The following is a 144,179-nucleotide window of genomic DNA, read 5'->3' as shown; positions in this document are numbered from 1 at the left end:
GAGGGCGGTTTCGGTGCTGTGTTTGGCTCGGGCATTACAGCCGTCTTCGGCCCGGCTTGCTTGAATCCTGATGGTGCAATGAGCAAGGGACTCATGTCTGAGCATACCCTTCCACGCTTATGGTGGACAAAACGATTCAGAAAAGGGGGTGGTGAGGGACAGAGTATCTGAAATAAGCAGAACACTCGTACCCAGTCAACAGATCAGGGCTTGATCCATCACCGTTTTTTAGCTCACTGCACCATCCCAGCTCAGATCCTGGCTACATGCTAATTAGTCTGTCCCTGGCCCAGTGCATCATGGGAACAGGGCAGACCAAACTACCAAACTACCAAGCCAATTCTTTTACTGGGAAGGAAACATGGAACCCCTGGCTCACGTTGTGGAGAATTTTGGGGTGGGCATTGTCAGCTATGCTGACGACACTCAATTAATGTTCAAACTTAAACCGGACAGCAAGGAATATGCCACCAATTTCTCAAGCTGCATGGCTGCTGTAGCCACTTGGACGGACAACAATTGTCTCCGCTTAAATGGAGACAAGACTGAGGTGCTGGTGGTGGGGAAAGAAACTTCGATCTGGTCCCATGCTTGGTGGCCCACTGTATTGGGGGAATTACCCTGCCCTGTAGAAAAGGTTAAAAACCTCGGGGTCATGTTAGATTCGGACCTCTCGGGCAAATCCCGAGTCAGCAAAATAACAGGAAAGTGCTTTGGCACACTAAAAGTCCTGCGTAAAATCATTGACCTTATTCCCATCGGAGCCAGGAAAACAATTGTACATGCGCTCATAACACCCCATTTAGATTATGGAAATGTTCTCCTACTAGGCCTTAACCAGAAAGGCTTACACCAGCTGCAATGCATTCAAAATGCTGCCGCTCGAATGGTGTTAGGTCTTCCTAGAAGAACCTCCTCCAAAGCTGCCCTATCTAAACAGCACTGGCTTCCCGTTAGGGAAAGAGTCAGATTTAAAAGCCTCTGCTATGCCCATCGGATTGCCCACAATAAAGGACCTATCTACCTCAGAAGTCTCTTGACCAATCATCGCCCGATCAGAGACTTAAGATCATCTGGTATGATGCAATTCAAACTTCCCCGCATCTCCAGAGCGAAAATGGGAGGGAGATCATTCCGCTATCTGGCAGTTAAACATTGGAATGCCCTCCCAGTACACTTGCAGATGGAGCCTTCCGAAACTCTATTTAGAGCTAAATTGAAAACTCACCTTTTCCCGCAATAACTTCCAGCTTTTACTTCCTTTTGTCTGGAATTTTTTGTTAGCAGTAAGCGTGGGGATACACAGTTTTGTGCAGCCAGGCGCTTTATAAATGTTTTATTATATTTATTATAACAAGCTTCCGGGGACCGGTTTCTGGCATTACAGCCGTCTTCGGCCCGGCTTGCTTGAATCCTGATGGTGCAATGAGCAAGGGACTCATGTCTGAGCATACCCTTCCACGCTTATGGTGGACAAAACGATTCAGAAAAGGGGGTGGTGATGGACAGAGTATCTGAATTAAGCAGAACACTCGTACCCAGTCAACAGATCAGGGCTTGATCCATCACCGTTTTTTAGCTCACTGCACCATCCCAGCTCAGAACCTGGCTACATGCAAATTAGTTTTTCCCTGGCCCAGTGCATCATGGGAACAGGGCAGACCACACTACCAAGCCAATTCTTTTACTGGGAAGGAAACAAGCTTCCGGGGACCGGTTTCTGACATTACAGCCGTCTTCGGCCCGGCTTGCTTGAATCCTGATGGTGCAATGAGCAAGGGACTCATGTCTGAGCATACCCTTCCACGCTTATGGTGGACAAAACGATTCAGAAAAGGGGGTGGTGATGGACAGAGTCTCTGAATTAAGAGAGAACACTCTTACCCAGTCAACAGATCAGGGCTTGATCCATCACCGTTTTTTAGCTCACTGCACCATCCCAGCTCAGAACCTGGCTACATGCAAATTAGTCTGTCCCTGGCCCAGTGCATCATGGGAACAGGGCAGACCAAATTACCAAGCCAATTCTTTTACTGGGAAGGAAACAAGCTTCCTGGGACCGGTTTCTGGCATTACAGAAGTCTTCGGCCCGGCTTGCTTGAATCCTGATGGTGCAGTGAGCAAGGGACTCACATCTGAGCATACCCTTCCACGCTTATGGTGGACAAAACGATTCAGAAAAGGGGGTGGTGATGGACAGAGTCTCTGAATTAAGCAGAACACTCATACCCAGTCAACAGATCAGGGCTTGATCCATCACCGTTTTTTAGCTCACTGCACCATCCCAGCTCAGAACTTGGTTCTGAGCTGGGATGGTGCAGTGAGCTAAAAAACGATGATGGATCAAGCCCTGATCTGTTGACTGGGTATGAGTGTTCTGCTTAATTCAGAGACTCTGTCCATCACCACCCCCTTTTCTGAATCGTTTTGTCCACCATAAGCGTGGAAGGGTATGCTCAGACGTGAGTCCCTTGCTCATTGCACCATCAGGATTCAAGCAAGCCGGGCCGAAGACGGCTGTAATGCCAGAAACCGGTCCCCGGAAGCTTGTTTCCTTCCCAGTAAAAGAATTGGCTTGGTAGTTTGGTCTGCCCTGTTCCCACGATGCACTGGGCCAGGGACAGACTAATTTGCATGTAGCCAGGTTCTGAGCTGGGATGGTGCAGTGAGCTAAAAAACGGTGATGGATCAAGCCCTGATCTGTTGACTGGGTACGAGTGTTCTGCTTAATTCAGATACTCTGTCCATCACCACCCCCTTTTCTGAATCGTTTTGTCCACCATAAGCGTGGAAGGGTATGCTCAGACATGAGTCCCTTGCTCATTGCACCATCAGGATTCAAGCAAGCCGGGCCGAAGACGGCTGTAATGCCAGAAACTGGTCCCTGGAAGCTTAATTGCTTCCCAGTAAAAGAATTGGCTTGGTAGTTTGGTCTGCCCTGTTCCCATGATGAACTGGGCCAGGGACAGATTAATTTGCATGTAGCCAGGTTCTGAGCTGGGATGGTGCAGTGAGTGTCCATCACCACCCCCTTTTCTGAAACGATATTACAATAGCCCCACTTGGAGCTATTTGTTTTCTATCAACTTTATTTTGAAAATATGTTTTAAAGGGTTATTTTACTACATTTATGTTGTATTTTTGTCATTTTGGTCTTAAACTGGTGTGGTGCCCATTTGTGATGTTATCACTGTAGTACTATGATTGTTTAGTTCAAATACTTTACACATTGCCTTTGAGATAAGCCTGTCTGCTCGTGCCAAGCTACCAAGGGGGTGAGCAGGGGTTATCTAAAGTGTGTATACCCCTTACGCTGAGTAGAAGCAAGGGTCTCTACTTGGACAGAGGTACCTACCTCTGCAAACTAGAGACCCCCATTTCATTTCATGGTCAGCGGTGGGATTTTTAGTTGTATTTGTACTTGACCCAAAGTGACTGGTGTACATCACTAGTTTAGGACAGATCACTAAGCAACAACATACTGTTTTTTCCTGTTTCCCTTCTGCATTTTGTTATTGATACCTGGAACTCTGGTTGGTTATTGCACCTGTGAGGCCTTGTCTAAATGGATATCAACTTTTGGCACCTGCACATCTACACGATGAGGGAACTAAACATCTTTTGCAAGGAGAGGGGGCTACCTGTTAAAAGAAGTTCCAAAAGGCAGGGTCATGAGGCAGCCCTGTATAGTTATGAAGTACCATGCTGATAAGCAACACTGTCAGATGACTCTGAGGAGGAATCTGTGGAGGAGGATCCCCTGCCAGAAAATCCAGAGGGCCGTGGCCCTGAGAAGGGAACAGTGTGGGGAAGATTGGCTTGTGAGGAAAGGAATTGGATCTGCGCTCGTCACCGGAGGCTGAGACAGCTGGACTGGTATTGCAAGGAGACAGAGTGAGACTTAGCTGAAAAGGAAATGTGTGCAGCTCATGTAGTGAGCTTGGCTGTGCTGGAGGTGGAGTCAATCTCAGATGGTGGCAGCAAAAATTTGTTATTTAGTGCTGAGAGAGAAGTACACAAACCCAGAGATGTGGCGCCTGACTTGAAGGAGGAGGTTGACATATACCAGGAGGTTCAGATTTATGATGTAGCTCCAGTGGGGTGCAGTGTCCCTGAAGTGGATTGGGGAACTGACACAGAGGTTCATATTCCTAGTTGTGGGAGAGACACTCTACTGACTCTAGAGAGAGGAGTTCCCCCTGGTAGAAGCCTTGGTATGTGAGTATGGAGACAGCTCGGAAGAGTGTGGGTTGAGTGTCAGAAACAGTCAGACACAGTTTTGCCAATCTCAGGAGGGTGATGTGGAGTAATTGTCTAAGGCACTGGATGGTGAGGCAAAGTGTAGCTTGGGTAATACTTGTGTGGGGTTGTGTGATTTAATTTTGGGAGAGCATATTTTAAGTCTGTTTTCCAAAGCTATGCCAACACAAGGTGGAGTGTGAGTTCATTGACCCCAGGGAGCTTGCGCTGGGGGCAGACCTTTTGGTAGATTCCAAAGGGTCTGAAGAAGCTTTTGGAGTGACCCTGAATGGGGTGGCTCGGTGTTGCCCAACCAGATGAGGTAGGGGAGGTTGGTAGTGACCCAGATAGGTCCCAGAGTAGTGGGATGGGTGAGGGGATCCATGTCCTGTCTCCGAGTAGAGGGAGTGGGATTAGGCTGAGTCGTAGGGTGCCCAAAACTCAGAGCCTGGTTGGTTCCATGAGTGAACACCAGGTGGGGGCCTAGTCTGTACCATGAGGCCATCCCCTGAGGTGTTGAATGAGCTGGTGGAGACTGCTGTAATGAGCGTTCCACCAGCTCTGGTGTCTGGCAGCGCGTCTACAGTTGGGAGAGTGAATGAGTTCAATGAAGAGGGTGAGTTGGGCGCAGATCCCCAGTGGAAGGACCAGGGGGTCAGAGGTATCCAGCTCTGAGGTAAGAACACCCCAGAACTGACACTGGTGAGGCTACCTCTGGCCTTGGTGGTCTCACTTTCAGGGGAACAAGAGTCTGCAGACCTTTGCCAGGCAGACTCTGTGTTTCCCTTGGGGGTGGTGAGTGTACCCCCCCGGGAGTCTTGGCACATGTCCAGCCTAAGTCTACAGACCCTGGATTGGAGGGCCAAGTTCAGGGTGTCACTCCTGACCTGCATGAAGGGGCGGCTGCTATTAGTGCCCCTACCGGTTTGCCTTGAGAGGTACCACTCCGGGTGGGAAGGTGCAGAGCCCAAGGTGGGTGGGCAGGGAGAGGGAAGCTTACCCCTGACCCCTGTCCAGCCTAATGGTACAGACCCTAGGCTGGTGCACCAGTTGCAGGATAGCTCCCCTGTACTGGTCGGAGAATTTTGAGGGACACCTGCCACAGGTGCCCTGAGAATTCTGGAGTCTGGGGATACAGCTCCAGGTGGTAGTGTGAAGAGTCCCAGGGCGGAGGACATGGTGTGGAAGAGACCACCCCAGTCTCCTGGCTAGCCTCAGGGTACAGACCCCGGGCTGGTTGGCCAGTGTCAGGATGCCATACCTGACTTGGCAGGAGGAAGAGTCAACAAAGGGTGCCAGGCACCTGGGGCTATCACCCCCCACTCTCTGACACTACAGAGGTTAGAGAGCTCTGAGAGGCACAAGGCCTCACTTTCATCACTGACAACTGTTAGTGGCCCCTGTGACTTGCTGTCCTGGTGGATGGAGTTGCCCCTGAGAGGGGGACAGGAGTCACAACCCGGGGGTGGACAGGAACACAACACTGTGTTAGCCACATGGGTACAGTCTGCCTGTTGGGACACATCTGTGAGCAAAGTAAAGTTAGGCTATGCACAGATGGGGTCAGCAGGTGAAGAGAAGGGTTCCAAATGGGTTAGCTTAGTGGCCCCAGAGAGTATGGATAAAAGGATCCAACTGGGTTAAGGGAGGCATAGACGTAGAACAGAAATAGACCCCTGCTGTTGTTCGCCAGGTTCCATGTTCTTTCACCCCGAGCAGGGAAACTCATCGAGGTATGGATTGGTCTACCCTGGCTTTAGGCTGAAAGGGGGTTGTGTTGGACTTGGCCCTTTTTGCAGGGTTATCCCCAAACCTTTTGCTTCTTCCTCCTATTTTTTCCCGACCTGCTTTTGTTGGCTTTAGGACTCTGGGCACTTTACCTCTGCTAATCAGTGCTAATGCGCATATGCTCTCTGTATAAATTATGATTCCAATTGGTTCTCTCTAATTGACATATTTGATTTACTGGTAAGTCCCTAGTAAAGTGCCTGAGTGTGCCAGGGCCTGTCAATCAAAGCTACCCGTGGGCCTGCAGCAAAGATTGTACCACCCACATGAGTAGCCCTGAAAAGGTATCTCAGACCTGCCGCTGCAGTGTTTGCACACAGTTTGAAACTGCCATGTCGACTTAACAAGTGCATCCACTTGCTGGATCCTAACTGTCCCTTTTCTTACATGTAAGGCAGCCCTATGGTAGGCCCAAGGATCCCCCATGGGCAGGGTGGAGTGTATGTGAAAGATAGGACATGTAGTGGCGAGTGTGACATATCCTGATAGTGAAAAACAGTGTATTTCGTTTTTCACTATTAAAAGGCTATCTGCCCCTTAGGATAACATGGGAGATACTTTGCAACATCTTACTAGTATAACTTCCCATTGGGACAAGATAGAGTAATATAGTCTTATAGCCTGCGGTAGCAGGCTATACCTGCTATTAAAGGCCAGCTGCAGCGTCAAAGGCCCGAGCCGAAGGAAAGGGAATTTCACAAGGCAGCACGACTTAATAGCTGTTATAGCCCTGCTACGAAGGGCTATAAGGCTATTAGAACATTCTGGCACAAGAGTACCCCAGAAATCAATAAAAACAACCTCAAACATTTCCAAATAACCTAATTTCATATGTGCCTCCAACCTCATACTAGTTGTATTTACCTTCGTGCACGTCAAGCTGTCTCTTTCAGAAAGTAGGCATTTTCTTGTTTAACCATTCTGTGTGCCTCTGCTTGTTTGGGGATTGACTGTCTGGTTTTGGAGTGACAGGGGCTTGGTATGTGAATTCACTTTAGACAGCCACTAGGAGGGGTTAAGGTGTGCCTCAGAGCTTAGCTGAATAGACCTTGGCTGCATTTAAAGAAGTGGGAGGAGTTTTCTTCGCACCTGAATAGGGCCTGTCTCACTTGCCCAATGCTATCTTCACCCCCTGTGTTCATACTGCACCTGTGAGCACATAACTGGTTTGGACTGGTCTCAGAGACCATTGCACAAAAAAGAACAAAGACAAAATGGGGTTGCTGCTTCTGTCAAGGAAAGGACAAAGACTTTAACTTTGCTGTGAACCTGCTTGAAGAAGAATCTTTAAGGGTTCTGTGTGTGCTGGGCATCTGTTCTAAGGTCTCAGGGACACAAAGACTTTACCCACAGATCCCTGGACTCTATTGCTGAGTTTTTGGCCTCTGGAAGTTGTTACTGCTGTTGGGAGCTGGAAGCAACTTGAAAGAAGCAAGAAAACCTGTCTCCAACCCCGTCAGTGATGCACGATACACTGCCCGGCCTGCTCAGCTCCTCCGACGCCCTTCGACACCTGCAGTTATCGGCCTTTCCCGATGCCAGTGCTCGCACTGACTCTGTCATCGCCAGCGCCTGCACCTTGTTATCATTGTGCCGACAACCTCCAAAGGTAACTCCACAAACTCGCCAACTTCACACCATCACTGGAACTAACGCCTCACTGCCGACGCAACCAACTTCCCCTGTCCTGTATTTAACACGTTGCCTCCTCGCAGACCCGACTCCTTACCTCCCCTGTGGCAGCCAGGGAGCCCGCCTTGACCTCGGCATGGCGCCTCACCTCCACGACGCCATGCATAGTCATAGACTTTGTTATCCAAACGTACTCTTTGTTTGGGGGTCCGTGTGACTCATGGTCATAGCTGTACTTTGGATTTATTGCTGTCACGACATTGCAATAGCCCCAGGTGAAGCTATTTGTTTTCTACAAGCTTTATTTTGGAAATAACTGTTTTTAAGTGCTATTTTACTACATTTATGTTGGACTTTTGTCATTTTCGTCTTGTTGAATTTAGATAATAGTAAAGATACTTTCTTTTCCTAAACTGGTGAGGTGTCCATTTGTTGTGTTATCACTGTATTACTATGATTTTTTAGTACAAATACTTTACACACTGCCTCTGAGATAAGCCTGTCTGCTCATGCAAATCTCCCTAGGGGGTGAGCAGGGGTTATTTAAAGTTTTTATTCGCCTTACCATGACTAGAAGCAAGGGTCCCTACTGGGACAAAGGCAACAACCTCTGACAACTAGAGACTCCCATTTCTAACAATATGGCACTAAGGGTAGCCAGGGCATAGGTGGTAAAGGGACCCACAGGGCTGCAGCAAAGTCTTGTGCCAACCTGAGTGACCTGAGCAAAATACTGACAGTAGGCCTGTCATTACAGACTGCAGCCACAGTGCAAACTGCTCTAACTCAACTGTGCCCTCACCATGTGTGGCAAAGTTAATACACTATTTTTAATATATGTCAGACACCCCTAAGGATGAAGTCCTGAGCCCACGAGGCAGCCTGCAGTATATTAAAGGCGAAGACATATAAATGCAAGCCTACATGTCCCAATATAATGGCATTCCCAATTGGAAACTAATATGAGTTAGCAGTCTACAGGATAACAGGGCTGCTACCCTGGCATTTGAGAGGTTGGCAGCTCCATTATGGTACCTCCAAAATATGTCATGTTTGGTATCAAACCACGTCTTCTCTACTCTGACCTGAGTCTGGCCCCTTGGGTGATGTGGCATGACCCCAGGTGGCTACCTTCGAGGTTGCTCACCTGGTTGCCCAAGATTCTCTGTGTTCTGGCTGGCAAGCCCTCGTTTTCCACACCCGCTAACACCAAGACAAGGTTCTGACCTCCTGCCAGGCAGTGTGATCACTCCCAAGAGTCAGGAACAAAAGCTTGGGCAGGAAGGAGGTTACACCTCCCTCCTCCCAAGCAGGCTAGTGAACATCAAGGTGGTGAGCTTCAAAGGCTGCACTGACTCAGATATAAATCAGGGCTGATTCCCAGTGGAGGAAACATCCCTCCTCCTGCCCCAGGCACATATGCACTCATACAGGCAGGAAATGAGTTATGCAAGGAGGTGTTTACCCCCAGAAGGCTAGCCACACCTCCAGGGTGAGCAGCCTGGTCTTTATACTAAATTTAGATTCTTGCCATATTAGTCAGAATAGAGGGTTCTGGGTAGGAAAGATGACCCACACCCACAGATGTGGTCAACTCAACGACGGATTAGCTGCTAGGATTACACCAGGAACTCAATTCTGAACAACCTGCATTGAAGAGGACAGAAGAAGAGTCCCACACCAATGACAACAAGACTTGCCCAAAGCAAATGAGGGATTCCCTGCACATGTGGCATCACTCTTGGACCTGCCTGGTTGAGACTCATCCTAGGCTATCTCTCAGTTCTGCCAGCAAGTGGGGCCCCAGTGAAGGTGGAAGCCCCATCAGACTCCCCTGGACTAGTGGCACTATCCCCTGCAAATGTCAGGTAAACAACGCTCTGGATACAAAGAATCGCAGGCCATCGGGCCCTCTGAGGGACCGCCAAAATCTAGATGGCCTAGTGGAATGTGGTAACTATAGTCCTGCGTTTTCCAAAGTTACAGGCAGCTACCGCGTTTTCTTGGGCCACCAGACGTCGAAGTAAGTTTCAGCACTGATTACCGCTGCCAAAGATTGTTAGTCATCAGTCTGGCAACCGACCCCTTTACTCAACACTGCATTAAAAGGGAATTCCATGGGACCGACATCAGCAACCACACCAATGTTATCTTTTTGCATCTTTTTCCACAGCGGCACTGATTCCATGATGAAAGCAGCGTTTCCGCGGCTCCCGCTCAGCACCAAGGACAGCTTAGACAACTCTGCACTAGGGCTCTACGGGCCAGTTAAAATTGAATTGACTGTCATGACTTGGTCCTGGGACCCGCATTACCTTAACCCTGCAAGGGTTCAACGCTATTCGACCTGCAAGTGATTATTACTAGTAGTTTTCCTATTAACCACAATGTTAAATTTTCACTGTATTATTTAGCACTGATTTTCTGTTGCTTCAGAAATCTAAAACTGTATGCCATTCTGTTTATTTTGGTGTCTAAATCAAGATAAAAATACACTCTATTTTTATAAAAATTGGTGTCGGATTTTTCTTGAGTAGTGTCAATTAATTTCACTTCACTTTACTGCACTGAGCCCCACTCCATGCTATCTAATGTCACAAAGTCCCACTCCACTCCACTCAAAAGTCCACTCCTCGCCACACCATGCTATACAACTCCTTTCCACTCCACACAATTCTACTCCACTCGTCAAACAATGCAACACAATTCCACTCCAGGCCACACAATTCCACTCCAAGCAACTCTGCTCCATTCCACTCCACTCCATACAATTTGGCACCTTTTATCGCAAACCTCTTTGCCTGCTTTATAGATCTGCACACGACATTCAACCTCATACAATGGGATATCCTTTGTCACAATTTAAATGCTTGCGGAATTGACACAAAGCTACTATAGGCCATTCAGGTTTTATATATGGTCACCTGAGTAAAAGTGAAACTGGGCGATGGCAAGTCTCTCTTGAACAATCTTGACCAATCAAGGTCTTAAGCAAGGCTGTGTACTTTGGGCAATACTTTCCAACCTTTACGTAGCCGTTATCACATATTATCTGTGCAATAGAAGAGCATGTCCCCCTAAGGTTGGAGGCAGCACTATCCAGCTAGTAATGTATTTAGATGTTACTGTGACATTTGATCCAACGAGGGTGGGCCTGCAACATTAAAACGCTTCTGATTATATTGTGCAGAGAACCACCTGGAAGTTAATAATGAGAAATCAAGCGTGTAAGATTTTGAGTCTTGGAAAAAGACAGCGAGTATCTATAGGTAAAATAGACAGGGTTTTCGTGGACAGGAAGTGGTGGCGTTCTGCAAGTATGGACGTGAAGTGTTAAGGTAGAAACCATTTGGTATGGTGCTAACAGGGAAGGGGAGAGCCTACAACCCCTTAATCTGTGAGGGAAATTCCAAGCACAAGTACATTTAGCAACAGTCCCGCGCACTCATACAGTATTATTAATACATCAGGTCGACGTAGTGTGAAAGCAAATTTGAACCAATCCAACGCTACATGAAAAGGATAAACTAACCCGGATCAGTCCTGGTGTTGCACATGTACGTGCCTTCTGATATTTTTGCTCAGTCAGGGTGCTGGCGTCCTGGCGACTGCAGTACAAACTGGGGGTTATTTTATCCTTTTCATGTAGCATTTGCAGTTGGGAATTTCCCCTTGAACACTTGTGCTGGCACCTAGATCTACAGCATCTTTTGATTAGCCCTGAAGAGTCGGAGAACACTGTTTCTCAGACGAAACACGTGTCGGCTGGCTGTATGTCTTTTTGAGTGATGACCTATTAACCGCATCGCTGCTGCGGTGATTTTTGCGCTGTGTGGCTGTTTTCCGTTTTCCGCGTTACATGATGAGCTCAGCTCTTCATCAGCACACGCCACCCGTGGCTGATGACGAGCTGAGCTCGTCATCAGCAGCGAAGGACTTCAATGTTGGATGCTCGTCATCAGCAGAAATCAAGGACTTCAATGTTGGATTGGTTCCATTTGCTTTCACACTACTTCGACTCCAGGTATTAATAATACTGTGTGAGTTTGCGGGACTGTTGCTAGACAGCGAGTAGCTGGTATATAAACAGCAAACACATCTCACCAGCAGGCACATACAAATATTTAAGCCTGTGGTTTAACAGCACAACATTAAACAAAAGGAGGAGAGGAACATCAAAGCGAGCAATCTCACATACACAATGCTACGATTTGCTAATAATCTCCCGTTCCCTCGCTGCAACCCCATCTTAGTGAAATAAAAGCCAAATTCATGGCACAGCTCTGGGACTCGTGAGATTCCTGCTTCTATGAATAAGTCGCTTGAGCTCTGTTGCTGCAACTTGTTCTGACGTTGCTTTGATTTACCGCCATCCACGTCAGAAGCTCAAACTGGTCTAGAATTCAAGCTCCTGAATCAGTCAGTATAGCAAGCCCACTACATGTAAGATTTTTGGCATAACTGTAAATAAATCTCCCCCAAAAAATACCCTGAGAGTTGCGATATGGAGCAAAGTGCATTCTGCACGGAAGTAAAGGAAAGTCATCTCAATAGAATAAAGAGATCAGTGAAACTATTAGAGAACACTGATATGTGGGAGGGCAGGGGAGGCTATCAACCAAAGAACCAGACTACTCTGCCCCTTTGCCTTAAATCAAGTATGTTGAGCTTTAAGAAAGCATACTGTCACTTTACTGACTCTATGTACTGCAAATGAGATTCAGGGCCTTAATACAAGTTTGGCGGTCAATAGGACTGATGAACTCGGGGTGGCGGACTGACCACTACCACACTGTGGGCCTACAAGAAGTATTATGAGTATGGTGGTCTGACCGCCACAAGACTGCTGCGTCCGCCAGGGGTCAAGGATCACATGGTGGTGCGCAGGGGTCAGGAGCACTAATATGCTGGTGGTGCCGCTGCGGCACCAGCAAGCATATTAGGAGTTGCCTGTCCACCCTCCTTTTCATGGTGGTCATCCCGACATATAATGGGTTGCAGAGGGGCCTGGGGGTGGCACATGTAGTGCCCCCTGATTTTGCATCCCCACTTCCTGCACAGTGTGGCATGTATGCCAAGCCGTGCAGGACGGCGCGGTCGGCGCTCTGAGAACAGCGGTCTGCATGTCACGCTCTTCAATGAGCCTGACAGCTGCCTCCTTAGACTGTCGCAGCACCGCCCGCCAGACCAGGATTTAATTCCTAATTTGGAGGGTGGTGGCACCATGGCTTTGGCGATCCTGCACCGCCAAAGTTGTAATAAGACCCTCAGTCTTACCTAATGGCTGCCATATTACTGAAAACAAAAAAAGAACTGGTGAGGCTAGGATTCCGCCTTTTTGATGTAGGGGAGATCAAGGAATCAGGGAGATATGATAGAGATATGTCCAATCATCTCAAAGATGCTATTTCTATAATAATTGGAAAGAATCAGTGGTCCACCTCATCTGTTGCTGCTGGGAATTTTACATAGAACGGTTACAATTTAGTTTCATCCGTCAGATGCCTGAAAATGAGATCTTGTGCCTAAGCTGTGAGAGAATGTTTTAACCCAACACACATGACTTTAGCAAGCGGTTTTATATAATTCATTAAGGTTGTGTTATATAAGTCACAGAAAGCTCTATAAGAAAAATTCAGCGTGCCAAATAGTCAAGTGCAATCTCAAAATTGGCTAATCCTGTGAGTTTTTGTTTGTAAAATGCTAGTTTTAACCTTAGGATGTATTTTAAATGGCACTGTTATCCATGCAAAGTCATGTGTTATGTATCCCCTTAAGGTACTTGATAGGCATGTGGGACAAACTTGTGCCAAGGGCGTTGTCTCTGGAACTAGAGGCTAAAGGACAACTGTGAATGGGAGAAAATCAATTTTAAATGGTAAACCCTGCCGGGAGTAATAAATGCGGAAAAGAATTCTGAACAATGCAAACATTCACCCCCAGTCACAAAGATCTGGGTTTAATCCATCATTCTTTTGCTCACCACGCCACCCCAGTTTGAACCCAGCCATATGCAAATCAGTCTTGTCCCTGCTCCTCAAAGGAACAGTCCAGCCCTAACTGCCAAGACAGGTCCTCCCTGGATAGCAAACATGCATCCTGGGACCAGTTTCGTGGTATCAATCCTGATCAGCCAGGCTAGCTTGAATCCAGTGGCGCAGTGAGCACAAGACCCATGTCTGGGCATACCCTTCCTACTTAGGGCAACACAAGCAAAAAGAAGAAATTATGGAATGAATGCTGAACAATGCAAACATTCAACCCCAGTCACAAAGATCTGGGTTTAATACATTGTTCTTTTGCTCACCACGCCACCCAAATTTGGACCCCACCGTATTCAAATCAGTCGTGACCTTGCTCCCCATGGGAATAGTCTATCCCGAACTGCTAAGCCAGGTCCTCCCTGGACCGAAAACAAGCATCCTGGAACCGGTTTCGTGGTATCACCCCTCGTCAGCCAGGGTAGCTTGAATCCAAAGGCACAGTGAGCAAGGGACCCATGTCTGGGAATACCCTTCCCACTTAGGGCAACAAAAGCAAAAAGAACAAATGGTGGGCAGAATGCTGAACAATGCAAACATGTACCCATAGCCTAAAAGTTCTGGGTTTAATCCATCATTGTTCTGCTCACCATGCCACACCAGTTTGTTACTTTTACAATTTCTGCTTTTTTACATTTTTTTTATTGGGATCTATACAATGGTTGTAGAGTTATGGTTTGTAATGGTTTTAATTAAATATACAATAAAGTTTATCTTATGGCCCACTCAAGTAAAGTTCAGGTGCTGTGGACTTAATTCACCCTTGGCTTACATGGTGAATGAGTGCATGCTGGGATATATATTTACCTTTGCTTGGTACATTACTTGGACCCATAGTAGGTTGGGCCCCAGAACAGCAGAAGGCCACATCCCACATGGTTGGGCCCAGTAACCACTGCTCACTCTTTGGCCCTCTGAAAAGGCTTCTGACAATAGGCAGTAAGTGGTTGGGTATCTAAATTCTTCAGGAGTTCAGAGTGCAAGAACTGCAGATGCCAGTTCCTATTTACACAATGAATAAATAGAGAGGGAACCTATTACCCACACTTAATTTACTAGTGGTATGCTTACGGGGGTTACATGCATATTGAGCATAACCCTGTCTGGGTTTGGGCTATTCTCCATTAAAAAAAGATGTGAAGCTAAAGAAGGATCGCAATACAGTCCAGATATTCGAAAATAAGGTTCATTGCGCTTTCATATGCACGTTGAACGTTGGTCATGCAAACCCACTCAAAAAGTGTCAGAAAATGTAGGCCACTAAGATGTGGCATTTGGAAGGTCCAGATAGGCAAAAGAAAGGTGGTGATCTTTGACAAAGTAATTGAAATGGGTACTATTGCAGGGACAAAGCCCACAGTAAGAACATTTTTGACTGTTAAATTTTGCTCTTTTCCCAATTTAAGTTCAACTTTTAGGTCTACCCACCTCGGTACCTCATGGTGCATTATGAGTGCATTTCACCCGTAAGGTTTTAACTATTGTAAATATTGAGAGTTGTATGCTTTAATATGCATGATTTCACCAAAAATTGAACAAGAATCACTGTGGCTTGTTTGACTCCTTAAATAGGTTTATTTGGAAGGATTGTGCTTGGCAACAATACACTTGTGATAGGTTTTTCATGTGCAGGTGACCCCCCTTAAATTCTTCTCACACCATCTCTATGATTTAGGACATTTCCAATATATGCCAGTGCCACAAGTCTATGTTTTGTTCACACAAACTTTGAACATGTAAATAATGGCGAGCACAGGGTTAATAGACATTAGCACCATAGATCAGCTGAAAGATAGATGTAGGGACAGAGGTTTCTCAGGAGCAGGGACAGAGAGGTCCTTGTTGATTTTATTAGGACTAGATTGAGAGACTGGGTGAAAGGGAGGCGCTAGGGTAGACTCTGGGGAGGAAACCATGTTAGGAACCCAGGAGGAGGCTACTGTGAGTCAGGCTTTCGTGTCCCCTATCCCAGACACACGCCAAGTGCATCCCCATATGCACTTTTAGGAATTTCTCCAATATGCACAACACCTCTAATTTCTAGGGTTACGCTGTCATCAATTGCAGGAGTAAATCCCTTGGTGTAGCTTGAGTCCTGTGGAGAAGCTGAACTTGCAGTTGGATCTCCAGAAAACTGAAGATGAGCAGTAGGAGAAGGTCTGGGAGTTTGAGAGAGGGAAGCTGAGTGAAGCATGCAAGGAACAAGAAGAACTGAGGCGGGAGAGACAGGAAGAATGGGGCTAGGAAGAGAAATTGAAAGATCGGGAGGAGAAATTAAGAGAGTTGGAGAAGAGGGAAAAGGAAAAGGATTGAGAGCTGGAGAAAGAGTAGAGTAAGATGGCAAAAGAAACAGCTCCATCTGAGAGACGCAACTCTCCCTCCAGTTCAGGCTAGGTAGTGCCTAAGATTCCAAAAGAGCTTGCATATGTGTATGTGGAAATGCAGGATATCTTGGAATAGTTTGTGAGCTTTGAAGTCGCTTGTAAGCGCCAAGTCTTGAATGAGAAGTCTAAGGTAGCTTCCTTTATTGGTGCTTGCCCTTGGAAGGGACAGCCTTCATTGGAAGGAAGCCAGCTCAGTACCTTCAGAGGTTCAAGGAATGCAAAAGGGCAGATGGTGTTCCATTTGAAACTTGAGTTTATGGTGTATTGCGTGACTGGATGAGCGGGTGAAAGGTATGGAGGTCAAGAATGTTTATTCCCCTAGCCAGTTGATGGTAACAGATCGACTCAAGGAAGACCATCCCACTTGGACAGTACCTGTCAGATGTGACAGACAGGGATTCAGACAAACTTGAATATTTTTTCAAACAGTTTTTATTAGAAACAAAAGGCAGCAATAAAGACATTACATTGACAGTTTAGGCAAGAATGTTCTAAAACAAAAAATACATAGTTATCACTTCCGTCATCAATCCATCAGGAGCCCAGGGCAGCATATACCAACAATTGCATCACAATCTGCATGTGGATCATGTACATGTCCCCGGGTACGGAAACTTCATCAATACCTATCTATTCCTGATTGCCCACAGCATGTGCCATCATATTGTCAGCCCCCTCATCTGTCACGTCTTGAGAGCAGAAATAATACTCAGACTTCTGCACTTTATTTGTACATCCATTCCTTCCCTGACCCTACTCTAATCTGTCCCTTTCCTGTCTCTCGCTCCTCCCTTCCTGTCCCTCCCTCATCTCCACCCCCCAACTACTAGAATGGTAACTGGCGTCATTACATCATCCAACTCCAAGAGCCTTTCCCTTCTCCACAGTTCAACTGTCGGAGAGACACATATCTCCCCCCTATATTTATTCCAGCGCCCCCACTTGTGATCCCATTTACGTGGACAACCTCTTCCTTTATACACTGTTTTTTTGGCAATCATAGCATGATCCATATCTGTTGCCAAATCTCTCAACAACGGTATGGTGTCTACGCCCCACTTCTGGGCAATGTTCCGTTCCGCCATACACCACCCCATTGTGGCCCATGATTGTTCGGCTTGCGTGAAGTCCGGTGCCTCCCAGATATTGAGGAAACACAATGTGGGAGTTGGGTGGATAGGCTTGTCACATGTCCTAGTCAGTTGTCTGGTGACGTCCGTCCAGTATTGTTGTATGTGAGGGCAACCCCATAGGACATGCAGGACTGTTTTCGTCTGATTACAGTGTCGAAGGCAGAATGCATCGGGTCGCCTACCCAACCGGTGGAGCAGTGTGGCATCAAAATATACTCGGTGAAGAATTTTAAGCTGCACCAGGCAAAGTCGCATCGGGATGGCTACTTCTCGGGTGAGGACAACGCCTCTTGCCAGTCCTCATCGGCTAGTTCTCCCAATTTAACCTCCCAAGACGCCCTCAGCTTCAACATTGGGTCGGCCTGTTGTTGATCAATTTCCGATATGTGAGAGAGATGGAATTGCGGTTCATAGGATCCAGCAAGAGCCTGTCCTCCAGGGGAGAGGAGTCCGGAAGGGGTGCATCCTTAGGGAGGGCAGGTATAATAGCATGGCTGATCTGTAGGTAGCAAAAACCCTCAGACTGCGCTAGTTGGTACTTAGTTTGGAGATCTGAAAACGATGCCTTCTTACACTTAACCCACAAATCGCCCACCTTAGAGATCCCAATTATATCCCACTTATCAGATCCTGCACAAGCCTTAAGCCATCCCAGAATGTCCAGTTCCCATAGGGGTGTTAAAATCTGGTTTGCGATGTCAACATTATCGGCGCCATCTTGTCCCTTTTTTAGGCCCCTTCGTGCGCGTAAGTGGCAGCCATTTGGAAAACCATGGACTCTTTGCCCACTGCCGGTAGCCAGCGCGTCTCTCTCTCTCTCTACTAACCTCGATAGCATTCCCCGCGCGCTGACAGCCCCCGCTCTCGCATGCTTGGGCCATAAACCCCTCTCCAGCGCGACCCTGCCTCGGAGCCCCATCCTGTTCCCAGCTCAACACCTCCCTTCATTCCTTTCATGGGCATCCCTCCTTTGATAACCCCTTCCTCTGTGCCCGATTGTCCGGGCCGACCCCAGGCCGTCACCTAACCCCGCGGATGCTGTTTATTGCCCCCCCATACAGTAGGAAGCTCCCCCATCAAAGGATCCAACTGATCAAAGCCCCCACCCCATGAGATCCGATAAACCATATGCTTTCCGGGAATTGGCGGAACACCCAGCTGCGCGACAATCGTCACCTGTTATGACCGGGGTGGGGACTTCTACTGTAAACATGTGTGGGAACGGGCTAAAAGCGGGATTCTGAGGATGTCTTTCCATACATCAAAGTATTAACAAGAATGTGTTTCATGCAATAAAGCCATAAACCTGTGTATAAGAGGCCAGGCCTCAAGGATGCGCTTAGAGCACCTCCCGAAGACATTCTGTGTATGTGTCCGAAATGACAGGCTCTCCTCATGAGAAATAAAACCTGTTCTTGCGTTCCAGCTTTCAGCGCCTGTCTCTTTATTTTGGTAACTACTCCCTATGGGAAATTAGAGGCGTCTTGCGCCAGCAGCCTGGGCACTCGTTATTAATTGGCTGTTTTTCCTCAATTGGCGTCCCAACGCAGGGCCCATCAGCGACATATGGGTTCAGTAAGAGAGGTCCTGACGACGGGGTGTACATCTAAACAATCGGAGTATACCTGCCTTGAGAGGACCCTCGTCTGGCTGCCGATCGAATGAACTTCACCGATTCTGAACGAACCTCTCTCGAGTGACCTGCTGTCCTAACTGGGATCCCACAGGAGTGCTGCGGTAAAATTGGAGTAAGAGGACGATCGGGCGCTGGAAGGGGAAGGCGAAGAACTGTCCACGTGGTCCGGGTAAGGTTAAGTAGGACGTTTATACGTCTGATTGGTAGGATGGTTTTACCCATCTGATTGATTAATTGATTGATTGTTTGTATTGGAATTGTTTGGAAAATACTAGTATTACTCTTCGAATTGTTGGTTCCCTTTGGAGATTCTCTGTCTGCAAACGGAGAAGAATAGAAAGATTCTCTCTTCCTTTGCAGGTGGTAAAGGGTAGGTAACGCGGACTTTTGCCCCCCGTTGTAACCCGTCGTGCCTATTTTTCTCCCCCACTGATTGATTGTTTGCCCGAACATTGTTTGTTCGAGGATTGTTCTCTTGAGAATTCTCTGTCTACAAACGGGGAAGAATAAAAGTATTCTATCCTCCTTTGCAGATAGTGAAGGGTAGGTAACGCAGACTTTTGTCTCCCGTTGTAACCCATCGTGCCTATTTTTTTCTCGCCATTGATTGTTTGATTGTCCGAACATTGGTTGTTCGATATTGGTTCTTTGGAGGTATTCTCTGCTTACAAATAACGTGGAATAGAAATATTCTATCTAGTCTTTGCAAGCAGTGAAAAGATAGGTAGTGCAGACTTTTGTCTCCCGTTGTAAGCCGTCATGCCTATCTTCTCCCCACTGATTGGTAATTGGTTCTACCCGGACCATTTATTAGAGGTAGCTCATCCGGCTCCACCGGAGGGCACCCCTAATAAAGAGGACATATATATAAAATACGGATTAGCCGCTGTACCTTCATAGCAAATTATGGCATAAAATTCGCTAAGAAAAACAAAAGGAATTGAGCAAGATCAGTAGGCCACTGATGGGATCCTTTTGACCCCGCTAAAATAGAAACACTAGGAACAGCCCTTCACGAGAAATATGAAACTAGTGGGAGGAATCGAACTCGACACCGTGATGGCAGCAAGGTAGCTCGGCTCCGCCGCCCACCCCGCCCAATAACAACAAACCCTATACAAATAAAAGTCTGCTGATACTCGGTGTTGCCAGATTGGGCTAAATCACGCACAATTGGGCTATATTTTTCCCTGGTTACGCGGTAACATTTTTGTGCTAATTGCCAGATTATAAATATATATACAACACTCCAACAAAGTAGTATGTCAAAACGCTTTATTAAACAAAAACAAATATTTACATGGCAGCCCGCTGCAACATCAACCCCAATGCATTCACTGTCTGCTTGACGCTGTCCCAGCCCCTCCTTCCTTAGGGTAGCAACATTGGGCTGCTTTTGGGCTACTTTTTAGTTGGCTTTGGGCTATAGAAAGCCTACAAAATCCATCAGCCGGCGAGGTGGCATCAGTGGTGGCCTGAGGTGGAGGACCGTTGTGCGAATAGGCCGGAGGCAACACAACGCGCTGAGGCCCGTCCCCGGATAGCCCAGAGGTGGTGTCCAGCAAGGTGTGCGGGGGATGCCTTTATGCTGGCTCTCCCCTTCGTTGCCCGGTCCGGCCATCTCATATACCTGCGCCAGGAGATGGCGTGGGGCGCCCCGCGAAGAGGCGGCGCGGACGACCCACCCAGGTGGAGGTTCCTCTCCTGCACCAAGATTGACCTTAGTGTTCCACTCAGTGGGCCCCCGCGGTTGGCTGGCCGGGGGACCCACTCTGGTGGCCGTGGGAAGGGTAGCTGCTGCGGGACTCTCAAAATGGCGGCCGGCTCCCCGGATTCGGGCCTGGTCCACTAGGATGGCTCTGGGCTACCATGAAACTCGGACGCTTGCCTGCTCGGGCATGGGCCCCACTCTTGAAGAAGTTCTCTCAGCTTTGCAGGGTCTACGGGAGTCATTGGCCCTCGACTCCCGCGGACTTCCGGTGGGGGCAACCGCCACAATTGCTCGATCATTCCCCATTGACTTGCCTCTGCCCTGGGTGATCGCCGCCTTATCCCCATCTGGTGCCGTGAGAGAGGCTGATTCAGTGCATCGGCGTTCAGTGCATCGGCGGAGGGATACGCCTGCTGTCCCGCTCTCCGGAGTTGCCGCAAGATGATGGTGCTTTCATGCTGACGCCAGCTTCTGTCTGAATTACCAGGAGACACTGTAGACTACCAACTCAATCAGTTCCGGTGGAACCTCAGCGTGACCCGGTAGGGAAGATTTTGCTTTCCCCACCTTTGAGTCACGGCTCATGCTGCCTGTCCTTTCTGTTGTCGTTAATGACATTTTTGAACTGCCGGAAGGGGTTCTGGTCCGGCCGCTAGTTGTTGGAGGCATTTGGACAATACTCCGGACCAGCCCGGCCTCGCTCCAAAATGGCGCCGATGTAGGCGGGACCTGCAACTCCTTATGACGTTCCAGTTACTTAGCATGGATGTTAGGGGATATGTACACGGTCCTTTTTGCACATGGCGGGCGGGGGAAGGGTACTCACTGGGCATGCGAACAACCCTATTGATGTTGGTCTTTCATTATTGATTATTGTATTATCGTAGCTTCAAAGTGGTGTTACTCATGATAGTAGCCAGTGGTGTTTATCTGGATGACTGTATTTCAGCTGATCCCGTTATACTTTCAATTATAAAATTAACGTTCACGGATCCTACAACTGTTGGTCACATTTAGTTTATCACAATTAAATGACTCGCCCGTTACGTATTCTTATACTACAGTATAATCTCTCCTTACCTTATGCGCTTCCAGTATGCACCGTGGCCGGCCTATATGGTTGCAGGCCCATATTTGTATTCTGACATTTTCACAATAAAGGTTTTCAAAGAAATTGTGGAATCAGCATCATAACAGTCGTCTAGGTTGGTAAGGTTTTGAATAATGGCTGTTATTACCAAATAGTAAAGAACAGATAATGCAGACCCTTTGTCTGAATTTAGGATTGAATGAGATTTTTATCCATCGTGCCTGTCTTTTCCAGAGTTGTTAGAAAATGGTTGGCTTTAGCTTAAATTATTTGCCGAATATAAGGTATGGTATTTTGTCCCATAATGTACGACTAATTGAGAAACAAATACACGAAGGAGAAACTCGAATTTAGGGACAAGTAAAATGAGGCATTTTTGATTATAAAAGGAAAAAGATATAGTACGCAGAAAATAATGCGAAAAGGATAGTCAAGATCTGTTGTATTCTACCTTCTTGCAGCATCAGCAACCGGTAAAGATCCTGATACCTAAATATATCAATGAATAGGACAGTAGATCGAACCTCTTTCTTAGCAGCCCCCTCGTGGGTCAAAAGCGCCCCCCCTTTTTCAAACCGGGAATCTCTAATTACGCTACAGTTGTAAATTACCCGGAAGCAAGTAATAAACGGCCTATCGTTGGTTATCTTGGCCACACTACCAGTTCCTCTGGGCTTCAAGGCCGAAATGCCGGGAACTGCATCCCAGAGAGATAGGTCGGGTACGTGGTAAGTAGAACTTTTTCGTGTTTATGCGCGCTGATGTGCTTTGAATGCTGCCCCCTCCCCCTCTTTTCTTTTTCTGTAGGTTACATCGGAGTTCCGACTGAAGAATGGAGTGGACATGGACCGCACCGTGTTCCATGCGGGGAAAGATATAGACTAGCGCTGCGAGATGGTGCGTGGAGTGCAGAGACTATCTCTGAAGGCGTGAAAAAATTGTATGGTATGACTGTGCGTGCGTGCCCTGATTGTACGGTATGAATGTGTATGTATTGCATACGTCTGGGTCGATGGAGAGAACGTTTTTGTATGACTGAAGTGTTGATCTAATGATCAATGGGATGGGAAAACAAGCCCGAATATGGTAAATCGTAACTTAAAGAAACGACTCTCCATCTCCCGGAAGCTAGTAAATAGGAGGGTGGCTTACACCAGAAAGTTGAAGGGTCATTGCAGTACGACGAACCCGACTCCAACTGATATCACAAATGTACAACCACAATAATGCGCAGCAGCGAGTCAATTTATGTGCTGACTAAATCAGAGAAGTTAAGAGTACAACGGGTTGGGGTTCATCCGAAACCCCCCCTCAACCCAGAAATTAGGGATATTGTCATGTTTTAGATTTACCCCTTCTTCCTCTATCCTCGTAGAAAAATCAGAATTGTACCAATGCACGCCTGACTGACACCCCTCCTTTACCTCAGCTTGGATCATCATTTTCCTAGAGGTTGGGAGACCCCACCGTGAGTATAAGCATGACTGGACTAGTGTCCGAACAATCAAAAGGGAGTTAGTATTTTTGAAATGAAGCCACCAACAAAATGTCTACTATTAGGAAGGAAGGAGAATAAAAGAGCTCGATCCCCAAATGAATTAAGTAGAATACTGAGAATGCGCAGCACGCATGAAAAAGTCCTTTTGCCCAAAATAGCTCTGTGTTTTGTCTTAGGTTCTCGTACTTGATGTATGTACTGTCACATCCCATCCGGTATTCAGGTGTACGTAAACGTTGAATTTGTGTTTTCCCTCAACTTGTGTTCCTATACGTGAAACTGACCCGTGCTGTTCTATGTTGTGTGTGCACTGGGTAGCCTATTATCATACACGTTTCTCTCTCTCTCTCTCTTTATGTTGTACGTGTACCGAATAGCCTACCTGATGCGCACGACTCTCCCTCTCCCCTTGAGGGCTCCCTTGCTCTCTCTCTCTCTCTCTCTCTCTTTTGAATAAATGACGACACTGTACCTCGCCGGTACATGTATAATTGGCCTAAACACGATAGTGTTTGAACAAATTGACAGAAACAAAACGATCGTATTTTGCCATATTACTACCTCTCCTTTCTGTAAAATGATGGAACTTAATTGGCTGAGAAAGAAAGGACAGGTAAGACGACTGATGTCTCCTAATCTGGCCCACCCAGGGAGCTACATGTCAGTGGTTTTTTGTTTCAGTGTTAATAACACCACCTTTACCGTTCAGATCACCCCACCCATTGCACAAGAGTAGAGTGTCTGAAAACGTCCCCGTTTTTCCAGAACAGTCCCAGTTCTGTACTAGCCGTCCCAGAACATTTTAAGAAATATAGCTGATGACCTTGTTTTCAAAGATAAATCATCTACATACTTCTCATAAAATTAGCAGGCCCTGAAGAAAAATATAGCTCAACAGGATTTGTTTTAGAAAACCGAGTCTCTACCGGAGGAACCGGTTTAAATTTGATAGACCATGTAATTGATAGATATCAGACTTCTTGCCACAACATTAAGGTAACAGGAATCAACACGTAACAAACATGATGATGGAAATTTGTAGAAATGCTTGCAAACCTGCACCACAGCACTGGTTTATGAGTGAACAGCAGACCCCGATGTAAGGATTAATGGACATCCACCCTAGTGTGACCGATAAATGTTCCCCGACTACTTGGGGTTGGGAGAGAGATCGAAGTGTGTAAACGTATTCCCCTGCCAGTTCCCTAAGTCTTGTTTTTTTTGTAATTATTTAAAGATAACATACAGTCGTCGGAGGAGAGGGGTCGGACGTGACGCACAGCCTGGCTGCAGATCATGGAACATCTATAACCTCGACCAAGGTGGAGCCACGGAGCAAAGAGGTACGGGATGAGGCACCATTCTCAACATGGAAAGAAGGGCTGTCCAGAAGCCCCCTGCTTATTGATCACCTCGTGCCGGAAGTCCCAGCCCATTGAGCCCGATTGATGGGCCCACTTGCTTGAAGTTTCTGCTCCCCTTGGTCCATTTCAGATCTGATCCCACTACACCCTCTCTTCCCTCGGCCTCCCAAAGCACGCCCCCCATTCTCCCTTTTTTCATACGGAATTTTGAATTTGACTTGAAGAAGAGACACAGCACAAAGATAGAATAGGGTTTGCCACGAAAGAAGAACCGAATGTGGGTACCCCGCCTAAAGGTACCTATGATACGTTAGTTAGGGAACAGGACGAACAGGACTGTGGTCCGAGAGCAAAGATTGGCCACACCCTGAAACCTGAAATTTGGATTAGAGCTGGACGCATAGCTCCACCGCCGGTGCTCAACAGTGCCAACGAAAGAAGAAGAACTATGAGAGCCTACCAGTGATGGCTCGCTGTAATAGGACACTGGAAAGAAGAACTCATTTTTAACATTACACCCCCCTGACTGTCACTTGTATTGTATTAAGTTGAATTCCTCTCCCAACCACCTTGTATTGACTATCACCCAATCGAATTTTCGAAACCATGCATCGGTCACTTTCAGCCGTACGTGGATAACTGAGAAAAAAGTTAACTCTGTATAATAATGATTGTAGAACGCTAGTCATGCACATGAATATACTGTCTAGTTTGACCCCCATGGAGTCTAGAACTCAAGCGATGTACTTAATAGCCCTTATTCTGCCAGAACATTTTTTTGTATGACATCATGTTTGTATTCGAACGAACTTCCTTCATCATCTAAGTAAGGTCCCCATCTCCGGGTCTAACGTATGACACAGCTAATGTAATTTTGTATGCACTGCCTCCTCGCCTATCACATTGACTACATATGGTTATGTACGATTCTGTCAGCATTAATAGCAGGATTATTTCCATCTGCCCTAAGACTCTGGACTTTGAAAGAGAACGCATGAAAGCATTATTTGATGAGGATAGATATCGGCTAGGCAAGCTGGCTAGATATGTTGAAAAGGGAGGACTGTTAAAATCTGGTTTGCGATGTCAACATTATCGGCGCCATCTTGTCCCTTTTTTAGGCCCCTTCGTGCGTGTAAGTGGCAGCCATTTTGAAAACCATGGACTCTCTGCCCACTGCCGGTAGCCAGCGCGTCTCTCTCTCTCTCTCTCCTAACCTCGATAGCATCCCCCGCGCGCTGACAGCCCCCGCTCTCACATGCTTGGGCCATGAACCCCTCTCCAGCGCGACCCTGCCTCGGAGCCCCATCCTGTTCCCATCTCAACACCTCCCTTAATTCCTTTCATGGGCATCCCTCCTTTGATAACCCCTTCCTCTGTGCCCGATTGTCCGGGCCGACCCCAGGCCGTCACCTAGCCCCGCGGATGCTGTTTATTGCCCCCCCCATACAGTAGGAAGCTCCCCCATCAAAGGATCCAACTGATCAAAGCCCCCACCCCATGAGATCCGATCAACCATACGCTTTCCGGGAATTGGCGGAACACCCAACTGCGCGACAATCGTCACCTGTTATGACCGGGGTGGGGACTTCTACTGTAGATATGTTTGGGAACTGGCTTGAAGCGGGATTCTGAGGATGTCTTTCCGTACATCAAAGTATTAACAAGAATGTGTTTCATGCAATAAAGCCATAAACCTGTGTATAAGAGGCCAGGCCTCAAGGATGCGTTTAGAGCACCTCCCGAAGACATTCTGTGTGTGTGTCCGAATTGACAGGCTCTCCTCATGAGAAATAAAACCTCTTCTTGCGTTCCAGCTTCCAGCTCCTGTCTCTTTATTTTGGTAACTACTTCCTATGGGAAATTAGAGGCGTCTTGTGCCAGCAGCCTGGGCACTCGTTATTAATTGGCTGTTTTTCCTCAGGGGGGTGGCCTTCGTGAGGCACCCCTGCCAGCCCATTCGTCTCTGCGCTCCATGCCACACCTCCACCGTACGCACCGCGGACCAGTCAAGCAAAATTTCCTGTGATTTGTATATAATGCTCTATTGTAGCTCCCTTTCCCCAACAACCATTAGTGAGTGCGAAAGCTGGGATCATTATGTCGCCCGAACACCCATTGGTTGATAGCCGTCAGTTGTGAAGCCTGATAGTGAAACTTACATTGTTGGCCGACAAATGGTTAGCTAACTGGCCTCACAAGGTACTAGAGCAGCATGGTTTTAAAACAAAATGTGAAGAGAACTCTCCACAGACTGGTTCTAAATTGGAAAGTAAAGGCCAGGGAAATTTGCAAGTGACCCAAAGAGGGCAGGAACAAAATGAGAATAGTAGTATTGTGTCTGGAGCCTCGTGGGAAGGGAGGACAGGACTGTTCTTCCAAGTCCAAGGTGGTGACTTGTTACAAGTGCCACCAGGTGGGATACTTTGAAATAGACTGTCACATGAAAGGCCCTGTGCCAGCTTGACCGCTGATAGCTAGTGTGAAGGGACCTGAGAGGGCCCTGTTTCTCTTAACCTTTTAGCCATGGAAGTCTGGGAAAGAGATCCAGATGCTCTGAAGCACATTCATTGAAACACTATGGGGTTTCTGCAGAAAGTTAGTGTTGGACTTGGCCCTTTTGACAGGTTCACCCCTAAACTTTTTTCCTGTCTCCTAGCCTTTTCCCTGTGTGATGTTGGTGGTTTTAGGGCTCTAGGCACTTTAGCACTGCTGTCCAGTGTAAAGTGCGTGTGCCCTCCGGGTTACATTTAGTGAGATTGGCATGCCCTCCCATAAGAATGTATGGGGGATTCCCTGATGGATGTGGGTCAGTGGTACCTCCTGATATGAGAGGCGCAGCGTGGTCAAGTCTGGTATGTATGAAATGGTATTAATAAATGCTGCGCAATGGTGTGCGCAGATTTATTGTGGTTATTTTAGAAATGCCACTTTTAGAAGTTGGCCTTTCTGTGTGCTCTGTGTCTGCCTGCCTGATGTGAATTGCATGTCTGGCTTTTGAGTGACAGGGGCTGGGGAGGTGTGTGTGGCTCCAGGAGAGGCAGGGTGAGTCAGTGCTAGGCTGAATGGAACATCTACATTTTGAGTAGTGGGAGGGGAAGTCCCTGGTCCCTGAATAGGATGGTGCCTGCCCTAGTGAATACTGGCTCCGCCCCCCTGTGGTGTGTCTGACGACGAGCCCCCACCTCACAATAGGGAAGGGGAGCCCGGTAAACAGAGTGCTCCAGAACCAGTTGGAACTTGTTTCCCCAAGCCCTGTGCTTACAGACAAAGGCAAATGTCCTATAAATGTTGGGGCTGTGACCCCAGGAGGGTGTGCTTGTGCTTTTGCTGACTTGGGGGGGCCTGTTGCTGCTGGGCTCCAGGAGGAACCGCCGCAAGGGACTGCGTCTCTGCTGGAGGGCCCTGTGTGCTGGCCTGCCTGAGCCCAGCTTTGCCCCCTTCATCCCTGACCTTTGGATGGACTCTTTCGCTTTGCTTGTATTTTGTGAAGCGCCATGCTTATTTGGAAGAGCGCTTGATTTTTATCCTGAGGAGCGCTTCCGTTTTTGGGCCTGCAGTGCTGAGCTGCGATCGATTTTGAGGGAATCCCGACGTAGGGATTCCTCCGCATTGCTGAGATTTTGCGAAAGCCCACCCCACATTTGTGCCCATCGAGCGGGAGCCCACCCCGCTTTTTTGCATCATTAAATACCGACCGGGAGCCCACCCCACATCGGTACCTTTAAGGCGGGTGCCCATCCTGCATTACCTGTGAGAGAAAAGCAGGTGCCCACCCTGCATTGCACCACGACCCAAAAAGAGGGAAGGACGAGGAGCTGCCGCTGCCGCTACAGCTGCGTGCGGAGAATACCCGGAAGGCAGGCAAAGCTGCCTGGTTGTGGGAGGAGCTGTACCTGGAAGGAGGGCAGGAGCCTACCCCGCCTCCGTGTCCGGAAGCGCCAGCGGAGATCCCGGCGGGAGCCAACACCGCACTGGTACCTGCAAGGAAGGAGAAGTAAAATGGAGACCTTGCTCCGGGTGGCATGGGACCGGCGAGAGCCCACCTCGCCTTTGTGGCCTACTCCGCCGCAGAGCCCCAGTAAGTGAGGCTGAAGAAGAGGAGTCCCCAACCAGACCAGTGAGGGGAAGCTGAGACGTGCTGCAGTCATCAGCGGAGCTCCCCAGTGTGGAAGGGAGCCCCACAGCCACAGAGTAACCAGAGTGGTGCACACCCATTCCCGCAGCCCGCCTCCAGCCAGCAAGAGGAGCGGATCTGCCTGAGGACCTAGCGGAGACCACGTTGGGCATATTTGTTTCCAGAGCCCGTGGGGCTCCAACGAGGGAGAAGAGTTAATTGGAGATCCCCAGTGAGGCTCACAGGGCACAGTTGTGCCAGGGCCTAGTTGCGTACTCACAGCTGCCTCGCCAGACAGAGGGCAGCTGCAACATTCTGAACATGTGTTCAGAGGGCACAGTGAGTGCCAGACCTTACTTGACTCACAGCTGCACGGCAATTACTGTCAGCTGCCACGTTTAGGCCAGCATTCCTTTGGGGGCATTGTTGAAGGAGGTAGGAGTGGGAGACACTCCTCTGCCTCAGCGCAATTGTGCGCATTTCGTTCCTACTGCATTCGCAGCCCTGACATTCTGGATGCAGGGCATTTGAGCCGCATTGAGTAGGCCAGTTGGCCTGGGGGTCATTTCAGTGTTTAGGCTCCTGAGGGTTAGGATAATGCGCTTATGCCTAATGCGATATTGCGTAATGTGTTTATGCTAGGGAGGCCCTTTGCGTAATGTGTGTATACTGATAAGGATTGGGACTACTGTGGGTTTATTTCTAATGCGATATAATGCCTAGGTCATTATGGTACCAGTAGTTACTGGTTGTGTTTTGCATTTACTTACCTGCATTCTGATGGCTCTGACCATGGCCCAATTGGCCCGGTCCTGTATATAATCTCCTGTGAGTATTGCCTGTGCCAGTTGGCACAGTGTATATTGTGTGATTATGATCTAATGTGTTTATGGTAATACAAAGGCTATATTTATGTATAACCTTGTGTGGAGTTCCTTTTGTAGTGTGCCTACTGGGTTGCTGCTGTGTGTGTGTGTGTTGCGCAAACACTTTACACATTGCCTCTGGGATAAGCCTGACTGCTTGTGCCAAGCTACCAAGGGGGTGAGCAGGGGTTATCTTCAGCGTTTAACTTCCTTGCCCTGACTAGAGTGGTGGTTTCTGCCTGGCTTTGGCGCCAACCCTGGCCAACCAGGAATCCCATTTCTAACAGTTTGGCTCAATCGGAGGAAGGTGCCTACTGAGAGAGATACTGGAGTTTTTTCAGGGCCATGGTAGAGAGACAGTATCTCAAGCCCAAAGTGAAGTGATTCTCACTGGCACCAGGGATGCAGGTTTGGTAATCAGTGATGAAGGCATGGAGTACTCTCTTGCCTGAGTTGAAGTAGAAATCAGTGGCACGGCTCCAGGGTATATGTAAGGATGAGAGAGAAGCACGTTGCTGGTTGCCTCTTGGACTATGATTTGATTGCCCCATGCTTAGTGCCAAGACCAGAAGCATGTATGCCATGGACAGCATTGGTTGTGTTGACCACAGCAGAGGCTGCACAGCAGTACAAGGTTGTTTACAGGAAAGAGCATATTGGGAATGCCCTGGCTGTGGAGGCCATCACTTCTGCTCCAGATTGAAAGGGATAAGCAGACCAAGGACAGGAGCCTGGGCTGCTTCCATAGCTTCACAGTTTGCTTGCAGCTGGGGGATCTATCTAGGATGATTTCCTCAAGGCACAAGAGGAGTACCCTCACCTGCAGACTTTGCAAGGAAGCCCAGGAAAAGATCTGGAAAGGAGGAGTCAGGAAACACTATTTTGGCTGGGAGAATGGCTTACTTTATAGTGAAGTATACAAAAATTGATGGATGAAAAGTTGAATTAATCTCAGTCACGTGTAACTACTCGGGCCACCTTCCAGTCCATCATTACTTTGCACACCATTCCACCTCAGTTTGGACCCCGATATATGCAAATCAGACTTGACTGTGCTTCAATGTGAATTGTCCAGGTCAAACTCTCAGTCCAGTCCCTCCCTGAACGATAACACAAGCAACCTATGACTAGTTTTACCCTTAGGGCCTGGCATGGTGTGCAAAATAACAATGGACTGGGATGCGCCTGAGTAATTATCAGTGGTTTACATTAATCCAAGCATTCCATCCATCAATTTTTGTATACTTCAGTATGTCACAAGAAACAAACGTATTAGTTAGGGTCCAAGGGCAAGATTAACGACCTGCACAGGCACGTGCCCTAATAGTACGTATTCACAACAAAGAAATGTCTGTGGGTCAAAAGTAATAGGGGTTCATCTGTGTATACTTATGTGTCGCACAACTAAAGAAAACCAAGAAAAACTACTGGTGCAAAAGTGCAACAAAAAGCACTAAATTCCTTAAGTTAGGAAAAAGTACCCATCAGTTCCCACTCGGTACCGCCCTAGTCATCATTTGGGCTCTCCATAACCCAGGAGAGAGTGCAGTCCGTCACTAGATGTTGTTGTGACTGACAATCAACTCAAGATGAAAAATGAAAAAAATGTATATTTCTAGTGGGTGGTACCGAAGAAAATCAGTAGACCGGGGTAACTGAATTGCAGTGCATGAGTGTATAGTGAAAAAGTTGTGAAATTTTATAAAATTGGATAGACTTGAGTAGAAGAAGTCAATTTTAATAGTTTCTCTCAATTCCCCCAACATTAAAAACAATATAATAGACTAACATATTTAACAAAATATCTGTATGCAGGTAGGGTCCTACATACAGATATTTTGTTAAATCTGTTAGTCTATTATATTGTTTGACTTCTTCTACTCAACTCTATCCAATTTTATAAAAATTAGAGCAATGAAAAATTAAAAGCTGGTCTTTGTTTCTTCCTACGCCTAATTTTCTTTCTAGCAGATCCATTGCCATTATGGTGGTGTGTCTGAATAAAATAATGTTTTAATGAAAACCATAGTAAATGTTTACAAAATTGTAGGTGTAAATAATAAATAGTTGAATAGGTTTAGACGCTCCACCAAATGTTACAGCATTTCTCCATTGCGATTCACCAGAAGACCTGAAGCCAAGTGTAAGTGGAAAGAGTAAATGCGCAGTGTTATGGGCCCCACTGGTGCATGTTTTGTGTGTTTAAAGGTTTCAGGGAAATGGTGAGAAATGATTAAAATAATTTCTGGAGCCGCGCTGAAGCACTGGCACATCAAGCACAGGGGGCCATGACGAAGAGGTATGGCCATGATTGGATCGTAAATAATGTTGTGTATATCTTTGCTGTTGAAGAAAATAGGCAAGTACCTTAATCAAAATGAGTAAAAGGATTGCACTGCTTTAAGATTTAATAAAATACTACGCAGTGAATGAAAACCAACCTGCTTCATGTCTTTTATGTGCTCACATGTTTTAGAGAGATGACTCGCACGATATATGCACACTATGAGCGGCTCCATCCGCGCCTAGGGGCGTGGCGCCCTAGGTGGCATCTCGAGCAGTAGCCAGCATGGCTGTCATCAAAAAGGAAGGGGACAGGGAGGAGACATGGTAGAAGAGGTAGAAAGTGAGGCGTGCCCACGCAAGCACAACGTCATCTGAGAGGCAGGGTCGACCTCTTCTCCTCCGGGGGTACAAAAGCAGGGGGAGAGGCGGAATTAATCCTCTTTGTCCTTTCCAAGCAGCTCCGGCGGCAGCAGACCAGCAATGATTTACCCACCCACCCATCCCTGCAAATAAGGACGAGTATGGCGGGGTCCCGGGCAAGAAAAGGGTGTGGACTTACTTTTTTGGCATGGACTGGCTGATCCAGGACAGGGTCAAGCATTCATTTTGGGGCTCTGGGCTGGTGGGAGGGGAGACTGACCTGCTGGTGGTCCTGGTCTCTCCTGCCCTACCCAGGATGCCGGTGTGTATGTCTAAGAACATTGGAGGGGTATACCCCGGCACGGTGGGGCCAATGCGGAAGCAGTGCCCCGGTGGTAGTGCCTCTCTCGGGGAGGAGGACTAGCACAGAAAGTTACAACTGAAACAGTGCGAGTTGGGGCCTGCTGGCACAACAAACACAGGGGACCATGACGAAGAGGTATGGCCATGATTGGATTGTAAATAATGTAGAAGAAAATGGGCAAGTATAAATTAGAGAAATGAAGAATTAAAAGCTGGTCTTTGTTTCTTTCTACGCCTAATTTTCTTTCTAGCAGATCCATTGCCATTATGGTGGTGTGTCTGAATAAAATAATGTCTTAATGAAAACCATAGTAAATGTTTACTAAATTGTAGGTGTAAATAATAAATAGTTGAATAGGTTTAGACGCTCCCCCAAATGTTACAGCATTTCTCCATTGCAATTCACCAAAAGCCCTGAAGCCAAGTGTAAGTGGAAAGAGTAAATGCGCAGTGTTATGGGCCCCACTGGTGCATGTTTTGTGTGTTTAAAAGTTTCAGGGAAATGGTGAGAAATGATTAAAATAATTTCTGGAGCCGCGCTGAAGCAGTTATTTCTTGGTAGCAGAGTAGTGGTTGCTAAGGAAATTAGCTAGGGTTATGTATAGAGTCCCATATATCATTTTTGATGTATAGATTTTTGACTAACATTTGTTAAGTTCGGATTGCGTTATATGTAGTTTTGAAAAGGCTTCTAAGTGCTGGGTGAAGCCAGTGCCTCTGTCTGCAGACGGAGGAAGTGTGGCAAAGTAAAGTCGCACAGTGCATAAGTCTGTTTCAAAGAAGTAGTATTGTCATATACTGCAGTGGTATCGTCGTATTTCACTGTTTAGGGACCTTAGGTGTGAAAGGATAAATGTATAGTGAGGACAGTCTATGAAATTTCAGCCTTCAAGTATAGGGATCATTATGTGTATCCTGATTAAAACTTACTGCTGGGAGAGTAATAGGTCTTAACCCGAGCTTGACTGAAGGGTAAAGGGAGTGGCGTCTCTCTTTTGCTAACAATAGAGGAATTCTGTGGTGGGTTAGATGGGCACGCTGTCTACTGGAAAAACAGAGTTCATGTATATATGAATAGGGTTTCCCGTATGAACGTGTATAAATGTAATTGCAATAAGCGTTTAAGTGAAACTCTGGAATTGTCTCTAAGGAGGTGAAAAAGATCTCTGTATGTGCTTTCCTAGAGAAACAAGTTTGTTATTGCCTGACAGAAGGGTAAAGCCAGTAGTGTCGCTTTATCGACGAGTCTGAAAATTCTGAGGAGATAAGCGTTGTCTACTCCTGTTACAGAATACTTGTGTGATTGAGGAATCTATCACTTTATTAGCGAAACAGACTAGTGAAATTGTTTTATGTAAGTTACTAACTGATTTTGTAAAATATCTTGTAAATACGGCTTTCTGAAAAAACCCTGTAAAGGAGGGGTCAGTCGGCGCTGCAGAAGCCGGAGCGCTGGTGACGTCAAAAGTGTCGCTCTGGGATTGGTCCGCGTGACCAAGACAGAGTAGGAGCTGATAGGTTTATCACGGAAACCAGCAAAGGCTATTGGTTAAGCACTATAGTGACGTATCGTGTTCTTACTGGTGTATTAGTGCGAACCGCGCTGTGATAGGTTGGTGTTACGGAATCAGCAACAGAATAGTGTGCGATCTCTTGAGAGAAGGGAAAGTTTACTGAAAATGTCATACTATTATTATGACGATGACAAGAAGAAACCTTCATGGTTTAAAAGACTGAAAAATGTGTTTGTAAAAGACAAAGAGGTAGTTACGAGAGAGGGAAAAATACTTCCTTCGCTGAAAACACCTGCTTCCTATATGTTAACGAAATATGGATATCATACGTGTGTTTGGTTAGATAATTGGATACAATATACTAGGGATGATGGTGTGTTAGCCTTTCCAGAAGGAGGATCGTTTGATGTGGCAATTTTGAGAAATTTGAGAGACAAAATGATGAAACTTGAGCCGAGACCTAGACCAACTCAGTTTGAAGCACTGGTTGAATGGGAAGATGAGATGCATCAAATGGAAAGTGAAAGGTTGAGCAGGCATCTTAGACCAAGAGGTAGAAGTAGAGATTTGTGGGGAGAGACACATGAGACTAGAATGCGAAGATGGAGAAATAGTAGCATGTGCGATGACATGTATCCGTTCAGATTGGTAGAAGAATATGAGGGATGGAAAAGTACAGAAAAGAAAAAGAATACTGATTTAGGAAATCAAAGCTATGGTGAAAGCGAATCAGAGGATGCTGTGCTAGAAGAAATATTAAATAGAAGACCACCCCCATATCAGCCAGGTTCTTTATGGACTACCCCAAATGCCCCAATGACAGAAGAAAAAGTTAATGAAACGCCAGGACAGCCATTAAATTTCAGAGATTTCCCTGAAAGAGTGGAACCAAGATATGTCCTGAGTACACCAATAGGAGAAGCAAGAATTATAGGTACCCCGGTACAATGTAATGATTCACACAGGATTGTGTTAAGCCCGGAAAGACGAAATGATGAGCATCAAAGTATGTCTGATTATGAGCGTTCTGCACATGAATTGATTCAAAACATTACTAAAAATATGGAAGCTGTAACTGTTCCAGTAACGATAGGACCTGTGATACCAGTATTTAATGATCAGAAAATAGAAGAGTAGAGATTAACCATTCCATTACAACAAAGCCTACAGGGAGCAAGAGAAAGTATGCATCCGGATTTGTCAGAAATAAGGCAGAATACAAGTGTAAATCCACCAGAGCTAACTTTTAATAAAAATTTGACATGCGGATTCCCGACAGGAGCAGAATCTGACTCTGCAACTCCAGAGAGAAGTGCAAACAAAATAGACTTAACGCAAACGCCTATGGGTCCATCAGATAGGGAATTGAGTGAATGGATTAAAACGTTAAAATTAAAAGAGCAGGAATCAAAAGTGCTGGATGTGGCTAAATTGAAAGTAGATATGGAAGAATTAATAATTGGAACGATTGGGACAGATAGATTAAAAACTTACCCGGATGATGAGCTCATGTTTTTATGTAAAAGCATAACCTGAAGAGCTAAGACAATGTATGATCAGTTAGAAGAAAAAGTGGAAAATGAATATGGAATAGAGTTTTCAAAAATAAAATCATTGCAGAAAATTTATCGAGTGGATTTTGCAGAAAGAGATATTGAGAACATGAATACTGCTGGAGGATTAGTTCAGATAAAATATTTAATTGTGCTGTTGCGAAAATGGGGTGATGTAGGTAAATGGAGAGTCAAGTGGGCAAAGAAGAAAGAGGAGAATAGTGATAAATCAACATTAGCTTTTCCGGTTAGAGAAAAAGAAACAGTGATAACTGAATTCCCTATGAGAGAAGTTCCTGGAGGAGGATATGTACATTTTCCTTGGAGCCGACAAGATATATTGTCATTTACAAATGATTTCCCCCGATTAAGTGAAAAACCATTAGAAAGGTATCGACAAGTTGACAGATTTGTGAAGGTGTCAAAGATATTGAGGATTGATTTAGAAGGATTATATGACATAGTGGTGCCAGCAGACTTATGGACAGAATGTAAAATATCTGTGGATTGGCCAAGAGAGGAGTATCCCAGAGATGAGAAAACGGGAGCTCCATCACCAGATGAAGAAGTATGAACAAGTGATAGTGTGGTTGAAAAATAAAATACCTCCAAAAGAAACTGATTGGGTAAAAATAGACAGGACTACCCAGGAGCCGAAAGAAACTGTGCATTCTTTTTATGAAAGGTTGTTGTTAGTTTTCAAACAGTATAGTGGTTATGAGGAGTTAAATGAGAAAGATATGAGCCATTTTGTATATAGATTTATATATGGATTAAGACCAGAAATTTCAGACATGATTAGACATAGCATGATGGATTGGCAGTCGAGCTCAGTAGATAAGGTATTGAGACAAGCAAAATATTGTAGTGAGGAGATTGATGCAAAACAAAACAAAATTAAAAGAGAAAGCCATGTGGGCACAGGTAAAAGTAGCAGAACAACAAGTAGCACAAATGGAGAATAAGAATGCAGGGGATCAAGGTGGTTTTAAAAGTAAACCTAAATTGGTAGGAAGCATTGATGAATTGAAAAAGAAAATGCCATGTTTCAACTGCGGCAAGTTAGGGCATTGGAAATGAGAGTGTAAATGTCCGCCTAGAGTTAATGGGGAACATACATCATTGAATCCACAGGTGCAGTTTGAGGTAAATCAGCAGCAATCACAGCCATAGCAGATAGCAAATCAGCAAAGTCAGGTGCCGCAACCGCCACTGCCAAACAGTGGGAATCGTAACAAGAATTACTTTAAAGGAGGCTGAACCAGCTCAGAAACACAAAACAAGCAAACCTCCCTGAAGGCAAAGTTTTTATATATTAAAAACAAGGATAAACAATACACGGGAATTACTTCATTCCGTTTTAGTACTGATAAATACTTCAAATTTGTGAATAGTGACTGTGGTGAACAAAGTGACTAGTGCATTGCATATAGTGACACTTATATACAAAAAAATTTATTTACAATAAAACCACGGGGGAGGGGAGGGAAAAAGACAGGGGGGAAAGTCCGGGGAAATGCCGAGCATTTTCCCAGACAGCTCGTTTGGCGCTCATTCCTGTTCGCTAACATTTATTTCTGAAAATACTGCACCAAGGGTTGACCGACGGGCTTCCCTCTGGAACCACTTACCGATTGACCGATCCTCTTCCCCCCTGTCTTGATAAAGACCCGCCGCGACCACCAATTGGGGCACAACTAGGGTCGAAACGTCGACGCTTTTACTTGGCCAAGATAGCTCCAGGAACTTGGACATTAACCATCTGCTTTCCTTGGAATATTTACTTTCGCAATACTGGCCTTACAACGATAGAAAGCACTTCATCTCCCCCCCGTGGTTTTATTGTAAATAAAAAAAATTGTATATAAGTGTCACTATATGCAATGCACTAGTCACTTTGTTCACCACAGTCACTATTCACAAATTTGAAGTATTTATCAGTACTAAAACGGAATGAAGTAATTCCCGTGTATTGTTTATCCTTGTTTTTAATATATAAAAACTTTGCCTTCAGAGAGGTTTGCTTGTTTTGTGTTTCTGAGCTGTTTCAGCCCCCTTTAAAGTAATTCTTGTTACTACCCAACAGAACCACTTTTTTGTTAATCACATATACCCAGGTTCTGAGGGACACAGGTTTACCCCTTTTTGTTAAAACAAACAGTGGGAATCAGCAGAGATACAGTGCAGAGACAGTATTCAGCGGAGGTGAGCAGGTAACAAGACCGCAAAGAGTAAATGCGTGTCCTTAATATTGGTTGCAACAAGAGAATGGCAGTGAGCTGGATGAAAGTTTCTGACGGTGCCTGAGGGAGGAAGAAGAGTGTATGCTTGGAGCCACTCTTGAGGTAGATCAGTCAGGTCCATTTGTGAGCGGAAAAGTGAATGATGTGGAAATAACTTTTCTAGTGGACACTGGTGCTACCCGTTCTACTGTTAGGTCAGTGGAAATTCAAAATCTTCCTCTCTCGGGTGAAACAATCGAGGTTGTAGGTGTAGCTAACAGACAAATAAATACTCCTTTGACAAAACCAGTTGAAATAGAGATTGGGACATACAAAGATATGCATCGGTTTGTGGTGTGTGACAGCAGTCCTGTTAATTTGCTAGGTAGGGATATATTGTGTAAAATGAACTGTGCCATATATTGCTCACCAGATGGCATAGAATTACAGACACCAGATGAAGACAGTTTGTATAAATTAACAATGCTCATGATTGAGGCAGAACAGGATAAACTGTTCCCTGTTTTTGATAAAGAGAAAATTCCTGTTGAACTGAAAGAGGCAGTGAAAGAAAGTGTGTGGGATTTCACTGGAAAACATATAGATTTAATGAAAGGGGTTGATCCTGTGAAAGTGACTATAAAAGAAGGTGTAAGTTACCCGAATATACCTCAATATAAAATGACTGCAGAGGTAATTGAAGGAATTACTCCAGTAATTGACAAAATGATTGAGCAAGGAATTTTAAGAGAAATTGAGAGCAGTCCTTGTAATTCACCGATTATGGGACTGAAAAAGCCAAATGGAACATTTAGAATTGTGCAGGACCTGAGAAAAGTTAATAAAATTGTTGTCCCATGTTGTCCGATTGTTCCGAATCCAGCAGTGATCTTGTACCAAATTCCTCATGATGCAGAATGGTACACAGTGATTGACTTGTGCAATGTGTTCTTTACTATTCCATTGCATCCAGAAAGCCAACCAATTTTTGCGTTCCGTTTCTAAAATCGTATCTTAGCATGGTGTGAGAGTCCATCGATTTTTAATCAGTTGCTAAAGAAATCACTAGAAAGCTTGAGCATGCCTGGAGAATCTGTGTTAGTACAGTATATTGATGATCTATTGGTCGCATCAAAAACCAAGGATGCCTGTGTAACTGATACAGTAGCATTGTTAAATCATTTGGCTGAAGAGGGACATAAAGTGTCTCCATCAAAACTACAGTTCTGTCAGAAAGAAGTACAATATTTAGGTCACAAGATTGCTAAAGGAATCAGACTGGTCACCATTGAGAGAATTAAAATGATACAAGGAATGCAGCCACCTAAAACACAAAGACAGGTAAGAATGTTCCTGGGAATGGTAGGTTATTGCAGACAGTGGATAAGTGGATTTTCATTGATTGCAAAACCATTGCAGAGATTGACATAAGCAGACATCAGAGACCCTATTGTTCTGACTAAAACAGAGATTGAAGCATTTGAACAGTTAAAAACTAAGTTGTGTGAAGCACCAGCTTTGGGAATGCCTGATTACGAGAAAGAATTTGAACTGTACTGCAGTGAGCGAGAAGGATGTGCTTTGTCAGTATTAATCCAAAGACATGGAAAAATGAGAAAACCGATTGCGTATTTCTCAGCTGTTTTGGACCCTGTTGCAAAAGCCTTGCCAGGATGTCTGAAAGCAGTAGCAGCAACAAGTGTAAGTCTGGAACAAAGTGAAGGAATTGTGATGGGATTTCCTGTGGGGGTGTATGTACCTCATTCAGTGGAGATTCTCCTCACAAGAGCAAAAACACAGTACATGACTAACAGCAGATTGACCCATTATGAGAAAGTAATTCTGGGAGCTGAAAATGTGACAATTGCCAGATGTGTGAATGTCAACCCATCAACATTGTTACCTGAGACCATTGAAGCAGGAGTGAAAGGTGAGCTAGATCACAAATGTTTGGATGTTTTGGAATACTGTACAAAACCTCGTCCAGATATCAAAGAAGAACCTTTGCTTGAATCAGATTTTGTAATGTTTGTGGATGGATCATGCTGAAGAACAGAGAACAGTGTTCTGAGTGCTGCATATGCTGTTTGTACAGTAGCAGAAGTGTAGGAAGCATCTTGTCTGAAAGGAATACATTCTGCTCAGATAGCGGAGTTGATTGCTTTGATACGAGCATGTGAGTTGGGAAAAGAGGTGAAAGTAACCATAGTGACTGATAGTCAATATGGTTATGGAGTTGTTCATGATTATGGACAGCTTTGGTCCCAAAGAGGTTATTTAACCTCTGCAGGAACACCTATTCAAAATGCAGAGTTTGTGAGGACATTGATAAATGTGATAAAGTTACCTGAGAAATTGGCTGTGGTGAAATGTTCTGCTCATAAAAAAGGTGAAGATTATTTCACCCGAGGAAATAATTACGCGGATGAAATTGCAAAGCACTGTGCAAAGAACCAAATTTCAATAAATCGGGGAAAAACTGAAGAACGTGTTCCAAGTCCTTTAATGCTAACCACTGTAGTGAAGACCTGGCAGGAATTGAAACAAATGCAGAAAGAGGCAGGAACAGAGGAAAAAGATATCTGGCTAAAATCAGGATGCAGACAAAGGGAGGAAATTTGGGTTTACAAAGATGAAAGACCAGTAATGCCTGATAGCATGATCTCAGATATGGCCCGAATGTACCATGGTCAAGCCCACATTGGTAGAGACGCCATGATCCGTCTCTTTAGACAGACTTGGTATAATCCAAAATTTAGAATGATTGCTGAGAGTTTGTGCCAAAGGTGTTTGGTCTGTCAGCAATTTAATCCAAACAGAAAAACTGTTTTAAGCTTGGGAACCATAGGACGGGAGGGTGGCCCATTCACAAGAGTTCAGATGGATTTTGTTGAGCTACCTCCATGCAACAGACTTAAATATGTTCTTGTGATAATCTGCTTGTTCTCTCGATGGGTGGAAGCTTTTCCGACGCGGAGGAATGATGGAATAACTGTTGCTAAATTGTTCTTGTGTGAGATAATACCACACTTCGGGTTTCCGGTGACAATTAAATCGGACAGAGGCCCGCATTTCCAAACGAATTAATGCAGATGATCTGTGCAGCTCTGGACATTCGCCAGAAGCTACATTGTGCATATAGACCTGAGGCTTCAGGGTAGTTGAGCAGGTAAATGGAACAATTAAAAATAATCAATCAATCATAACACTTGTATAGCGCGCTACTCACCCGGAAGGGTCTCAAGGCGCTAGGGGGAAGGGGTCCGCTACTGCTCGAGCAGCCAGGTCTTGAGTTGTCTCCTGAAGGCGAGGTGGTCCTGGGTCAGCCGAAGGTGGATGGGGAGGGAGTTCCATGTCTTGGCCGCCAGGTAGGAGAAGGATCTGCCTCCGGCGGTGGCTCTTCGGATGCGTGGTACGGTGGCGAGGGCGAGGCTGGTAGACCGTAGCTGGCGGGTGGGCGTGTAGAAGGTCAGGTGGTTGTTGAGGTACTTGGGGCCCAGGTCATGGAGAGACTTGTGTGCATGGGTGAGGAGCCTGAACGTGATCCTCTTGTTGACGGGGAGCCAGTGCAGGTCCCTCAGGTGGCCGGAGATGTGGCTGCATCGGGGGATGTCCAGGATGAGTCGGGCGGAGGCGTTCTGGATGCATTGGAGTCTTTTCTGTAGCTTGGCTGTGGTTCCGGCGTAGTGGGTGTTACCGTAGTCCAGTCGGCTGGTGACGAGGGCATGGGTGACCGTCTTCCTGGTTTTGGTCGGGATCCATCGGAAGATCTTGCGAAGCATGCGAAGGGTGTGAAAGCATGATGAGGAGACGGCGTTGACTTGTCTGGTCATCAAGAGGGAGGAGTCCAGGATGAAGCCCAAGTTGCGCGCGTGGTCTGTTGGCTTGGGGGCGGTGCCCACGGCTGGAGTGATGGTCCCAGGATGAGGACTTCCGTCTTGTCTGAGTTCAGTTTCAGGCGGCTGTTCTTCATCCACTCGGCGACGTCTTTCATCCCTTCGTGGAGGCTGGTTCTGGCGGTGTTGGGGTCTCTGGTGAGGGAGAGGATCAGCTGGGTGTCGTCGGCGTAGGAGATGATGTTGAGGTTGTGTTGGCGTGCGATGGCAGCGAGAGGTCTCATGTAGACGTTGAAGAGGGTGGGGCTGAGTGATGATCCTTGCGGGACGCCCCAGATGACTTCCGTGGCCTTGGATCAAAACGGGGGGAGGCGGACTCTCTGTGTTCTTCCGGCGAGGAACGAGATGATCCACTTCAGTGCCTTCTCTTGGATGCCGGTGTTGCTGAGGCGTTGGACTAGGGTGTGGTGGCAGACGGTGTTGAATGCTGCGGAGAGGTCCAGGAGGATGAGTGCCGCTGTTTCCCCATTGTCGAGCAGGGCTCGGATGTCGTTGGTGGCTGCGATGAGGGTGGTCTCGGTGCTGTGGTTGGCTCTGAAACCAGACTGCGAGGGGTCGAGGGATCCATTCGTCTCGAGGAAGGCGGCAAGCTGTCTGTTGGCGATCTTCTCGATGACTTTGGCAGGAAAAGGGAGGAGCGAGATGGGGCGGACGTTTTTGAGGTCGGTGGGGTCCGCTAATGGTTTCTTCAGTAGGGCCCTGAGCTCGGCATGCTTCCAGCTCTCCGGGAAGGTGGCAGTGTTGAAGGAGGTATTGATGACGTCCCGGAGTTGGGGTGCGATGGTGGAGTCGGCCTTGTTGAAGACGTGGTGGGGGCAGGGGTCGGTTGGAGAACCGGAGTGGATGGTGTTTATCGTGCGGGCTGTGTCCTCGGTGGTCACCGTGGTCCAGGTGCGGAGGGTGGCGGTGGGGTGCGTTGGTTCAGTGGTTGGGTGTGTGGATGGTGCGCCGAAGCTGTTGTGGATATCGGCAAGCTTGCGGTGGAAGAACGAGGCGAGGGAGTCGCAGAGATCTTGTGAAGGGGTGATGTTGTTGTTGCCGGTGCTGGGGTTGGAGAACTCCTTGACGATGCTGAAGAGTTCCTTGCTGTCGTGGGCATTGTTGTCCAGTCGCTCCTTCAGTGATTTCTTCTTAGTGGTGCGGATGAGCTGGTGGTGCTTGCAGGTGGCGTGTTTGAGGGCGGTCATGTTGTCAGTGGTCTGGTCGAGGAGCCAGGCTTTCTCGAGGGTGCGACAGGTTTTCTTGGAGTCCTTGAGTTCGTCGGTGAACCAGGGGGCTTTCTTGCTTCTGGGTCTGCTGGGAGGGTTCTTCAGTGGTGCGAGGTCGTCGGCGCAGGCGGTCAGCCACTGCGTGAAGTTGCGGGCTGCTTCGTTGGGGTCCGATGTGCTGGCAGGTGAGTTTTGGATGAGGGAGGTGGTGAGCTGGTCGGCGGTGATCTTGCTCCAGCTCCTGTGAGGAACCTGTTGCGGGTGGTGGTGGGTTGTGGTTTTTCTGAAGCTGAAGTGGACGCAGCTGTGGTCGGTCCAGTGGAGTCCGGTGGAGTGGCTGAAGGTGATGTGCTTGCTGGATGAGAAGACGGGATCAAGCGTGTGGCCGGCGTAGTGGGTGGGGGTGTTAACCAGTTGCTTGAGTCCGAGGTTGGCGAGGTTGTCCAGCAGGGTGACAGTGTTGCGGTCCTTGTTGTTCTCCAGGTGGAAGTTGAGATCCCCTAGGAGGATGTAGTCGGCGGAGGGGAGGGCGTGTGGGCTGATGAAGTCTGTGATGTCTTCGCTGAATTGTGTGCGTGGTCTCGGAGGTCTGTAGATGAGGGTGCCTCTGACGGTCGTCTTTGGGTCGGTGTGAATCTGGAAGTGGAGGTGTTCGGCGGTGGCGAAGGTGTCGTCGGCGTCGGTCGTGATGCGGATGGTATTCTTGTGGACGATGGCGATGCCTCCTCTGGTCTGGTTGACGCGGTCCCTCCTGATGATCTTGTATCCATCATGGATGGCGATGGCGATGTCGGGGGCTGAGGAGGCGTTCATCCATGTTTCAGTGAGGAAGGCGATGTCTGGAGATGTTGTGTCGAGGAGGTTCCAGAGTTCCACGGCGTGTCTGTGGACGGAGCGGGTGTTGAGCAGGATGCACTTTAGGTCGCTGCTGGAGTTTGGCTTGGCGGGTGCGGTGCAGGTTCGGAGGCAGGTGAACTTGCAGGTTGTGCAGCTGAAGGGTCCGTGAATGCGTTTCGGGGCGGCCCGGCAACAGGTGGGGTTCCGGCCGGCATTGAGAGCGTTGAGGGCCGCGGCGTCGTAGGTCTTTCGAGTCGTCTTGCAGCAGTGGGGACCAGGGGTCCTGGCACTAGGCGCGGTCCAGGCGCGGACGAGCGCAGACGGCTTGCCTTTGGCGTGCCTTCGGTGCACAATCGGCGCGTTCGCGAGGTCGCCATTTATGGCTAAGTGGGAGGGAGGAGCAGCTGGGAGGCGGGAGCGGGGAGGACACAAAACAAAAGGGGGAGTGGCCGCATGAACGGCGGCGGGAAGCGGGGAGCGGGGAGCGGGGTGGGCAAGGCACAGGGGGATGACAATAAAATTAATACAAAGGCAATAATAACTCACACAGGCACAGGGGGACAACAGCAAAGATAAAACAGAAGGCAATGAGAAAAACAGCAGAACCACAATAAATTACAAAAACACGGCGGAGGGGCCAGGAGCAGCGAGGCAGGCAGCTAGGGCGGCAAAACAGCACAACGAGGCTGCGAGCAGCAGCGAGGGGCGAGGGGCACTCACACAGCTGGTGGCCGTGCGGCGCGGGGGTGTCCTGAGAACAGGTCACACTCACCTGCGCTGCGCGGTCGCCATTTATGGACAAGTGGGAGGGAGGGGCAGCTGGAAGGTGGGAGCGGGGAGGACACAAAACAAAAGGGGGCGTGGCTGCATGAACGGCAGCGGGGAGCAGGGTGGGCAAGGCACAGGGGGACGACAATAAAATTAATACAAAGGCAATAACAACGCACACAGGCACAGGGGGACAACAGCAAAGATAAAACAGAAGGCAATGAGAAAAACAGTAGAACCACAATAAATTACAAAAACACGGCGGAGGGGCCGGGAGCAGCGAGGCAGGCAGCTAGGGCGGCAAAACAGCACAACGAGGCTGCGAGCAGCAGCGAGGGGCGAGGGGCACTCACACAGCTCGTGGCCGTGCGGCGCGGGGGTGTCCTGAGAACAGGCCAAAATAGAATTGCTAAAATGTGTTTGGCGACAGGAATGAAGTGGCCTGATGCTTTGCCACTTGTTTTGATGACACTGAGAAGCATACCTGACAGAAAAACTGGATTAGGTCCACATGAGATTTTGATGGGCAGGGTGAGGAGACATGCTTATGTACCAGTTAATAAGCTGTTGACCATTAATGATGACATCATACTGGATTACTGCAAAAATCTGTCTGATGTGGTAACTTCTGTGCTCCACCAGGTGGGAACTGAATCAAATTCCAAAGAGAAAAATCCAGCTCATGATTTAGTCCCTGGGGACTGGGTAAGAGTGAAAGTTCATCGCAGAAGGAATTGTTTGGTACCAAGGTGGCAAAGACCACGTCAAGTTATCTTGGTAAGCACCACTAAAGTCAAGTGTGCTGGATTGAAAAGGTGGGTTCATGATAGTTACACCATCCGTGTGCCTGAACCTGAATACCCGTACAGCAGTGAAAGCACAACTGACTCTGATTGTGAACCAGAGAAGAATCCAGATACTGACGATCGACAAGAACGTCGACATCTGGAAGTATCAGAAGCCAGTTCTGCATCTGAGGGTGAAGGTAAAAGGGGGATTGTTGAAATACCAGATTCAGAAGATCAACTTGAAGATCGAGAATCGATAAAGACAAGCGCCAGTAAAGATCCAAAAGAAAGTGAAGAGAAAACTGTTGAAAAAGAGAAAACTGAAACGCAAACTGAAGACTCTGAAAGCAGGAACGGAAATCCTGAAACAGGGGAAGAGGAAATAACTCCTGACAAAGATGAGATTCCAAGTACCAGTTACGAAGGTGTTCCTAACAGAGCAACAGTAGAGAAAACAAAATCTGATGAAGACAAAGACATTGTGAAGATCATAATCAATGATACAGTGGAAGACACAGAAAGTGAAACTGATGACAGTGCAGACGAGACTTCATTAAGAAAAAGCACAAGAAAAAGAGCTTGTAGAGTGGAGCATAACACTGTAGAGCCAAAGACTAAGAAAGTCTGCAAAGGAGACAATTGGCCTAAAGAAGCAGGAGGATTGAGATTCAAAATAGTAAACACGACAAAAGAGCAAGAAGATCAAGTGAACGAGATTACCAGTCAAAAGGAAACACTGGGAAAGAAAATAGAGACTATATAAAGGCCAAAGAGAGTAAGACGCCCAAATCAGAAGTACAAATCATCTGAATGGACATATATTGTCTTGCCACCAATTGTTGAAGTAAATAGCAGTCAAGAAAATCTGTACGACCCAAAGCCCATTGGGAAAAGTGAGTAAAAAGGTCAATTAAGAGAAAAGAGATAGGTGCTCAAAGTATATAATATTAAAGTAAAAAACATGTTTTAAAAAAATCTGAAGTCCTGTGAGACGGTTCTTGTAAATATAGGAGAGGTCAGAGTTGACACAAGGTCGAAGAAAACTTGTTAGAAAACCTAAACATAGCCTAATTTAGAATAGAAATTGACAAAAGGTCGAAGAAAACTTGTTAGAGTGCCGAGTGGTGTGAAATTTATAGGTGACATAAGGTCGAAGAAACAGTGTTAGGGAAAATGGCAATGACTAACCATAAGACAAAATGTTCTATTTTTAGAAAATGGTGCAGATGCTTTACACTATGTATGGGATTGTTAATTGTATTATGGATAATATTAGCTATTGTGATTCCTTTCCAAACTAATTTAACAAAATTGAAAGCGAATGTGAGCTCAAGTAAGCAAGTTGTGAAAGAAAAGATACCTGAAACTCATGTGTACAAGCCAGAGTTGCATCAAGATAAGTCCATTAGCGATTATACTAAAAACACTTTTTCAAAATTACTGCTAGAGTACATTAAAACAATGAATGTTGATGACTGTTATGTTTGTGTACAATTGCCCGCATCAGTATCAGAAGGGGTGACCTATCACCACCTTCCTCTTACATATGGAGTAACTTGTAGTGTAATTGCAAGTTTGTTTTATAAGACTGAGAAACTGGAATATCATTATTCCAATGTGAATAAAAATTGATAATACATTGAATAAAGGAAAACATGCAGAGGTAATGGGGGAATATTTTCTAGCAATAGATGAATTATCGCATGAGTATGCTTTTACTCATAATTTGACATGTAAAATGAGAGCTGAGGAGAAAGCCTTTTTAACAGTGGCGGTTTCTCCCCGAGGGCGTAGGGGCTCCGCCCCCGTTCCCAAAAGCTGCTCATTGCTCAATCATATATTTTTTAAAATACTTTTTTTTAACGTCTTCTAAATGTTGTCTCCAATAAATCAACACAGTGGCACAGCCACTGACTGTAAGCCTGTCTGCCCCAGCAGCCCCGGCCACTCACCAATACCGCCGCCGTAAGGTATGAAGCGTTTGCCGGCTGAGAACATCACAGCCCTGAAGGCTGTGATGTCATCAGCTCGGCAAAGACTGAGCTTCAGGGCCGAGTCTCCACCCCCTGATGGCGTGGAGGTTAAGTTAGCCCCGGGCGTTTTAAGTCTAAGCCCGGGATCGCTAACCCTCCACGTCAATCAGAGAGTGCAGAGAGCTTTCCCAACTCATTACAGGGCGCGGTGGGACCCACCCTGTGATGAGTCGGGAAAGGGGTGTGGCAGGAGGGAAGCAGAGGATTCGAGTCTGCGCAGACTTGACCCCAGACTGTCTCCCCAGGAACTTTCTGGAAGCCACTGCGTCAGAGAGCGGGGACATGGACTTCAGAGACGACTTTCTCTGACTCGAGTTGTGTGTCCATTATTTAATGCCAGTTTGCTGCTTGCTGCCCCGGTGCCACGACTAACTTGACTGCCACAGGACTCAGAGGTTAGTAGGACGCATTACTGTTTATTGGTAATTGGTTATAAGTAATTGGTGTGGTGTGCAGTCACTGGCGTAGCTAGTCGTTTTAAAAGTTTTATATTGGCTGCCTTGAGATTAAGATTGACTCAACAACAAACAAAATGTGCAGTGGGATGTGAAGAAAATACAGCAATCAGCTTGGTAGCGTGGGTGAAAGGAAAAAGATAGTTTACAGTAATGGACGGTACTTTGCTATTGGCCTGGCCTGGGCCAGGTCTCAGGAGTGCGCAGTAATGAGCTGCACGCCTCGCTTACTCCAGCCTTGTACTTTTAATGTCATCCTTTCAGGTCCAAAGAGAGAGCGCGAGCTGGACGAGGGGGGCCTGCGAGTGTAGACTGCTGCTGAGCCCCTCTTGACACCTCTGCATGGCTGCACATGGCTTCCTTGCTAGCCGAGGACCACAGGTGCGCGCCGCTCCTAGACGCGTGTGCACAGCCCAGTGCTTAACTTGATCCGGTGGCCACCGGCACCCATTTTTGAAGACCGCCTCTTATTTTTCCTCTACAGCTGCCTGGGGGTGGACAGCGCACTGCAGGAGGCAAACATTATCAAATAGAAATACACGCGCTGGTCATTAACATGTTAAATGTGTGGTGTCTGCAACCATAAACCATTCTATACCCAGCTACTCGCAATGGAGAGAGATGTAATTCATGCTGTCACAGGCCGCCCTGGACTGACGGGCCAGGTAAAGCTTCGGGTGACTATGGGATCCCTGGCTATTTTTATTGTTGTCCATGCACCACATACTAACCGCAGGGGCAGCGGTGCAGGGAGCACTTCTGTGCAGCATGGATGATAGGCACGTCTGCTTTTGGGCTGCAAATGCGGTCACAGCCTACCCGGGCCTGGCTCTGTCACCCCTTGTGCACCGAAGCAGGAAACAGAAGAGCTCTGCTGTTTAATAGTAGAGGAGTGCACACCGCCCTGTACGTGGCAGACACTGTCTGCACACACTCACATGCTGCCTGCTACGTCCTGCCTGCCTGTGTTAAGTTGACCGTGCTCTGTCTGTAGACTGACTGGGCCGTGAGTTGCTCCTACACTACACATCACGCAGGCCGGAGAGGTATGCAACAAGTGGGCTGTGTCACTCACTGTGCGGGCAGTATGCGTGAGAGGGCATGCACCCACCTCACCCCTTCAGACAGAGCAGAGGGGGGCAGGCTGGACCCTGACAAAGCGACATCAGGAGGTAGGAAGAAAAAAACTGGGCAAGGAGAGTGATGCTATTAACGGATGGGAGGGGCGCATGCTGGGTCTGGCATCGGAAAGGGGGAGAGCAAGAAAGAGGATGGCGTGGAAAGGTAGATGAGGCAGGGGAGGAGTGCTGCAAGAGAAGTATGGGAAGCATAACTGCGGAAAGTCACAAGTAGAGGTCGCAGATTTCACGTGCGTGCTTCTGTGTGTGACTGTTATCATGCATGTTTAACAGGACATCTGTTACTGTCTTCCCGAGCGTATGCACATGCACACGCATGGTGTGTGTGTGCGTCCCTCAGCTCAGTCCATGGCTGGCTGTGAACACGTTAGACTACAGGCCGCAGATTCGAGGCCTGCCTTCAGATATGCCTGTGTGTGTGTGTTTTTTTTTGCAGAGCTCCATCTTCGGAGCTCTCCCACATGCTCAAAGCAGCAGTCACTGGTGCATCCCACCTTTGCAGGGGGGTGGGGTGATTGGGGGGAGAGCGCACTGCAAGCTAAGCGGGGAAGGGTTGGCTCCCAGGGTGTGTGTCTGTCTGCTTTCACTGTTTGGGTCCGTGGTGTGTCCTCATCATTTTTTTCCTTCAGGAGGCTGAGCCCAAACTCGCGTTGAAACATGTTATAAACGTGGACTGCCATTTCAAACCCGATAGCACCGTGGGGGGACTAAAATGGGACTGACTAAATCTAAAAAAAAACTTACACAAACAAACTAAGGGCAAATGTTCTCTCTTCTCATTTGTGCAGAAATAAAGAATACCATTGCCTCAATTACTATCGTTCATTGATTTATCCTTCTGTTCATTTTTTCTTTCTTCCTATTTTTATAGATTTCTTAACATTTTTTCCCTCTCCTTTCTTTCGTCCGTTTGTATTTCGTAGTTTCAATGTTGTGTAGTTCTCATGTGTTCCTCCTTATCACCTATCTTTCTTTTCTCTCTTCTTACTTAAGCTCTTTTCTTTCTTATTAATCATCTTCATTTCTTCTTTCTGAAACACCTTTCAGTCTCTCATACAGACTCCTCTCTCCCTTTCTCTGCATCTCTTACTCGGAAACAAACTATTTAAATTTGCATATTTCGTTTTTTCGCCCTCTTGTATTCTCCTCTGTTATTTGTTTCTGTCTGGCTTACTTTCTTCCCTCTCTTTTTCTATTTATTTCTTGGTTTCGTTGTCACTTTCCTCTCACTTTCTTTTTCATTTACCTATTATCCCCTCACACACATCATTTCTTAATTGAAAGTACGTTCATCATATTAATAAATTAGCATTTGGTATAGCGTTTTGTGTATCGAGTGTAGTCCTTCTCACTGTCCTGTTCCATTTTTAAATTCCAATGTAATCCATATTACAATTCTTCCTTTTATACTGAGGCAATGGAATGATGATTGTAGAATTTAACTATATTAGAAACCATAAAATGAGAGCATGGTTTATTCTTCTGATCTTCACATTATCAATAATATTTAGTGGTGATGGTTGTAAACGTAGTATTGCTGCTGATATTATTGCCTTAGTTATTGCTGTTGGTACAGTAATAACAGCAGTAGGATTATTTGCTGTTTTTGTTTATTGATGTGCTGCATGTCGCTGATAATGATGTTAAGTCTTTTAGTGTCAGAAGTCCTCGTTGGTTCAGGCTCAATTATCAGCGGTATATGTGTTATTAGCTGGTTGTGCATTGTTCACGCACCTGTGTGCTGGTATCCGGTTCCACCCCTGAATAGCATGCATGGGGGGAAGGGGGCTTCGAATGTTTATGCGTGTGGGTATTTGAACAATTTGCGGGATTCAGTGACACTACATATGAGAATGAAAATGTTGTTAACTGTTCTGATTCAGGACTTTGGCGCAAACTGCAAGGATGCCAGCTTTGTGGAAGCGCAGAGACACAGTGAATGGGACTTTGCCCATTCACTGTAGGGACATGGTGCCCGAGCACTAGTGTGCTGAGGACTCGCACGCTGCAACGCTACTCTGCAGGCTGCGCTACTCGCTTTTACAAACTGCCCGTTTTCGTATCTCTGTTGATTTTTATTTTTTATTCCCTGATTTTACTTGGGTCTTCTTGCCCCTCACCTGCACTTTAATTGTTGAAGCACCGCTGCTTAGCGGGTCCGGGTCTGTGGGTTCTTAGCTTGTTTGGTTTCGCCGCCATCTTGGGTGTGGTTGTGCCGTTCTGGAGGCGCTTTACCGAGCGCTCTAGTGGTGCGGCTGTCGCCCGCCCTACTTTAACCTGCCCCTTAGCGCGCAGCGGTGACGCGTAGCGGGCGCGCCTTCACTGCACCTGAGTCGTGCCAGAGTCCTGCCTGTCTGCGCTTGTCAGCGCTATGGTAGTGCTAGGGCAGGGCTCTATAGCTTTCTCTCTTCTGTGTTGTGTTCGACTCATGTCTGTAAGAATGTATTCTAGAGCCGAGCTGCTCCATCTACGCTACCTTTCGCTGCCCTGCACCTATACTCCTTTATATCCTCTTTGCGGCCCTTTTCAGTGCCCGGGTGCGCTTTTCATCTTACATCCCCAGCCCCTACACTTGCCCATAGGATAGCTCCCTTAGGAGGTCCAGATACTACTGGTTCCCCTCAGGTGAAATCTCAGGGCCTTTATGACTTCAAGGTGTGCCATCTCAATGTGAGATCACTGGTTAAGCACCATCTGGACATCTATGATCTATTAACGGAGGAGACTCCTGACATTCTTTTTATGTCAGAAACATGGTTAATTGAGGAAGCTCTGGCGGCAGTTAATCTGGCACTCCCTTCTGAGTACTCGATATTCGCCCTCAACCGTAACTCGAGAGGTGGTGGCATTGCGGCTGCTGTTAAATCTTGCTACCCATGTGTATGGAAGGCTATGGACATAGTTGGCTGCAAAAGTGCCCATTTCTGTGTCTCTGTCAGCCACCATTTTACCTTTTCTGGCTTGCTTGTCTACCGGCCTCCGGGTCCGGACGCTGCGTTTAGGGCAGCTCTTCCTGGTGCAGTCAGCTCATTGGATTTAAGAGCTGCCAATTTTAGCATTGTGGGTGATTTAAATCTCCACTTTGACTCCCCCTGTTCCCCTGCGGCTAGTGGTACTCTCGCCGATTTGGAGGCTCTCCAGCTATTTCAGCTAGTTAATCACCACACCCATGTTGGTGGTCATATTTTGGACCCGATTTTTACAAACCTAACTATGGCTAAGGTGCTGCCCCCGAGGCCTATGGCCTGGACTGATCACCATTTAATAGAGCTGCACCTTACGCTTAGTGATTCCCCCCTTAGAGCCCCTATTCCTGTCACTCTCAGGCTTCCTTGGAAAAAACTGAAATTGGCCGATTTTCATCAGCTACTTAGTCTTTATCCTCTGGGCCCCTTTACTGATGCTGAGTCTGTCTACGATCTCTTTTGTAACTGGCTGATTAAAGCCATAGACAGGTTGATTCCAATTGCTGAGAGTAAGCATCGGCGCGCCGAATCCAGCCCCTGGTACGATGACTCATCGTACCAGCTAATCAGGCTGAACTTTCTAGACTTCAATGCGTTCAGAACGCTGCCGCCAGGGCTCTGGTAGGCTTACCAATATTCTGTTCGGCCAAAAAAACTATTCATAAGCTCCATTGGCTTCCTGTTGCTCAGAGAATTAAGTTTAAGTCTCTTTGCCTCAGGAAGGCTGTTAAAACATTCCTCTTTCCTTTGGATTCCTAGTGTTGTTGTGTTTATGTCCCTGGTATTGCTTCTGTCCGGTTTTCTGTCCTGTTAGCGCCAGGACGCCCCTTTGCTGGGGCATCTGTGCGCTTTACAAATCCGGATAACATAACATATTGAAGCCCACTCTGCAGAATGATCCCTCTCCCTTCCACCCCCTTCTTGGACCCTCGGCGTAATGCGATAACTGCACATTTCCAATATCCTCCCTGAAAGGCTGGCACCTAGAATGCGAGCCATCGGCCGGGGGCTGGCGTGCTCCTGCCAAGCACTGTGTCATTTGCTGCAGAGCAAAGGAGCCTGGCAGTGATGAGGATCGGATTCTGTCTCACCTCAGACCCTGACCATAACCGGAGACTCCACCACCGTCCTGTCCTCATCAACCTGTCACATCTGAGTCAGAGCCCTCTCTGCTGTCACCGTTAATGCACTCACATTCCAGTGTCAGACCTCTCTTAGTCTCTTCCCTCTAACTCTCAGCTCTCACCTCCATGTCATCCACACCCCCTCCCTTACTCTCTGCTCTTGTCTCAGTTCTCTCTCCTCTTACTATCCACTCACTCTCCCCTCTCACTCCCCCCTCTCACTCGCCATTCTCTCCCCTCTCACTCTTCGCTCTCATCTGTCTGAAATAATCTCTCCCCACTCACTCTCTGCTGTCGTCTGTGTCAGACCTCTCCTCTCACATTCTCATCTCAGTGTCCGTCTGTCAGACCTCTCTCTCACTCTCTGCTCTTGTCTCAGCATCAGACCTCTCACCCCCTTACTCTCTGCTCTTGTCTGTGTCAGATCTCTCTCCCCCTCACTCTGCTCTCATTTCCATGTCAGACCTCTCACCCCCTCACTCTCTGCTCTCGTCTGTGTCAGACCTTTCTCCCCTCTTACTCTCCACTCAGTCTCCCCTCTCACTGACGGCTGGAGGGGAAGCGATTAGGGTAATTTAAGCTGTTCACTAACTGCCACTTCCTGTACCTTTTATCATGTCTACCAATTAATCATTTTGTAATTCCATTCCAAGCTGCCTTGCTCGCTTTTATGGCATTTGGTTCCCCTGCTTTTTTGTGTCTCTCTATCCGGCGACAGTAATGTTGTCACTTCCAATGCTGCGCTTTATCGCTGCAAGTCGTGCTTTTCAAACTGTAATTTCTCTGCACTTTAAAGTCATATTCTATAACTCAGCTGAATGCCAACATTGCAGTATTGGCTTGGGTTGACTCGTCATCACGTGGGCCTTTTGCAACTGGCTCAATAGTGATTATATCGCCGAAATGTGTATTTGGTTGTTGCAGAACTCATTGTATGCATGTTCTTTGAAAGGCTGCACAATATTTTTTTCACCACAAGCTGCAAAAGAAAAACATCTGCACCCTTGAATCACCGAACATTTGTTAATTTTATTCTCTTCTGTTGTGAGGTTAGGTAATAATCCATGGCATGGCACTACATGGTATCAGGTAGGGTAGTTCTGTAGTCTAACATTTTATCTCTAATGGCTAGTCGCAACATCCTATAATCTTTCTTTTAAAAAAATCGGAAGATGGGTTATATGTTCTTTAGTATAATCTTTGCATTGCAGGAAAGCTACCGCAATGTGTTTCTGTGTTCAATAAAAGCAGATAGGATAGGTCCATCGCATCTATTCGCAGGTATGCAGCTCTGATGCTGATTTCAGATAGGATTACCTTATGTTATGTTGCATCTCTCTTTGAGGTAGTTATTTATGCAACATTGATAAAATTAATTGTGGTTTATTGCAATTTAGAATTGTTTATTCATGAGCTCTTGGAACTGATGATAGTTTGAGGGGAGGCAGTGGCCTGTTTCTGTTTGGCACAGTGGCTTCCGAAAGTCTTGAAAATGCACCATTTGCCTACTCATTTTTCAAAATTTTCTCGGGGGGAGAACCCCCCCGAACCCTCCTTAGGTGGTTCAGGCTCGCTCGCTGCGCTCGCTCGCACGGTGTGCTCCACCATTACATTTACGCCCCACCACTTTCAAATGTCACCAGCCGCCACTGCTTTTTAAACATGGTTGAGGAAAGAAGAATTGCTTACAAAAGAAACGAGAAAATGAAACATGCAAAGTCAAAATACTATACATTTGATGATGAAAATATAGAGGATAAGAATGTAAATGTAGCAATCAATATAGATGCACCAATGTTAGGAAAGTTTTGTATTAGAAGAGACAACACAATGTATGACAATTATTTTGTGGGTGCAAGTCAATGTGAAGATACATACAGAATTTTAAGGGGTTGGAGATTTAAAGGAGGTAATGACCCTGTTTTTTCTGGAATTTATTTCATTTGTGGGAATAGAGCTTATTATAGACTGCCTGACCATTGGTATGGGACATGTTATGTGGGTTTGGTCTTTCCTAAAATGTTCCATGTAGATAGGAGCACTAATGGAAAGCATGAGATAGGTAAAGTTTTAAGTTGAAAAAGACGAGAAAGTGTGTTAGAAATAATAGGTGATGTATTTGGAGCACTGATACCAGCAGTGGGGATTTTGTTTAATGCAAATAGAATTAGAAAATTGTCCACAATTGTTGATCGATTATCAACAGATACAGCAGGAGGATTCCTGATAGTAAATACTGAAATGCTTGCTATGAGAACTATGGTTATGCAAAATTGACTTGCCCTTGATATAATTTTAGCAAAAGAGGGAAGAGTCTGTGGAATTTTGAAAGTTCAACATTGTTGTCAGGGGCGTAACACAGGCCCCCGCAGCCCCTGCGTTGCGGGGGGGGCCTCGAGCTCCAGGGGGCCCCATCAGTGCACAGTACATTCGGTGAGAGCAGGATTCGTCTGGGACATAGTTTTACAGCTATGCTCTTGACGCCTGCTCTCGCCTCATAAATTAAATGGTGCTGGAAGTTGTTACTCCTGAGGTGGGCGGGCCAATGTTGGAGCACTTGGAAGTTTCCAAATGTATTATTTTACTTTGAGCGGCAGACAGGACAGTGCGTCTTCACGCCACTGCCCTGCGACGGGACGGGACCTGGTTGGAAACGTGAGGTCTCATTATAGACTGACACTCACAGAGTTATCTCAGAGTCGAGGCTGCTGCGTGGCTCACGGAGGTATTCATAATTTTAAAACTTTACAGCCTGACAAACACTGAGCCTGTTGCTCTGCTATCTGCTCTCCAGGCTGAGGGTGGTAACTGCTGCAGAGGATTAGGTAGGTTCCGTTCAGTTGACTGTCGATTTAAAACACTGGTGAGAATTTAAATATACTTTCGGGCCGTCAGTGCTGCTGCTCTGCTGTGGAAGAGATAGCGCTCACTCTTACACCCGGCTGGAGTGTTTTAAGTCTGGCCTTGCCCTTGCTGCCTCACCAGCCCTGTCCCCCAGGCAGAGATTCCCGTGCTCTGGACGGGCGTGTGATGCAACGCATTCTTCACATGATCTCTGTGCTGAGCCTTCCAACTGTGCTCACAGTTTGTATTTCTTTGTTCCAATGGATGCACTGATTAGGCCCTGCCACAGTGCCCGGTGCCCCTCCAGTTCGGTGTGGGCCAAGACTCTCAGTCCACGCAGAAAGGAAAGTCTTGAGACCGGCTCTTCACCAGCTGTCGTCTATCTCATACCGTGCTTTTCCATCCATGGGGCCGATGCCAGAATGCAGCTGCTGATTCCTCTCAGGTCGGTCGGGTCCTCACTTTTCAAGGTAGGAAGGATTGCAAGTATTGAAAAAATATACCGGATATTACATTTGTTCATGTACACTTAAAGCCATTTCTATTCACTTTTAACATGACTTTTCAGTTTTTGTTTATTGTACATATCAGTCCAGTATCATTACGCAAAGCTATAAAGCACGTTTCCTACTGACAGACTTTTTGTGATTTTCTTTTTCTAATTTTCTACCGACTGTGGTACAGTAAAGTTGGTTGCACATATGGGTGTAAATTCTGATATTTATATGTTTCCCTGGTCTTCATTGCTTTATTTTGCTCACAAGAAAGTGCCACTCATAGTTTTTGAATGTCACTCATAAGTACACTGAAAAAATGAAAATGTCACTCATAAGCAAGCTGTGATGTCTACAGTTGGAGGAGTGACGTATACCTATGAAATGGTGCAAACGGTACTTTCAATGAAAAGATACAAAAAGTGCTGGTACTTATTATCCACAGTACCAATTCGCTTCTCCAAAGTGCCGCTGTTCTCCCATTAAATGTATTACAACACTGCTGAAAAGTGCAGAGGCTCTCCCTGTTAAATGCTAGTATATGAGTGTGTTTTGAATAGGAGAGTTGGTGTTTTGAAGGAGTATGTGCGTGGCAGAAACCTGAAGAAGGATGTGGTATTGCTTTTGGCTTTGGCACCTGTTGAGGAGAACTGGCCTGCCATTTCTGGTGCTTTGCACCCGTTTTGAGATAATCTTGAAGTTTCTCTTGTTCCCAGTCTGAGTCAACATAGGTGCAGTCTGTCTAGAAATGCTGACCTAAGGAGAATTCTTGTGGGTCCATAACCTGTTGTTTTTGCCAATAGCTAATTCTGCTACAAAACTATGGCCAACAGTCCTCATATTATAGCCACAAAGAGTGGAATTCCAATACCTGTCTTATCAAGTGAGGGACCTATGTGCGCTTACCTAAAAAGGGCCCTGTTGGTTAGTTTTTATTGTTTTACGTGATGAGGAAAAACTAAAGCCATATTTTATGGAAGGCAATGAAAAAATGATTGATGTGCTTAATCAGTGGTACTCCCCATGGCTTAGGTGTGTACTGCACATATGCACCAAGGTAGAAAGAAAAGTTACATTTATGGTGGCAAAGACCAAGTGGGTCGTGTTTACCATTGATCAGGGCCTGGCGGTCAGGATATACTCTTCTTGCTAATGGCTGACCACACAGTGAGTTCACGCCTACAGCAGATGCCAATACCGTTGACATTTAAAAAATAGAGAGAATACTGTAAATACAAATTTGAAAATAACATGACTTTGCAATAAGTAAAGTAACTCTTGAGCATATTAAATGGTTTGATTATCTCACATATGTTTATTGTCAAATTATTCTGGGGGAGAAAAACGTTGTAAAACCTTGCCCAATATGAAGACCGTACTGCAAGTAAAAGACTTGCCTCTCCGTTTTAAGGTAATCTCCTTCTAATCCCAGTACTGGTTCTGGATGTAAATTAGAGCACTGATTTATGATTAGCATGTTCCATGGCAATGACACATCTCTGATGGACGCTTCTTCCCATGGATGTGTTTTGATTATCTGTAGGTACCAGACTGGATCCACCTACTCTTTACAATGCAGTAGCTTTCCGTTGCTGCCAGATGGCGCTGTGTGTCTTCAGACGTGACAACACTCGGCCTTATAATGCACCGTGGTGCACCTCATATCTGTTTCTTTCTGGCACCATGTTCTTGCAGTTAAGAGTCAGCTTACAAGGAGTAGAACCAAATGTTTCTGTTGTATTGCATTGAAGGATTTATATTGTGCTTACTACCCCTATGTATGGCTCTGAAGCACTTACCTACATGGACAGCGAGCTACGCCATATAGGTTTTGTGGCTGAAAGGGTGTTGTCTTTGGCACAACCCAGGCCTGAAATCTTGGCGGTCTAGGTGTTGTCAGCTGAGCATGAATCCTTCTTATTCTGCTAATTTGCAATTGGTCAAGCCAGACACACCACCCCAGAAACTCTGTGAATTTTGGGGCCTGAAAGGTGCCTGGCTACACACGGTGACTGACTCCCATTCATCCCCTGACCTTGCCTGAAGGCAAGAGGTTGACTGGAGCTGGGAGTTATGCTGTGCTAATGGAGTGGGAAGAAGCCTCCAGGGCCGCTTGGGAGCACTGTGCAGGAATTATTGTGCTCTCCACGTAGAATGGGAAAGGTACTTTGCAATGCTATATCTTTGTAGTGATGGATCCAGTGTTTGTTGTTTTGTTCCTACTTTAATCATAACATACTTTCTGATGTTACTAAATAGTTTTAGGATCATTTACTGAGAGGTTTCTTATTCTGCTGATTTGCTGATAATACTAGTCGACAGGAAATATTTTCCAAAGTAGCCTTCCAACTCAAATCTGCACTATTAAGGGGTAGACAAAGCTATCTTCGAGAAACAGTGCTTGCCTGACTATGGGCTAATTTTGATTTGTGGCTGGATTATTTGCCCCACCAAATGCCCGGCTTCCTAGCCATCTTATACAGGGTTAAAATTCTTAGATCTACTCTTTATATCATTATGAGTCCTGGGTTTAACACAGTTTACACAAAACAGACTGAGGCAGTAGTAGTGTTGTTTTTTGTATAGTAAAAATGTTTTTTTGAAGACTCAATATGGTGCATAAAAATATAATTAACAGCGGAGCAAACATCTCTCACACTCATAAAAGCAAAGACCTGGCTCGTGAAGTGAGCACCTGGGAGCTGAAGCCATTCCCTGGTGGAAGGCCATGGAAAAAGAAGTTCACAAAACAATCCTTGAAGTCTTCTTGCTCCAAGAACAAAAGAGCACACAGGGGCCCAAAGGGAAGAGTGAGGTGTACCAAACTGTGCAGCAAAGCATCATCAGAAATGAGGAGAGATAACCAGAGAGCAGAACATGGAAAGGTCATGGCTCTAGGAACTGGCAAGCATATGAGCTTGGTTCAAATGAGGCAATAAGCCCATAGCAAAGAACAGACAATTATAGATAACAGCCCTCCTTTCCGCATTTTGGGAGGAGTGCTCCACTTTGCGGAAATGTAATCTTCTCCTACTTCACAGCAACATTTCAGGGCTTGCCTCGCCGACCAAGTCAGCTGTAGCTTAGAGTGTAAGAAAACCACAAGTCAAGGGACAGCATTGTGTCTGCCGAAGCATTTAGAAATTCCTGGATTCTTGCAGGAAGTATGTTGTCACAAGAAGAGACAAGGGTACCAGGCACGACTGGAATGAGGCTGTATCTGGCTCCAAGGGCAGAGACCAAGCAGCAGCGACCATAAAGGAGAAGGCACAGAAGCACCAGTCCAGTGCCGCAACATAGACGCCCATAGCACCTGTGGTGTTGGGGGGAGGGGGGCAATCTCTAAGAGCCCGCTAAGCACAATAGTCTGGCCGGAGAGCTCCTGTTTGAGTCTGGAGGGGCCCCCTCCTCGTATCTTGCAGGGGGGCCCCCTCAGGTTTCGTTACGCCATTGTTGTACTTATATTCTAGATAAAAGTCAGAATATTGAAAAGTATATTATAAATATTACAGATTTGCATAAAGAAATTGAACCACTGGAGGTTGAAGGTGTCCTTGAAAGGCTGGGTAAAAGTTTCTCAGCAATTAAGAATTGGTTTCAAGAAATAGGTAGTTCAATTATAGGTAAAATACTAATACCTATAACAATCTTAGTGATAGTAATTTTTATGATAAGGTTGTGCTGTATATACAAAGGTAGAAGATATTTTAGACAGTCAATAAGGAAAAGAAATGAAGAACAACAGGCAAGAATGAGAGAAAAGAACGAAATAGAAATGAAAGATATAAAAGAGCAGTTTTTCAAAGACTCAAAAGAGAAAGAGACAAAAATATAGATAATATTAACAAAAGAATTTTGAACATGTTCTGCTAAATTTTCCAAAATTTTGAGAGATATTTGGTGATAAAATCACCAGATGAGGGAATTGATGGTGCGAGGTGGCAAAGACAAAATTTTGTGTACCCCTCTTGAAGTCAATGTCCCAAAACGCTAATATTTACTGATTGCATGTTTTGTGAAAATAACCAACCATAAAGTAAGATGCATACATTATTTTTATTATTATACACGGGGAACACTAATTTTGCTTGCATGTTGCGATAATACTAGCTAATATGTAATGTTATTGTATTGTGAACTAATATGCCGCGTAGATATTAGCAAAATGCTATTTAAATGTGCTTTTTGTACACGTTTTGTGCAAAGAGAGGGTAGATTATGTAAGTATAAAACGCTTATATGTGGCTTATTTGCTAGGTAACAACTAATGGGAACATTAGTATGGTGGGAGGTAAACAGAATGGGTTTAAAATTCAATAATTAACACAAATTTGTGTTTGTTTCTATGATAGTTCCAAAAAGTGGCCTCTGAGGCCTAAACGAAAATGGCTGCTTGGGTAAACTGTGGCAAGAGATGGACAGCGCAGGCGCGCCAAAATCTGCAAGTCAGAGTGAACTGCTTGTGTCTGAGAAAAGTTCAAGGCTAAGGTGGCCAGGAACCTAGGATGGGTGCCAAGCAGGGACGATGTAATGCTCAGGAGCCTGGGAAAGATGATTGAAGTAACTATTCGAGGATGCGCCTAGGCCGCAACCTGACTATAACAAAGACCCTTTATTTTTCTGCTGACACGTTGTGAAATTGATGTTGTAATGGTGAAATGATGCTCACCCAACCCGAAACTGTCCAATAAGAATTTGAATGAGGACTGACAAGTTACTTTTAGATAGATTAAGCTAGGAGAATTAAGGTATAAAAACCCATGGATTTGACTCGAAGGGGTCGCTTTTTCAATTTCTATCGGAGATGCTGCCCGTTTGCTGACCGATTCCTGGATGTAAGAACTTTAACGTTTTCTTTATTTGTTTGCTTTAAGATAAGATGAGGGTGTTAGTTAGGGATGTTAGGTGAGCGTGAATTTGGAACTATCTGTTCTTTGCTAAACTTTAACTGAATTCTATAACAGGCGATTTTTCCTGAGCTCTTAATAAAATGATCATTTTGAAATAAAGTTTAAGATTTACTGAATAAAGAATTAATAAATGTTTAAATGTCGGACATACTAAAAGGTTCGCTACATGAATAAAAATTAGAGAAATGAAGAATTAAAAGCTGGTCTTTGTTTCTTCCTACGCCTAATTTTCTTTCTAGCAGATCCATTGCCATTATGGTGGTGTGTCTGAATAAAATAATGTTTTAATGAAAACCATAGTGAATGTTTACAAAATTGTAGGTGTAAATAATAAGTAGTTGAATAGGTTTAGACACTCCACCAAATGTTACAGCATTTCTCCATTGCGATTCACCAGAAGACCTGAAGCCAAGTGTAAGTGGAAAGAGTAAATGTGCAGTGTTATGGGCCCCACTGGTGCATGTTTTGTGTATTTAAAAGTTTCAGGGAAATGGTGAGAAATGATTAAAATAATTTCTGGAGCCGCGCTGAAGCACTGGCACATCAAGCACAGGGGGCCATGACGAAGAGGTATGGCCATGATTGGATCGTAAATAATGTTGTGTATATCTTTGCTGTTGAAGAAAATAGGCAAGTACCTTAATCAAAATGAGTAAAAGGATTACACTGCTTTAAGATTTAATAAAATACTACGCAGTGAACGACAACCAACCTGCTTCATGTCTTTTATGTGCTCACATGTTTTAGGGAGATGACTCGCACGATATATGCACACTATGAGCAGCTCCACCCGCGCCTAGGGGCGTGGCGCCCTAAGTGGCATCTCGAGCGGGAGCCAGCATAGCTGTCATCATAAAGGAAGGGGACAGGGAGGAGACAAGGTAGAAGAGGTAGAAAGTGAGGCGTGCCCATGCAAGCACAACGTCATCTGAGAGGCAGGGTCGACCTCTTCTCCTCCGGGGGTACAAAAGCAGGGGGAGAGGCGGAATTAATCCTCTTTGTCCTTTCCAAGCAGCTCCGGCGGCAGCAGACCAGCAATGATTTACCCACCCACCCATCCCTGCAAATAAGGACGAGTATGGCGGGGTCCCGGGCAAGAAAAGGGTGTGGACTTCCTTTTTTGGCATGGACTGGCTTATCCGGGACAGGGTCAAGCATTCATTGTGGGGCTCTGGGCTGGTGGGAGGGGAGACTGACCTGCTGGTGGTCCTGGTCTCTCCTGCCCTACCCAGGATGCCGGTGTGTATGTCTAAGAACATTGGAGGGGTATACCCCGGCACGGTGGGGCCAAGGGGGAAGCAGTGCCCCGGTGGTAGTGCCTCTCTCTGGGAGGAGGACTAGCACGGAAAGTTACAACTGAAACAGTGCGAGTTGGGGCCTGCTGGCACAACAAGCACAGGGGCCATGACGAAGAGGTATGGCCATGATTGGATTGTAAATAATGTTGTGTATACCTTTGCCGTAGAAGAAAATGGGCAAGTACCTTAATCAAAATGAATAAAGGATTACACTGCTTTAAGAATTAATAAAAGACTACGAAGTGAACGACAACCAACCTGCTTCATGTCTTTTATGTGGCCACATGTTTTGGGGAGGCGACTCGCACGATATATGCACACTATGTCAATGTGCCAGCGTAGTGAAGGTATCAAAGAATACAAGATACTTGTTGCATCTGCAGTCTAACAACAAGTATAGGCAAAGCCAATAGGTCTCTCCTTTGGAACCTTTTGCCTTGGCCAGTGCCTTTTAGCGATGCTGTATAGAGTTGGGGGGAATGCAAAATGCTTTTTCCCACTACTGTGCAGCAGTAAACAATTATTTTTTTCGCACCTTCCGTGCTCCCGTCGGCCGTTGACCGTCGCGAGCACTACCTCGCTGGTGCTGCTGACGCGGCCCCGCCCACTCCATGGAACTGTCTCACTGGGATGAAATAACGGCCTCAGTTAAGGTGTTAAACGCTAAAAGGTGTGCTGACGTGAACTCTGCTGGTGGTTGCATCATTCCACTGGCCCACAAATGCGTGATGACATATGTATGCCCTTGCAACACAAAGCAGGCATGTAGCTGAATGAAATGGATGCCAAGTGTTTTGGTATTTTACCAATCTGAGGGCCTGATACACAAAGGTAACTTGTACTTTGGAGTAAGTTTACGACTTTTTGTTATTCACAGATTGCACTTTAGTAGTAACTTACACTTTTGCAGTAACATAACGCCACCCAACATAATGTAACATATTTATTTATTTATTATTTAAATGTATATATCGGCGCAACAGCTACCCAAAGAGGGTTTCCTGGCGCTCGTCAAAAACAGCAGATTAGAGAGAGAAACCTACTGATTAAAAAGCCAGGTTTTGAGTGTCTTTCGGAAAAGTATGAAGTTGGGCTGGGTGCGAAGAGACAAAGGAAGAGCATTCCACAGTACAGGGCCCAAATATGAGAAGGAACAGCCACCCGTACGGGATAGTCTAACCTTTGGCTCCTAAAATTTGGCCTGGGTGATAGACCGAAGAGTGTGAGAAGCCATGTAGGGATGAGCCAAGTTTTGCAAGTAATGGTGAGCTCTGTTGTGCTAAATTCGGAACATAAAACTCATAGCTTTAAACTTGACCCGGTTTTCAATCGTAAGCCAATGGAGGTCCCTCAAAGAACTGGAGATCGAGGCGGCTCTAGAAACTCGAAAAACCAAAGGAAATGATGGACGGAGCGTTTACAATACAAGCACTCACCCCAAGTCAACTGATCTGGGTTTAATCCATCACCGTTCTTTAGCCCACTCTGCCACCCCAGTTCAGACATGGCCATATGCAAATCAGTTTGACCCTGTGCCTCATGCTAACAGTCCAGCCCGAACTGCCCAGCCATGCCTTCCCTGGACCGGAAACAAGCTACAGAGGGCCGGTTTCTGACATTTCAGCCGTCATCAGCCCGGCTTGCTTGAATCCAGTGGCAAAGTGGCTGAAATAATTCGCAGGCATAACTCTAGGCAGGCGGGAGAGGGGGCCGTCCTGCTGGTGGTCCTGGACTCTCTGGCTCTACCCTAGTAGCTGGTGGCTTGGAAAACGGGGTGGTGTTGTGTCCTGCTGGTACAACACGCCTCTAGAGATGCCAATTCGGATATATATATGGTAAACTGTGGCGCATATGTATGGGCGCAGCATTTATGTGTGAATTAATAAATGGTCAATGTGGGAAGTTTTACCCACAACGGAAAATGGTGTTTGCTATAATAATAAAGCTACGCAGAGGACATCAATCATTTGTAAGTGTTTTACTGGGGAGGGGTGAGCCTGGGGTGATGAGCGAATGGCACGAGATATCCCCACTATGAGAGGCCACCCCCGCGACTAGGGGAGGGAGGCCTTTAGTGGGCATTCCGTGCCCGCCTCAGAAGTTGAGTTTCGATTCTGCAGCCAGATGTCATGGGGAGGGTCTCACCGTAATGTGAGATGTTTGGTGGGCGTCTGCGGACCCTCCTCCCAAGGCAATAAGAAGGCAGCACCCCTGGGAGTAGCCCTCTTTGTCTCTCGCCTTTTGTACGAGAAGGCTAGCCGGGAAATAGTTGCCCACCCACCCGTCCCTAAGTTCAATGGTTGGGGCGGGGTCCCTTCTAAGAGAAAGGCTGGGGGACTCCTTTTGGATGGAAAAACGGTCGACCCTGGAGCAGGGGAGGCAATTATGGCGGCTCTAGGCAGGCAGGAGAGGGGGCCGTCCTGCTGGTGGTCCTGGACTCTCTGGCTCTACCCTAGTAGCTGGTGGCTTGGAAAACGGGGTGGTGTTGTGTCCTGCTGGTACAACACGCCTCTAGAGATGCCAATTCGGATATATATATGGTAAACTGTGGCGCATATGTATGGGCGCAGCATTTATGTGTGAATTAATAAATGGTCAATGTGGGAAGTTTTACCCACAACGGAAAATGGTGTTTGCTATAATAATAAAGCTACGCAGAGGACATCAATCATTTGTAAGTGTCTCTCGCCTTTTTGTACGAGAAGGCTAGCCGGGAAATAGTTGCCGTGCGGTGGAATCAGGCCTGGCGGCTTTGGAGTGCAAACGGGTGAGAGGCCGTAGCGTAGCGTTTAGAGCATATGTATATAGTGCCGGGAGCCGCGGGTTCGGGCCCCGGTGAAGCCAGTTATAATTGTAGAGATATTTTGCCTATTTTCTGCAAGTATCAGAATATAAAAAAAAAAAAAAAAAAAAGCAAGGTTAATTATTCAGAGTAAGAAGATGAGAGGCGTTTGCTGTTTTTTGAGTCATGGGTGAGAACATGAGCAGCGATAGCGAGGGCAGCGTTATACGGTAGGTGGAGGGAGGGCCCCCTTTTTTCGTTCCGACCCGCGTGGCGGGAGGGGGTGCGAGTTGGCCTATGGGCTATACGGGAGCGGTGTTCGAGTGTTTAGCGATAAAAAATAAATAAATAAATAAATAAAAAAAGGGAGGAAGCGCGGTCGCGAGAAGCCCGGGGTATGATACTGACAGACTTGGGGAACAAGGATCGATCCTCGGCAACATCTCTTGATTCCGTGCAAGTACCTTAATCTCCATACCGACATTATTGTGTTCGGGCGTAATGTAACTAGTACTCGGTTATGCGCTGTGGGACACTGGGGCGAGTTTGCATTATATGAATCAGCGTAGTTGGCAGGGCGGTTGACTGTGGTCTGGGAGTCCTGGGTTCGCGCCAAAGGGCAGCGCAACGATCAAGCAGTCATTGACCAAGAAAAATGCTCCTAGGCAGTTTGAAGAACAAATGGGTGACAGATTATGGGGATTGAGGACATATTTTGAGTACCGCTCTGAGTATTTCTAGGAACTACCAATTTTAAAATTACAGATTTCTTCCATATAATGCTGATACTGTCTGAGCGGTATGGAATTCGGTGAAGGGGTCGTCTACCTAATCAATGACAGACATACAGATTGCACACCGGAAACTTGTTTATCGGACCTCTTTCCGTAGACCAGGAATAAAAAGATCACCTGACCTTGCGTCAATAGTGAACCAGCAGATAGGGATAAGCTGAAACGGGATGAATATTATTTAATGCAAGGATGAGAATGCAAATGACGGCCAATTTGATTACATAAACAAGGGATTTAGCAGGAGTTATGGGATAGAAGCCTTTCAATGGGGGACCAGAGGCGGGTGCACAAGAGCACGGCTCTCTGAACCCCATGACATGTGGCCATGACACAAATAGAACGGAATACTACTGACCTTTGGCTGACCCCAGAGCACTGCATATTGGCTACATTTGTTTACTAGAACAGAAACTCGTATAAAATATTAAAAAGTAAAAATGACCTCGGTCTCCCTGGTAGGACTGTGGGCTATCTGCCAAACAATAACTAATCCCCTTTGCTGCACAGATCTGTGCTTGTAAGCGTGTTTTGTGAAACGCCAGCAAACCATGTACATTTTCCATATCGAATTGAGTAAAGTACACTATATTGCTCCCAGCAATATAAAGCGAAGCTCTTCTTTTATTTGTTGACTCTGAACTAAGTCAAGGAATGACGTATGGCCATTTATTAGAATGGATGTGTCGTATCTCAATATGTCTGAGCCGTGTTTAAGATTTTCATGCGCCGTTCCAAGCACTGCCGAGAAATAACTCCCGTTCACAAGACCTTTGGACAAAGCAGATTAGTAAAGTTAAAATACAGCTCCCTGCAGAGTACAATCAGCAAGTCTGTGTGGGGGCGTTTCTTTTTCTGAATTTAAAAAAAAAGGTTTGAAATACCACTTAGAAGCATCACCATTTAATAGATATCTGAGCTATATATAGGCAAGCAACTTAAATGGGTACTCACGCAATAAGACAAGGAACTACAAACTTGATCACAATGTCTATATCCATGCATGGTGTGCGTTATTTGCCCAAATAATTCCACTCGGCGGTGTTAGCAGAGTGATTGGCTGCACTGGAAAGTGTTTCGAGTCTTGGTTCTTTTGTGAGATAGCCTAATGCATTCTGGGTGTTGTAGACTTTTGTTTTGCTTCTAATTAATTAGACTAACACATCCGGAAGCAATGAATTGTAGGTGACACGCTTAGGACTGGAGGGGGTGGCTATAATGGCTTTGAGTGAGATGGTCATATGGGTAAGGTTTGGGTTAGCTTCCATTCTCCTCACAATTCACAATTGCTTAAAGGGCCTGTGGAAAATACTTAATATAATTTCTTTGTATTAACCTTGGGTAATTATTTACCAATGACAATGCTGTGTTAGGCTACTATTTTTTAGAACTGTACAGGCCATTTTAATACTTTCGGTGGTATGGGTTAAGTGCAAAAAAAAAAAAAAAAAAAGCTTATTTAGGTCTCTCCGGAGTCACGTGAATCAGCACAATGGGTTACACATTCATTGGACTTTTCTAGAAGCGAGCATAGAAATGCTTGATGTAAGCATGTATTGGAAGTGGTAGCACAATGGGTTACACATTCATTGGACTTTTCTTGAAGCGAGCATAGAAATGCTTGATGTAAGCATGTATTGGAAGTGGTAGTCCTACAAAATTAGGTTTCTTCGTGTTTATGGTTGCGGGCTATTTCCACGGAGAGCGGAACTACGCAAGGGCACTGCGGCACACTTTAAGAAGTGTGCTAAAGAGTAATGCAGTCGTCTAGGCCACAGATGTAGATAATTCACTGGGAGATAGCAAAGGTAGTTGTAATAAGTTAATTAGGGAGCCTTGTTTGATGTTTATGGAGCTTCCATATTATGGTCCATTTTAAGGTGGAATGTGGGCTTAAGTGCAATAATTCGTTATAAGAAATATTACAATTCTGGCACACTAAGTTGAATGTATGACATTACAAATAACAAATTAAAATGAAAGTGCATTGTGGTTGGTGATTCCTGGGGTAATGCTAGTCAGCATTGTTAAGTAGGTTGTATTCACCACCGTGAAGTCATAGCCTGAGACTAGGCAGAGCATTACGTAGATTCAGGCAGTGCAAATTTATGCATGCAGAAGGGGGCATAACAGCTCGGGGGGCTTAGGAGACTTGAACTCAGTAAGGAAATGATTTGCAAACTAGTAACTATAAGTGGCATTACAGCCAGACCTGCTGAGTTAGCATATGGGAGTACAGGGTTTGAGTCTCAGATCTGGATCAGAACTACATTTAAGGGGCTTAGTGTACATATGGTATGTGTGCAGTCATAAGGCCTAGCCTCCTCATTGGGGGGAATGTATGCATCTTATGTTGTGTAACTAAGGCAGCGCTGCACCGAACATTAATGTTTGTTATTCTCTTCCCCTATTCCCCTATATGTACTTGGTTGGCGCACCACGCGCGCATGGCGGCAACATGCTTTCAAGATGGAGCCTAGCTGGAACTTCAGGATGACGGAGACATTGCTACCAGCAGAGATGGGAAGGATTCCTTCCTCCGTGGGGTATCTGGTTCGTATGGTATAGAAAATTGGGATAAAAAATGAATAAATAATTAAATCAGGGCTAGTTATAGCCTGGCCTGTGCTGAGCCATGCAGTCTCTTTCCGGGTATACTAATGAGGGGTCAATACAAAGGTGTTCTTTCTAGTATATCAAAGTTTGGGTCCCCATGGACAAAAAGGACTGGGGTGGTTGGTTTGCCACTTTCAGTGACACCATCAGACAAGGCTGGGGAGGTAGATATGGCTTGCAAGGTTGCGTGCCCCCTGGTGGTAATAAGATCAGCCGTTGGTCACTGACTTTTTTCAGTTATTCGGTCCTAACGCTGCTGCCAGAGGCAATGGTGGTTAAATTGCTACAGGGTAGTAGGTCACGCCAGTGTCGTATGGGTCAGTTCGGCAACAGCCTACATACCTATGCTTACATCAACAATATGGCTGAGGTGATAGCAAAAGGGGTTAAGTAATTGCTGAATTTTAAATAGGTCGTTTCTCATTGGGTTCTCATAGTCCTATTACTGAGTCTAAATAGCCAGCGCAAGGTCCTTTTCAAAGGCGATTTGCGCAAGAGGTCTTCCTTCCAACCGAAGTTGGGATAATCAGTCCAAGACCATGCGGAGCAGAATTGGTGACATGAGAAACAGCTGGTAGTATATTGTTTTGCACCAGTGACCATTTTCAGTTGTGGGTAAAACTTCCCACATTGACCATTTATTAATTCACACATAAATGCTGCGCCCCTACATATGCGCTACAGTTTACCACATATATATACAAATTGGCATCTCTAGAGGCGTGTTGTACCAGCAGGACACAACACCACCCCCTTTTCCAAGCCACCAGCTTCTAGGGTAGAGCCAGAGAGTCCAGGACCACCAGCAGGACGGCCCCCTCTCCCGCCTGCCTAGAGCCGCCATAATTGCCTCCCCTGCTCCAGGGTCAACCGTTTTTCCATCCAAAAGGAGTCCCCCAGCCTTTTCTCTTAGAAGGGACCCCGCCCCAACCATTGAACTTAGGGACGGGTGGGTGGGCAACTATTTCCCGGCTAGCCTTCTCGTCAAACAGGCGAGAGACAAGGAGGGCTACTCCCAGAGGTGCTGCACCTCTTATTGCCTTGGGGGGAGGGTCCTTAGACGCCCACCAAGCATCTCACATTACGGTGAGACCCTCCCCATGACGTCTGGCTGCAGAAACGAAACTCACCTACTGAGGCGGGCACGGAATGCCCACTAAAGGCCCCCCTCCCCTAGTCGCGGGGGTGGCCTCCCATAGTGGGGATATCTCGTGCCATTCGCTCATCACCCCAGGCTCACCCCTCCCCAGTAAAACACTTACAAATGATTGATGTCCTCTGCGTAGCTTTATTATTATACCAAACACCATTTTCAGTTGTGGGTAAAACTTCCCACATTGACCATTTATTAATTCACACATAAATGCTGCGCCCCTACATATGCGCTACAGTTTACCACATATATATACAAATTGGCATCTCTAGAGGCGTGTTGTACCAGCAGGACACAACACCACCCCCTTTTCCAAGCCACCAGCTTCTAGGGTAGAGCCAGAGAGTCCAGGACCACCAGCAGGACGGCCCCCTCTCCCGCCTGCCTAGAGCCGCCATAATTGCCTCCCCTGCTCCAGGGTTCAACCGTTTTTCCATCCAAAAGGAGTCCCCCAGCCTTTTCTCTTAGAAGGGACCCCGCCACAGGGCAAGGCGCCCCACTGGCGCCCTTGCCCTCCCCCCATGCCAACGCACTGCCACTCTTCCAGGGTGTAAGGCAATGGCCCCCAGAATGGTTTGCACAAACACCTCCAACCTTACCCTGGTCAGGTGCACATCCCCGTCCGATACACATCTGAAGTCAATTTCTGCAGAAAGCTATGTCTAATAACCAGGATCTGTGAACCCCCCAACAGCTTTTCCACCTCTCCATTCATTTTACTTACTGATGCATTCATGGCTGCTGCTGGCACCTCACCCCCCACTCTCTCCGGGTGAGAACCTCTGACCAAATAATGGTTGTGTCTGGTAATGCCCTTCTGATCCAAGTAAGAAGAGAAAATAATGCCTCCTTGGCTCCCCGCCTGCCCCCCGAGACCAGGTTTTCGGCCCCCACATGAATAACCAGCACGTCTGGGATAGGCAGACCTTTATTGAGCGCCCTCCGCAAATGAGCTGAAACGTCCTCAGGCCCCAAACCTTCTAACCCTAACCAATTGTGAATAATCCCCAAGGCCCTTTGCGTCTTGTCCACCCTGGACCATGATAGGCTGTCACCACCCCAGACTCTCCGAGTGAGCACCTCCGTAAGTCCTCCTACACTCCCCTTCTGCCCCAGAGTGAATCACCAGCACATCTCTCTGAGCCAATGTGCTCAGAGCCCAGCACAACACCCGTAGAACATCCACTGAGCATCACCAGTGCGGACTGAAAGTCCAGAAACAACAGCAGGAGAGCCCCCTCACTCGCACGCCCAGAGCCCAACCAGCTCTAAGGTGTCCCTTCTGCAGGGATTCCTCACTCACACCCTGCCATTCCTTTGATGTACAGTTTCCTCCTGCTGATGGAGGCTGCTCCTTATGTGAGAGTTGGTGCTTTTCTATACACAGTTGAGACCAAATGGCTAGATGTTCACGTGATTGTATCCCAGGCTGGCTTAATCATGATAATATTACACTTGATGTGCAATTACTCCTACAAGAGATGCAGCCTATGACTACGGTACCTTATCGGCACCCCCACCAAACCGCCTCTAGATAGGCTGACCAGATGTGTAATTCAACTGATACCCCTCCTCCTGCTACTTTATCCCCAGGTAAGTGGCTCAGCGTAGGTTGTGCTAAATACTTCCCTCTGCCTGCTAATACCACTGTATTACCTTGGACTGGTGACACTAATCCAGTCTCTTAAGGTTATCACCTCCATTTAAACCAAGTGCTTATTACTTTTATCGAACCTAAGTGCTCAGCAACAAGAACATTGTGCTGCCTTTGTCCCAAGCAAGCAGTAGTTGTAGCAAATATTATCATTATTATTATTTTAACCTGACAATTATTTCAGCCTCTTTGCCTGTCTTATGTAAAGCGCTTTTGATAACCTAATTAGTTCAAGATCCTGAAATGTGCAACGTAACTGATTCTATGTAAACTGCTGTGATAACATGTAACGGAACTGGTGCTATGTAAAGCGCTCTGATAACCTAATCGGTTCAAGTTCGCGCTATAGAAAACTCTAAAAATAAAATAAAATAAAATAAAGTGAGCAAGGGACTCACGTCTGAGCATACCCTGCCACACTAATGGCGGCCAAAAGCGGTACAAAAGGGGGTGGTGATGGACGGAGCATCTGAATCAATCAAACACTCACACCCAGTCAAAAGATCTGGGTTTAATCCATCACCGTTCTTTAGCCCACTCTGCCACCCCAGTTCAGACATGGCCATATGCAAATCAGTCTGACCCTGTGCCTCATGAGATCAGTTGACTGGGGGTGAGTGTTTGTATTGTCAACGCTCCGTCCATCATCCCCTTTGGTTTTTCTTGGCTCTAGAAACTCGACAGAGTAATCCGGCAGCAGAGTTATGTACCCGGTACAACTTACGTAGTACATCTTTATTGGTTCCCAGGTAGAGGATGTTGCCGTAGTCCAGCCTAGATGTTACAAAGGCCTGGACTACAGTTCTCTGGGTAGAGCTAGGCAACATCCTCACAATTTTCAAAATGGTGAAACATGTTGCAGTAACCTTCATGGCTTGTTGACGCATGGATAGTAAGTCGTCATTAATAAAGCCAAGGTTACGCACATGATTGGAAGGTTGCGGGCACCCATTTCAGTAGGCCAATGTTGCCGTCCCCAGAGATTTTTATCTTTACCCACAACCAGAACCTCAGTTTTTTCACCATTGAGCTTGAGGAAATTAGCGTGCATCCATGAAGCCACTTTGCTGAGCCCAGTCCTAAGAGCTGAAAGCTCTGCAGTCTTTCCAGCAGAAAGAGAAAAAATAATCTGGGTGTCATTGGCATATGAGAAGAGCGACAACCCAGACTCTTCAACGATTGCTGCCAGGAGTCTAACATAAATATTAAATAGCAGAGGGCTAAGAATAGACCCCTGGGGAACTTCATAAGGTGAAGAATAGGTCTTAGAGTTGGCTGAGGAAGAGAAGACCTGAAAAGTGCGATTCGTAAGGAAAGAAGATAGCCAGCTAAAAGCAGGGCCAGTGACCCCTATGGATTATAGGGCCTTTATCAGTACAGCATGAGATACCGTATCAAAGGCCATGCTTAAGTCTAATAAGACAAGAGCCATCGTGCCACCTGCAACATAACATGACATGTCACGGCATGACATGGCTTGACATGACATAACATAACACTACACATAGCCAACCACTGGATCTGCATTACCATCTAATAGAAAATAATGGAGGTAGGGAATTAAAATAAAATCCCATAGGAAATAATATTAAATTAAATTAGTTATTTAAAATAGTTAAAAATATAATAAAATTTAAATAATATTAAAATATATACACATAATACATATTTGTTATTTAATTGTAAAAATATTTAATAATCTGTTTTTAATTTAAAATATAATATAACATTATTTTTGTTGGAAATAATTACATTAATTGTAATTATTTATATACATCACTTTTAATAATTGTTAAAGCACAAAAAACATTTTTTTCTTCAGGAGGCAATAAAGTTTTTCATTTGAACTTCAGAAAAACCATTTTAATTTAATTGAATATATTTCCATCAATTAAACTTTGAATTCAGAATTCATTTAGTAGTGTTTTAGCATGTTTTCTATTTTGTTCTACATTTATATGCATTTTTTCAATTTTCCCTATAGGTTACCTAAACGAGACTCTGCCGATGAGGAGGAGATCTCCGCATTGTAAAGTTTATGGAACTTATTTTTAAAAATGGCTTACCTCAATAATAAATACTTTAAATAACTGTACATTAAATATGAATGTAAATTCGTTATATGGATTTACTTTAAATGTAGAACAAAACAGAAAAATGGTGCAACACAATTTTGAGTTAAAACTTTAAATATTGCAAATATATTAAAATATATGTTAATTATTTTTCTGTAGTTTAAATTTGAATATTTCCAACCCGAAGAAAAAAATATTTTTTATTGTGCATTATTAATGATTTAGAGCGATGTATAGATTTAATTAAAAGAATGAAATTATTTTTAGTAACATTTTATGTTGCATTACTGTCTATGGGAGGGTGTTGCAGTGCCATTGGTTGGCCATGAGTAGTGCTGGACTTAATACAAAAGTGTAAGTTACTATAAAAGTGTAAATTACACATGTAAATTACTACATAAATATATTACATATGTAAATTACTACAAAAGTGTAAGCTACTACAAAAGTGTAAATGACATGTGCATACAACTTCAAAAGTGTAAGCTAAACGTGTAAGTTACTACAAAAGCGAAGGTTACTTCAAAAGTGCAGTTTGTGCACAGCGCTTTGTAGTAAGTTTTATAGTACTACTGTAGTTATGAATAAAGCCCTGAGGATGTGGATGCCACATGGATCGGTAAATAAAAAAGGACCATAAGGGTGAAGGGAGCAATGGAGGTGGAGGAAGGGGGCAAGTGGCACATTAGGGAGCTGATAATGAGGGTGTGGAGAGAGAAGCGCACTGTGGAGTGAAAAGCACGGGCAGTGGGTGAGAAGCACAAGCGAGAGCAACACGTGAGAAGCAAATGAGGATGAACGCAGCACTGGGCGAAATGCACAAAGGGGTGGTGCAACACAGAGCAGGGGGTGGTGAAGTACATGAGAGAAAGCAGTACACATGTGAGAGCAACGAGCAGCAAAGGATGGGCATTTGAGCAGGAAGAACACGAGGAAGAAAGCTTGAAAACATGCACACCCTCATGGAGTGCTCAACCAAAAAGAAAAAAGCTCCTTAACTGTGAGCAGCATAAGGATAGAAGTCTGCCAAAAGGAGGAATGGGGAAAAGGCTGTGCTCCATGGGAGGGACAAGCATAAGATGGAAATGCTGAAATATGAAAAAATATTAAATAAGGAGCAAGCAAATAAGAGTGACAATGAATTCAACGAACGGTAACCAATAGGCAGGCAGCAAGCTGCTGTAAGGTCTTATAGGTGCACAACAGGTCTTTCACAACCCAACAGGCAAGAGCTATTGGCATTGTTTAAATCATAAATAAATGGCATTGTCATTTACAATGCCAATAGCTTAATCGTTAAATAAATGATATTGTCATTTACAATGCCAATAGCTTAATCGCTCGCAAATGCATGACCTATTGCATTTACACCCACACAGAGCCACCCACACAGTCATTCACATAGAGCCACCTACACAGAGCCACCCTCACACAGACAGAGCCATCCACACATAGAGCCACCTACAAAAAAAGCTATCCACACAGAGCCACACACACAGAGCCACTCACATAGAGAGCCACATACACACACAGAGCCATACACACACAGAGCCACACACACACAGAGCCACACACACACACAGAGCCACACACACACAGAGCCACACACACACAGAGCCACACACACACAGAGCCACGCACACACAGAGCCACACACACACAGAGCCACACACAGACAGAGCCACACACAGACAGAGCCACACACAGACAGAGCCACTTATGATCCAAGCTTCTGCTAACTGCTAACTAAAGGCATAATGCCATCACTGATCGATATATGTAATGACCATATGGCTAGGCCCTCCTCATTAAGCCTTGAGTCTCACCCCTCAAGTATGAAATCAAGGCAGTGTCCCTGAGTTAAAGTATAGCCATCTCCCCCTTGGAAATACATACACATGGTAGCCGCTCAGGAAACAGACATTATACCCGACACAATTCATCAAAGTCTAGAAAATCCAGGTATCAAGCAAAACAAAGCAACATGTTCCCTAACTAGGCTTACCGGTATAAGACTGTCAGCAGGTCTGCAAGAGGCAAGACGTCACAACAGGAAGGATGAGGGACGAATAGCTTCACCGGGCCAGTTTAAATACTCCCGGCTGATTAAATGAAAATGCGAGTAGTTGTGTGCCAACACAAAATGTCTCAGTTCGACATTCTAACGAAGAAAAGACAAGGGAAAGAAAGGAAAAGGCTAAATGAAAGAACAGATGAGAGAAAGGAATCACAGGCTGAATGTGAGTAAAGGGAGAGAGACATGGTGATGGGAGAAAACAGGAATAATTGAAAAGTTCAAAATGTGGTATAAAAAAAGTCTAGAAGATATGGTGAGAATTGAGACGAATGAGGGTGGCCTCAATAAAGTGCTTGTTTTACTACTTTTCGCCAGAAATTACCCCCTCTCCACCCACACAAGTACTAACCATGCAAGGATCTCAAAAAAGACGTACTCAGCAAATGTGTGCCACTATTTTATTTTTTTTATGACACTTGGACCGACCTATTTTTTATTCTAGACCGATCTGGATCCCCATATAACCTGGGGAAAGGGGTCAGATTTAACAACGCCTTGAAATGAGGCCAGGCAGGCTGCTTTCAAATCACAGAGTGTGGCCTGTTAATACTATTGAAATAGCACCTTTGAGCACCCGTTTCTGTTTGGTGGCTGGAGAACGTAGAATGTAAAGTCCTGCCAGACATAAACGTACAACCAAAGGTAAGTAGGTACAACATCGCCTCTTGCTGCTCCTCCAAAAACATAAGGCAAACGTAAACATCTAGCATGGTAATATATTGGTACTACCTTGCGTGATTCCCTCCATGAAACTCTGCCAGGGTCCAAAGGAGGGGGTGTGGCCGAGCTTGGCCTTTGCCTAGAAGACAAACATGCCTATTTCCTACTCAATACACGCCCATGCATAGGGGTGTCTTATGAGGACCTGGGGTGTGCAGGCCAAGATACACAGAACTGGCTCTCAAATTCAGAGAAGTAAACCATAGCCCGGGGCTTAGGCCATGAATGCAGGATCTCCTAGCAGCTTGCAAGTAGCTACTCCCAACCGAACCACAGCCCACAAAGAAAGCAGGCACACTCACCCCGCTCACCGATCACGCGTAGCAACGGAGAACCAGAACGGAGAACGAGGAGGAGGGGGCGGCGAGGATGGAAATAAAAGACAGACATTTCCGGCAGTCTTTCGTCTATTTATAAACACGCTATTGCCTTCCCCTCTCCTGGCTCCGCCGCCATCTTGGAACGGAAAATGTTTCCGTCCTTCAGCAAAACCGCCTGACCCCAAGCCTTCCCTCAAACACATTGTTCTCTAGCTGAACAGAACAACAAAAGGTATATTACACCAAAAACAAAGCTATTAAATATTTTCTTCTGATTCGGTTCTAATTACATTTCGAAAATGTTTGGGGGAATATCAAGCTACAATGTGAGTTAGCAGCAATTTCGTTAAAATATAAGAAACATGAAGCCACTGCAAAATGGTGTAATATTATCCCTACAGTGGGGAAGGGGAAATGTTCGCAAATTAGAGCAAAATAATAACACTGACCATCACTAGAAAACACTAGAGGTAAACACACTAACTAGCGATAAACAAGCAAAATGGTGGCAGCAGCTGCAGATAAGCCCCGTCCTTTTCAGACTAGGGGGGCGTGTTTTTTGTTGAGTGATGGATGACGTCTCGTGAGAAAGAACGAAAAAAACACGCCCCGAATCCGAAAAAGAAGGGGCTTAAAGGGAGTGACGCCCCTCTCCTCCAATGGCTGGCCAGCATTTACGAGGCCAGCCAATGGAGAAGAGGGGTGGGTTCAAGCCCCCTAACTAAGAAACATTAAATCTTCGAACCGAACTGCGCAAGCGCAGCATATGGTCCTCGACCTAAAAAGGACTGTGCCATACCCCAAGGGCCGGATTGGCCGTAGCGCTACCGGCATTTCCCCGGTCGGCTGGATGGGGGAGGGAGGGGTTGGTTTTGTGCCCGTGGGCCGGTTATTGGGCCCCTGTAATAAAAGAGGGGGTGGTGCTGCTTGCTCGCACCCCCTAACCCCCACCCCCCTCTCGCTTCCAGGGTCGATCGAGCAGGGCTGGTTGCTGTTCCCAGTCCAGCCCTGCAAACCCCTACACCACAACCTCGAAAAACACATGGAAGTCAAAGACTCAACGAGCTTGACCAAAGCCCACACAGCCGGCTGTCCTATAGTGCTGTTTGAAAGAATTGGTTACATGAAGGATACAGACAAGTTCTCTTTGCATAGACCTGAAATTGTGCATTACAACATGTATAACCCCATCCTGCCTCGCGCTGTCCTAATAAAATAATCATATTCCGGCATTTGTAAAGCACGAACTAAGCACCCCTAAGGCGCTGGGGGCCATCGCGAAGGTTAGGGGAGCTATTGCACAGAATCACGTGGTGCTGAGCTGAGCTGCCCCCAGGGGCCGGGGATTGAGCAGTGAGCCCCGGGCTCCGGCGTCAGTCGCCCTGGCCGCTGCGCCACACCTCTCTCGCGTGAAGGGAGGTGGAATTTCCCTTTGAACTGATGTTCCAAACAACATTGTCAGACTCATTTCGCAGGTGGTGTTGCTGCAATAGGGTGGTCCAAGGAAACCTTTTGCCAGGTCAAACATGGTGAAATTCTAGTAGGAAAACAGCCCAATAAAGGGGAATTTCCTGTGAAAACTGGTGTTGTAACTCGACTGATCACCTCGGCAATGAAGGATTTCAAAAGCGAGAAATTCGCTGCTATGCCGCAGCAACAATGGGCGGCAAAGCTTGTTACCCAATGTCGGTATCTTATGAAAGAATGCCAGGCTCTCTGGGGGTCTGTCAACAGGTGTTGGTTGAGGGTGGCTGGAGATCTGTTGTATCTGGACAGCCATGTTACCCATCTACAATTCTATATGTTGATAATTATTCTCTGGTTGACTTCTGTTATGCGCCGCTGTCATTCAATGTTATGCCAATAATATAGTTATTAATTTGTTATTTCCTATAACACTTGTTTGTAAAGCGCCCAGACGCCCTTCTGGACCTTGCCCCCGCTCTAAAATAAATTATTTAAGTATTTAATTGTAAGTCCCGACAAAGTACTCTGCTCTAACGCGCGAATGTTGCACCATCAGACGCCTGACATATACTGCTATGGATTATGCCGCGGCATTGGTTGCTTTACATAAGAATAATGGAATGGTTGTGCGAACACGACTGACAGGTCCCCTCCCACTTCCCGTCCAGTTCCTCCCTCTCATGGAGGCTTCTTAGGTCGCAGCCCAGGACCCTTCGCATCGTATTCTGCTGAAGAGCTCAGCCGGGACGGTGCCTTGGGCCAACCATGGAGAAACCCTGCGTTTACCTCGTTCTGGCCGCCTTGGCCCTCTGCCTGGTGCCTTTCTCTTCGGCCCTGCCCAATGGGGCGCCCCCCTCTGCGTGCGCAAACATGATGCCCATGCATAGAGGGATCGTGCCTCAGGCGAGCAGAGCCCCCTACACTATGAAAATAATGAATCCTAACCAGATCGGCCAACCAGTGACAGGTAACCCTTTTGTATTTCTACCTATTCTAATCACGTCAGCAGTAGCTTAATCAAGATATGTAGAGCGCGGCTGCATCACCCGTGGGGGCCTCGAGGCGCTGTAGTTCCGCTGGAGAAGATGACAGGCAGGGGCCATTACTGTCCATTGGTTACAGTTCAGGCATGGCTGACTCGCCCTTCATGCTTCTGAGGCGAGCAGAATGAGGACAATCCCTAACTCGGTATTGGTAGCATGCTACTTCAGGTTGTTGAATATCAAGCTTATTTTGGAGGGGGGGGGGGTATTTTTAGTGGGGATGGGCAGTGGACGTTTTAGAATAAAAATATTTAAAGACAGATCGTTGGTGGCACATTACTTATTTTGCAATATGTGTTTTTTTATCAGGTTGCCGAGCGAGTGTATGTGTTTTTCAAACCGCAGAGCGGTAACGGAAGAGCTGATAGCGCAACTTCGCTCTTTTGTATTTTCACACTATTGCTGATGGTTGCTGTGGTGTACACGTAGCTCCGAGAAGCGGCGCACGGCATTTGAGGAACCTTATAAACACAGGAAGAGCATCTCTTTTATGAGGCTCTGATCCCAGAACAGTATGCGGCCGGGTTAGGGGTGGGGGTAGGTTATATATGCCGTGGATCCCGGTCGGCCCTGCTAAAGTATTAACACAATGGGGAGCGAATGAAGCCACAGTTTTGAAACTAAGGGAACAGTTACTGAAGATTTGTGTGGGAAGTTACCGGGTGCACCATTATTAAGGCAGTACTCAACTCTATAATGTAATGGGTATTCAAGTAAGTGCCATGTCCAACTTATTGGTCAGTGGATCACTGGGGATCACACCACCCACTGCCCCTGAAAGGTTTTCTAAATGCCACTTCCGGTGCACCTACTCACCATCACACCAATACAGGTGGGACCCTGTGGACGATTCCAGGCACCTCACACTGTAAGGATGGACCAGACGAGCCAGTTCGGTATGTTTTTTAAGTATATGGAACTGGAAACACTTTGCTGGTCTTAAAAACAGACAGGCATCCCCACCATGTGGTAGAGTGTCATAATGAAGGGCCGGTGTGTATAAATAGGTGCAAGTGCCGAGCACCAGCTAACACTGGCACAAATTAAGCGCTGATAACAGGGCAGATTTGCCAATGTTTTACATGTGCCTTCATGCACACAACGCAGCACAAAAAGTAGTGTGCATTTATCATGCACTGTGAAGCCCCACAAACACAGTGCACAATTGTATTGTACCCCATCAGGATCTGAGCAAACCTTAGCAGATCTAGGAGGACACGCCGGCAGGATCATGGGAGGGGCGAAGCCCGGAGCCTGACTCGGCTCTACGAGCCACAGCAGGAGTCAAAGCTGCTTGCAATATCTATCCACTCTCACGACCCCTTTCTGGTTTGTCCATCTCTTTCTCCTACCGCCTTTCTCTTATCTCTCTACCCCTTTCTCTCTGTTTCCTCCTCTCTCTCACTCCTTTCAGTCTACACTTTCTCCTTGATCCCTTTTATTCTTCCTCCTCCGTCTCCCCAGTTATCTTTTTTTTCTTCCGTCTCTCATTTTCTTTTTCTTTTGGTTCCTATGTTGCACTTTATCACATATCCTCTTGCTCCCTCTCTCGCCCTCTCTTCTCATTTTTTCTGTTTTTCTCTCTCAGTTTCTCTCATTCTCATCCATCCAAACTTGGCTATCAGACTCTACCTGCATTGTGTTGAGCCACAGAAATATCTCCGGAGGGCCAGTGCCTGCTGCTCTGTGCACAGTTTGAAGGAGCGTGCTCTGAATCTCAGCTGGCTCCGCATTTCATCATTGTGAAAAGTACTAAAGAGCCAGGCCAGTTCTCTTCATCAATGCACCAACAATAATTGACTATGTGATTGATTTAGTTTTTGGAAAATTACTGCCACACCCAGAAAGAGGGGCAAGCCACCACATTTTGAAATGCCCATCCAACCGGCAGACAGGTCAAACTTGAAAGGGAACCGCCGTTAAGGCGGTTTGTGCCAATGCATTGTAACTTTGCTGGATTACTCCATCACAAATGAGAAGCAATACCTCAAAGTTTCAATTTATTTTTTAATTTCAAAACAAAAATCCTAAAGGGGCTTCTGTGGCTCCTATACCGAGGCCTCTTTGCTGAGTTGTAAATCAGTTTTTTTTAAAAATAATAATGGCTCCGTGTCACTCACAATTAGCGTTGCTTCTGCTACAGCAGCCGTTCCTTCAGACATCTCTGGAACAGCAGTAGCTCTTTCGCAACTCTGGAACCACTTCCGTCTTGACCACGAACACCTCAATTTAGAAATGAGTTTCATGCTGAGCCTTGTCACATACCTGCTCAAATTAAGCAATGAGGGCCACGAGGGTTGACAGCCCAATTAACTCAGTCTGGCTAATGGAGCAATGTGCAGCTGCATTGAACCCTTCGAAGCATTACTATTTTTGGGCGAGTCCTCTTCTGTGTTCGAGTTTCTTCACTGCAGATGTTAATATTCTCCAGGGCCGTTTTGCTGAACCAATTGCAGCCCTGGCAATAATGCTCCAAGTAGCCCCCCCCACCCCCTCTCTTTGTCTTCTCAGAGTGAGGCCAATCTTTTTTTAGAGTCACAATCACCCCCTTCTCTTGATTGACTCATACCCGTGCTGTTGTCCTGGAATTTCTAATTTCTCGCCAGTTCCTTTCTACTAGGGCGTGTCTGTCTTGCTTCATTTGTGTTATTCCCCATTCCAGTCAACATTCCAGCCATGTCATGAGAGCTACAATGGGCTCTTGTACATTGTCCAGTTTCAACTAAGTGCCTTTGGCATTCTGTGGAGAGTACAGAGCCCAGTGTTCCTGCTCCACTTTGGCCGCTTCTTCTGGAAGTATTACGGGCTACCGTGACCCCCCAGATCAGGACAGACGAGGGTAGATCCAAGAAAGACGTATCCGCGCCAGATAGTCTGGATAGCTACTAATTATGTAAATGAATTCCCTTTCAATTCATTGTATGTAATATTATTGTTTGTGGGTATTCTTCAATCTTGGCCTTGATCTGACCCTGATGGATCTAGGTTGACTTCCTGCTTTTGATGCTCTTCAGCTTATTTCTCATTGCAGAAAGCAAGTGTCATGGAAGTGTCTCTCCTCAGATATCTTCTCTATACATGTCTTCTACATATGTTTCCTTCAAGCGTTCGACAGGGCTTCCCCAGGTTCTTCTCACCTGCAGCCTGTCAGCATCCACCACTTTGGCCTCTGAACACTGTGCGGGTCAGCTCCCTTGGTGGAATAAATCTTTGGATTTTGTGTAGCGGAACATGCTTTGTGTGATGGTGTCTCAGCATGGGTGCAGCTGCCTGAAGCCACTGAGCCTACAATCTCCCCCTTTCATCAAACACAGCCTGTATCTGAAAGATGATGCAAAAGTAATCAAATTATTTTGTTCCATCACTGAAAAGGTCCACCTACCCATCCCAGATGCCTATTGGAGTCAATATGTGGCGGATGGTACATACTCCATGAGTAGCCTCACAACCAACGTTGTACCTCAACCTTCTCTTAATGCCACGGGCAGGTTTTATATTAAGCCCTACATCATTACTAGTGGCGTTTTGTCCTGATTTCAGAACAATTTCATGAGAGACAATAGGTTGTTGTGTCAGGAATGAGAGGGAAGAGGTTGCTGTGTCAGGAATGAGAGGGAAGAGGTTGCTGTGTCAGGAATGAGAGGGAAGAGGTTGCTGTGTCAGGAATGAGAGGCAATAGGCTACTAGGCCAGGAACAAGAGTCAAGAGTTGGCTGGGGTTGAGTGAGGGCCCAGAGGTTACGGGGCTAGCGTCCGATGATTCATGATTGAATATTTGGAAGAATTTGGATCCTGGATCTACTAATAGTTACCCTGGGACTTCAATTCCTGTTGGAAGAATCTGTTGAGGAAGTGATGGTTTTGGAGCTGTCCTAAATCCTGAATTTTGGCGCACCTGTACGTTTTGGTAACACTGTTAAAGGAAATACATTACAACAAAGTCTGAAAGCTGTGAGCACTCAATGCTGAACATTTAGAGGAAAGATGGGAAGTACCAAGGCTCCTTTCCCAGCCTGCCCATCGGCTTCAGAAATACCCAGCTTTTGGTTTGGGGCCACATTGGAGTGTTGGCACTCTCTAAAGGCTCTGCACTCAGAAACAGAGTATTTAAGAAGGCTTCGAATCCTCACTTTTTAATAATTCACTATAGCTAGACTTCAGACAACGGGAAGATTCTCAGTGAAAAGCCACCTTGTGTTGATGCTTAATCTACATTCATAAAATGCAGAGGCTGACAAATGGTGGACGTGCAGTAGCCTCATGTACTATAGGGGGCTCCGATGACCTCCTGATTAAGGGTGATTGTTAGAGGGTGGAGCCGAAACAAAAAGTATACCAAGCCTATGGCTCCTACTACTTATGCTATCGATAGGGCCTTGTATCGATGATTGGCCTTTCGCATCTGCAGGCTGCCCCCAGCATTTCTCGGTTTCCTGAAGGGGAGCTTGTTCATGGACTCGCTTTTCCTATGTAGGCCCCCTACCCAACCACGTGAACACGTCTTCTGTTCCCTGCTGCTGAGATAGGGCCTGATCGCAAGCGGACATGAGATTTTGTCATTTATTGCCACTATTGGGAGTGGATAGACTGGTTCATGCAATCAGAGCTCCATTGTATTCAGACAGTCACATCTCCTACACCCCAATGATAATCTGGAACATAAACAAATGTCCCAAGGGCTAGGCAAGCCACGGCAATCTTCTCCAGTGCTTCCTAACAGGGACGATAGCTGGTTATACAGGTGAAGAATGCCTGATCTAAACATGGCCGTTCACCTCTTCAATCCCTCAACTTCCCCTACAAGTCTGGAATGATTTTCCATACAGAACCTCTTAAGACACGAGGGGCAGCGATGCCAGAGCCGCTTGTTCCCTCTATTCCTCCATTTACTAAACGCCCCTTGCCACTCGCTTCCCTACATAGCGCAGCAGTTGAGACTGGAGCCTGGACCTCTAAAAGTCTTATACTGTTGTACATAGCTCAGCAGTTGAGACTGGAGCCTGGACCTCTAAAAGTCTTATACTGTTGTACATAGCTCAGCAGTTGAGACTGGAGCCTTGACCTCTAAAGGTCTTATGCTGTGGTACATAGCGCGGCAGCTGAGACTGGAGCCTGGACCCCTAAAGGTCTTATGCTGTGGTACATAGTGCGGCAGCTGAGACTGGAGCCTGGACCTCCAAAGGTCTTATGCTGTGGTACATAGCGTGGCAGCTAAGACCGCGGCCATGACCTCCAAAGGTCTTATGCTGTTGTACATAGCAAGGCAGCTAAGACTGGGGCCATGACCTCCAAAGATCTTATGCTTTTGTACATAGCATAAACAACAGTTGATGGACATAATGCAGAACAATGTCATACATTCACCCCAGTACAGAGATCTGGGCCTAAATCCATCGTTTTTTTGCACTCCACACCACCCCAGTTCAGACATGGCCATATGCAAATCAGCCTTGACCCTGTGCCTCATGGGAACAGTCCAGCCCGAACTGTCAAGTAATGTAATGTAAATGTAAATTGATACTTGTATAGCTCCCTACTCACCCGCAAGGGTCTCAAGGCGCTTGTACGAATACCGCTGTGGAACCCGTCCTGGCTTTCCCTGTGAGGTGTCCACTCCTGGGCACCCCCAGGGAGAAGGCCAGGCATCCTTAGCGTTGTGGGGGCCGTTGTGGAGATTAAGCAATCTATTGCCCAGAGTTGCAGAGTGGGACTCTATGATTAGAATAGGCACCGAGGCGAGAATTATCAGGTCCGTGGAATTCTGAGCCCAAGACCCGCCGAGGCGGGGAATTGAACCCTGGTCCCAGGCTAGACCTCTGCATCAGGGTCTGCCGCTCTAACCATTGAGCCACACTTCTCCTTTCATGTCTTTCATGGACCGGAATCAAGCATCCTAGGACCGGTTTCTGGCTATCAGCCGTCATCAGCTAGGATAGCTTGACTCCAGTGGTGTGGAGAGCATGGGACTCATGTCTGAGCATACCCATCCCACTCGGGGTGAAAATTGCAAAAAACACAGTTGATGGACAGAATGCAAAACAATGTCTTACATTCACCCCAGTACAAAGATCTGGGCCTAAATCCATCGTTTTTGCATATGGCCATGTCTGAACTGGGGTGGCAGAGTGGGCTAAAGCACGGTGATGGATTAAACCCAGACCTTTTGACTGGGTGTGAGTGTTTGATTGATTCAGATGCTCCGTCCATCACCACCCCCTTTTGTACCGGTTTTATATAGCACAGCAGCTGAGACTGGCGCCTGTTCCTCTAAAGGTCTTATGCTGTTACATATAGTTCGGCAGCTGAGACTGGAGCCATGACCGCTAAAGGTCTCATGCTGTTTTAAATTTGCATCAATAGATTATTTTAACACGAAAAGAAAACTATGGTATTTTTTTTATAATCAACTCTATTGGCATTTATAGCAAACAAAACATATAGAGACAGCGATAATTTATACAGTGTTTCAGATTCCATCGACATCAGCAAACTATGGTATCTTATGTGACAACCTTACTAGCACTTTGCTTGACCCATCTTTGTTGCTATCCAACAACAAACCAACCTTCCCAGCAGTGACACACTATGCCATAAAGGAGAAACAAGCTGGTTGGTGTGATCCTACAGGAAGCACATTTGGTCTCTCCTGATGGGAGTGCAGAAGAGTGGGGGGAAGGGCGAGTTCAGTTCAGCAGAGCAAGAGGAGACAGAGTTGTGTTATCAATGAGGGGGAAATACAGACAACAAGAGGGGGGAAAGGAACAGAGGGCATAAGGAGGAAGGATGTTAGGAAAAAAACCTGTGGCAGCAGTGTGGTGGGGAGACTGAAGTTAAGTTGGGTAAGTCTGAGAATCTGAACTTGTGAAAGACAGCTTACAACATCTGAGCCATTCTCATTGCACTATAATGGCTTAATCACTGCATTATATTAGAACACAAACATTCGCTTGCACAATTTAAGTGGAGACATCCAAATCTGTGCAATCCTGGGACATAAACATGCATATATATGTCTGACAACAGTAAAGCTGCCACATTGCAGTCCCTGAAAAGGTTTGTAAATTTCACCTCATGGGGGTGGGGATAGGGGTTGATAAGAATACTGACACTTTATTCAAAGTAGTGTAGCAGGGATTCCGTTCTCTTACAGAACTGTGCATAAAGATCAGGAACCTCAGTGAATTAGGGTGACCTAAAACTCACCTTAGTATCCAAAATCCCCTTACCGAGCTAGCTACAGTGACTCATTGGTCATAACAAACTACCAATGACTTAGACAAACCAGAACATGAACTTAGGGTACCTCAGGTATCGTGGAACACATGAACATTCTTTCGCTCTATAATCATTTCAAACCAGAACGGGGAGTAAAAGAAGACACGTGCAATTTTGAAATATTTATTATTCAATGCAAGGTTCTCAAACGCAGTATCTTATATAATACCAGAATACATATTATAAAGATCAGAGTTATCAGCATAGTCACTAATCCATAGTAAGCAAACGGTGATAGCATATTACAATGCAAAAATCAATAGAAATTTGTATCACCTATATTTCGCGCACCCTATTTAGCATACTATATTATATCTAAGAAGGTCTCATTTGGGTTTTAGCAGGGCGGGCCCATACCTCTAAATGTCAGTAGGAGAAGATCACATCATCAGCTACCAGCTCTCTGCATGCGAAGCACCATCAAGTGTGTTTTTGCATTCTCAGTAACTCTATCTTAAACCCGCTTAGAGCCCAATGTTGGCAGCAACTGTATTTGTGTTATGTCTAGTGGTGCGAGGATCAGAGCTCCCAGCAACCTTGTGTTAGGTTATTCTTAGAGGGGTTAGCACTCACTGTTCAGACAGTGTACCAAGCACGACTGATATCAGAGCAATAACATATTGTTCTCAAATAAATCACATCTTTCGTCTAGGTTGAAAGCTACAAAAACAATTATGTGTCGTGTGCAAACTGAAGCCAAAGGAAAATATGTTGTTTAAGCATTTAATAAACTCATGCTAACTTAACACAGTATATAGAAAAGCAGCATCTATATGACAGTAGTTGGGAATGACCCTAGAAAATATACTGAAATATAAATGACATCAGTTTATTCTTTTATGGCAGAGGAATGGCGTGAGGGTTAAGATTGTCTGTCCCGCACATTGTGTTAAAAGATGCAGAATATACTGTAAATAACTGAGGTAGCACATCATTCACAGTGGACTTTACAGTGTAAGGGGTATTTTTCCAAATGTAACCACATATGCATACATAGAGACCCCTCTAGTTACACAGCGTGCACTCCCAAACCATAGAAATCACAGAAAATAACTACAGAGCCCACTGAACAGTACAGACCTGATCGCTGAGTCTTCCCTTGAATTGATTGAGCAGGACAGAACCACTGCAGATCTCAGGTAACAGTTATTTCTATTTTATTTATTTATTTGTAGAGTTTTATGTAGCGCTGGCTAGACCCGGGGGTATCAGAGCGCTTAACATGTTTTACAGTTACTGCTGCGGGCACTTCAGCATCCTCAACAGAGACTACAACCAAGTGTCATTTTAAGGATTTTGGGGTCCTGTGCAAGAAATATTTGGTGGGGGGTGGGGGGATTGTTTGGAACAACTTTGCATTATAATGCCCATTTTTGGGTAATTAAACCCCCATATTGCCTAAAAATATTAAATTATAGGGCAGAAGGTTAAGACACAAATATAGACAGACGTTATCAAGACTGAAAGTGCACTCTCCCAGGGGCCCATTGGGATATGGGGGTCCAGGGCAATTACCCACTTTTCCCAGGCCTTAAAACTTCCCTGCTAGAACCAGATCCAACTCTGACACTTGCCACATCTCAAATTCCAAAGGGCCACCATGCATTACTTTGCTGTCAGCAAGGCGGGGGAAGTTCATATTAGGACGTGGGGAGTCCAGCGTGGACTAGCAGTACATACTGGTTTTATGAATCATCACTAGGGGGCAGGAAAATTTGCATAACTGTTCATCATACACACCTCTCCTCCATTTATTTATAAAGCACATCAAATCTGTTCATCTCAGCAGATCATGTTTTCATTGAAGCAAATGCTCATAATTGCAATTCTCAAAACTAATTCACTCCGCCATCATGCTGTGCCTTAAACGCAGTGAAAACTTTATAAACATGTAGCAATGCAAAACAAGAACTTTAGGAACTTTGTTTTTATGGAATGTTAGGAGAAGCTCTGTGTATGATTATGGAATGGACAAGTTCAGGCGAACTGTTGTCGCTGGAGCAGGGTCAAGACTGATTTGCATATGGCTGGATCCAAACTGAGGTGGCATGGTGGGCAAAAAGCGTTGAACTGGGATGTGGCCCTGAGCGATTGCCAGGGGCTGAGATTCAATCAAGCAATCAATCCATCAGGGGCATTGTAAGCGCACTACTCACCTGCGAAGGTCTCACAGCGCTGAGAGAGGAGGAGAGGGTCCTCAGATCTGTTTAGCCGAAGAGCCAGGTCTTGAGAGTCTTCCTGAAGGTGTCCAGGGAGGGGGCACGTCTGATGTCTGCCTGTAGCTCGTTCCAGGTCTTGGTTGCAATGTGAGAGAAGGATCTTCCGCCTGCTCTGGCCCTGTGGATGTGGGGGGTTTCAGCCAGTGCAAGGTTGGCAGATCGGAGGCTTCTTTTGGGTGCGTGGAAGTTGATTCAGTCGTTGAGGTATTTGGGTCCGTTGTTGTGTAGGCATTTGTAGGCGTAAGTGAGGATTTTGAAGGTGATACTTTTCTCCACGGGGAGCCAGTGGAGTCCACGTAGGTGTTGGCTGATGAGTTTGTGCCGCAGGATACCGAGGACAAGTCTGGCAGGGGTGTTCTGAATAGTCGGGAGTTTGCGGAGCAGGGACTTGTTGATGCCGGGTTCGAGGGCGTTTCCTTAGTCCAGATTAATTCTAGCATTTCATCCATCACCTTGTTATTGATGCAGTTTGTGCAACCAGGAGCAGCGTTATGAGAGAAAAAATTAATAAATAAAAATCAAGCACACAGATTACAAAAAACCATTTAGATGTCCTTCCTGCCACCCTTATTATTAAGTTTCTAGAGTAGGATGCTTTGGTAGGTTAGACATTTAACTGAAATTTGTCTCAGCAGATTTGTGATACTACAAGCAAACCTTTTTTATATAGGCCTGATTCACAAAAAAACAGCCTTCTAATTAAGCGGGAAGTAAATTGACGCCTCTCCTGTATGTATCATTTTTCGTGATTAACAAAACTTGTTTTCCAGAACTAGGCTCTTGACAGTTGCAACTGTCATTAGATTTCCATTTGGAATTCTGAAAACCCTGTTTATTTCCACACAGTTTACTTACTTATTTACAGTTTAATGGAACAAGGTGCATGCACTGTATTTTCCTCAATTTGTACCCGAAAAAGAAACCTTTAGTCTAGTGATGGCAATGATAATTTTTATTTATTAATTATTTAAATGAATTACAAAAACAGTTTCAACAATACAACGTATAAAGTGCTGCATTGCAGAATGCATTATGCACTTTATTAAAATAGGAGACTTAGGGGCAGATTTACAAGCCCATTGCCCCACTTTTGCGTCTCTTTTCCCATGTTAAAAATTACGCAAAAAAGACGCACGGGGCTTGTAAATTTTCCCCTTAGTGTTCAGGCACTTGCCCAGTAGTGAAACAAAATGTCAAAGGTTCTTTACAGTTAGAACTACCTTTTAAAAAAAAGGAGGGGGGACAAGTTGCATATGGGCCTAGTCCAATATCTGCAGTGTAAAAGTTAAGCGCAAGGGTGCCAGTATGTATGCCTGCTTTAGGAATGAGGTTGTTTTGCGACAGATGTCTTGACCCTCACCCAGGTGTCAGAGTGCAGAGATACTATGGCATTCAGTAGGGCTCATGTACCCCAGTGGGTGACTTGCAATGCTCTGCCTGGTTGTGTTTAACCTCAAAGTATGATGTCAGTGAAAAATGATCACCTTTTGAAAGTTGTAAAATGACACAATCCAAGCAATGACAATGCAACGCTGTGGTTGCAAACGTGTGGTCTGTGGTTGAGAAACGTCCGGTTGTGGAAATTGTACGTTTGTTCTGCTTTAAGTGTGGAAGAGGTTGGTACACTTTTTAAGTTAAATACACTGAGAGTATTACCCAGCCTCGATTCAGTGACTTTTATTTTTATGTAGGGAATTGATAGCATCTCTTGGCACTAATGCCTTCTGTTTATTCAAGAATTTCACCTGAAATTAATATTTTGCGCATTTGTAAGCTGCTGCTTGCCATTGTGTAAACAAAGATATTAATTGAGTAAGAGAACAGGAAAGTAATTATTGCAATTAGTGTTATGATGCAATGAGAGGGCTAAGATTGATTCACTGTTCTGTTTAGGAGCTGTTATGTTGAGGTCATTGATGTCACAAACATTTATGGAAAGACAACCTGATGCTCTGCCGAGCCTATGATGCTTCAGTGCCGCACTAAATATCCTGGTAGCCATTAATAGGTGTCTGGGACAAGCCCCAAGCTTCTCCTAAGCCTAGGATGTCCCAGTTTCTCAAACATGTTGGAAAATTGTTAATGTCTAGAAGCCTCCGCAGGTCTGCGACCTTCCAGGGCAGAAATGGGCAGGTGGTTTCCACTGGTGGTTCTAGCGTGTAGAAGTGTAAGGTATTTGAGGGATGCTGTTTGAGATGAGTTTCTAGTGCTTGTGGCAGCCAGCTCCAGTCTTCATTTTGCTCCTTTTCGACTCAGGAGAGATGTTGCCCTGTCTACTGCCATTTTGTAGGAGTTTTATCGAAAGTGGTGCCCTTGTGTTAGGAAAAAGTCAGAACATCTACTGGCATCCTTTAAAATGGAATTATGGATTCTTTGTTTTTCCCCTCAGGGATTGGTTCTAAGAGGGCGTCTGGCCTCCTCTCTGCTTGCCCTGTTTGTAGTTGCATGCTCCATTGTGGAAATGGAGCTTTGTAGCTATCACCAGACCTGTCGGTGAGCTGTTGTTCCAGTGACTACGGTGGCCTCTGCGCCGGAGGGTCATTGTAGGGATACACCCTGCACCCTTGGAATGTCTTCAGATGTAGTCTGCGACAGGCCTGGAATGTACTACAAGAGTCTTAAAAGGTTGCCTCCAATTGGCATACATTTCTTGCCATAGGAAGAGTACTTTGGGATGAAAAGCGGATTGATATGGTTGTCCACCGGGCGGGCCCTTCTGATTCAGTGATGGTATTGCATTCATGGTGTTACGTTTGTTGACATTACTCCTGGACTGTGAAGCCAGCCCTTGTTGACTTGGCTCATTGCTATTCGCTCTGCAACTATATGTTGTCTGTCTGTTATTGTAGGGGTGTGGTTTTGAGCATCTCCAGGGTAGGCGGGGTCAATATTACCTCGTTCATCGCTCACTATTTTGAGTTGTGAGGGAGTGAATCCCCAATCTCAATGTGCTAACTTTTTATTGGCTCAATCTTCTGCTGAGAGAAGGCCTTTGGGCTTTTTGTACAGCATTAATGTGAGGCACCCTCTTACCCCTGACACTTCATCCAGGCGCGCCTACCCCTTGCCGGCTTGCTCTTTTGTAAGTGATGCTTTAATCCCTTATTTTTCTTCTTTAGTTGTTTTCCTTTTCCATTGAAGTTAATGGTTTTATGATTGACTCGTCTCATTTAAATGTAGATTTATCTGGGGATAGCTACTTCTCTGGACCCTTCTCTTGTGATCTTGGGTGGAAGACGCTCGGATTCCTGTTGTCGTCATTGCTTCATCGTGTAGGTGAATCTTCTGCCTCAGATATTTTGAGGGAGTCTCTCGGAAGGTGTAATGAATTGGGAAATGTGCAGAGTTTTTCTGCTATCAGGCCGCAGGCCCCAGTGCAAGCACAAGAAAGGGCTGAACCGCTACCGAATAACCTCGTCATCACGATTGAGAGTTCTCGTCGAGGCCTTTGGTGCAGGTGGCGAGGGGTTTCAGAACTTGTGCAGTTTGCAGTGGGAGTCTTCATCTCTTAACTAAATCAATCTAGTTGTGTCCGCGGTGTCTCAGTGGTAAAGATGCTAGTTCATTGACTGAGATTTCACATGAGGATACATTGTCCTGATGGACTTGCGCCCTTGCCTCAATTAATGTACAGTGGCGTCTTTCTAACTTTCTTTTCTCCACGGCCTTTCTGAGTGGAAGGGAGGAGAACGCGACACTCTAGAGTTTCCTTGGACGAAGAAGATACATATTTCTTAATGGACCACGTTTTAGGTATCAGAGGCGTTTGAAAGGTGTTCAGTCATGTGGGTATCATGTTCCATCTCAGCCTGTGTCTATCTGCTTGGAAATTCCGACTCTGTGAATTGACAGGAATGTGTAATATTTCACACCAGGGTGGGACCCACCATAGTTCAGGGTGGGACCCACCATAGTTCAGGGTGGGATCCACCATAGGGGCCTGCTACTGTACGGTTGCCTGGGAAGAAATCGCTAAAGGACAGCTGCTGGGGTGTGTGTCAGGATGGGTAATATTCATGGGTGTGCCCATCACAAATGCTGCAAATTATGGATTCATTGTCTTGGATGGAATAGCTGCTGCACATTAGATGTAAGGGGGTCCCTCAGTGCACAAAGGCCTTATAGGGCAAGTCGATCTTCAGCCACGTTGATCTATATGATCGCAGACCCCCTCTGTGACTTGCAGAATCCCTGAAAAGTAGGGCAGGGGTACATTATGCCATACAGTCATGACATACCGGCAATAATTTATGGGCTCCTATTTACGGTTTTACATACTTCTACATATGGTTACCTATCTACCCATTACCTCACTAGTGGTTTATGTAGTGGTTAAAGGCACCCAAAAGCATCCCCCAAAATGTCAGTTACTTAAAGAATCCAGAGAGGAAGCAGGTAACATTCGAAAAGGAGAGGGCGGAAATCTTGAAATTGTGCATCAATTAATTTCCATCTCTGTGAATTCATATTCGCAACGAGATTCCGCGAGAGGGCGCTCGTGTTCGTGAGTTGTAATCCTTTTCTGTGCATTGGTTTTCAGAGTGCGTGTCTCCACTTGTTGATACTGGCAATGAATAATGCAGTTGTCAGCACAGACAGTGTATAATTCAGTATTTTGCTGTTAGGTAGAAGCACAAGTTTCTCCCCTTGTCTTTGGTGGTTGCAAGATTTTGTAAAGCTTGTTCTTGACTGTCATAACCTCATAGACACATGAGCAGTTTTATTTCTCTGCACCTCGGTGGTCTTGTTACAACCGTCAGGCGAAACACCATAGTATTGTTACTTACTGTGTAGGAATCCAGTTTGAGTGAGAGAGGAGCCAGGCCCTGTCATGTGCTTATTAGAATTTAATTTCCCAGTAAGTTGATTTAGAAAATTATTATTCCAAAAGCACGAATGGTTACAAATAAAAAAGCGCTGCTCTTCAATGGCACTTATTGGGTGGTGACCTTTCCAAATGTGTTTCTACCTCTCCACCCACCCCTGAGTCTTAGAGATGCCCCAGCATGGCGAGTAAGCAAAAACACAGAAAGGATACATTTATATTAACACAAATTAAAGACAGAAGGAGGTGCAGTATATGTTTTGGGACCAAATATGAAATTAGAAAATATTTCTCAGATGCAGCCTAATTTGCACAGGTCACTTTTCTTGATTCTTGTTTTCCTCTTGTTCGACTTTTCCCGCAATCTCTTTTGGTGTCCAGTTATCCGAGTGATACAGTTTATAGATTATTTTATAATTAAGGGGCCCTATTCACAGAAGTAATCTGAGACGAAACCCAAACTTTGCGCCTTGTGGTATTCACAAAGAGTATTTAGGAGTAGGAAAGTTAGGATTTTGTCTCAGTTAAACTTAAGTTTTACTTAAGTTAAACTCAAGACCAAAACTTAAATTTAACTGAGACAAAATCCTAACTTTACTACTCCTAAATGCCCTTTGTGAATACCGAAAGTCGTAAATTTAGGATTTTGTGTCAGATTACTTTTGGGAATCGACCCCTAGATTCCTTCTACTACGCCAGTGAGCTAGGCTAAAAACATCGGCAATAGATAAAACCTATGATACAATGCTTCCAGAAACTGCTAATAACTAGGAAAGCTGACATGGCAACTCCCAGGCAGTCCTTTGTTTCTGACTCCGGGGTGTGTTCACACTTCTTGTCAGGAGGTCTGATTCCCATCTTGGTGGTAGCAGCTGTAAGCGGCCAGGGCACATGAAAGACTGAGCCCAACCAGGTGGTTAATCTTTAAGGTAGCCACCTAGGTGCATGCCATATCAAACCATGGGTGGGGTAAATTGCCAAGTTGTTTGAAACCAAATATGACTATATTCAGCGTGACCATAATGGAGCTGGCAACCTCGGGGTTGCCCAGATGCCAGCCCATGCTATCCTATTGACTACGGATCACTTATAGTAGTCCTTAATGGGAAAAGGCTACTACGGGGACATATAAACATGCACTTATAAGCCGACACCTCTAATATAATGCACCCTTCCTCCCTGGTTTAGGAGGCCTACCTTATGGGTGACTAACATATATTAAAGATAGTGCTTTGACCTTGCCACTCCTGGTGAGGGCAAAGTCAATCTGGAACAGTTTGCACTGTTTCTGTAGTCTGCATTGGCAGGCCTGCTGACATCTGTTTACTTGGGTCACTCAGGGTGGCACAAATAGATCTTCAGGCCTTGGTGACCTCTTTAACACTCATGCCTTGGTACCCTTGATACCATTTACTAGGGATGTATAAGGGGGTTAACGTCCTTCACAATTGGAACTACGAATTTGCTTACATTGTGTTTAGGGAGAGAGCATTGGGGCCTGAGCAGCAGGCTACAGTATACGTTCAGAGTTATAACCATAAGCATTGGGGCAAAATGTGTGAGGGTGACCTTACAAAAAAGAGCACTTTCCTACAGGTTAAAGGTAGACAGGGTTGCTAGGGTTAATATAGATAGATAGGGTTGCTAAGATTGAAACATAGACAGATATATAGATCAACAGACCGATAGGATTGCGCAGCTAGCTAGATTGATAGATAAATAGATAGATAGATAGATAGATTGATAGATAGATAGATAGATAGATAGATAGATAGATAGATAGATAGATAGATAGATAGATAGATAGATAGATAGATAGATAGATAGATAGATAGACTGTCAGGTTAATAGACAAAATTTAAAAAAAAGATGTTTTATTATTTTTTAGAACTGAGCGGTCACCGTTAGTACAATACAATACAATACAAGTTGTAGAGCGCACTACATACCCGCAAGGGTTCCAAGGCGCTGAGGGGGGGAGAGGGGGATGCTGTTGCTGCTGGTCGAACAGCCAGGTCTTGTGCTGTCTCCTGAAGGTTAGAAGGTCTTCAGTTTGTCGTAGATAGAGGGGGAGGCTGTTCCAGGTTGTGGCGGCGTGGTGGGAGAAGGATCTGCCTCCGGCTGTGGCTCTACAGATGCGTGGGACGGTGGTCAGGGAGAGGTCTGCAGAGCTGAGTTTCCTGTTGGGTGCATAGAAGGAGAGTCGACTGTTGAGGTAGGCTGGGCCGGTCTTGTGGAGTGCCTTATGTGCTTGGATCAGGAGCTTGAAGGAGATTCTTTTGTCGATAGGGAGCCAGTGCAGGTTCCTGAGGTGGGGGGTGATGTGGTCGCAGCGCGGGACGTTGAGGATCAGATGTGCAGAGGCATTCTGGATTCTTTGCAGTCTGTTAATGAGCTTGGTCGGGGCGCCGGCGTAGAGGGCGTTTACGTAGTCAAGTCTGTTGCTAACTAGGGCCTGGGTGACTGTTTTCCTTATGTCTGTCGGGATCTATCTGTAGATCTTGCGGAGCATACGGAGGGTGTTGAAGCAGGTGGAGGAGACAGCGTTGACTTGTTCGGTCATGGTGAGTTTCGAGTCGAGGATGTATCATACCTTTACATATGGAACAAATTACAGTTTTGGTAGTTTGGTACACTCTCTTACACCTGCTCATAAATGCCCGTTCCATCGTTGCTCTCACATCTCCATCTCCACAGTGGGAGAGGTGCATATTTCCCCCCGGTAAGTGTTCCATTTGCCATATTTTTGTCCCACTTCTTGGGGTATCCTCTGGATTTAAATACTTCTTTTTCAGCAATTATGCATTTATCCGACTCCTTAGCCCATCCCCCACGGTCGGCACCTCAGCTGAACCCAATGTATAGCAAATGCACGTTTCACCAATGTATAACCCAGGGTAACCCATTGCTGTTCCATGTCAGGTCTGTCGCCTCCCAAATGTTCAGAAGCCCCATTCTTGGTGTCAGTTGGATATCCTTCCCAATAGCCCTGTGCATATGTTGTGTGGCTAAATCCCAAAGTGCAATCCCTTAGAGTGTGGTACAGGTTGGCCTCCTCGAGGCACTGCCTCTGGTAAAAGTGCATCTTCCCTGCGCCAAATGTTCATAAGTGTGGCGCAGGTGAAATACGAACTTTGCAGTACCTTCAATTGGATAAGTCGGTATTTAAGAGGAATGGCTGCCTCTCTCGGAGACATAAGTGCAGATTGCTAATTCTCTTCCTCTAATGGGCCTATGTGAGCTTGTCATTGTTCACGAAGGCTCGGAAGTGGGTCTGGCAGGGTATTGCACAACAGTCGATAGGTCAGTGATATCCCTTTTTTTATCAGGGGTCAGACAGTAACCTATCCTCCAGGGGGGAGGACTCGGGTATCTCCCTAGTCTCGGAAAGTGCAGCAGTAAGAGCATGGCGGATTTGCAGGTAACGGAAAACCTCCCCCGGCCAGGTCATAGTCTTTTTCCAGTTGTGCAAATGGTACCATTTTCCCTTTTTTCCAAAGGTGACCAATGGTAACAATACCAGTAGTGCCCTATCTGTCAAACCCGGGTTGATGACCTAGTGTCCCAATTTTTTGGGTCAGCCACAATGCCCTGGGCCTCTCCGGTGTTCAATACCCGACTCTGAAGTCTCCTCTGTACCACCAGTAGGGCTGGGGCACAATCCAGGGTACAGCCGGTTGCTGGCCAGTGGGTGTGTACCCCCCACCCCGCTCACCGCTACTGTCAGGATACTCTTGCGGGTCCCGAAGCGGAACCCTACAGCGCAACGTCACCACGGGACACTCTTCCCTCTTCAAGGGGCCGCCGCCCCTATTCCACAGGCTGGATTTAGTAATCTTGGGCAAAGGTCTACCCTCGGTCCTCCGCTCCGAGTTCTTTGCTGACCCCACTGGGAGCCTTATGTTCTATTTCGGTGGCCGCTCACTCGGGGCCCACCTCCACCGGGCCTGATGTCTCCTCTTATCTGCTGCGGCTCCATAGGCCGTTCGATTGTGCAATTCAGCAGCGTGACCACTCCCTGGGATTATGCCATTCCAGACTCTGCCATTTTTGGCCTTCGCACTGCAGCAGGTCCAAGGTTAGAGCCGCCACTCCCCGGCCTCCACAGGTGGTTACTGCCAGTGTGCTGGTGCCCACGGGTGCAGGAGCTGCAGTCCCACTGTTCACGGGTTCCGTGCTGCAATATAGGTCAGGATACATGGCGGATAGCGGGCGAGTGCTCCGGAGACGCGCTAGTTTCCCGTCGGTTGTTGGCCATGCCCCTCCCAGACTGACAAGATTGACAAGTACACAGACAGGTAGGTTGACAGACTGACAGGTATATGGGCAAGTAGATGGACAGAAAACAGATAAGACTGGTTGATAGTTAAACAGAGAGGTTTGCAAAGATCGATAGATAGATAGATAGATAGATAGATAGATAGATAGATAGATAGATAGATAGATAGATAGATAGATAGATAGATAGATAGATAGAAAATTGGAATAAATGGCACTGCTTCAATTAATAATAAAATAGTCAAATGTCTAGCAGGACATACAAGAGCACTGAAAGCAAACTAGAAAGACATATTAGCAGGACGAACAGGCTAAATTAGTTTACAAGTATAATTGTAGTCTTCAATTAAAACACATACCTGCATTACATACAAGAGTGCAGTTTAAAATGCACTTTATTGCGTGCATGTGAAAAAAAGGAATACTGTATGAAGAATGTTTTGAAATGGACACAACCTCTTAATCTGTTAAATAGCAGCAGTCAGGTGAAGAAAGACCAATGAAAACACATTTACACCAGCAGGAGACAGCAACTTATAACGTGCCCTGTGCTCACATCAGTCTGTAAACACAAAGGCAACACTGAGCAATGAAAGTGAAAATAAAAACACTGGCACACCTTGTGTGAGGATGTGCTTGTGGTGAAAGAGCAACATGCAGTGACTCAAACTGCAGGTAGCCAGTGGCTGAAGTAGACTGGTACACCACCTTATGCAGTGTGCTCTAGTGGGCTGAAGCAAAATGTGAATGACACAACAACAGGCCAATGGATAAAAAGAGCTGGTAAAAGCCATTTTAAGTAAATATATTATACGTATAATTTTTATTTTAAATATATTTTTATTAACTGAAAACACAGAATCATATAAAGAATAGACATTTCCGGATGCATAATAATGCTCATCTTATTCTAAAGACTCCCCTAAAAACAGTTATGTAGTGGGTATACATATACAAAGTAGTTTCATTTAGTATTTTAAATCCCCCCCTTTTGAGTTATACATATAATTTTAGTAAAATCAAAAGGTTTTGGCTAACGCCAGACCTTACAAGATATTCCAAAATGTCTTGTGCCAATTTTGACTTTTTTTGCCCAACAGCTCTTGGAAACGTAAAACTGAATGTTTCATATAAGTATTAACTTGAGGAAAATCACTTTCAAACCTCTCCTATACCTTCTGTTCTCCTTGGCAGATCTTCAAATAAGTAAGTTTGACTTAGTTTGTCTTAGTTGGTGTGAAATAGGAGCTGTGACTTCTGCTGGGGAGCAGGAAGACAGCAGGCTGATTCCTAGAGACCCTCCAGGTAGCCCTAGTTCCATATTCAAGTAACCTGAAATGTACTGTTGATGGGAGGAGAACCAAGGTGACAGTTTTATTTCAGATAAATGATGAATGTGACTGTTGATATTGCAAGATGTATTGTCAGTTTGTGCTTTTGTATACATTAAATAAAAAATATAAAGCAAGAAATTAATAATACTGGTAAGTCTAACTTGAAATATTTTGAAAGCAAAACTAAAACTTCATCATAGTTCAATATATTGCTTAATGCATATGTGGAATAATGTGCCTTGTGTCTTTGCAGTTCAGATCTGGGGTCCTGATTACGCAGGGGTGCTGCTGGAGGCTCGCAACCCCCCTGAGACCACAGCAATTGGATCATGGATAAATCCTCCAGTTAACACCAAGAATCTGCTGGTAAGTTTAAAGATCCAGACTTGTAAACTGCATATTGTATTATGCAATTAATTCTGCACTTTAAAATAAGGCATCTGGTCATACCAAAATTGGACCTGTAGCACAAACCAATGTCAAGATACCTAGGGCCATATGTACAAAAGCATTTATGCTGTTGCAAACATTTTGATACTGCAAATTGGACTGTGGGTGATTGTGAAAATGCCTTTTCAACTGAACAGAGCACAAATTGTGATTCGGTAACATGTTACCCAATCGTAGTTTCTGTTTAGCGATTTGGTATTTGGGAAGGCTGTGTTTAGGGCGTGCCTTCCAAATACTGAATTGCAGTGCTAGGTATAAATGTTTTGCAACCGAATTACAGTTGCATAACATTAATATTTTACAGACACCTGAAAGATGGTGGCAACCATTCACAAATGGGATGGGGTCCCCATTGGACCCCTTCGCCTTTGTGAATGTTAAAACCAGTGGCGGCTGGTTATAAAGGGCGAAAGGGGTGCTGCCCTACCTAGCATCCGAGAGGAAAGGAGAATGAATCATGTACAACACGAAGCAGCTTTAAATAAAGTGCTCTCTGCTTCGTGCTAACACAGATTCTTTTTGTTGCTTTTTAATGAAAGAACTGAGGAGCGAGACAGGTCCTCGTGCGCATGTGCTGGCTGGCTGGGGCGACGGCTATCGCTCGCCCTTGAGGCGCACACACGAGGCGCGTGATGTCAGCATGGTAGGAGTGGCCGGTAGAAGCGGTGATGGATAACTCGTATATGGGCAGGGCCGGCTCTAGGCATGTGCAAGCTGTGCACCTGCCCAGGGCCACCAAACCCCAGGGGCCACCACGCCAATATATATCCTTAATATATTGATCCTATGAGGATGGATACATATTTGCGTGGTGGCCCCTGGCAGGGATTTAGCGGCCTCTGGCTCTGTTCCACTTCTAAACTCCCTGACCCCCTCCCCTCTTTACTGGCCTGCGCGCTCCGCCCCGCCCGGACCCCCTCATCCGGGCCCCCTACCTACGCTCCCTGCCCAGGGCCACCATGAGCCTAGAGCCGGCCCTGATACGGGGCGCTTACGCTGCTGCCCAGGCGTTTTCAGCAGAGCGCCGTTGAAATAAATGATAAGGGGCAGGGCTGGCCTACATCGAGGAAGTGAAGTGGGTGGCAACAACTGAAGGACTCCCTTCATGTTTGTATGCTGTTTAAGCCTTCTGATTGGATGTCGGAAGCTGGGGTAGTGGGCTGTGGAAAAGTTTGTCTAGGCAAACTTCGGTGTCGGGATAATAATCAGAATGCAGCAGGTGTGCGTGTGTCGTGTATCGTGTTGTTGGCGGTTTATTATCCAGAAGGGCAACGGGTACAAGCTTTCAAGGTAAGTGAACAAGTATAATTTAATGTGGAACATAATATACTCTCTTTCGGTCGAATGAGGGGTTCATTGTGCTTTTGTTGTGTCAGCTTTATTAGGAACGAGATGTCAGGTGCGCAAGAACATTCGGCATTAGGCCTTAATTTAGTGTTTTACGGGCTGCTGACCGCATAACACCAGTCAAATGTGAGCAAGGGTACAGTCGGTAGAAGCCGAGGCCTGGGACTATTCCTTCAATTCATAAGGATAACAGACTGAAGACTATTTAAAATAGCGGGAGAAGTTTGTTGGGCACGTGCACCAGTTTAAATTACGGCAGTGCATTGTTAGTGTTTCACTTACTGTTTGCTAGCCACAATCTCAGCCGCAGAACAAGCTGCAATCTGTCTGAGGGCACGTGTGCCACATATCAGGGAATTATTAATAGCCTGCAGGTATTGACAAGCAATGTAATCTGGTAGGGATACAGTGTATGCCCTTGCGTGGAGAAGCGTGGCTCAATGGTTAGAACGGCAGACCCTGATGCAGAGGTCTGGCCCGGGACCAAGGTTCAATTCCTGCCTCGGCAGCTCTTGGACTGAATTTCCCCGGACCTGATAATTCTCGCCTCGGTGCCTAGTCTAATCATGGGTCCCACTCTGTGACTCTGGGCAATAGCTTGCTTAATCTCCACAACGGCCCCAGCAGCGCTGTGGATGCCTGGCTTCACCTTGGGGGTGCCCAGGAGTGGACATTTCACAGGAAAGCCAGGATGGGTTCCACAGCGGTATGAATACAGTGCTACGAGGCCTCCGGGTAGAAGTGCGCTATATAAATACTCTACATTTACATTTACATGAGCTGTGCCTTCAGATGAAAATGCAATTTCTCTCGGATATTGAGATGTATTTTACCGAGATTTTTGTAAGCACTCTGATTAATGGCATCCGATATCTAGCTGCAGTACAGGTCTAGACCACCCTCCTCCTTTACCTCTCGCGCTTGACTAATGTGGCAACAGAAGGCTCAGTGAAAACCAAACCAGTGTTACATGGGTGGGTATAAATATTGTTAAATGAGGCCCGTTATGTTACAGACTGATGGAGCTTAATGCTGAAGCCATCAGAAGTGCCCCTGAGAAGCGCGACCACACAACAGGTCTAGAAAACACAAAAACCAAAAAAGTACTTCTGCATTTAATGCGGAGAAGGTAGTGCAATGTTTCACATGTAGGGTACGCGCGCTAATGTCGCACTGCCAACACAGTAAAGGCAAGCCCTCATTCCAAGGTTTAGTGCTACTTTCCTGCATAGCATCTGGCACGTAACATGCGGCTGATTGGTTGATCTAGTAGGGTTTCAGTGTAACACTTTGTTAGTTTGTTTTAGCATTCGGTTCACATTGTTGGTGAAGTTGGTTCAGTAAGTACGCTAAGCTGTACATGCCCTAGCGCAACATTTTTCGCCCACCACTTTCAAAATCTACCAGCCGCCCCTGGTTAAAACAAATATTTTTTTAAGAGCAGGCAGTACCTACGCTTAAAAAATAAAACTTAAAGCATTTCATTTTTCTTTTTGAAAAGAATCAAGAAATCTTTCAAGGCAAACGGCCTGCATTTATAAAAAATATAAAGATTGTTTTATGAAAAAGCAATAGAGACATGGTAGCCTGTTGATTCCAGCAGATCACCATTCCTGTGATGCCTGTAATTACTAATGGGTTGCAAATTGCGACCTACCTCGTATATATATCTGAAGTTTATAAGTTTACTTACATTAGTAATAGTGATTTACTAATCATGATTCAGGAAAAAATAGCAATTCCATTTTTTTGTACATTTGCCCCTAGTTCTGGAAGGAGCAGAATGACCAATGGCAGAACCCTTTTGGTCAAAATATTAATTGCCAAGTAAATCCTCCAATGTACATATTGTTTCTTAATTTATCTGCCTGATTGTATTGATGTTTCATATACTACAGAGGACTGGTTAACTGTTTCCCTAATTCCCAAGTCAAAATTGACCAAACACAAACTTTCATTGAAGCCTCTGACGAATGCTTTAGGTTGACTGTCATTGGGCTGTGGGACATCTGAATAATACTTACCTCCTCAGACAAAGGCATTTGCATGTACAGGCTTTGAGCATTGACTCAGACCCTAACTACCATATTCCCTGGATGCACAAGGATTTGAGGACTTCCATGTATGAATTTATATGGCCGCTCAAATGTTGAGTGCGTAGTCTATGCTTTACGTAGGTGCCAATATTTACTAAAATGTATGTGAAAGCAGTGCACACACATAGGCAGTTAGTACTTTGATAGACACAGGACGAATGGCAGATGAACTACATTTTCTGGAACAGGTCTTTTGAAAGGAACATGCTGCACTCCCCAGTACTATTTTCTAAGAATGTGCAGAGCCCCATGTACCCAGGGACAGCTACACGACCTGCACTGTCGTCACGTGTCATCAGAGACTATCCAACCCACAGTAAAATGGTGGCTTGCTGTGGGCTAATTGCACAGCCCATGTGGCCACTGTACAACCAGATCTATCTTTGTTTTGTTTGATTGATTACTCCTGTATTGGAACTTTCATAGATTCACATGCTTGAATCATTCCGTCATCATGGTGGGAGTCCTCGGTATCCTTATTATTGTATTACCAGGGGGTTTATTAGGAGGAAATAAAATAGTCACATTGGAGGTTCTGTAAGGGCAGAAAGTATGTGGCGATGCAACAATCATAATTATGACTCACCACTAACACCTGTACTCATGAACTTGCGTTAACATACGTTCAGTTGCTCCTGTGGGTGCAGTGAGGGGGTTAATGCTGACAATAGATCTACCTAGAATAGAACCACAATAAAACTAATTTCATAACACGCCATACATCGCATTTTGCGATGCAGGGCGCGCAACAAAATTTGTTTATTTAATTGAATTGTTTACTTACCTGCAATCATCCATATTCCGGTGTTTACCACTCCCCACCCTGCCCCGCTTGTCTGCCCCATGGAACTCCTTCCACGGGGCGCGGCTGCGGATGGCTGACAGCTGGTCACAGAGAGATGAGTTATAGAACCCAATCTTAAAACTATCTTGCAAAGCAAATTCAGTATGTTATAATGTTTACAACCACGAGTTGATGTATTGCAAACCTCACATCAGGAGCAGAGGGCCTTCAATATTTTGCCTCTGCAAATGGATTTAAGTGGCAGAGGTCTCCCTGAAGGTGGTCACTGAAAATCCAGTGATTGTAGAATAGAAAGACATCTAGACGGCTGCAGAACACCTTCCACTTCACTAGACATACCCAACCTTTAGAGACTGCTGCACTTCGAAAATGTCAAGGCTCTTCAGGCCTGATTGACATCAGATTAACAAGAGGCATCCCAGGCCAGGGACCTCCTGATCTTGTCTGGAACCCTAAGCAAGAGAGGCAATAGGGAAAAGCAAACAACATCCCCTGAGGCTATTGAAAGAGGACTACATGCAGTCCCCAAGCCGCCATTAGTTTCCCCATTGGACAAAAAGCAGGAAGCCGAGTGCTCTGTTTGGAGGCTAAAAAGTCTACAGCGAGAATCCTCTGATGTCCTGAAAAACTTCCGGGCGAAGAGAGAAGTCTATTGAGGATGGAAATATCAGACTGAGAGCGCTGGGCCTACACATTCTCTACTCCTGAAAGGTAAGAGGTCTTTATTGAATAAAAGTGAGACTCTGCCTATGACAATAGGGAGTGCGCCAGATGTTCCAAGAAGGGAAATGGTGCCCCCACTCACTGACCATCCAATCCAGCAGGTCCTTGCACTGTATGTGGGCTGCATATGATTGCATTGCCATCAAGACTTTGATCAACTTTCTCCAGTTGGAAAGCCTCTTGAACTCCACTCCTCAGCTGACCAAAAGCCTTGAGCCAAGACTAAATCCAGAGAGGAGAATTGGGACGAGACAGAGTGGACGAATGGGTAAAGATGCACCACCACTGTGGTATAAGAGAAAACATTACATGTAAGCAAACTACACCTCGCAAAATGCCATACATGTATAGCATCCAAGCAAACTACTACTACCATGCCTGAGCTCATATCAGAAACTCACAAAAACCTAACTTGAACCAGTAGCAATGACCGAACAAGTTCACACAACCGTACCAAACAGCTGCCATAAACACCAGGCATAAAATGCGTGCCAAAGAAGTACACATCACTTATCCTTAAGATAACAGACACGCTTGCAGAATATTACTCAATAAAATATAGTACGACAGTGTAGCACACACAATAAAATCCGATATAACATTGTAAAACCAGCCATACCACTTTAAATATAGTGCTCAATGCAGGAATTTTTATTGCCTTGGAGATATGCTTTGCTAATAACGCGATATCTCTGCAATAAAAACCTGCGATAGCCGGCGCTAAAAAATGAGCGCTAAGCGCGCTTTGTGATATTTATCGCAAAACGTTGCTAATATGCCCCTCCTGTCCTGCTAGTTCCCATACTCCTAAATGTCTTTGAGAATTAAAAGCTTGCTTTGGTAATCTCAGTAGTTTCCTGAAGCAGTTCTCTTTCTACTTCAACTCGCCTGCATTACATCAGGTCTGTCTTTCATGCATGCACCACACCCCCTTCACTGTGACCAAGTGAAGAAACGGAAAGAAACAGGGCTAGTAGCAGAACGGGGCAAGAACAGGGCTAGTAGCAGAACAGGACAAGAAACAGGGCTAGTATCAGAACAGGGCAAGAAACAGGGTTAGTTTCAGAGCAGCCGTCAACAAAAGGAGAGGCAGGGTTCAAGGGCACTCTTAGTCCCCAATCAGTAAATACATAAACAAAGGAAGAGTGTCCGTCAGTATGGCGTTTTATATGGTGGAGATAGCACGTAAGAATATGAGGCCAGCTGTTGTTGGTCAAAGGGCTGGACCAACTTTCAAGAAAAAATACATGATTTTTTCAGGAAACCCTCACTCACCCTAGTGGTGACATGCTTCATCATCGGGTCCACTGGGGAGATCGAGTACCTCCCCAGTGTGCTACGACGCCAGGAGACTGCGGAGCAGGTTTTATGAGAGTGAAGTGTGAAAAAAGAGTGTAGTTAAAAATGTCAGAGATTGTCCCAAAAAATCATTTATTCGCTGGTCAACTTGACATAATAAAATTAAAGACTATGTGCAGGGAAACTATCCAAAAGAAATACTGGTGTTTCCCTGTTAGGGGAAGGTCAACATGTTTCTGCCCTTTAAGTGTGTGAATTTACAGGGCTTTCGTCAGGACCAGTAAGCGAGTGTTACCTCAGCAGGTATAAGCGCGCTAAGGCCTACCCTGCCGTAGGCAGTGAAAGTTAAAAAGTAGCAGCACTATGTGTAAAAAGGTGCGTTTTAAAAATACAAACCAAAAGGCTGGGGGATTTAACCTCTATTGCGAGGAGCCCAGAAGTCTGTGAGTAGACAAACAGAGAACACAAAAAGACATGAAAACAAAGACAAGTAGTCAATAGTGATCAAGTTTTGTTGCCAACTAGACTGTGGTGTGGCGTGATACGTGCTAACAAACCTATCAAAGGCCGTGGCCGTGATGGGTTTCGTTGTGGGCTATAGGTTGTGCCCCAGAGTCATGGTGATGGGCCTCAACTAGTGCCAGAGTTAAGTGATCTGACACAAGGCGTTGCGCAATTTGTGAGGTAATGTCAATGGAGGCTTGCAGTGCTAAGTCCATCCGTGTGGGAAGCCGGTCGGCTGCCCGTACTTATAACATTACCTATAGTTAGGAGGCGGAGAAGTAATCCCCTTGGTGATGCGTAGAAAACAAAGCTACGTAGTAGTTATGCGTAGCCCCGCTGGCCGTGGTTTAGGGAACTTAAAATCGGCACGCATAATAGTGAAATAAATGGAAATATAAGCGAAGCAATCCTCACTTGTAATCAAAGTGGACCACGCCCCATAGATTCAGGGGGGGGGTGGGAGCGACAATGGCACACCCTATCAAGGTAAAAACACACAAACATACGGAGAGTTCAAGAAAACTGGCAGAGTTACACACACAAACACTTAGCTTGTTTAAGATGTCCAAAGAGTAGGTCTTACGCCCGCAACGCCCGGCACCCACTCGGCACCTAGCTGTCCCCCGCTGGATCTCGTGGATCACGAGCAAGGGGCGAGCCCGGCGCTAAGAGGGGGAGGCGTCGAGGCGTCTGCCAATAGGACGCGTTTGTTTGGAAACGAGGCTTGGGAAGCAAGCCCCGCGTTGCCTCACGCGGATCGCTCGCGTCTAACTGAGCGAGAATGAGGCTTGGGATGCACGCATGGTGCGCATGCGCGCACAGGAATGGAGTCACAGGTTGTGTTTACAACGAGGCTTGGCACGCAAGCCTCGAAGGATCAGCAGGTCCGTTGTTAAGCCTCGAGTCCGTTTTTGTGACGCGGACTTCAGTGAAAATGTGCAAGGTCAGGGCTTAATAGGCTGATTCACTGGCTTACAGGATGCTCACATAAATAAGGCATAGGGGAAACAAAAAGAGGTACTGTGTCCAGGAATTTACTACTAGTGGTGCATCGTTTTTATGTTGTTGGAGCTACTAAATATTACATATTTTGGACAATGATCTGGAATATTGAACCACAGGAAAGCGAGTCATTGCTGGTCAGTATTACTGTTTCAGAACGCTAGCCCAGGGTATTTGATCATTTAATCCTTGGATATGTGTGTTGAGTCTATAGACCCAGCGTTGCTCCTTTTCAAACAGGATGTTCTCTCTGTTTCTGGGATTATTGACCTGTTCTATTACTGTCCAGGTCATGTCATTGGGAGTATGATTCGCCTGCAGAAAATGTTCGCTGAGTTTGGTGGTTACTTTCTTACAGCGAACATTGCTGCGATGTTCGCCAATGCGTGTCTTGACTTTCCGGGTCGTCATACCCACATATCTCTTGGCACACGGGCAGGTAATCAAGTATATAACGTTCATGGAGTTGCAGTTGGTATGGGATTTTTGGGTCCATACTTTGCCCGGTTCCAGATTTAACTGTTTAGTGTGGGTGGTTAAATGACAGACACTGCAGTCTGTGCATGGAAAATGGCCAGTAATGGGGGGTAAATGCCATGGTTCAGTGACGGATCTGGTAAGCGATGGTGGGCATTTTAACGGTCTAGTGTGGACCAGGGCATCCTTGAGACTTCTGCCCTTTTTGAAGGAAAAGAGTGGTTTTTCCCAGTCACCAATACTGCTGGTGATAGTTCTCCAGTTCTTATTTATTGATTTTTTGACATGGTCTGAAAGCGTGCTATATGTAGTAACACACGTTAATGGGACATCAGTGTCAGTTTTCACATTCTCTTCAAGGAGGGCTTCCCGAGGCTGGTTACGGGCCCTGGTCTGTCCTTTATTGAGGATTCGTTGGGGGTAGCCTCTTTGTCTCAGTTTGACAGTTAGGTCCTTTGCCTGTGTCTTATAATCTGTAGTGCTGCTGCAGTTTCTTCTTAAACGGAGGTATTGCCCATAGGGCAGGTTTTCACGCAGTGGCCTTGGATGGAAACTGCTGAATTGCAGAAGGTTGTTCCTTGCCGTAGGTTTGTGATGGGTCACAGTGGTGAGAGATGTCCCATCGATCTTTATCACTACGTCCAAGAAAACTATTTGTTCCTTGTTGTAATTGTGAGTGAATTTTAGATAAGGGTCAAGGGTATTGACCCAGCTCAGGAAATCAATCAGATTGTTTTCAGTACCCGTCCATAGTATGAGAATGTCATCAATGTACCTCCTCCATAGTCCTATGGAGGAGGCAAAAGGGTTGGATGCGGGTAGGATATGCTTGGTCTCAAAATCATATACGTACAACCCCGCTACGCTAGGAGCGAAGGTGCTGCCCATTGAGGTCCCCGTGCATTGAAGGTACAGTTGCCCTTTGTACTCAAAATAATTTTCTTTAAGTGCCATCCTTGCACATTGTAAGATGAAAGCCTTTGGCGTGACGTATTCCCAAGTCACTGTGTCCAGTGCTTGTGCCAGTACCCGTAGTGTTTCTTCCTGCGGGATACTGGTGTACAGACTCTCTATGTCCATTGTGACCAGAATGACAGAGTCTGGTTCAAAAGAGATGTCATTCAATAGCCTGAGAAGGCTTTTTGTGTCCTTCAAGTAGGTGCTGGAGTTTTGTACTATTGGCTTTAAATAATGGTCGCAGAAGGTAGATAGAGGTTCCAGTACTGAGCCAATCCCAGACACTATGGGGCGTCCTGGTGGCGGTGATACATTTTTGTGTGTTTTTGGCAATGTGTAAAAGTATGGGATCGTTGGACCCCCTGCCATCAGGTATGCCGCCTCATGGGGTGAGATATGTTCATTCAGCTCAGCCTCACGTACAAGTGTAGATATTCGTGCTTTCATTTCAGCAGTAGGGTCTGTTGTAAGAGGGATATAGTTCGTCCTGTCATTCAGAAGAGTTAGACAGACTTTGTCGTAATCCTCAGTATCCTGGATGACAATCCCACCACCCTTGTCAGCGGGTTTAATGACAATATCTTTGTCATTTTTCAAGTTCTCCAGGGCTTTGTGTTCTGCCGCCGAGAAGTTGTTGAACCGTTTGGGATTCTCAAGGGCTTCCAGATCTTTTGTGACCGCCTGTTCAAAAGCCGTAATCACTGCTGGTACAGTATGTGGTGGTGGCATGAAAGTTGATTTAAGTCTGAATGTTGTGTCAGACTCCTGTTCGTTGATTTCAGACTGCTCCTTGGACTCAAAGAACGCCTTGAGTTTAAGTTTTCTAAAGAACTGTGCGAGCTCGCAATGGAGTCGAAATTTATCTGGACGTGAAGTAGGGACAAAACCCAGACCTCTCTCCAGGACTTTGGTTTCATCTAGTGTGAGAATTTTCTTTGAGAGGTTTGTTACAAGACTTAAATTGCACTCGTGCTGGCTGTTGCTGTCCGACTGCGGGTGTGTTTCCCCACTGCGTCTTCGTCCTCCCAGGTCACTTGTGTGTTCCCTCTGCTCCGGCCCCGTCCCCGCCCGCCTCTCCCTAAAAAAGGCATAGGAGGGTGGTTTTGGGGAAAAAGGGGTTGCATGTAAGGGTTCCAATTCATCATCGGGAACTGGGGTTGTTGGTAAAACAAAGGTGGTGGACCATTGTTTGGTTGTCCATAATTCTGCCATCTCGGTTGTTGTTTCAGAACAGGGCAACACCTCCCTGGTAGCCAGCAGCTCGGTACACAAGACTGAGCTGTACCATGGTCCCCTTGAACAGGATCACTAATAGGTCCTCGGATCTGAAATGTGGCACAGGATTTCCCTTGAAGAGTGCATAAAGGCACCCACGTGGAACAGGAAGGTGAGACGCACCGCCTATTGCCTGCGTACACCACTCCTGGAGAAGTGTGGCTCAAATGGTTAGAGCGGCAGACCTTGATGCAGAGCTCAGGCCTGGGACCAGGGTTCGATTCCTGCCTCGGCGGGTCTTGGGCTCAAAAATTCCTCTGACCTGATATTCTCGCCTCAGTGCCTATTCTAATCATGGGCCCCATGCTGCAACTCTGGGCAATAGCTTGCTTAATCTCCACAACGGCCCCCCAACAGCGCTGGGGATGCCTGGTTTCACCAAGGGTGTGTCCAGGAGTGGACACTTCACAAGGAAAGCCAGGAAGGGTTCCTCAGCGGTATGAGTACAAGCGCCGGGAGACCCTTGTTGGGTAGCTGTGCTCTATACAAGTACAAAACATTTACATTTACATTTACTCCTTCTAGTGTTCCTCGTGAGATGTATGAGGGATGTCTCTGTATCACAACTGGTGTAGAGCACTTGGGAGTTTTCTACAATACCCACCTATGATTACTCCCCTGGAATAGATCCCTTTGATCTGCACAGTTATATTGATTATATCCACTAAGTGTTGTCAATGGCATTTACTATAGCAGTGAGAGGGTTTCATTGTAAGCGTTGAAGGTTACTTTCTATTCTAAAACAAAGTGAAGTCATTGTAAATCTGGAACAAACCTTTCCGCTTGGAGAAACATGAATGGGGTAGCACACAACACTCTCGTGGTAGTAATAATTTCCTTACCTGTGGCATGGAAAAGGCACTCCCGGTTACATGCTCAGGTTGCAGTACTTGAGGTTGTTCCTGGTTGGATATGGAACTAACCATCACTCTGTGAGTGCTGGACCACTAGTGTGGTTTCCAAATATCTAACTAAGGGCTATATTATCAAGAATGGCGATAACATTATCGCCGCTTTAGTGGCAGAAAACTGCCGCTAAAGTGGCGATAAGGGGCTTGATAATATGCCCTTGTGAATTCCCATAGAAGCCCAGGTTCACACCATATCTTGATAATATGGCCCTTTATGTGTACCTCGAGCCCCAAAAGATGTTTCAATCTGAGAATTGTACACTGCAAACCCAGTTACAATGTCATCTTCCTCAACATATACATTCACGAGCCCTGCCTAACTCCTACATAGGGTGTGCCACAGCAGACCTCATTTTAGGAGACTTCAGCCGGTGGATGCCTGAGAAAAAGCACAATCAAGAGGCAAACAAGTTATAGAATGAATATCCTGCAGCATTGTGGCAATTATTTTCAGACATCTGCAAAGTGTTATGGAGTCTAACCATAAACTTCACATGTTTCAATGAGGCAGCAGACCTACATAAGGAACCAAGCCCATATTAATGAATAGGGGCAAATATGTCCTATGTGCAGCAGATGCGGATCAGCCTGAGGCCTTGGACCTTGTTAATCTGTGGACCACCTATGAATCACTGGCCCACTAGAAACTCCATGAGCTTTGGGATTGTCCGAAGATGCACTGGATTGTATTAAATCTGTATCCATACACACCAGTCAACACATTCAAAAGAACCTGCTTAAAGGGACCATATAGTGAATGAAGTCTCAATAGGGTTTACACATATCCAGGCATCAGCAATCAAAGGCAGATTCTGGAACCCTCGTTTACGGTGAGCATTGAAGATATAAGATTGGGTAAGAGAGCAAGGTTGTTTTCTATTCATTGAATGGCCCATTTCATCTTTTGGTAGGAGAAAGATTCTCCTGGTCACCTCTTCAGTAAAAATAGTTAATGTTTCCTATAAACCTGGTTAGTCATATCTACAACTTACCTTGATTGATGTATGGAAAAAATTCATGTGCACACTTCCAAATTAGAAGAGAAATGGTACTGATGAGATCTGATACCCAAAAACATGTCAGAATTTTGAGAGGAGAATTTTCACCAGATGTAGGAATATTTCTGCTACCTTGACAGATTAAAAAGTCAAGTCAAGTCAAGTCATAAAATTTGTATAGCGCACTACATACCCGGAGGGTTTCAAGGCGCTTAGGAAGGGGAGGAGGATTATTTATCAAATATCCACGTTTTAAGCTGCTTTCTGAACGCTAGGTGATTCTGGGTGAGGCGAAGGTAAGCGGGGAGTGAGTTCCATGTTTTAGCAGCCAGGTATGAAAAGGATCTGCCTCCCATGGTGGTCTTGTTGATGCGAGGTACAGTGGCGAAGGCTTGGCTGGAAGAGCGAAGTTGGCGGGAGGGGGTGTAGAAGGACAGTCGAGAGTTGAGGCAATCTGGTCCGATGTCGTAGAGTGATTTGTGTGCGTGGGTAAGCAGTCGGAAAGTGATCCTCTTATTGACGGGTAGCCAGTGGAGGTCTTTAAGGTGACCAGAGATGTGTTCGTTGCGTGGGATGTCTAATATGAGCCTGGCTGAGGCGTTTTGGATTCGTTGTAGTTTCTTCTGGAGTTTAGCGGTGGTACCTGCGTAGAGGGTGTTTCCGTAGTCCAGTCGGCTCGTGACTAGAGCGTGGGTGACTGTTTTCCTTGTTTCGGAGGGGATCCAGCGAAATGTTTTTCTGAGCATGCGAAGAATGTTAAAGCAGGAAGAGGATACGGCGCTGACTTGTCTGTTCATTGAGAGTGAAGAATCCAGGATGACGCCAAGGTTCCGTGCGTGGTCTGTCGGGATGGGAGCTTTTCCGAGGGCTTCCGGCCACCAGGAGTCGTCCCATGCAGAGGGGGATGTACCTAAGATGAGGACTTCTGTTTTGTCTGAGTTCAGTTTCAGACGGCTTTGTTTCATCCATTCGGCGACTTCTTTCATTCCTTCGTGTAAGTTAGTTTTGGCGGTGCTGGGGTCCTTGGTGAGAGAAAGGATCAGTTGAGTGTCATCCGCGTAAGAGATGATGTTGAGGTTGTGTTGGCGGGCGATGGCCGCGAGGGGGCTCATGTATACGTTGAATAGGGTGGGACTGAGTGAGGATCCTTGAGGTACGCCGCAGATGACTTCAGAGGCCTCGGACTTGAATGGAGGAAGGCGGACTCTCTGGGTTCTTCCGGTGAGGAACGAGGTGATCCATTCAAGTGCTTTTCCTTGGATTCCGATGTTATTGAGGCGTTGTAGAAGGGTGTTGTGGCAGACTGTGTCGAATGCTGCAGAGAGGTCGAGGAGGATGAGGGCGACTGTGTCACCATTGTCCAGTAGAGTTCGAATGTCGTCTGTTGCTGCGATGAGGGCGGTCTCAGTGCTGTGTTTGGCTCGGAAGCCAGATTGTGAGGGGTCGAGGGATTTGTTGGCTTCGAGGAAGGCGGCGAGCTGGTTGTTGACGGCTTTCTCGATGACTTTGGCCGGGAATGGAAGAAGCGAGATGGGGCGGTAGTTTTTGAGTTCGGTGGGGTCTGCTGTTGGTTTTTTCAGAAGGGCGGTGAGTTCAGCGTGTTTCCAGTCTTCTGGGAAGGTAGCGGAGTTGAAGGAGCAGTTGATGACGTCTCGGAGGTGCGGAGCTATGACGGAGTCTGCTTTGTTGAAGATGTGGTGGGGGCATGGGTCTGTGGGGGATCCGGAGTGGATGGAATTCATCAGGCGGATGGTGTCCTCAGTGGAGATTGGGTTCCAGGCGTTAAGGGTGTTTACGGGGGGAAGATGGTCAGCAGATGGTAGGGTGGGTTGGCTTCCGGGTTGGTTGTCAAAGCTGTTGTGGATGTCAGCAATCTTGTTGTGGAAAAAAGAGGCTAGGGAGTCGCAGAGGGTTTGAGAGGGGGTGATGTCGTTGGAGTTGGCCGAGGGGTTGGAAAATTCCTTGACGATGTTGAAAAGTTCCTTGCTGTTGTGGGCGTTGTTGTCAAGTCGATCCTTGAATGCTGTTTTCTTGGCTTTTCGGATCAGTTGGTGGTGAGTACGGGTGTCGCTTTTGAAGGCGTCCTTGTTGCTGGTGGATGGGTCTTTTTTCCAGGCCTTTTCAAGGGAGCGGCATAGTTTCTTGGACTTCTTGAGATCATCGTTGAACCATGAGGCCTTCTTGTTGACAAGTTTGTGTTGACGTTTTTTCAGTGGTGCTAAGGTGTCGGCGGTGTTGGATAACCAGAGGGTGAGGTTGGAGGCGGCCTCGTTGGCGTTAGAAGAGAGGGCTGGGGAGGTTCGAAGGAGCGATGTGGAGATCTGATCCGTGGTGATTTTGTTCCAGTTTCTTTGTAGAGTTGGTTGGAGGTGGATGATGGGTTTCGGCTTGTTGTAGGTGAAGTGAACGCAGCTGTGGTCAGTCCAGAAGAGATCCGTAGTGTGGCTGAAGGAGACATGGTTGCTGGAGGTGAAGATGGGGTCGAGTGTGTGACCTGCGATGTGGGTGGGGGAAGTGACCAGTTGTTTAAGTCCGAGGTTGGCGAGGTTGTCTAAGAGGGTGGCGGTGTTGCGGTCGTTGATCTTTTCGAGGTGAAAGTTGAGGTCTCCCAGAAGGATGTAGTCTTTGGAGGGGAGCGCGTGTGGGGTGACGAAGTCCGTGATGTCTTCACTGAATTTTGCGCGGGGTCCTGGTGGTCTGTAGAGGAGGGTGCCTCTGAGTGTGGTCTTGGGGTCGATGTGGATCTGGAAGTGAAGGTGTTCAGAGTTGGCGAGGTTGACGTCCGAGCTGGTAGAGATGCGGATGGATTTCTTATGGACGATAGCGAGTCCTCCTCCTGTGTGGCTGGTACGGTCTTTGCGAGTAATCTTATAGTCTTCAGGGATGGCAATGGTGATGTCTGGTGCGGAGGAAGCGTTCATCCATGTTTCCGTAAGGAAGGCGATGTCCGGAGAAATGGTGTCTAGTAGATTCCATAGGTCAATGGCGTGCCTGTGGATCGATCGGGTGTTGAGAAGGATGCATTGTAGGTGGTTGGGGTCGGGAATCTGTGGTGTGGTTGTAGCGGAGATGTTGTCGGTGCCGCTGAATTTGCAGGAGTAGCAGGAGAAAGGTCCATGGGTGCGTCCAGGAGCGGCTTGGACGCAGTTGGGGGCGCGACCGGGGTTAAGGGCTAGGAGGGAGGCGGTATCGTAGGTAATGCGGGAAGGCTGGGAGACGTGAGGGGCAGGGGGTCTGGCGCTTGGCGGGGTCCAGGCGCGGACGGGCGTAGACGGGCTTACCTTTGGCGCACCTTCGGCGAGGCCGTAGCGCGTGGACGCTGCGCGTGGGTGCATCTGTCCATAAATGGAGAGGGGATGTAATGGGTGAGAGTCTTTCCATCAGCTGGCCTGGTAAGCACTGAATGCACTGGAGAAAAAGCTAAACATTGGGTCCAAATTGAATCAGAATTGTCTATCCTTCTGTTGGGAAACGCAGCACGAGGGAGCACACTTCAAACTTAATATATTTAGAAAGATCTTTCCACCACTTAAGCCTAGGAACCAGTAAATAACCAGGTCTTTGATCGTCTCAAGGGTATCTCAAGCATGGACTCTTGTAAGATTCTATGCACAGTGGTAAACAAGCCACAGGTCCAGAAACAGAAATCCACTTGCATAAGGCAGTCTGTGGTGTAAGTCCAAATACCAGCAAAATTTGGCACCGCACTAACAGGCACATGCATCAAGGTAGGATTAAGCGAGTCCTTAATTGCGGCAATTAAGGAATCGCAAATAAGGACTCGCAAAAGCCTATGCATGTAGGAATTGCTATAAAAATAGCGATTCCTACACATTCCTTATTTGCGACTCGCAAATTGCGAGTTGCAAATAAGGAATGGCTTCCCATTCATTCCTTTGGGCCTACAGGCCTATAGGAATGAATGGCAAATTGCATGCGCAATTTGCGGGTACCAATAGGTCTTTGCAAATTGCACATGCAATTTCAGAGTGCAAGGGTGTCAAAAGGACACCCTGTTGCACCCCTGAAATTGATCTGTGCACATATGTTGCACACACACATGCTCTAAGGGCCTGTGTGTGCGCAACATGAAACTTTGAAAAATGCACAAAAGTGCATTTTTCAAAGTTTTTGCAAATTACCATGAAGTTCAACTTCATGGTAATTTGCGCCCCCTATTAGCAAAATCGCTATTCTCAATTTGTTCTTGCATTGCATTTAAGGAATCGCAAATTGCGATTACTTAAATGCAATCGCAATTTAAAAATTCGCAAATAATTGTGATTTTTTTTGTGCGAGTGGCAAGTTGTTTTATGCATCGCAAAAGCTAATTTTGCGATTGCAAACAGTCGAATTTTGCGATTTGCACCGTTTGCGATCGCAAATAGCTTTGATGCATGTGCCTGTAAGTACCTATCAAGAATCTGCACTAATCCGCAAAAAAGATTTGGGTAGAAAAATATCTGATTAAATGTAAACAGGCTTGTGCTACCCTGACCCTCTCCCTGACAACATGACATATGCACTATCTGCTGATAAAATCCTTAAAAACATTAAATAGTGCATAGACAGCTTGGACAACAGGGCAGGAACATCCCCTTGTTGTATGAAGCTCAATATACTATCAACCTCAAACTCTATTTTGCATCCTCTTGATTCACCGATTGGGATCCATCTCTCGATCCTGTTTTAAAAAATATATATATTTTATTGGATTTTTAACAGTACAGTGATCAATATTTAGTGCCAGTCGTTTGACAATCAGAGCTGCGAGTGTTTACATCTGTCGATCCTGTTGACGTGATCTCAGAGATAATTCCCAGGATGATCCCTATGCTACTGAACATATCTGAGACCTTGTGTCTAATGTCAACAAGTGAGACTTGTCATCTATCAAGAGTTCTGAAGTGGCCATAAGGCAACATGTTCTTGCACTTTAAAACGTACAATATAAAGAAGCCCGGGCAAACCTTCATCTGTCTGTCAATCGGTTAGTCTCTCTAGATCATAATCTGCCTGTCCATCCATCCATCCACCCATCCATCCATCCATCCATCCACCCACCCACCCACCCATCAATCCATCCACCCACCCACCCACCCATCAATCCATCCATTTTGGCCAAGAAATCTGTGTGAGGATGAATCTCTCAACTCTGCACCCTAAGTGCTCTCTTGAGGAAACTGAATTGACAATAAGGAGGGGAAGGTCTCGACCTCAGCAATCTCTTGCTAAGGTACTCCAAGGGGACCATCCTGGCCATTAATCAGTACATGCTCCTGTCCACGTGACCTATGGTTTTATTGCCTCCACTGACAACAGAGACATACACAAAAGCACAGCCAATATGCATTCTTGTGTGGCTGTATCCCCTCCTACAGAACACTATGCGAGGGAGTAAGGAGAGTTTATGCAATCAGAACCTTTAAAGTCTTCTGTCGCTGGGTAATTTCTGGTTATAGACTCTGACCTCTAAACTAGTCCTCCATCACCAGTAGTGATGTCTGCACTATGGAGACCACTATTCAGCAAAGAAGCCTGCTTCCCATGCCTTTGATACACAATGCCAAACAGGTACCCCTGCTTCCAGATACCCTAAAAAAAGAAACCCTTTTGGTCTCAGGCCTTATGTACCGGATGTGGATTATTTTACTCTTAATACAGATCAATCTTATGTTTTTTTTTATTGAGAACAGGCATAGTAAATTATACAGGCATAGCAAAATTACATTGTGATGCTGGATGTTTTCTGCTTTTTTTGCCCAGCTGCTTGTCTGTGCATAATTAAATGGCGTTGGATTCTTTAGTGCTGCCTCTTTGACAGGTGATGGTTATTAGAAATACAAACATCTAGAGAAGTGTGTTTTCTGCACACAAAAAGCTAGCTCAAATATAACTTTCTCTGTCTGCCACTGTTTCACAAGCACATTTTTTTCCTAGTGTTCTAATAATGAAAGAGGAGCTATCACTCACGCCAATACGAATGTGAAGAACAATGCTACAACATATACCTGGATGCCACCCACTTCCAACTGCCCAAGAGCTGTCACATTCAAGTAAGTGCTTTTACAATCCTCTCCACTACAATATAACTAACATTAACTTTCAGCATATGTGAGACAAACCCTAAATAGATTGAACGAATACAGACATTGTCTTAACTATGAGTGTGGGAAGATGGAAATGTGTTTTTTGTCAACCGGTTGAAGGTCCCTCAGGTCGGATCCATGACTGTAACAATTTCCCGCACCTGTGGTGACAGGAGGGTCTCCCTTTGCCTCTGAAGGCTCACTCATTTGGATCCCTTTTGGCATTGGGTCATAATCACGGAAGAGGCTTCACTCCCTGATTGGGTGAACTTGAGACTCAGCTCCAACATCCAGGGAACAATGTAATCTCCTAAAAGATCCATAGGACCATCCAAGATGAACATTAGCTTCTATGTTTTCCCTTTGCTTACAAGTAAAGTTCCAGGTGTTCTGTTTTTGTTGATTAGTGCACACAAATATAGACTAAATCAATGTTTTACCGTCTGTATTTTATTTTTTTTTAAACTGAAAAATTGAGAGTCTTGATCTTCTGAACGTCTCTCGATGCTGCCAATCATGACTAGCAAAACAGTAATTTTTTTTCTTTTCAGAGTTTTATATAGTGCAAACTTGACCCGAATGTTTGGGGTATCAGAGCGCTTTACACGAGCACCAGTTGCATTACATGAGGACACAATAAGGTTTTATTTTTCAGCCCCAGGCAAAGGACCAATGATGCAAGGCAAAATTTTGTCTACTAAGTTTGTCATGTGTCCTAGTTTCTGAACCAATTTAGGTACAATGTGGAAAATCTCAATATGATTAAATCAAGGTTTCCCAGAAAATATGTTTTTGGGTTTCCATTCCAAAGGGAATGGGTCAAAGTCAAAGTTCCCTTTTTCCCTTCACCTTGGCCTCAGAGATAAGGAGGTGCCGGACAAAGTTTGAAAAGCAACCATTTACTACTACTACAACCAGTCTCCAAAGTTTAGGAGAACTATTTATTGTGCTGGAAAATATCCAAGTTCATGGGCCCATATCTCTTTATTGCTTGACTGTGGCTGAACTGTTTACGGCGGTGGTAAACCTATGGGTCCTGGAGCACCAACTGCGATCATAAGTTCCCAGTAAGCACTGGGAACTTTCAATGCACTGTTAAGGACAGATATATCTTTAAATCTCAATATAATTTAGTGCCCCGTGGCCAAGTGAAAGAACACCTCCATCACTCTAGGACTTGAAATGTGATGATATTTGTCCTTATAGTGGCATGGATGGTGCAGGAAGGACAGTGTGATTCAGGCTCTGTCCTAAAAAGTCCCCAGTGTATCCTCAACCATCTCTAAGATGTCATAATTTCTGTTGTTATCAGCAAGGTCTTCCTGCCTCCCGTACAACTCACTCCCCTGTGACAGTGACTTTGCAGGATTCACTCCACTGGGCCCTTCTTCCTGTCCTCAAGGCCGCCTATGAACAGCTCCTCTCTTCTCTTCAGACTGGCCTTCTAGATCAGTAGGCCTGATTCCTGCGTCTTAGATTTCTTACATGCCTTGGGGCGAACTATTCATAGTCAGACTTCTCTCTACTGGTGCAGCAGTTTCTACAGCCCTGCAGGAAAATGAAAACAAGTGGCACCAATGGGGTTAGTATGTATCTAAATTTGGGAGCGCATGCGAGAATCCAGGTAGATTGAAGTCATAGTGTCAGGTTAGGTTACTGTAACCTCTACCAATTAAAGTAGAAATCATTTTTGAAGACGCTCTTTGTTGGTTTTCACAAAGGAGAAAAGAGAAAAGCACCAACTTGTCAAAGATAATGAGCAGTAGAAGGGAGGCATTGCAGAATCCAGAAGTGTGGACTCAACAGTTTCCAGAGAAGCCATTGTCAGATGACAAAGGGACAAAGCCGCAGAAGACCACAGGATGCCAAAGGTTCAGAATCCATGAATGACCATTGTCAGAGCACAAAGGGAGGAGGCTACAGATGTGTAAATACGGCCGCACACAAGTTAGACAATGTCGCTTCAACATGAAATACCTCAAAAAAGCAAAAGGCGAGAGGTGTTTGGCAAACCAGGAACAGTTCATTTAATTAAACAGTGTTGCTGAGAGAACAGTTACAGGCATAGGGTCTGAGGGCTGTCTCGACTTACAAGCGACATAGGTTTTTAAACAATTCATTGAATGTCATAAAATAGTTGAGGCAATCCTTTTGAGCCTCCGTCTTTGGAGCCATCAATGAATGTATTTAGTGAGGAATCAAGGTGGGTCTCGACTTTGCATAGACACTATGCAGCCAGTGGGTAACTTGTTCAGATGCCCGGCATGGGGAGCACGTTATCACTGCATGTACTGTGTGTACTGTGTCCTGATTGGTTATGTGTTCCTAACTTCATGTGGCATCTGACTGTATGGTGTTTTGGGAACGCACGTACCCCTCCGGCCATGTATGCTTTATTGGGGCCAATCTTCCTGGACCATTGTGGCGTCACTGCCCCTGTCTGTGGGATTGATCCAGGATTTCCTGTGTGCTTGTTTGTCATCCAGCTACGTGCCACCCCACCTGTGTCCTGTCAATCAGAGACTTTAGCCCTGGGTCTCAGAGCCTGCCTGACTACATATTTCTGAGTCGGGGTTGACGTGAAGTTCATAATGGGCAAATTAATCAAGAAAGATGCGATTGCGTTTTTATACATGAATATATTGTTATTCATGTTGACATCGGCTTTCTCAATATTAACAACATGCTTGACAGGTGTCAGCTAGCTTCACGTTGATCATGTGGTGAAATGAGTTCAAGGCAGTCTTTTATGTGCATGCGGAATATATGGAATCTATAGCCTGAGGGGCAGCTCCAGGGCTATTCCAAGCAGAGCAAAGCAAAGCCATACTGATATCACTCTGTATTGTGAACCAGAATATTGTGCTGCATGTAATATTGCCTCCCAGACATCATACTACCTATGAACCCCACTTGTAAGCACAAAGACAAAGCACGCTACATATATGCAGGGTTAAACGTAGGGTCCCAGCTATTAGGGACTGAGTTGATTTCACAAAGATAGGATTGTTAGACTCTACTCCCTCACTGGAATCCCAGCTGCTACCAATTGCCAGTCGCTCCACTTTATGGTTAGAGGGCTCCACTGCGTGTTGATTCACAATTTAGATGTACTCCCTTGCCACCAGAGTTTTGTTTTCTGATGGTGTGATATTAAAAACATGCTCCAGTTCATTCACATGCACCTATTCTCATTGTTCTATGTTTCTATTCAGATTCAGGGAACAAATGGCACTGCTGTCTGCCTGGTACACACCATGCGGTCCACCCCATGACCATGGGTAGGTGACGGGTAGAGGGTACAATGTCTCCACCAACCTGCACTATATATCAGCATGGGAAAAAAACAAGAGTGCTCTAAAGGTCAGGCACGCATCTGAAGAGTGACAGCCCGGACTCTGGTTCAGCTCCTATTGGTGTCTTCAGAGGATGGAACCCGCAGGACTACCTGGAGCTCTGGTCTAGAAGGCTCCCAGATCCATGATGTCACTCACTGAAAAGAACTATAAATATGGCAGTGGTACAGGGCACCTGGCAATAATGGGTTCATCTCAGTGAGGTGGACACAGACACTACTGGACAATGAAGACTGCTTTCTTCTAGGATTGACTACCATTAGATAACATATATTCACTACGGAGGAGACTTGGACCTTACACGAAAGATGACCATCAAACAACACCTCCAAATGTCTGCCCACCTCAGTGGAGAACAGGGGTCCTAGCCAACATTCTGTCAAACCAGGAAGTGGGTTGGATTGCATTGCAGATTATTAGATCCGAGCCAACTCATGGCAGCCTTCGTGCATGCTGAAAAGGTCTTCTTGACTGAGGCTGAATTGTCCTCAAAAGAGAGCAGTAACTGATTGTCATCTGCATATGAGATGATTTTAATGCAGTAAGATTCCACTAAGAAAGCAAGTGGGGACAAATAAATATTGAATAGGGTGGGGCTGAGTGCTGAACCCTGCAGCACTCCGCATTTAAAAATCTTAGCATCTGAGGAATGGGGCTTTATCCAAACTGTCTGTTCTCTGAGGTTCAGAAAGGAGCTGAACCACATCAGTGTTGATACTCCCACTCCAATTGCTGGCAGGCGATGGAATAAAATATCATGAGAGACGGTGTCGAAAGCCGCCAAGAGGTCTAATAGGATCAAGGTGACATTATGACCAAGATCTTAGGTCATCTTAGAAGATTATTTTATTTCTAATAGGGCGGTTGCTAGGGCAAGATCTAAAACCGGATCGCAAGGGATGTAGAAGTTTGAAAGGCTCCAAAAACTCTGTGAGTTGAGTATTAACGATTTTTTCAAAAATATTTGTGACAGCTGGTCACAGAAAGGTGTCAAATTTGATAAAACTGAAGTAGTTAAATTTTTTTTTTTTAAAAGAGAAATGACACATGCCCTCTTCCATGACTAAGGGACCATGCCCGACTGCAAGGAGGAGGTGGAAAAATTGAGATAGACTGGGAAGGTGGTATCCAAAATCTGTCTCAGAATGTGAGGGGGAAACAAATCGATTGGGGAGGCAGATTTGCACTTCCTAAAGCAAGCTTTAACCCCTTCCATGCTGATGACAGCCCCAGCCGTCATGCATCACGGTGCTCGTGTACTGATGACAGCTGGGGGCCGTCATGAACCCGCCGACTCTTAAAAACGGCAGCACAGGCTCAGAATCGCAGCCGCGCCCAAGAGGCTAAGCTCCTCCTCTGTAAGAGCTTGCAGAGGCGGCTCGCTGAGGGAGTGCTAAGGGGGCGGGGTTGGGGAGGGGCAGGGTGGAGGGGTAGTAGAGTCCGACAGGTAAGTAATTAAATAAATAAAACAATTTACTGTGCGCGCTTCATGCGCAAGGTAAATTGTTTTCTTTCTTTCTTCCTGTTTGTGCAATGAGGCTGGCTAGATTTCCATGGGGGTTGCATGAAGTTCAGTATATCTGGGCCAGAGTCTCAAAATTTGGGTGGAAAATTGGGACTGGGGTATAAGTGTTTTCAGTAAAATCATTGCATTTATTTATACACTGAAAAAAACGATCTATCAAGTTTGTTTAGGCTCATCAATCCACAAAATAATAAAATCCAGTCAGCGTTTCAATACAACCACCCACATTTCATATGTATGAGTCACGTTCTCATACAATTAATTAGTTTAAATTATATAGAATATCTGTCGGACATTTTTCATTTCAACAGGGAAAATACAAAATTCAAATTAGGAAGGACCGAATAAAACACGCCGGCTATTTAAGGGGATATACTCAGATACTTTCTGTGAACATGAGCCAGCAATCTGAGATAAGGAGGGTGTGCACCCCTGAATGTGGCATGCCTCACAGGTAAACATAAACTATCATTCATGAATGCCCCGCCTTCTTGGGTTTCAATTCAATCATGAGCTAGCTCTTAACGCCGTCATTTACCACCCTGTAATTAACCTGTTACATGCATGCATCTCCATTAAATTAATAGCTTCTAAGCATCAAAATGAGTTTCAGTTTATATTATGTTTTTAATTTTCACAGAGCAACTGTTGCACAAAGCCATGATGTTTATTGGCTCGACGTCCTATCTACGCCTCTCCCAATAGGTAAGCTTATTTTTAAATATATTGTTTCAATGTGAAAGATGTACCTGGATACTGTCAATAATTCGTTTCTTCTGGCAAACTGTGTATGTTAGTGGATATATGTTATATACGTGTGTGTGTGCGTGTGTGTGCGTGTGTGCGTGTGTGTGTGTGGGTGTGTGTGCGTGTGTGTGTGGGTGTGTGTGTGTGTGTGTGTGTCTGTGAAGGGGCCATGACTCACAAGAGGCGAAGTTATGAGTCTGTCATTGTTTACTATTGATAATAACTCGCATAGTACCTTCTGCACATCTGAATACATGGTTTACGGTATGGCATTGTTCGTGGTTATTTATTATAGAAAGCAAAATTTAAGCAAATAACAATTAATCATAACCAGGTTACAAGTACAAAGTGTATACAGAGTGAAACATGCTATTTAATACCATTGTTGAGTGTGGGGAGCGGCCATGCCCCACGAAAGGTCTGGTCTGGGATCACAGGCCTGAACTTTTACGTGTTACCACTGATTTCATAAAAGAGTTGACACAATTAAAGGGTTTTCTAGATGCACCTCTAAGAGGATGTGGGTTTAAGACCACAGCTGACGACTTTGGAACTGGGGAACCAGGTTCCAGTCTCGGCGCCAGCTCAACATCCTGTGAATCTGGGCAAATCACTTGGGGGCATATTATCAAGGGACTTTTCTCCTCTTTTTTGGCTTTAAAAGCCAAAAAAGCAGAGATAATGCTTTTGCCCTATTTACAAGGCAGTGCTAACATGCATTAGCGCATGTTAGCAGCCTTATTACTGACGCCTTGCTTTGCATCTCTAATAAGATGCAAATTGGGCGTTTCCTACTAACACAACACGGGAATCAAGGAGTTACAGCACTACTCCCTATCAACAAGCTGGCCCAGGACACTAATTCCGACGTTAGAATCCGCACTAACAGCGGATAACGCCGAAAGCTAACGTCTGCTAAAAGCAGACTTAGCTATACATTCTATGGTTGAATCTACATCTCCCTATTAGCAATGATTACCTGATCGCTTCCGTTGTAGCGTTGGATTTCCAGCGATGTGCGCGGATTTCGCCGCTATCGCCGTATTTAATATCGCCGTGGAGATATGCATTGGTAATAACGCGATATCTCGGCGATAGAATCCGGCGATAGCCGGCGTTAAGCTAATCCGCGCTAAACCCGCTCATCGATGTTTATCGCTATTCTTTGTTGATATGCCCCTTAATCTCTCCTTGCCTACCAAAAAAAAACCATATTTGAACTGATCTTGGAGTATTTGGTGTTGAGCACTATCATGCAAGAGACAGAGTCAAGCCTGTGTCTGCTTAGCGATTTTCATCACATGACTCAGGGTGGTACAATTCCATCTTCTAGATGGAAGCTGATTGCTCATGGTTGACAGGCTATATTGTCCTCAGTAATGTTGTGTGAAGTAACAATTGCGTCCTAAATTTTGTTTGCAAACATATTGTCCCATTTCATGTAGATTATGTAGATTTTGTGGGCTGGTATTTTTACAAAAAATATATACTAATGGTGGATGATATTCTGACAACAATCTTCTGGTACCATATTGGCTGCAGAGAAAGGGGGGATGTAAACACGTTGGAAAATGGAGGGTTAAGCCATGATATTCTCCTGGTTTTGTGAGGATTACATCATATTTCAGATATTTTCTCAATTTCAAAAGTGGTTATGGCCATTCCCTACTACATTGTAGTATACTGGACATTTGACCCACAGATGGCCTAATCAGGTGCTTTCAGTGTGAAAAATGCAGTAACTACCTTTGATACTGCTACTGAGGATTCTGGTAGCTTTTCATTAAAGGAATTATAGTCCAGTATACAAGGGCTGGATCAGTCCCATTTCATATATTGCAGTCTTGCTGTAAACTCATCGTATTTGTTAGAATAAAGGTGTTAAAGTCAAGACTTGGGAACTCTGAACTCTTTCTTTAAAAGTCCTTATCAGAAGGGCTATTATTACCCCATTAGATATATGTCATTGATGCTGTGAAGTGCTGGCAATGGAACTCCTTTCCTGCATCAATTCCCCCCAAATCTCGTCAATTTACTCCCTTGTCTCGTTTAATGCTTTTTATCATAATCTTCATATTTTCGGAAATTAGTCAAATCACTCGGGTAAATCCACCGAATTACCAGTGCAGTTCTTAAACAATCTACTCCATGAATGCCAATCGGGCTTCGCCTCCACCTTTACTGCGACTGACATTTTTCAGGTACAGGGAGTTGCGATTCACATTTTGTGAATATGTTTTCTTGCAGTAAATCTGAATGAATGGCAATCACTCAAAATAACAAAAAAGTGCTGGTACCAAGAATGGAAACACACAAACAGAACCAAACCCACAAAAAATAACAGCAAATAAAATTGCAGCACTAATCTCAATTTTCAAGTTGATAAATAGGTATGCAAAAATTATTCCTATACCAGTGAAATTATTCGGAAATAATGTTTTTCTTTCGTTTACATTGATCTTCCTGGGAAAAATGAATTTACGTAATATTTGTCTTGTAAAATCTATTTTTTGCCTACCTTTTGTTTTTCAAAATTCAAAATAAATTTCACTAATTTCACAAAAGTTGTAACCAATTCCAATTCCAAAAATTCTTTATTTCCTCCTCCCCTCCCAGTGCCGCGCCCCCCCGCCTGAACCTGCACTTAACTCCTCGCGGCCCCCGCTCCGCGGGTGCCGCTCGTGTGGAGAACTCTGTCCTGCTGTCCTGCTCGCCATTGTCCTGGCTGGGAGCCAACGCTTGCTTGGGGAAACATCGTTTGAGAGTCCGGCCGCAGTGGAGGTGAGAGGCGCAGGCGAGCGGGACTGCGAGGACCAGCATTCCATCGGTCATCGCCAGCTGGTTCCTCTTCCCGCCGCGCCGCGCCCCCTCCCAGTGCCACGCCCCCTTGTCATACTTAGGTGAACCTGCTCACACGCATCGCGGGACGCGCGCGGGGCAGCCACCGGGGCGAAGACCGGGCAAAGAGCGGGCCGTTCTAGGCCGTTAGAGGCCGGCAGAGACCGGACCGGGCCACCCCTCTGACGTCCCCGGCCCTGTAGCTCCCCCTACATACTCCATAATGGCGACCAGAACCTCACGAAGTAAGTCCGCCCAACAAGGTACAAGCACTCTGGAAAAATTCTTCCCAAAGGCGAGTAACCTAGCTAGCAAATGCTCGTCAATTCCAGAGGCGCACCTCGAGATGGGTCCGGAAAGTGTGTTTCTGGATCAGGGGGATACTTTTTCCACAGACGCTAGCACACCGATCCCACTGGATGCCACCCACATGTCACTAATGGACAGTATTGATCAGACGATCGAGTCGGTCCTTCAGCAGCTAAGAACTCCCTTGACGCAGAGGGACAGGAACTCATCCCGGCTATCTGGGATCTCTGACCATCCTGCCATTCCGGAAAGTAGGGGATCAGTCCTGCAAGATCCAGGCCAGGTCGACTTGCCTACAGACGATGTAGGCAGCAGAGTGGAACAGCCCCCTAAAAGGAAGAGGTCCAGGAAAGCAAAGAAGGCAAAGAGGGCCAAAGTCGACACAATAGAGCCAAATCAGACAGACAGCATAGACATTTCTGCCTCTCCTGATCTCAATTTATCAGGGTCCAGGTCGAATCACATCGGCTCTCCAGCTCCTGCTTCCCTATCCCTGCACACGGGCCCTTTCATTTTTGGTGGGGCAACTTCCACTAGCACTGACTCATTAGTTAACTCACTCACTGACATCATGAAGAACTTGCTAATCCCCATCGCAGCTAAATTGGACGCCATAGAGTCCAGACTGAAGGCTTTGGAAAGTAGTCATCTAAGGAAAAGCCCTGGGTCAGCCATAAATGTGATAAATGCCCCTCCAGTCCCCCGGGCCTCCTCGGGGAATAGTCTGCGGTCCGCTGCACCGTCGCAGGGCGCAATTGTGGTGCTGCCAGGTACAGACGGTGCGCCTGTTTCTCAGACGCACCCTTTGTTACCTTCGGCTTCCAGGCCCCCTGTCCCGGCCCCAAGGAGATCAAAGCAAATTCCAGCGCCGCAGACTGGGGGAGCAGCGATCCCTACAAATGGCCTTACCGATGGTCCCGCTCCCCATTTTGATAGGCGCAGGGTGGTCAATCTGCCCCCAGAAGCAGTTCCATACACGGTAATCATGGTGGGAGTACCTGAGTTAACTGGTGATATGAGGGAGCCCCAAGACTCGCTACGTAATAAGGTGATAAGCTGGCTTAGCATCAACAGGCCGCTGCCTCCTAACCTGAAAGGCGAGGTCCTGATGACCAGGAGGATCCCTTGGATTGGTCATACCCCAAAGAATAGGGCAGGGGATTGCATTATTATAAGTTTCAAAAGCCCCCACGTAGCCAACTACATCTCCAATTGGCTTGTAAGGCCTGACAAGTCCAATATTGAATTAGTCCCCCTTTCATACTTCTACCCAAATGCAAGTAGCACAGAGGCAAGGGGGGAGAAGGGGTGGGCTAGAGTGGGCTTTGCTGTGGATGGCTCACGCTATAGACCAAGGCACCACCTTCCACATGCCCAGGCAAACTTTATACATCACAACAGATTTTCCTGCCTAGATCAGGTCGACTGACTACAAATCAGTGAGACCTCTTCTGGCCCTGGGAAGATGGTAGATAAGGTTCAAAGGCGGGTGGGAGAGAGTATAGCCCCTGTAACTGAACTTGGCCCGCAGGTTAATGCTAAAGTCGAGGTGCAAAGTCGGGTGGGAATGACTGTAGCCCCTGCAACTGAACATGCCCCGCAGGTCAACGCCAGAGATCGACCACTTAGCAGTGGTGACAGTCTGGGCTTACAGGGGTCTTTTCACAACATCGGGACTGACCATATCCTGCAACGCGGGGGGGCGGAGCTGGCTGGTCCATCCACCATCGCGCCAGGAATTCATCCACCCACAGTCCTTGCGCAATCCCCTACTGTAGGTCAAGGCCCTCTACCAACAGATCAGGGCCTGAGAATTGTTTCATGGAATGTAGCGGGTATTGCAAATAAGGAAGGCACACCGGAGTGGGACCATTTAGTGGGCAGTAGCGACATCCTCCTCCTTCAGGAAACGTGGGCGAGGGACACTGTAACCAGGAACGGGTTTGAAGTATTTGAAATTCCTGCCAAATGGGGTGGGAGGGGGAGGCCGTCAGGTGGTCTGGCAATCTGGATCGCGAGTCACACTGGATGCCAGGCGGAACAGGTACATACGTTCTCGCAGGACATCCAGTGTGTCCGGCTCACATGGCCTGGTAAACCATCATGGGCCATTGTGAATGTCTACTCGCGACCGGTTGCCGCGCCAAACGAATCCCCAACCCTAAATGACCTGTCCTCCTTCCTGGGGCAACTCCCGGGAGACCTCAGGGTGGTGCTTGGAGGAGACTTCAACTGCCACTTTGAACCTCTTGAGGGCATGTCGGAGGGTGCCCTCACGGCGGAGGATGACTATTGGGGGGTCCCACCCTCGTCCTCCCCCTATCCCAAAGCCTGGTCCCCCCTTGCAATACAACTCATGTCCCTTACCCTGAACTACGCACTGAGGGCTTGTAATGGACGCACCCCTTCCGATACTCCCTCAGTGTGCACTTTCAATAGGAGGGGTCACGAGTCGAGGCTAGATTACATCATGCTAGACATTACACTCTGGCCTAAAGTCCTCGACTTTAGGGTAATAAATAGGTCAGATAGTGACCATAATGCCCTTTGTTTAAATATCCAGTGGCCCCCCCATGTAGCGGGTAAAGTGGTAGAAAACCCAGGGGGAGACACGGGGGAATTGGTCCTTACAACCAACAGGCGCCGGGTTAAGTGGGGAAAACTTGTGAGCTCAGAAGAGGCCATTAGCAAGCTATACGAGTTGGCACTCCCAAGGTTTATGGAGGTGGACGCACTTCTAAACGCACCAAGAACCCCGGAATACAATGAGAAACTGGGTGATATCCACCAGGATCTTGTTAGAGACTTGGCTGAGGTATTCCACCCGCTGGTGCCCAATAGAAAGAAAAAGACCCATGTTCCCACCTGGTATACCTCCTCTTGTAGGGCAGCAAAGTCTGAGCTCATTGCTGCAATAAAAGAGGGGTCAAATAAGACCAAGGTACGTGACCATAGGAAACACTATAAAGCAGTGATGGCGTCTGCCAGGACCGAGTGGGACTGGAATCACTGGCAAGATCTTCATGATGCCCTAAAAGTCAGGGACTCCCGCAAATTCTGGGCCCTTGTTAATAATGGCATAGGGGAACTCAAAAATGCAGTGGAACCCAATATTGCCCCCGAGGTTTGGGAGGCCCATTTTGGGGAGCTCTACCAAGACACCAACCCCTGCCCTGTCACAGCTCTGGTTGCGCCCTGTGGCGCACAGGACTGTGAAATGGAACTATCCCTGGGGGAAGTGGAGGCAGCCCTGAAGCAATTACCAGCGGGGAAGGCGCCAGGTCTGGATAGGCTACCTGGGGATTTGTTTAGGCATCACTTGGACATCTGGGGCCCATACCTTCTTATTCTTTTTAATGCCATCCTAGGAGGTATGTCAATCCCCGGGTCGTGGCTGGGGGCAGAGATTGTTCCGATCCACAAGAAGGGATCTACTCTGCTCCCCGCCAACTACAGGCCTATTAGCCTAATAGATGTACCCCAAAAGCTTTTTGCGCGCCTCATCCTTAATCACCTCCTGGACTGGGTGGTGGACAATGACATCATGACCCCCCTTCAGGCTGGCTTCAGAAAGAACACGTCGACCATGGACCAGATCTTCCGCCTTCTTCTCCTATACTGGAAGACTGTAACTATAGAGGGAGGAAGACTGTACATGGTCTTCGTGGATCTGAGGTCAGCCTTTGACCTAGTCCCTAGAGGGAAACTTTGGGAGGTTTTGCAGAAGCTAGGAGTGCCCCCCCACCTCCTTAGTATTATCATCAGGCTGCACGAGAACAACTATGCCCAAGTGAGGTGTGGGAGGGATGGTAAGCTCTCGGGCAAATTTCCGGTCCGTCGAGGAGTCAGACAGGGCTGCGTCTTGGCGCCAACCCTGTTCTGTCTTTTCATCAACAGTGTCATTCAACATCTTGACACTGTTGAGGACAATGATGCCCCGGTTTTGGCAGGCAGGAGGGTTCCGGCAATCATGTTCGCTGACGATACCCTCCTGCTTTCCAAATCCCCCATGGGGATCCAGAGGATTGTGAATGGTTTCGGCCTTTTTTGTCGGCAACACGGGTTGGAGGTCAACACAGAAAAAACTAAGTTTATGATCTTCAATCCCCCTATCAAAACCAGACCCAACCCAAAACTGGGGGAAGTTAGTCTTGAGAGGGTCTCGACCTTTATTTATCTGGGGGTAACATTACAAGAAAACTTGGCTTGGGACTGCCAGATAGCGAGATCAAGGCTGAAACTATCCCAGCTAGCGGGCGCACTCCTGAAGGTGGCCAATAAGTCCACCTTTAAGCCTGTAAGCCCGGCCCTTGAAACATATAGATCCCAAGCGAAGGCAGCAGCCATGTATGGCAGCGAGCTGTGGGGTCACAAAGCAGGGAAGGCACTGGTAGCGGTGGAAAATAGTTTCTTGAGACGCCTACTTGCTCTCCCGCAAGGCACGCCACTCCTCCCCCTAAGATTGGATTTGGGGTTACACTCCATTGCTGAAGATCTCCTGTCGAAACCCGTGAAGTTTTGGCACCGGATATGGACTACCGAGGAACTGTACCATTATAGACAGGACCTTATCCAAGTACTGAGGCTGAATGGTAGCAACAAAATCCCCTGGCTGGCTTTTATTAAGACAGAATTGTTCAGTTTGAACTTGCCAGACCTATGGGATGATCCAGCTCAGGGTTGTCAAAGGATCACGCGTAAAACTCTTGCCCAGCTTTACAAAAACAAAAATCTGGCTGACATGGACAATGCTCATAGCAGCGGCACCTTGACGGGACGTTTTATGGAATCCAAAAATTCTTACCTTTTTGAACCTTTTATGGATTTTATTTTTCCTCTTTTGGCGAGGAAACTGTTCCTGCAATGGAGGTTTGGCACACTCCCCACCAAAGTATTCACCCATAAATGGTTTATTGGGGGTGATAAACTCTGTCCCTGTTGTAAAACCAAGGATGAAGATGATTTGCACATAATGTTTGTTTGCCACGCATACCAGAGTCCCAGGAAGCGCTGGATAGCACCGATGTGCCGAAACCTGGGCTTTCGGGAATACCTACAAGCATACAGGGTCATGAAAACCAATACCCTGGGTCATATTGTCTTTGCTGTTTCCAAATTCCTAATGGCAGCTTGGTTAATAAGGAAGAAAATGTCCCACTGAACTGGTGCTACCGTGTTTTCCTTACCCCATGCAGACCCTCCAGACTTTTTTATATGTAAATATTGTGTAATATACGTATTGCATTTTACTGTGTAATATATGTACTGTATTTTATTGCATCTTTTATGGCCTATGCGGCCGAAATAAAGAATTTTTGGAATTGGAAAAGTTGTAACGTTCTCCATAGATTTTCACAAGGTTTTGCATAACCATAGTGTCAAACAGCAAATCATTTCCATTGCCTCGTAAAACAGTCAAAAAAGATATTCTGGGGTTGCAATATCCAATTTTGTAGAAAACATGCAATCAGTTTTTGAAAGAAACTCTTTCTAGACCATCTTGAAGTTTAATTTCGCCTAATCATAAAACACATTCGATCTCTTTCTTGATTCTAGTTCACTGGGTGTACGTGGCTTTTGATAATATCATCTGTCGTTATCAAAGACTTGACCCATCTTGAAAATAATTTTGCAGAGGCAATGTCATTCAGCACCAAAAGAAGAAGTTTTTTTAGGGAAACAAACTTTAATATTTCACATGCATCCGGCCAAAAGCTCCAAGTTAGCACAGGACTAGAGCCAGTTTATTAAAGAGTTTTTCTTTCAATTTTCACGTCAGATTTATTACAGGAAAACATAACACATTTATCAGTAGGATGTCTGGCAGCGAGCACCAGCTCCAAGTCCCTTATGGAAGCCTAGGAGAAGAATCGATTCAAGAAGTTTGTACTGAAGTGTCCTAGGTTCAATCATTTCCAGGGTTGATTCCTTTTGCTTTTATCAAACCATGTCCCCTTTTGCAGTGAGCACAACAGTTGCAATTTTATTTCACCTGAATACCTGGACAGACTGCAAGGATCCTTTGGCCTCATGATTTCTCTCTGCGATCGGCTAGAGCAGGAAAACGATTGGATTGACATTTCTAATCGGCGAGTACTGGTACTCTCCAATTCAAAATGTCGGTCCTTTTAAATCATCATATGCTTGATGTAATTTATCTGATCATATGCAACAACTGGACTGTTCCCATTGGGGCAGGGTCAAGACTGATTTGCATATGGCTGGATCCAAACTGAGGTGGAAAACTATCACCTTGTTGTTGCAGTTGCCGCCCTAAGTGCAATGGGTATACTTAGATGTGGGTCTCATGCTCACTGTACCACTGGAATCAAGTTATACCTGGCTGATGAGCCCATAATAAGGGAGAAACGAGTCCTGGACTGCATGTTTTCTTTTTCAAAGAGGATCTGACCTTGCAGTTCAGGCTGGATGGAGCAGGGTCAAGGCTGATTTGCATATGGCTGAGGTGGCATGGTGGGCACAAAAGGATGGATTCTGAAGAGGCCCAAGTGATTGCCTGTGGCTGAGATTAACCTCAGTTGTTACAACCACGATCTAATTGCGATGGGTATACCTAGATATGGGTTTTGTACTTACTGTGCCACTGGAATCAAGCCACACCCTGGCTGATGAGCTCATAATAATGGCTAAACCGGTCCTGGGTTGCTTGTTTGTTGGTTCAGGGAGGAACTGGCCTGGCAGTTCGGCAGGTCTGTTCTGATTGGAGCAGTGTCATGGCTGATTTGCATATGGATTGGTCCAAACTGAGGTGGCATGGTGAGCAAAAAACGATGTATTGGGATGCGCTCCTGATCAATTGCTTGCCGCTGAGAATAATTCAACATTTCCATTCATCACCTTGTTGTTGTTGCAATTTTTCTTATCATTTCAGCGCCAACACTTGGTGCTTTCATGGATCCTAACTTTACAGGCTCTGTCTGTGGTTGTGTATATTCTAAATGTTTTCTGTTGTATCATTGTCAAGTTGTCGTGAGACACATGTTCAGCTAGCTAGTTGACAAGAACCTTTGGCATATCCTTGTGTCAGGAGGATTTAAGTTTGTCTAATAATTCACTAATCATGACTGTTTAATTAATAGTTGATAGAATTCTACTGTCCATTGCTCATGAAAAGAATCTTTGAAAAACTGTGAACACTTACCAATATTCTGAAATTCGATATATTTACCTGCTTCTTTATCAGCAAGAGTGTGTTGTTTTTGTAGACTGGAGAACAGTACCATATCATCTTTCCCCCCACGCCTGTCCCATGCATAAAATACCTCTGTTTATCCACTCCAACTATTCCAGCTTTGCATGATTGTTTTTTTTTAATCACAGAATTCGCCTAGATGCGCACCTCAGAACAGCTCAGAACGTGGGTTCACGCACAACCAAACACCCTACCCGCGTACTGAATGTAGATAATGCCTGTTTAGCTCTTTAATAATATACCACAATGATCAAGAACAAATAAACTAGGAGTGTAAGAACCTTTAGTGACTGAGCCCAGGCCTGAGGCTCTATTGACGTTTACCTAAAGGATGTCAGTAATTATAGGGAAGGTCGCCTACAATAAATTTATGAAGCCAAAACCACCTTCAAACAAATTGGTTTACAGTGTTCATTTTGATTGTGCGTTTGGCATCCTTTTAAAATTGTGTAATAAGTTGTTCCACTGTTTAAATTAAAGTCTTAACTTGATGAGTAAGTGGTTTGTAGTACAAAGGCTGGTAAAACGTAGTGATGCAAAAGCATAGCAGCAGTGATAGAGTTCAGTATCAAAACCATAGCTTTAAAATTTTAAAAACCTATGACTGCCTGTACAATATTTCAAAACGTTACCAAATAGGATAATTAATAAGTGCTGAACGTTTGAATAACGAGCGCTGGCCCGTTGGCCAACGGTCGTGCTCAGCACTGGGGAGGTAGCGCTCGTGAAGACCGTTGGCCGACGGCAGTGCTTAAGGGGTTAAGGTCTGGCACACAAAACTTACTGTCTATTTGGCTGTGTGATTACAAGATATTTGGAGGAATGACCACTCATGCACAAAACTCATAACTCCTGGAAATCTCTACCTCAGAAACTCTCTCCCACTTCTCAAATTCAAGAAGTTACTAAAAATCCAACTTTTTAAACACATGTATGATCAGCCCTTTCAGTTGTGATAGTCTCTTGCATTGGTCAAGAGGAAGCCATCAAGAGAATCATTCTGAGTGGTTGCTTGAGTGTGCCAGATCTCCACAAGGTAGACGTCGATGCCTTCAACAGAGCAGCCTTCATTAAAGGCACTCAAGCTTTGTCAGGCAAGCACCTATTTGATGTTTTTTTTGTTTTCAAAACCAAACTCCCCTTGAAATTAAAAAGCAAAAAACAGTGGCCCTGACATTCAGGGAGCTTTTCTTGTCTGTGAAGGCCATTGTGTATTCTCACTACGTAGGACCACCATGCCTTGCGCAGCAGTACCGTGTAGGAAAGACGTTTTATAGTTGCCCCGTCTTAAACAGGGCAAGACCACCATCACTTTAACCGGAGACCCCATAGTGGGGATGAGGCATCAGGTCAAAGATTTATGCTTACCCAAACTATAAATAAAGCAAGGGAACCCCAAGATATGTGGGTCAGGAGCACTGCAGACTTATAGGGCCTGGAAACTCTAACTGAAGCCATTGACACCCAAATCCAGCAATTACCCCACCTTCCAAGTCCCTTTGACTCTGTTGGCTTTTCTCCAAAGTTTTACCATCCTTTTATCAGAATGCAAGGGTGACGATTTCGGCCAGCTCATTATACGCTACTGCTAGCTGATTGGCTGGTAGGTAATCTTACCAGAACTACAATACATTCAATTTCCTTGATGTATCTTATCCCAAGGTGGTCTGAGACTACCGTAAAGTGGCTTTCAGCCCTTCACAAACACCCCTGAAAATACATCTATGAATATAATAATGTAACAGTCTAATGAGATTGGCTAACTCTATTGTGTTGACCTTGGCATAAAGACATTTATAAGTAGGTACTCTTTCCAGATCTCACTAATAACACTTACGGGGAGATTTACTGACTCCCCACACAACGCAGCGCAGTCTCCCACGAGGCTGTGCTGCATTGCTCGCCAGGGAGGAGCAGGGGAGCACTATATTTTCAAAGATATGTCTCTCACCTCCTCTTTCCCTTGCGCCGGCACGGACTACAGCTGCCGTGCGCCACGCACCACCTTAGCCCCACGCACCCCCTTAGCGCCATAGCCCTAGGGTGTGTGTGTGAGTCTAGAAAAGGCTTTGTACAGGAAGGCTACCCTTCCTGTACGAAATACTATGCCTAGACACGAGGGACAGCTTTTCCCACTTTGTATGCGTGGTTGGGGCGGTCTTTCCTCACGATGTGGTATTCCTCGGGTATGGCGGTTACGATGTCAGGTGCGGAGCTGGCGTTGGTCCATGTCTCTGTGAGGAAGGCGACGTTGGGCGAGCAAGTGTTGAGGAGGTCCCAAACTACTGAGTGTTTACGCACATTGAGGAAGATGCAGCTCAGTAGTTTGTGTATGCTGCAGTCCAGTGGGTTGGGAGTGGATGTCTGGGTCCGGAGGTGGGTGAAGGTGCAGCGGCAGTGATGGCAGGAGAACAGGCCTTGGGAGTTGCTCGGCCGCAAGAGCTGGCAGTTGTTGTTGCATCCAGGTTTGAGAGCGTGGACACAAGAGGAACTCATCGCCCCACCAGCAGTGCACCAGAAGCCACGTTTGCAGCGTGGTGTAAAAAGTGGCGTGGCTACAGATCACCTCTCTGCAGCGCAGCTCAGTGGTGCTTACTGGAGGTACTTGGTGGGTTAGTTGGCCCCCAGGGACCCTCAGGATTCAAGGGGACTTAATCCTCCAATTTACAACTCGCCAGGGTGCATGTTTGCACAGCTGTTATGTCAGGCCATGCCCCCTCCCTGCACCACTGTGCAAACGTTCCCCATGGTGTATTGTACGTTGGGGGATTAAGTACCCTGTCGCAGAAGGGGGCCGGGGCACAGCCTGGTAGATGAGATATCAGCTTCAAGAGGGTTCTGGACAGAAGAGACCTTGGTTGGAGGGTCAGATCTGAACTGCAGAGTGGAGGAATCCGCAGATGATCTTAGAGGCAGGAAAGAAACATCACTTCATACAGCACATACAAGAAGATATTTAATGTACAGTGTTGAGAGGACAAAACTGTTCCAGAAGACGTACCAGCTGTTTGTACCATTTCCTCCTTAACATCAAGGATCCCGTCGACACTGACGAAGGCTTATGCTGAAACGCATCTGTTTTATATTTTAAGTGCACGTTAATAAATCCCGATTTGGATTTTCACCAACGCGAGTGCTGGTCCTTACTGTTGTTGAGGCAATTGAGCTGGATATATATACACACACATTAGGATTCAACCAAGTTTGGTATACCTTCTCCATGAAAATCATTGTATTTTTATCATCATGACATTGTGTTCCGTCATTATGACAATTCCCCAAAATGAACTTTTGTCGGGTTAATTACATCAGGCAGGTATTCTTCATAATGGTGGAATACCAAGAGGTGCTGCATGTCAGGGAAATAGTATTCTGATTGTAGGTAGAGCAATACTAGTCAGGCACGTCCTGTACAGGTAAGAGCAGTGGGGTGGGGGCAATGAGGACGGGGTTAAGTTGACATACGATGGGATAGGGAAAATAAAATAAATAAACAAATAAAAACACTTACCTTGTGCTCGCCACCACCCCCCACCGTCCTGCCACTTTTACCTGTACTGACCATACCTGATACTAGTAACTTCAAATAAGGGTTTATGGATGTCCCTTTGCCTATGCTAGATTTGCCTTTAACTTTTAATTTCGATTTTTTGCACATGTTATTTTCACATGCATGTTTTATGTTATATTTGTTATTATTTTTTTGTATCTCAATTCGTAATTGAATATTTGTATTTGATTAATATAACGATTTTTATGCTGGAGATATTTCAGCAGTTGTATTACTGAACATTTAATTCATACACTTAATTTACTGTGGTTTAGATTCTTGTGGTATTTCGGTTGCAGCTATTATGTACCTTTAGAATTATTTCTAATTGAGTTTCTAAATGTTTAAGGCCATGTTTCGAAAATAATGATTGATCCTTCACAGCAGTCTTATTTGCTATACTGCCAAGAAAAGTTGCACTGATGGAAATATCTATTTTCTCTGAACTAACAGATGGCACAACTCTCTGTAAAGCAGTCGCTTCTGGATCATCAACCATTAAGAAGACCACGTGGACATCCAGCATTCTACTGCTCCTGGCTGGGCATCTCTTTCTCTTACTTGGTTGTACTTACTAGCTCTTCTACTGGACAGCTGGTGTATGGTCCTTCATTATCAATTTCTTAAAGGATGGGTGTCTAATGTTGATCAGTGTGAACCATTTCCATGGCAGATTTTCTGGATAGGCACAGAAAGATACATTACTTCTTCCTTCTCTATTCCTCTTCCTATTCCTTAAATTTGAGGTATTTTGCCTTACATCAGGCATACTTTTATCTACAATACTCTGCTAATAGTCTTTCTTCTATTTCTTGTTAGATGTTTCACCCTCACTTCCCGCGGAAAAGCTATACAAGTAGTACTTCCTCTAATGCTTCTTCTTGTTCCTTTGGCTTAACCCAGTTAGAAGTTTAAACAAACAAATCATAGGATTTAAAAAATACCTCTCAAGGCATGTGGTTTATTAGCTTTTCTGTCCTCTGTGGCAGTAATGCACAAGAAGGCAGGTTCTTGCTCATTTGGCTTCTGAAAACGTCATCCTTGCACTCAGAAGCGTGGTAGGTGTTTGATGCCTGTATCAAGTGCCATAGCTGTTTCCGCGTTCAGAAAGAAGAGATGTATGGAGTTAATTCAGGAGGCAGCTGCAAGGGAGATAAGTGCTCTGCTGTATTGGATTGAGTTGGCTTTACTGACTATATATTCTTAAACTGGATCATTATTCTTTGAGATGCTGAAAGCTAAGGACTACGTCTGAGTGCTGAAAGAGCCCTCCCTTGAGGTCTATCAAGATCCAGGTTGAGATTGCAAACTCAGGGGGTTCATCTTTGCTCATAGTCAAGGAGAATTACAGAGCAAGCTCCCATCACTGCAGGTGTAAAAATGAGAGAAAGATGGGTTTTTTGTCATAGGTCAAAGAAAGGAGAAAATTAAGAATACCTCAAGATTAATGCCCAGGTAAAAGGTCAAAGGTCAAGTTATTGTTGGAGAATATCAGAAGTAATGCTAGGGTACCTCCTGTGTCAGAAAATAGGGATCAAGATACTGAACTCTTTAGCACATAAGAACAATTCAATATTTCACAGACGCCTCTTCACTGCTCTGAACTTCTATTCAAAGGAAATAGCATAATTAGATGGTATTAAAATTTCCAATGTTTATCTCAAAACTATATCCTGTTTTGAATGACATTCCTTGACATCCCACCTTCTTGGTCCTTTTGAATGTTAAAGGAGGTGAATTACCTTGGTAAATACAGGGGGGCGTATTACAGGATGAAATACTTATATATGTTATTTCCAAGGAACACCAACATTTTACCTATACAGAGAATATTATACAAAGCAAAATGGGGGTGCAATGGAGTAAGCTAAGCCAGATGTATGTTGGTCAAGAGGGATGAAGAACCTGACGAGGAACACTCATTAATACTGAGTTTGAGCGGGCAAAATGGTGTGCTAAATCTTGATCATCAAAAGTTTTGCTATTCCTCCCAACAATCAGAGGCAGACTTTTCATGAATTATTCATGCTAGTAAAAGCTTTTCATTTACCAAAAATGCCTAAGATTTTTCAATAAAAATTTAAATGTGTTTTATACTTCTGTACAACTCTTGGTTGGTGAAACTGATAAAGGTTATTATTTTAGTTTAAAAAGTTGGTACTGTTTGTTTTACATTTCTGAATAATGAATGAAACCTTTTTAAAAGTCAGGTTAATTTGATCAAGCAACATTATGAATTATATAAGGATAAAAATGTTTCTTAAGCATTATACGTAACTTTTTTAGTATTATCACAATGGTAAAATGACGTGTTTCTGATGTTTATACAAAAAGTGCATGCTTGCTGAGTGTCACCAAATGAATTTACATTATCATAAAGAAGCAACATTGTTAAAAGAAATTCAGTTTTTATGGTATTCGCAAGCTGTTCATAATGTTTTGAAAAAATAAACCCGTTTTTGGAAATCTGTATACATTATTTAGAAATATCATGAAAACCATAGCTACTTTTTTGCTACTCTTTAATAGCTTTTATAATTTATGTTTTTAAGGCAGTATTTTCACCCACGTGGATGCCTTAACCACTCAAAAGATTGTTTCGGCTTTGTTCAATTTTGGATTCTATCTGAGCGAGACCTTTTGACAAATAATTCCACAAGACTTAAATTAGGAATTTTGCCCAAATGTACATTTCAAAATGTGAATCCAATGAAACTCTGAGACTTCTGAACGACATCCTTCTAACATTAGGGATGGCTGGGGTAATACAAGGCTGAAAATTCAGAAGTGGTAAATTAAGTGAGGTAATCATTAGCTCTCCAGCTTAGAGGTAGGGTCTCATACTTGTACAACTTTGTGAGATTTATGTAGATTGACAAGCCCTGAAGGAGAAAACATGCTTTCATAAAGGCATCACTTCACACCTGAGGCAACATGGCTGTACATAACATAAATGCAACCCGCATAATTTAAATTGCTTTTTGTTTCAAATGTTTCGCAGGGTTGCAATGCTTTTTTGCACTTACAGGTATTACAGTTTCAGAAATACATAATTTATATTTTCACAGTTTTATCTACACATCAATTAAACAAGCCTGTTTGTGCTTTATACTAGCTCAACCGGAACAGCTGGTGAAACCTGGAACATGCTGATGTGTGCAGTGTAAAGCATGATCGGATTATTAACATAGCAATATATTGAAGCATACAACTTGAAGCCCAACAATTTAAAAAAAATGATATATAGATGTTTTCAGAATGAAGATCATTCAGCTGAATGCATATGATTCCATTAATGGTTGCTGTGTACATAAACTTCAAATGTTCAACTCTTTGCATAGTCTGGTTACACATACCTGTGACTGTGATTAAGGGGAAAAATTCCCTCATCTGGGACCATCCCTCTAATCAGCCCGGGTGGTACTAATTTCCATCGAGCTCCTGTATTCCACCACATTGCATATTGTAAGAGTATGCTCATTGACCCCATTTCTTTTCTTAATGTATTATGTGCTCTTTATCAATAGAAAAAATCAATACTCCAATGTTGTGGATGCTGAGAAACAGTGAACTTTGATTTATACTTCCACTGCGCATTATGCATATAATTGCTTACCTAATGAATGTGAGAAGCAAAGAGAAATTAAAATGTTTTTCAGCACATCTATCAAGGATGGAATAAATTGTATTTCGTCTAGTCATTTTGTGGAATCGGTTTCCTACAATGCAAACAGTTTCTAAGCAGGAGCGGCTCGAATCCGGGAAAATAGGCGGGGGTTGGACTGGGGGGGACAGGGGGGAGGGGACGGGGGCCGGGGATAACATAGACAAACAGAAAAAGAATAATACAAAACTTACCTGCTGTCCTCCAGTATCGTGTCGCGCTCTTGTGCTCCTCTTCACTGTAGGCAGGCACAGGCTCCCAGCCTGCCCTGGGGCCAATCCTGAAGCTGCTTTCATGCTAGAGCAGCTTCAGGATTGGTCAGAGCACCAAGGATTTGCACTTCCCGACAGACTGGGAGTCTGTACCTGCTCTGTCTCCAATCCAGCAAAGCAGCTGGGTTGGAGAAAGCTTCACTGCGCATGTGGGTTTGGCCGACCTGGGATTGGCGGCCGAACGTACATGCCCAGTGAAGGCAGTGCCCAGCACTCCCCGCCTAGCCTAACACCATCCTGGCCCCGCCCCCAAGCCTCGGCACAAGGAATAATAAAACGTTAGTCAGACAGGTTTCAAACCTATTTTATTATCGTTTTATTTTTCACATTTTTTGAAGTGCTGGCAGGGGGGCGATACTCCTCCGCCACAGCGGAAAAGCCACAGTTAATTCTAAGTAAAAAATAGAGGTCAGTTGCTTATATTGTGTTTTTGTATTCACCACACCGGCCAGAGCAGCAAGAGTCTGCAGCCCCATTTCAGAACCCATCCTGGATTTGGCTAAACCTTGTAGGCCAGCCATTTGTGTTTACTGGTGACTGTGGGAGAGCAGTGAAGCAGCACAGGTGGCTCATGCACAACTCAGTTTTAGCAATACTGTTATATCATAAACCAGCAGCACTATGTTGTATTGTCTCAGGTGAGAGAGCTCTTTTCTTAGTGGGGGATGAGGGAGGACCCGGCTAACATATATTTGAGGGAACCTAAATCAGCAGAGGGCCTGATCTGGAGGCTTTGATGCAGCTCCCTGACTGGGCGTTCTCCTTGCTAGGTTAATGGTCAATCTGCTCCCAAGAACCTATAAAAGCAATATTAAAACGTATTTTCTTTTAGGTTTCTTTATTGTCTTTTTTTAGCACATTTCCGTTCATTCTGTACAAGTACAATATTTTGTTATAAAACAGAAGCGACTCTGGATCCTGACACATCTCATCCTCTGCTTCGCCTGTCTGAGGGGCGGAGACAAGTGAGACAGACGGGCACAGTACAGCCCCTGCCGGACACCCCCAAGAGATTCACCCCCTTCTGGCCCTGTGTACTGGGGAGCGAGGGGTTCACTTTCGGCAGACATTACTGGGAGGTGCAGCTGCTGCAGGAGAGGGACCGTGGGAGGTGGGGGTCGCAGCAGAATCTGTGAACAGGAAGGGACGCTTCACATGGTCACCTGAGAGGGGAGTCTGGGCTGTGGGGGGGGGGGCGTAATGGTCAATACTTGGCTGTCACATCTCCTGAGACCCTTCTGTCTCCTCGTAAGCTGGGGGTGTATCTGGACTACGAGGGGGGGTGGCTGTCCCTGTACAATGCTGACTCCATGGAGCTTCTCTACTCCTTCCCGCAGGCCCTCTTCACACCGAGGCTTTTCCCGTACTTCTCTCTCTGGGGAGAAGCAGATCTGAGGCTGGTTTGACTTCCAACTTACCTTCCTCCCTGCCACCCACCAGTAGCAGAGCGGAGGCTGGTGTAGGAGCTGCTCCCCCCACCCTTTCTGGTGTGATTCAAAATGTAACCAGGAGCACAAGCCGAGCTATTTTAAATAATAAAACACTCTTTTTGGAGATCCCAAAAAAAATAAAAAAAATAAAAAATAAATAAAACAGAAGCACATACATCAAGAAACATATTTAAAATCAAATTTAATGTTGGTGAACAGCAATCTGGGACCCTCATGTTAGTTTTATTACATATGGCAGATGTTCTGAGATGTTCTGTCCCCTCTGCTTACGCTTTCATCAGATAGCCCTGGAGAATGATTCGCTAATCACAGCTAAAAAGGACTGCAAGCAGCTTGAACGTGCTTGGAGACGCTCTTATGATGAGGGGAAAAAAATGAATATCGAGCAGCCATCAAACAGTACCATCATTCGGAGAGCTCAAGCGGAATTTGTGTCAGATAAAATTCTGGCTAGTACTAACCCCGCCAAGACTATCTTCTACTTGCTGAAGGATATGAAGAGTGGTGGGGTTATGGGGTCCTCATCGATCTCTTCAAATCAGCAGTGTAATGAGCTGGCCCAGTACTTCGTGAACAAAGTGGAAAAAATTTATCTTGAGCTACCTACCCTGGCTCCATCAGTTGAGGTGGCGGTTTCGGGGGCCACTTGTTCCATCCTGTCCTCTTTTCCCCCATTGACACGTATGGAGTTTGAGTCCCTCTGTTTGAAGATAAAATCGGACTCACCGGCTGATCCTTTGTTGCCGGCCCACTTTCGTCAGTTTCACACTCTCCACTCCCTGAATATCGACTTGGTCAACCTTTACTTGGCATCAGCTTCCGTACCTGGGACGTGGAAACACGTGAAAGTCATCCCGTTGCTCAAAAAAGCCACCTTGGATCCTAAGGAGTCAGACAATTATCGCCCCATCTCTCAACTGCCCTTCCTGGCGAAGGTGGCTGAATCGCACGTGAACTCCATTCTTTCTAAGCATATTGAGCAGAATGCCATTCTGGATCCATCAAAGCATGGCGTCCGAGCACGTCATAGCACTGAGTCTGCTCTGCTTGTAGTTATGGAAGCCATCCGGGCAAAGTTGGATGTCGGTGACTCAGCGGCCTTGGTCCTTCTGGACTTAAGTGCTACTTTTTATACC

General features: G+C 45.7%; 1 protein-coding gene across 1 annotated transcript; it reads left to right on the top strand.

Annotated features, from left to right (window-relative positions):
• The first annotated feature begins 78,927 nt into the window (after positions 1 to 78,927).
• Positions 78,928 to 140,122, top strand: LOC147718592 (putative defense protein 1). Its single transcript, XM_086918542.1, has 5 exons — positions 78,928 to 79,179; positions 99,439 to 99,551; positions 117,970 to 118,085; positions 123,640 to 123,704; positions 138,110 to 140,122. Exons 1-5 carry the CDS (start codon positions 78,978 to 78,980, stop codon positions 138,232 to 138,234), a joined length of 621 nt encoding a protein of 206 aa, XP_086774668.1. The 5' UTR covers positions 78,928 to 78,977; the 3' UTR covers positions 138,235 to 140,122.
• The last annotated feature ends 4,057 nt before the right edge of the window (positions 140,123 to 144,179 follow it).

The sequence above is a fragment of the Lissotriton vulgaris genome, chromosome 4_1 (assembly GCF_964263255.1).
Source record: "Lissotriton vulgaris chromosome 4_1, aLisVul1.2, whole genome shotgun sequence".
NCBI lineage: Eukaryota > Metazoa > Chordata > Amphibia > Caudata > Salamandridae > Lissotriton > Lissotriton vulgaris.
The sequence above is the reverse complement of the archived record's forward strand: the minus strand, read 5'-3'. Positions and strand labels throughout refer to the sequence as shown.

Coding starts and splice junctions, on each gene's coding strand:
- LOC147718592 (XM_086918542.1), top strand. CDS start 78,978: ATGGAGAAACCCTGCGTTTACCTCGTTCTGGCCGCCTTGGCCCTCTGC. Junction 79,180..99,438: donor GATCGGCCAACCAGTGACAG/GTAACCCTTTTG, acceptor GTGTCTTTGCAG/TTCAGATCTGGGGTCCTGAT. Junction 99,552..117,969: donor TTAACACCAAGAATCTGCTG/GTAAGTTTAAAG, acceptor TTTTTTTCCTAG/TGTTCTAATAATGAAAGAGG.